The sequence below is a fragment of the Scyliorhinus canicula genome, chromosome 2, assembly GCF_902713615.1.
Source record: "Scyliorhinus canicula chromosome 2, sScyCan1.1, whole genome shotgun sequence".
NCBI lineage: Eukaryota > Metazoa > Chordata > Chondrichthyes > Carcharhiniformes > Scyliorhinidae > Scyliorhinus > Scyliorhinus canicula.
Window position 1 is genome coordinate 158,102,696 of NC_052147.1, and position 127,610 is coordinate 158,230,305.

At 49.8% G+C, this 127,610-nt stretch overlaps 1 protein-coding gene across 1 annotated transcript; it reads right to left on the minus strand.

The window, feature by feature from the left end:
- Positions 1 to 3,781: 3,781 nt before the first annotated feature.
- Positions 3,782 to 57,640, minus strand: s100b (S100 calcium binding protein, beta (neural)). Its single transcript, XM_038788155.1, has 4 exons — positions 57,436 to 57,640; positions 30,357 to 30,509; positions 9,224 to 9,392; positions 3,782 to 4,091 (listed from the first exon to the last, which is right to left on the minus strand). The coding sequence occupies exons 2-3, from the start codon at positions 30,492 to 30,494 to the stop codon at positions 9,246 to 9,248; spliced, it is 285 nt and encodes a 94-aa protein (XP_038644083.1). The 5' UTR covers positions 30,495 to 30,509; positions 57,436 to 57,640; the 3' UTR covers positions 3,782 to 4,091; positions 9,224 to 9,245.
- Positions 57,641 to 127,610: the final 69,970 nt, after the last annotated feature.

Consider the following 127,610-nt stretch of genomic DNA (forward strand, 5'->3'; position numbering starts at 1 on the left):
GGTGGTTGTCAGGTCAGGTCACCCCGGACCTTGAGGCACAGGGTGCCCAGAAAATCCAGGTGTGGGCTCTAAATTGCGATGCCTGGGGTGGGGTGAAGTGGAGGTGGGGGGGTGGTGCACAATTGCACTGGGAGGGGGTGTGGCCAGCCACAGGTCCTTGCTATCGGACCACCCGCTCAAAATGGCACCCTGATAGCAGGATTCCCTTGGGAGCGAAAATCAGTTGCAATTCAGCTTCAGTGGGAGATCTATTGGCTACTTCCCACCGGAATTGGGACAGCACGTGGCCGGTACATCCCAGGAGACACCTCTCCCGGGATTCCCGACAGTCCTTAGGCCTCGCAAGATCTAACCAAATCTCGCGAGCCGTTGTGATTTGGATCCCACCCTCAATGGACGGGACTTAGATTCACATCGTTAAAAATGCTTAAAAACTCTTTTAACTATGCTCGCCCTGGATCAAATGGCCACCCAGCATCTATCTTGCTGAGGAGATCCCAGCCAAGTGCCGTTTGGAACTGGCCCCTAAAAACAGGGACCAGGCGGAATGGCACATGGAGGGGTCTCCCAGGCAATCAAAGGCTCCAGGTGGTCGGCCTGCAGGCAGGGTGGCACCCTGGCACTGTTGGTACCACCAGGGCACCTGGGCACTGCCATCCTGACACCCTGGGAGTGCCATCCTGGCCATTCACCCATGTGCCAGCCTGACACCACCAGGGTGCCCAGGTGGCATGGCCAGGGTGCCAGGCTGGCAGTGCCAACCTGCCCGACTGACATTTTTCTCAAGCCAGGATCGGGGTCGGCTTTGCCCTTCCCATGTGAAGTGGGATGCCGGGCCGGGGGGGGGGGGGGGGGGGGGGGGGGTGCTCAAGAACCTCCTTGTAGATGGGTTGGGGGTTTGGTGCCCCGATATCTTCCTGCACCGAGGACCTTCACTCATCAGAGCAGGAAATTATCCTAAGTGTGGCCGCAGGGGGGGTTGAAATAGCAATAAAGTGCTGTTAGATCGCAGGGCCCTTCCTAGCGCCAGAATAGGCCATATCATCAACTTTGACTCGCCCTCTAAGCAATGTATTACCTCATCTTGCAGTAGTGGCAAACGGAAAGACTGGCACATTTGCACAAGAAGGAAGGAGGAAAGGAATATGTAATTGGATATAGATATCAATTAGCAAATGGAATAAAACTGAACTGTAGCAGTAACATTTTGTTGAAGGAACAATGCCATCTGATGTGTTTTGCAACATGACAAGAGTAACAAGTGTCTAAAGATCCTCAATGACACAATTGACAACTTGTGATCAATTAGTGTTGCTCAATGACTTGTTTTATAGAAGAGGTCTCTTTTTTCCACCTCCTGAATCAAAGATGTTTCATATCTTTATCTTAGTCTACCCGGGAAAGGGCACAAATATCATAACTGGGAGTTTCTGCCGTTCCTTTCTCTCATCCTGATTCACTGTTGATCCTGTCCTGTTAATTTTCCATTTGCTGCTGATAAGGTGTTGTAGCGGTGCCGTGAAAACGATGCATCTTTCAGCCAGAACTTTGAAAAGCTGTGGTTCCAACAATAGGTGGCAACAGGTTTTGTTTGCCCACCTCACAGATGAGGAGTTGCGGTGCTCTTAAGAACGTTGGTAACCTTTTCAGTTTGTCACTGCCATAAAGGGTTTGTCTAAGCATCAGTCCCCATAATTAACCGCGTGTTTTGTGTTTTACAACCCAGCCATGACAAGATTGTTGAAATACCAGTCAGTTGGCATAAGCAGCTGAATGCTAATTCATGCCAGGACTTTTTTCAGGTCTAGCTTTTAAATAAATGGAAAGAGTTCCCTGTCTCATAAACAGAATTTTTATCCAAATATTTTCTGAATTAAATATTTAATTTAGGGAAATGGTTCCTGTTTTGACTTTTTGTCTTTTTTGATAATTAATCCCATGACTGAAAAATTTAAATCCTTAATAATTGACAGTCAAGAATCATTATAGATTGGGCAGCCGGGTGGCACAGTGGATAGGACTACTGCCTCACGGCGCCAAGGTCCCAGGTTCGATCCCAACTCTGGGTCACTGTCACTCCACTGTGTGGAGTTCACACGTTCTCCCTGTGTTTGTGTGGGTTTCGCCCCCGCAACCCAAAGATGTGCAGGTTAGGTGGATTGGCCACGCTAAATTGCCCCTTGGAAAAAATGAATTGGGTACTCTAAATTTTTAAAAAATCATTATAGATATGTGTAATCCATGTATATGTTACAAAAAAACAATATTCACGGGCACACTCTTGATTGCCTCACACCAGATGTCACACATTGTCCACTGCAAATTAAATGTCTTCACCTTTAATCTTCTTGTTGTCTTTCAACAGTTAATTTGTACAATTCTCCTCCAGTTCTTCTCTTCTCTTGTTTTTTAAATTTATTTGAGGGGTATGGGACAAGCTGGCTAGCCCATCCCTAATTGCCCCTTGAAAAGGTGATGGTGAGTTGCCTTCTTGAACCATTGCAGTCCATGTGGTGTAGGTATTTTGACCCATTGACAGTAAAGGAACGACCGATATATTTCCAAGTCAGGATAGTAAGTGGATGTTCAGATCCTCAAACTGTCCTTGTTTTGTTCCATTATTGGCTTTCAGATTATAGCTAGACCATCTCAAGCAATGGTTTCTCTTCCCATCCCACCTGCTGTATCATCTCTGGAGATCCCTCTGTCTATCTATCCTTGACTTGTTTCCCTGCCTTAGCTCATGATGCCCCTCGGCTTCATCATCTACAGAGAGGGGTCAGATTCCACAGGTATGCTTCGGATACTTGGGCCTACTTGACCCTCACACCTGTCATCCAATGTCAGATGAACAAGAACTTCCTCCATCTAAACATAGGGAAGACTGAAGGCATTAAATTATTTTTTAAATGGTTGGCTTCACACTTCCACCTCCAAACAGACCATTTCCGATTCTAACTGAGGCTAGAAGATGGTTGGACAAAAAACCTGATCCAAGGAGGTGGGTTGAAATTTTACATATGGTAATAATGCTGCGAGCCACATGACCTTTCAGGTTTCAGACTTTAACCGTTGTTGATGACGTTTCCTGAATGTCATGTAACCTGGCAGCATCACCAAGAGGAGACCTTGGTGGATTCAGGAGGCAAAATGTCTTCGCACTGATATGGTGGACTTAGTTGCCCATTGGCCTCAGCCCAATGGCTCATCGATGGATTGAGACCATCAGACTCAATTGAAGTCAGTTATAAGTGAACAGCTTAGGAACATTCCAGATTCAAAGAGCGGTCTATAATGCAAGGTGCTTTCAGCTGAGGTAAGTCTGAGGTGCTATAGAGTGAAGCTCAAAACTCCAAGGTCACCAGCTCCATCTCATTCTTCATTCAACAATTGTAGGATTCTCGAGGAATGCCACACTGTTGGCTATTGCTGCCAACTTGGCCACGGTGGGATTCTCAGGCCCGGGAGGTTTAATTCCCACAGTCTTTTTACTTGTTTGTTGTTGCAGATGTAGCTCCAGTGACCTCAACATGCTGGGTTTAGGCAACGGAAGACAGCCAGAGATCGCTCTCTCTCGCTCTCTCTCTTTATTCAGTGATCACAGCTGGGAAGTATGTGTGTGAATGAACAATATCAGACTGGGCATGGCATGATCGCGTCTGACACTCAATACTAGAGCTCACACAAGAACTGGAGATCAGCCAGTGCTTAGAGAATCCAAACTCAGCAGGCGTTAGCATTGTAGGAGAGAGCTGGAATTAAAACGACTAGACAAAATTGGTGCAATTGTCCAATGTGACTTTTATTTATGGATTCATTACAAGCATGTTTAACCATTTACTGATCCAGCATTTCACCTACACTAATCTTTGTTAATCCTTCATTTGATTAAACAGATCTAGGCATTACACAATCTTCGTCATCGGGGGTTGAGTTACATTGCTTTCAGAATTAGTGCTGTAGTTGAAACCCCATGAGTTATGCAGGATTCTTCACAACTACACCGAGGCGAAGGTTAGTTTGCTAGCGGTGTCTTTTCCTGCAACTGCTTATTACTTCTGCAGTGTCAACATTGCTCTGCGTTTTGCTTCCTGTGAAGGAAAAGTAGCTGAATCAATTGAAATAATTTTAAATGCAATGATAAAGCAAGAACTCCTCTGAGACCTTTTTATTTCAAAATACTTTTTTCTGGGGAGATAAAATTTTGCTGTCCTGCAGTTGAAATGAGTGAGTTTACCTGACATACGGACATAACCACCATCAATTGAACGCGAGACGAGTTGCTGAACAAAAGTATGGCTTTAATCTACTAGATGTTAGCCCTGCGGTCGATTACAGTAGAAGGACAGCTGCCGGGAGTACTGGGTATTTATACCCCGCCCTGGAGGCGGGGTTAACTCAGCCTCTCGACCAATCGGGGAGTTGTCACATGACTGGTCTCAACCAACCGGTCGAGAGGCACATGACCAGCCAGGGCCAATGGTAAGCCGGTGTTCTGCACCAATGGCAGGCAGCTATGCTAATCATACCACCACAAGTTTTCACCCTCTTTTCCCCTTTTGTCTGTCTGTCTTAAGTGTGTATAGAGGTTGGGCCGAGTTTAAATGGGGGAGGGGTTTAAGAATCTTAACAAGAACAAAGAACAATACAGCAGAGGAACAGGCCCTTCGGCCCTCCAAGCCTGTACCACTCATGATACCACCCTTGGCCAAAACCCGCAGTACTTCCTAGTGCCGTATCCCTCTCTACCCATCCTATCTATGTGTTTGTCAAGATTCCTTTTGAACGCCGTTAATGTATCTGCTTCCACAACCTCCCCTGGCAATACGTTCCAGGCACTCACCACCCTCTGCGTAAAAAACCTGCCCCACACATCTCCTCTAAACTTTGCCCAAGATAATACATAACCTGTTTTATCTGCAGCATGTTCAATTATAGTTATTGTTATTAACAAAAATAATTGTGTTTTAGTTTACAAAGCTGGTGACTATAGTTATTGGGCAGCCAAGAGCCAAAGACATTGGGTGTTTTTCTCAGAATTATTTATTAATTTCAATTGTGTTGTGACTCCGGGTCAAGAATTGTAACCAAACTCTGCAATTTCGGACTTGACCCCTCCCTGTGCATCTCGATTCTTGACTTCCTCACCAACAGACCGCAGGTTGTCAGGATAGTCAACAACACCTCCTCCACAATAGTCCTCAATATCGGGGCCCCGCAAGGATGTTTGCTCACTCCTCTACTGTACTCCCTATACACGCACAACTGTGCGGCAAGATTTAAGTCCAACTCAATCTATAAGTTTGCGGATGATATGATATGAGATAAATCACTTGGTTGCATGGTGTATTGAAAACAACCTCTCTCTAAATGTCGGAAAGACCAAGGAACTGATCATCGACTTCAGGAAGCGTAGTACAACCCCCCAACTGCATAAATGTCTCCAAAGTGGAGATAGTGAGCATCATCTGTTTTTCTAAGATTCCTGGAAGTATGCCAACATTGCCACTCAATAAGGACATATGTTGATGATGAAGAACAGAAAACATAGAGAGAATCAATGATCTGTTATCCTTGTAAAGGTGAGGAAACATTTTGCATCCGGAGGCTGATTGGTGTCTGGAACAAAGTTCTTGAGAGGGTGGTGGAGGCAGGTTTGATCAAGATATTCAAAAGGGAATTGGATTGCTATCTGTGAAGAGAGAATGTACGAGGTTACGGGGATGAGGCTTGGGAGAGGGATGAGGTAAAGAGCTCTTTCAAGAGCCAGTGCCAACTCAGTGGGCTGAATGGCCTCCTTTTGCCCCATAAATATTCTGTAATTCTGTGAGAAGGTGGTGGTGGGCTGTCTTCTTGAACCATTGCAATCTTTTTGATGTTGGTACATCCAGAGTTCTGCTAGGGAGGGAATTCCAGAATTTTAACCCAGCGACCTTGAAGGAATAGCGATATATTTGCAAGTCAGGATGGTGAGATATTTGGAGGGGAACCTCCAGATGATGGTGTTCCTATGTGTCTGCTGTCCTTGTCCTTATAGATGGTAGCAGTCGTAGGTTTGGAAGCTGCTGTGTAAGGAGTCCTGGTGAGTTGCTGCAGTGCATCTTGTAGATGGTCACACTGCTGACACTGTGCATCAGTGGAGGAAGGAGTAGATATTTGTGGAAGGGGTGCCAATGAAGCAGGCTGCTTTGTCCTGGATGGTGCCAAGCTTCTTGAATATTGTTGGAGCTGCACTCATCCAGGCAAGTGGAGAGAATTCCATTTCATTCCTGACTTGTGCCTTTGTAGATTGTAGACAGGATTTGGGGAGCCAGAAGATGAATTACTCCGAACAGGATTCCTTGCCTCTGACCTGTTCTGGTAGCCACAGTATTAATACGTTAGTCCAGTTCAGTTTCTCGTCAATGTTAACACCCAGGCTATTGAAAGTGGGTGTTTCGGTGATGGTCATGCCATTGAATGCCAAGGGGCGGTAGTTGGATCCTCTCTTGTTGGAGATGGTCATTGTCTGGCACTTGTATGGGACGAATGTTATTTGCCCATTGTCAGCCCAAACCTTACAAATTTATAGTTAAAACAGAAGTCCAGAGAGACATCTTTAAGACAAATTGATCTGCCACCAACACCCCAACACCCTCCCAACAAAATCAATCAAGTCTCTGAGCCAGGACAGTCCATTACCACAGGCACATGATATAGCCAACTAAATCCTTCTCTCTACTGAGTCACGTAGCACTGCAAACTATTTATTTATTAACTGAATGAGCCAGACAGCTGGCAGAGGAACTGAGCTTGTTTAGTGAGCAATCCATAGTAATTTAAGTCAATTTACTGTCCATTGGTTTGATCAAACTCTTCAGTCCAAAAAATGCCTCACCAGAGCTGCCAAAGGATCTGCAGGAAATAAGGCAAATACAAACTCCCATGTCAGCTCTATCTATCAAATCAGATCACCGCCACTGTCAATTATTCCAGATTTGATGCATGCTTACGCTGAGGGCACTGATCCTCAGCCTGACTAGACGGTTCTGCTTTAATGATCTTGCTGTGAATTTGTGTAGCAGAGCCCTCTTATTTACTGTGTTCAATAAGCAAGACCCCAGAGCTAAACAGTCACGGCAAAATATTTACCGACTAGTGGGCAAAAGGAAAATAACCTTCACATATTGGTACAATAATATAACCTAATTACTGGCTCCCTTACAATTATGGGTCCAGATTGAACATTTCTGACGGATATCTGATGTAAATTCCTTTGGATTGACTTTTTGTGCCTTTGACATTAATTGGACAGTAAAGTGGAGTGAGTGACCTGAGTGGTCAGTTAATGGCACTGATGCGATAGGGTTCATTGAGTGCTCGTAACGTCAGCCCGTTTCAGATGAGCACCCTCTTTTAAATGTGGAAATCGAGGTCCTGAAATGCAAATGGGGTGGAGCAACAGCCAAGCACCAACCAGAACTGGAGGGAAACCAGAAGGACAGGGGACAGCGCAGTCTTGGGAACTAACAACTGTTACAACCCCCGGGCCAGGGTGCGGTCAATTCCAGCCCCACTTGATTTGATTTGATTTGGTTTATTGTCACATGTACCGAAGTACAGTGAAAAGTATTTTTCTGCGGCCGAGGGAACGTACACAGTACTTACATAGTAGATAAAAAGAATAATCGACAGGGAACATTGACAAATGGTACATCGACAAACAGTGATTGGTTACAGTGAGGAACAAGGGGCCTGTTATGTTCTGCTGTTTGATTAACATAAGTTGCTACTGACCATAGATGACATTGAAAGGCACTCCAGTCTTTGAAGTAAGTTGAAAGGATTTATTCAGTAACAACAACTAGATAAATTAGTTTGACACTCTGCTGATCTAACTCTAGTAACTCAGTGATAATGACTAACTGTACAACTGGGATCTCGGCCACATGTGGTGACCCAATCTGAGATCTAAACTATTCTGGTTCTAATCCTACAGTCCCTGTCAGGAGTGAGAGGGAGGGTCTCATGTGTGTCTGGTTTTATAATGAGTTGTATAGTGCCCTCTAGTGATTGTGCCACAGCCAGGTGGTCTGATTAACCCCTTAGTTTCATGTCAGTCTACATTCATTACAGGGCCAAACAAAGAAATACATGAGCAAGAGCATCATAGGGCATCGTGAATAGTGTTCTTACAGGGAACAGATCAGTCGAGGGGGAGTCGTTGAGGAGCCTTGTAGCTGTGGGGAAGAAGCTGTTCCTATGTCTGGATGTGCGGGTCTTCAGACTTCTGTACCGTCTGCCTGATGGAGGGGTCTGGGAGAAGGCAATGCCTGGGTGGGAGGGGTCTCTGATCATGCTGTCTGCCTTCCTGAGGCGGTGGGAGGTGTGTACAGAATTAGTGTGAGGGTGGCAAGATTGTGTGATGCGTTGGGCTGAGTTCACCACACTCTGCAGTTTCTTGTGATCTTGGGCCGAGCAGTTGCCATACCAAGCTGTGATGCAGCCAGATAGGATGCTCTCTATCGCACATCTGTAGAAGTTTGTGAGAGTCGATGCAGACATGCCAAACGTCTTTAGCTTCCATAGGAAGTAGAGACGTTGTTGGGCTTTCTTGACTGTTGCATCAACATGAGTGGACCAGGACAGACTGTTGGTGATGGTGACCCCCAGGAACTTAAAGCTATCGACCATCTCCACTTCGGAGCCATTGATGCAGACTGGGGGGGGGGGGGGGGGGGGGGGGGTGTGTCGTGCTGCACTTCCTGAAGTCGGTGATCAATTCCTTGGTCTTTCTGACATTTAGAGGGAAGTTGTTTTCGGTACACATGCAACCAAATGATTTATCTCCCTCCTGTAGTCTGCTTCATCGCTGTTTGAGATACGGCCCACCACAGTCATATCATCCGCAAACTTATAGATTGAGAATGTAGGATAGCGTACTTGGGGAGAGACAGATGTAGTATAAATGGGATATGCTAATGTATGGTGTAGGTGAAGATGTACCCACCTCCATGTATTCTAACTCCAGCAGTGTCTACCTTAATAAAAGTACTGCTTTTCAATGTGAGCTGAAAACAATCATTAATGGTTGGCTCATAGATACCTGAATTTTTCTGGGATCAGGTGGAGGTGGATGATACCTATTAATGATTCTTATTTGCAATTCTATAACTTAAATCAGCTTAACACTAGCTTGTCACAAGCCACTAAAAGTGGAAAGATGAAGGGAGCAGTGGCTTACATTCCGCTGCCATATGATCCACTTATTCATCTTCCTGGACAAAGAACTCATGACAAGCCGCAGTTGCCATAGCAATGAAAGCAACAAACTCCTGAAAATCACACTCTGCATCACCATCGGTATCCAGGCTTTCCATTAACTTATCTAGGGTCTCTTGGTCTTTGATATCCTAAAGGTGTTTTTAAAAGAAAGAAAGCACAAAGTTTAAAATGTAAGGCACATATGTCTAACACGGATCATTCTGCAGACACCTACCTTCAGATAACTTCTTTGGTTTTAAAAAGTAAACATGCTAAAATCAAGCAGTTCAACATTTAAGCAACCGACCAGTAATAGTTGACTATACATATTTTATTCCAACCTGACACATGTGTCTCCAATTCTTTACATGATACACAGGCAGTTTTATATATTCCTTTACTTTTAAATAAAGGTTTCAAGTGTGGTCATTTTGCTTGAGCCAGTTGTATGAAAGAAGAGATAAGCTGATCAGTTCAGATACATCCTGTAGATTTGGCTTAAATTTATATAGCTGGCAGCTCTCTAAATCAAAATTTTTTTCCAAACTGTTTGGTCTCAGTTTTTGAAAATTATTTCTTTGTCTGTCTGGCTCACTCTGGGGAGGTTGTCTGACGACTTTTCGGCCCCACCCCACCGCGGGTTTTCCGGCAATGAAGGCGGCTCACCATTAGCTACCAGTGGGGGGCTAGATTCTCCGTTTGGGAGGCTAAGTCCCCACACCGGTGTGAAAACGGTGGTGTTTTATGTCAGGAAAACCGACGCAAAACAGCCAGCGATTTGCCGCTTTGCTGGGGGCCAGCAAGGGAGGCAGCGTAGAGCTCCCAGTTCTAGCTGCCGATACGGCCCTCAGCATTTCCGGGTCTGTGGCCGAGAATGCGCATGGCGGTGGTCTGCAGCGGCCACGCTGTGCTTCATGGCGGACTCAGCCCACGGATACGGACCGCAAAAATAGAACCCCTCTTCAGCCGCTCATGTGCCCCGGACCGCCCACCCACAGTGGCCCCAGCCCCAAATGAAGCCCCCTTGCCTGCAGATCGGCTGTCCCCCGATTGGCGGCGCCGGACTGAGTCCGCAGCCGCCACGCTAAGTTCACGACGGGTGAGACCACCCGAGGCCCACACCATCGGGAACTCGGCCGGACGGTGATGGAGCATCGCAGGGTGCGCCTCAGGCAATGGAGCATCGTAATAGCGGCGCCGCCCCTGACTTTGGCATCATCGGTGATTCTCCAGCCCCTCACCGAAAGCGATTTTGGCTTTGGGGAGCGGAGAGTTCAGCGGGGTCTTCCGGTCTCGCCGAAGTCTGTATGGCTTGCCCACTCTGCCACGGATGGCCGACTTTGATGTGAAGGGCTGGAAAATCCTGTCCTGGGAGTTACTCTGATCAAGAAACTTCCATGGACAATGAGACGGAACATAAAGATATTTTGCACAACGCTGATGTGAGGTAGTCTTAAAATCTGCAATACGTCCCCACAACTGGCTAATTATTCTTTCAATGTTTAATAGATTTGGCTGACATTTAAAACCTAGGGCATTGTTCAGTGAAGTGTATATTCTGCTGTCTTCCAAACTCAGGGAGAATTGTGGCAAGGCATGTGATTAAAATCAGCAAGCAGAATAGAGTGTAGCATGTTATTTATTTAATCCCTGGGCAGCTACAAGTTTATGAAGCTATTTGACAAACACCGACCTCAATACAGGAACAGAAGGCATCTACTAGAATGGTCAGCATCATTAACCAAATAAAATGCCAAATGTGAAATATTTCCCCAAAACACAATCATTGCACTTCAGAAAAGCTGGGTTGAGCTATGTAAAACAATCAAAAGGCGGACACAGCATTTGTAAATTACATGAGCAGTTTGTGATCATTATCCGAACCCCTGGGTCATTGTGGCCCTTCACTAACACCAATGTTACAGTCCACCTAGATACTGAGCAACAGCGATCAGATTCCATCTCTGATTCCTACTGTGTTATCTTATCACCACTGGGACTGTAATTTTAGGATTATAATTAGCATCATAGAGTCATGATGACACAGAAGGAAGCCATTTGACCCATTGAGTACCAGCCCTCTGACGGAGCAATCCAGTCCGTTTCATTCCCCGTTTTATCTCAATAGCCCTGCAAGTTTATTTCCCTCAACTCTCCATCATTTTCCCTTTTGAAATCATTGATCATCTCCGCTTCCACCACCCTCATAGGCAGTGAGTTCCGGGATATTACCACTCGCTGTGTCAAAAGGTTCCACCTCACATCTCCGCGCCCCCCCCCCCCCCCCCCCGCCCCTTAGATCTGTTTCCTCCTGTCGTCGTACCATCAGCCAATGGATCTAGATTCTCCTTGTCTACCTTATCGAAATCTACAATTATCTTATACACCTCTATCAAATTTCACCTCAATCTGCTTCGCTCCAAAGAGAACATCCCCAGCTTCTCCAACTCTAACTTTGCAGCTAAAATCCCTCATCCCTGGAACCATTCTGGTAAATCCCCCTCCGCGCCCTCCTAAATTTGCAAATGCCGTGTCAACCCTCTTGGTAGGTTTACAGAGCGCAACCCAGCTTTTTTGAAGCGCAATGATTGTGTCAAAATCTCCTCCGCATCCTCCTCACATCCTTCCTAAAGTGTGGTGACCAGAGCTGTAACAATATTTAAGTTCTGGCCGAGCCAGAGATTTACAAAGGGTCAGCTTTGTGGTGATATGCCTGTAGATTTTATACGCACTCAGCATTGTGACCTTTCTCCAGCAGGTGGCATAAGACATCAGTCAAGGGGACATCCAGCCAGCATCAGAAGGTGGCATACACAGGGACAGTCGCACAAGAGTGTAGTTCCTGGAGAGTCTAGAGGACTCTGTAAAACTTGGTCTGTTAAAGATTCATTTTTTTAAAATAAATTTAGAGTACCCAATTTTTTTTTTCCAATTAAGGGGCAATTTAGCGTGGCCAATCCACCTAACCTGCACATCTTTGGGTTGTGGGGGTGAGACCCACACAGACATGGGGAGAATGTACGAACTCCACACGGACAGTGACCCATGGCTGGGATCGAACCCGGGGCCTCAGCGTCGTAGGCAGCAGTGCTAACCACTGCGCTGCCCTATATAAGATTTGTATCATTACTTAACAACATGTACATTAATAAAACATCGTTCTGACTTAGTCACCAGCAGTTCTGTTGAATCATTGCTAGACAAGATAATAGAACACAACAAGCTTAACTTCCTAGATTTTATTACTCAGTGTTTATATTCATGAAGCCCAAGTTCCGAAGTGCTTTTCTGATGACTCACTATTTCTGGGTTGTGAAAAGGAAAAATACATCAACCATGGTGCTCATCCCTGACCTCTATCCAATGATCATTGCTGTGTGGGTGTTGCCTGTTGACAGGGTGGTGTTCAGATCCCTGAGTGGGTAATGGGCCAAAACCCATGACCAAGGATCACACATGGGAGGTAGTTAATTAGCATGGTTTAAGAGGATTGGCTATTGAACTATAGCTCTAGGACCTTGGAGAAGAGATGATAAAAATATATAAAGAGATAGAATAGTAGAATCCCTACAGTGCAGAAGGAGGCCATTCGGCCCATTGAGTCTGCACCGGCCTTTGGAAAGAGCACCTACTTAATCCCATGCCTGCACCCTATCCTCGTAACCCAGTAACCCCACCCAACCTTTTTGGACACTAAGGGCAATTTAGCATGGCCAATCCACCCAGCCTGCACATCTCTAGACTGTGGGAGGAAACTGGAGCAGCCGAAAGAAACTCACACAGATGCGAGATTCTCCGTTTACCAATACCAAAATCGCGAAATACAATTGGGCAGAGAATAGGTTCCGATGCCAAAATCGTGGTGGGAGTCAATCCGATGCCGAATCGCGATTCTCCGTCACCATGACAGCGGCGTCAAGGCGTACCGGAACGTATGTACAATAGTCACCATTTGCATATCGTTAGCAGGCCTGACCCGGTGTTCTCTGGGGCCTCCACGATTCTCCGCTTCCACAGGGCTGAGTTCCCAACGGCGCGGTACACTTGTGCTTTTAAAAATTGTGAAATCGGCATCATGGCTGATGAAGGAGAAAGAGGAGGTAGGACACAGAGAGAAGGGACAATGGGCTGCTGGGCAGGACACTGGCCAGGCTGGTGAAGTCCCTGCCGGGACCGAGGGACGGGAAGGCTGGTGATGGGGGAAACAGGCCGACTGGCCGGGATGACCCCCCATGGGACTGAGCGTTGCCTAGTCCTAGGCCGCCATTACTGCGGCCATTTTGCTGCGCACCCACTGGCCACCCACCATGCTCCTGGTTCTGCAGGGGGACACCAAACAGAGAGTACCGCTGATGAGGGCAGTGCCAGCTGATGGTAACCCTGGCATCAGGAATGGGTGCCAGGGCCATTGGCCACCAGGGTGCCGACCACTGATGGGGCCAGTGATGCGAGGATGGGGGAGGGCACACGGGGGCAGAGCCCACAGTGCCACTGGCAGCACCATGTAGCCCGGTGGACCTGGTTGGGCTTCGGGATACGAACCATTTAACATGTCGGCCTTTCACCTCCTGAAGACAATGGATATTGGAATACAACCAGCAATGGTGGCCTTCCTGCTAGTCGGCGCAAACCTGGGGGATGCCCTGCGGCTGTACAAGCAGGTGCTGCCCGAGGAAGAGGAAGATGTAGCAGCGGAATGGGCAGCAGCGGAGCTTGTCCCAAAGGAACAGGCGGCAGTCACCTCGGTTGGAGAGCTGGCTGCCCAACAGGACGAGGAGGAGGTTCCAAGGAGGCGCCGCATGAGGCCATGTGTATACCGGCAGCCTTTGTTATTCAAACACCTGCCAGACTGGTCATGCCTCGAGGACTCTGGCTGAGCAGAGAGACATGGACATAGCTGCCAGATGATGGCACACCTGGCACCGCGGAGGTATGGGGGGAGGACACATGCTCCCGGTGGCCATCAAAGTGACTGTTGCCTTGAACATCTAAGCGCCGGGGTCCTTCCAGGCGGCGAGTGGGGATTTCTGGGATCTCACACACCTCAGTGCACAGGTGCATCCACGCCATCACAGAGTCCCTATAATGCCCATACAGCCAATACATCCACTTCAATGTGGACCGAGCCCATCAGGCTGTCCGGGCAGTGGGGTTCGCCACCATCACCAGGATGCACTGGGTCCAGGGCACAGGGGTTATCCGCTGCTGCCATGGCTAATGACACTTATCCGGAAGTCACAGACCGACGCAGAGACCACTACAATGACGCCCATACAGCAACCAGGACGTGAATGAGTGATGCTTTGGCCTCCTGAAGATTCGGTTCGGATGCCAGGACAATTCTGGAGGGGCCCTCATGTGTGTCTCTGGGAGGATCTCCCGCATAGTGGCGGCCTGCTGCGTCCTCCAGAACATCGCGCAGCAGTGTGGCGATGTACTGGAGGAGGCGGATAAACACAAGGCCTCGTCCGACAAGGAGGATCCGGGTGAGGCAGGACATGGGGCCCAGGCAGGCACGGGAGGCCGCACAGGTTAACTGACTAGGGGTGTGGAGGGTATGGACTGGCCAGGGGCATGGAAACCACATCCCAACCCCACACCACCCCCTCGCACTCCAGACTCCCTTCCCCCCCCCCCTCCCCCCCCCCGCCTGCAACTCCCTCTGTGATACATACCTGCTGCATTACGGGGTGAAAGCCCTGGGTTGGCAGTAACACCAGGTCTGATCCATGATGGAGGACGATGAAAACCTGCTCTGCGATGAGCTCCACATTGTTTGACAATGTCTGACTCCTGCCCAGAGTAGCACTTTCCACCGTCCATCTGGGTGATCCTTGCATGTGAACTGACCATTCCATCACACGGTAACATCGGATCCCTGGGATGGTGGTGGTGGGTGGTAGGGACGGCCAGGGGGGGCGGTGGGGGGGGGGGGGGGGGGGGGGGGAGCCCAAGCCACCACCAACGTCCGTCCATTCCCCCACCCCAACACCCGCACCATCTCCCAGCCCAGACCAGCCCACCCCTCACGCCCATCAGACAGAGCACTGAGGCAGGTTGTAACAGTGGTAACAGGTGTTTAATGTGAACAAATATTTACAGATTTGTGCCCTATCCCCTATCACTAAACTCACCCGTGCCAACCTAACTGGTGTCTAACGTTCTGGCCCCTAAAGGTATGTCTAGATGGTTCTCCAGATGGTACAGCAGGAGTGGAGTAGGTCTGCTGTGATTTCTGCCCAGCCACCTAGGTCCCCATTGGCAGGTGTCTTGTGGGGCGACCGAGCCTGGATGGGCTCGGCTGCTCCTTGGACGTCCCGGGTGGCATGGTGCTGCCCTGTTCTGCCTGCTGCCCACCAGGTGCACTAGGGACAGGAGTGGGGGAGTCCGTGTTGCTGCGGTGTTCCACACTTCCCCTGCGGGAGTCACCAGAACGGGCCCCATCACCTCCTCCTCCCTCGGGGTGCCTGTGCCCTGTGGGCAACTCCATGGGACAGGGTATGAGCGGAGCCATCCCCTGAGGCTCCGATGCCACCTGACGCTGCCAGTCCTGGAGGCCCTCTCTGGTCTCGACCAGGATCTGCAGGCTCGCAGCCATGGAGCACAAGGAGTGAAACATCTCTGTCTGGGACTGCACTACATCACACTGCAACTGTGCCACCACCTTCTAGGTCTGTGCCACATCAGCCAGTGACTGGGCCACCTCCCTCTGTGTCTGCACCATGCGGCCAGCGCCTCGGCAATGCTGCCGACGTTCTTAGCCATGGCCCGCTATGACAGGGCCACGCTGAGGAACGCTGCTGCGATGTCCAGGTGGCTCTGACACATGGCTGCCTGTGAGACGCAAACCCTGACCTGGGCCTTGGCCAGCGCCTGCCCAGAATGGCCAAAGCCTTGGACATGCTGATCCATAGCCACTACCATCGCCACCAATGCCTTCATCATAGATGCCAACCGTGCAGTATTGCCCTGGGTGGCACACATGTTCGGCACCATCTCCTGCTGCTGCACACCAGCAACCCCTCATGTAGTCCCTGGCTCTGCGACTGCATCTCCACTACAAATGGGACAGTCATTCCAAAAGCCCAAAACCCGTCTAGATAGCAGCTATTCCCTGGGGTCGGCCCACCCTCTGACTGCCCGCCCTCTTGGGAGTTCCAACCTCCACCTGCTGTACTGGAGCATGTGGGTGGTGCGCACCAAATAGTGTCCCAGGAGCCTCTTCACTAAAATGCCCAACCGAGCTGAGTGTCTCTGGGATGGTGGAGGGTGTTGGAGACAGCTGTGAGGGGAAATCACTGGCAACGTCTGACCTGAGCTCGGGGGTTTCCCGAGTCTCGGGCAGAGGGCTGCTGTCCCAGCTGCTATCCTCGTCACTGTTCAGTTCACCGGGGTGGGGGGGGGGGGGGGGGGGGGGGGGGGGGGGGGGCTCCGGCTGTGGCACTGGCAAGTACAGGGGACGCCAGATGGACCTGCCCCATCTCCAGCAGGTCCTGCATGACACAAGACAAAGACGCGGGCCGGGGGTTGATCGGGGTGGCCGTGTTGGTGGGTGGGGGATGGTGGTGTGGGTTGGTATAGGGTAAGGTTTGTGCAGGGTGGTATAGGGGTGAGGGTGATGTAGGGATGATATAGGGGGTTGAGAGGTGATGTGGGGTGGTAAGGGGGGGTTGACACGTGACATGGGGAACTGCAACTCAACGGTGGCTCACTTCCTGTCCCACGGCTGAACTCCACCTCGGCGACCTCCCTTTCCTCAGGTCCACCAACCACGTCCAGGGCCCTCTGCTCTGTCACAATGAGGGTCCCCAGGTCCGGCGGTCCCCCTACTATCTTCTACTGCTCCCGGCGGTAATGCATAGCCTTCTCCTGGGGGGTGGGTGGGTGCAAACATAACACAACAGCGCTAGTCAGTCCGATGCACGCAGTCCAGATGGTTCATAGCTGGTGGCATAATACTGCCTACTCACCCTGGCCTGCCTGAGGAGGTTGAGCAGTTTTTTACGACACTGCTGACCGGTCCAGATGGTGTTACCTACTGCACTAACGGCCTCTGCCACCTGCGCCCAGGCACAGCAAATGGCTGGGGTACAGGGTCATCCGTCGCTTTTCCACAACATCCAAGAGGGTCTGCAGCTCGTCATCGGTAAACTGCGTGGCTGTTCTCCTCGCTGCCATCTTGTTGGCTGGGATGGTGTGTGTGGGCAGTGATGTGTGTATATACAGCTGCAGCTTGTCAGCCTCCTTGAGTGTCAATCGTGAAACCGGCAAATCCTGCACCGTATCTCATTAGAATCGATTGTTTTCCATGTGGCTCTGGTACTAGCCCCTTAACAGTAGCTGAATCAGTCCAGGTGCGACTTCAATTTTTCTGTCGTGAAAGTCCACGAATTCTGCGTTGGCGTCAACACTCAGCCACAGAAAAGGAGAATCCCGCTCAGGGAGAACGTACAAACGGCACACAGTCACCCCAGGCCGGAATTGAATTCGGGTCCCTGGAGCTGGGAGGCAGCAGTGCTAATGTGCTGCCCAAATAAATGCTGCCCAAAGAATAATGGATGCTTGATGGACCAGGGCATCTGTTTTTCTTCTGATATAATTAGCATGTATCATGTGACACTGACCATGATACACCAGAGGATAAATCAACTGAGATTGGGTAAAAGCTATTGGAAGTAACTTGATACTTCTAAGATTGTCAATAATTTTAATAAATTGAGGATAGATTTTCAGTTTAAAGGTGGGTTTATTTTGCAACATTACTGGGGCCAATTAGCTGTTCTGGTTGATGTAAACTTGGGCCCGGCCCCTGAGAGTGGAAAGGAATTAACAAACTACCACTGGCAAAAAACTACCACTGAAGAGGCTCATATGAAGCAATTGATAATGAGCTTGTGGTGATATGCATCACTGTAAATACACAAGGGGTTAATGTGAACACACTACACCTAGCTAGACACTAGAGGGAGCACCAGAGACATCATGACACAAAGACAGTCAACCGATAGGTCAGTAAGATAGGACACGACCAATGGGCATTCACGACACACAGAGGTGACACTACCACAGGGGGGGCATTACGCCAACCCATATATAAGGACACAGCACACATCATCTTCCTCTTTCCAGTGGAGACACTCAGTGTGTACACAGGGTTGATTGAAACACAACACACCCACCACGTGGATTGTAGCAGAGTGGTTAGATAGTCTGAGTAACTATAGCAGGATTAACAGGAGAGTTGAATCCAAGTAGGAGAATTGTTAACAGTTTAATAAACGTGTTAAAGCTATCTTCAAGTCTGAACCTTTCTTTGTCAGAGTGCACATCAAGGAAGCAGCTTATGCTACGTCAAGAGCATAACAAGACAGAGCTCAGGCGCTGCCTTTGGGCAGTGTATAAATGCGAGGGAATGACAACACGCTGGCAGTATTAATGTCCATGATCCTATTTATAATAATTGCAATCCCACCCTTAATCAAATACAGAGATCCAGTTCTGGAATGCACTGATAACTGTGTACATTGTTCATTGAGTGAGTTATTTACAGATTCTCTAACAGTTTGGTGTCTGCTTCATCTCTAAACTTTGATATTACGCGCTGGAACAGCAAGTATTATGAAAATGAAAATCGCTTATTGTCACAAGTAGGCTTCAAATGAAGTTACTGTGAAAAGCCCCTAGTCGCCACATTCCGGCAACTGTTCGGGGAGGCTGGTACGGGAATTGAACCGTACTGCTGGCCTGCCTTAAAAGCCAGCGATTTAGTCCTGTGCTAAACCAGCCCCTGTACCAGCACAATGCTGATGGCATCAAGATCTATCTCAGCATCACCTCTCCCAACCCCTCCAATGTCGCTCATTTTCAGATTGCTTATTTAAGATTTGAGTAGTAGATAAGCAGAACTTATCTGCTTATAAAAAAAAGTATTAAAAAATTTGTATAAAAAAAGCTTTATAAAAGTTAGACATTCAGAATTTTCACTACAAATGAATACAAGTGTTAATCAGCCAGACCTTTTAAAGTTTTAATAACAAAAGCCACAAACCCTTGAAACCACTTGGCCTTGTGCAAATAAAAATTGTGCAATTTACAGCAGAGATCACAGAGCTTGATTGTCAACCAAATAATGTTTTCTCTGGGGCACAAGTGTTTTAACAAGCTGAATGATTGTCTGGGCTCTCACTAATACCTCATTGTGTATGCTTTTTCAACATAGAAAGTTATAAATGACTTTTTTACTTTTTAAAGCTTTCTTTACACATTTTACTGGTTCTATTCAGTGTATCGTGAGTTGATGGGCATGGAATCACCTTAGAACAAAGAACAATACAGCACAGGAACAGGTCCTTCGACCATCCAAGCCTGTGCCGACCATGTTACCTGCCTAACTAAAACCGTCTGCACTTACGGAGTCCGTATCCTTCCATTCCCACCCTATTCATATATTTGTCTAGATGTCTCTTAAATGCCACTATCGTACCAGCTCCCACCACCTCCCGAGGCAGCACTTTCCAAATATTTACCATGCTCTATGTACAAAATGTGCCTCGCACATCTGTTCTAAACTTATCCACCGCACTTTAAACTTATGTCCCCTAGTACTTGACTTTAGGAAAGAGCATCTGACTATCCACTCTGTCCATGCCACTTATAGTCTTGTAGACCACTATCAGCTTGCCTCTCAACTTCCGTCGTTCTAGTGAGAACAGACCGAGTAACTTGGCGTGAGCCATAGCAGAAAGGGGTGGGCAGAAGGGCAGAGCTTTGCAAAGGGGCATGAAGAGGACCTTTTGAATTTACCTTTTAGAATGTCCCCTTCCCTGAAAGGCCATGACTCCATGGGCACGATTTTATAGCCACTTCATGCTTAAGTGAGAGCGCGATGAGGCTGTTAAATAGCGGGAGAGGCAAAAAGCAAGAACTGTGCCGGACGCCAATCAGTTTGTGATCTAACCGGTCAGCTCCCGTTGGCAAACTCCCGATCTCCCTTAGTGTAGCGAGAAACCAATAATCGCCACTTAAGGCCAATCTCCACACAATTAATGGGAGTCACGGCCTATCTAACAGCCCCCGTGATGTAATCGCCTCCCCAGCAGGTGGTCACGCTCGTGTTGATTAGTACACCTTTTTAAAAACGTGAAACTGGCAGAAGGGCTGCTGCAGGCACCCGAGGAGGTAAATAGGCCAGGAGCACTGGGGTTGCTGCCCCACTGCTCAGAGAGGCTGGGGGAGCAATTGGGGAGCCAACCTCGGTCATGGTGGGGGGCACGGAGCAGGGTGGTGGCTATCCCTGTAGTCGGGTGGGTGGAGCGGTCTCATCGTCTGCAGATCTGCCATGCCAACCCCTGGATTGTGTGTACCTGTTCCAGGGGCAACCCTCGCCTCAGCCCGCCAGTCCCACTGACCACCCATAACTCCCATTGACCTCAGAGGCCTCTAGCTGCGTGGCACAAGGCTATTGCTAATAGGAAATTGGCAATCCCAGTGAAGTGAGCACCTTACATTTCCCAAGTGGATTCCTGTGGGTAGGCAGACCATGTAGCATGTGAGAATTATTGCCTAGGATCCCAATCAGACCGTAATGCCTGGACACTGTGCCTGAACTTTGCATGGAGCAAACCATAGACGCAATGTCCAACATTTGACCAGACAAGGGCTGGGCACCTGCACCAGGGACATTTCCGTGGCCGGAGGGTGGGCGGCTGCACTGGAGAGGGGACCTGCGCCTGGTCCAGGTAACATTCCATGTGGGTGTCTGGGGTACAAGGTCTGGGGGGGGTGCGAGGGAGGGGGGGGGGGGGCACTACGGCCGGCCATGCATGGGCAGGGTGTGCCACGGGGTGGTTAGGGTGGACAATATAGCTGGTTGGCAGTCTGACACCCTCTCCCAATACCTTACAGACATTGAACGGTATGGACGATATTTTCAACCGTGCGGAACTTGCCCTACTGGTGCTGCTGGCTGGCCAGGCGGCCAGACATCGGAAAAGGTAGCGGCAGGAGCAGCACCAACAGAGGCTCGAGGCAGCGGCCCATGTGCAGGGCCCCACCCCACACCCTGTGGATCTGGCCGCCCAAAAGGTCAGGGAAAGACTCAGATGGGGAGACGCCCCAATGTGTAGAAGCATCACTAGTCCTTTGAGCAGTTGATGGACAATGTGTGCCACCGAAGAGGAACAGGAGGATAAGGACAAGGAGGTGCCAGACCAGGAGGGGCTGGAGGACGAACCCGGGGAGGAACCACAGTACCAGCCGGAGGAAAGATGACAGGTGGGAGCGGCAAGTGTACGGATTGCCCGGAGGGCCAGGGAGGCCCTCCTTCTTGCCCACTTCACATAAGACGTTACCACATCTATCATTCCACAATCTCCCCACCCCCTTCCCACCCCCCTCCCCACATCCCTCTGCAACCTCTCTTCACAATCCTGCCCTTCCGCCCTCCTCCCCGCCATTTCCCACTCTCCCAGGGTCTGTGTAACATCAATCCAGGGTGCTAGGACTGTGTTGGCACCGTCAGCGGGTCACTGTTGAGGTCAGGGGGGTGATGATAACCCGCAGAGAGCTGAGTGCCAGAGCGCCTCAATCTATGCCATACCCTGACCCCTGCCTGTCTGCTGAGTGCTCGCTCACACCCATCATCTGCCCGTGGTGTGCCCAGGGGGGAGGGGAGTCCAGGACCCCTGTTTCTGGGAAGATGTGATATGGGATTGGTGCTCGGCCCGCATAATGGAAGAAAGTGCCAGAAGCGTCATGTTGGTTGAGGGGCTGATATTTTAATAGGTTTCACAAAGTGTCTACCACTGCCTCACTCTTCCGATGGTGCAGCCTCCTTCCCCACCACTCCCTCCCCCAATGCACACTCCCCCACTTACCCCCAGCTGCACGTCCTCCACCACTCCGCCTAGTGTCCTCTCAGTGATCCTCGACCTGCTTAACCTTCCGTGCTCTACTGCTGTGTCTAGGTGTGTCCCCAGGATGCACATCAGAGGTGGAGGCAGCTAGCTGCTGACCACTTCCCATGGCATTTGATACCCTTGGTGGGTGTCCTCTGGGGGCTCTGGGACCAGTGCGCCCTGGTGTACTTGCTGGCGGCACATGTCCCGTCATGCCACCCTGTATCAGGTGCTGTGAGATGTGGCGTTGTCAGAGGGATGGAACTCAGGGGAGCTGTGTCCGCCGTCGCCACTCCATTGGATGGGCCCGGGTTGGCATTCAGCATCCCCTCCTGCTGGTCTGTGCCCAAAAGGCCCTGGGGTTCACCTCGGGACAGAGGGGCAGCTAGTTAGAGATCACCTGGCTCTGCCAACCTTGGTGGCTCCCCAATATCTGCAGCAGCGTGTCGACGCTCCTCAGTGACTGGGACTTGCTCTTCAGCACCTTGGATATTCCCATCTGAGACTGAGGCATGTCCTGCAAAGCCTCATCAAGGCCAGCCTGGTACTAGGTCACGTCCCCCAGTGAGTCTGACATTCTACCGAGGCCTTCAGCCATGACCGTTACTGCCATGCCTTGGAAACCTCCACTCATGCTGCTGGGGTCATGCACCTGGCTCCCATCGCCACTCTAGCTATGTTGGCCTCGGTGCCACGCATTGCCAGTGCTATCTCATGTGCCCTTAGCCTCTGGGACTCCTTCAATGGGCTATGGACCTGCTGGAGGGTCGCTGACATCACCCTCTGAATATCACGGCTTCTCCCTATCATCTGCATCAGCTCCGGGTAAACCAGTCCCAGAGGCCTAGCATCTGACTGGGACGCAACTGGGTCCTGGGATCCAGCAGACTTTCGACTGCTGTCTCGCCTGGGACTTCCTGCCTGCCCCTTTTGTGCATCTGCAACTGTGTGGTGCTCACCAGAATGTGTCCCAGAATCCTTCTTTTTATATATTTTTTTTATTGGGTTTTTGAATGAAGTATATGTACACAAAATAGAATACATATATACATAGAAAAGAAGGGAACACGCACAAAAAACAAAACAAACAACAACAAATAAGTTAGAATAAAATAACTGGTAGGGTATTCTGTGCTAGCTCAACAACAGCAGCTCTGTACAATTGGCAGTATTGTTTTTAGCACATAGGTAGACATCTGTTTGTGGGGGGTGGGGGAACTGGGCTGAACATTTACATTTGGGCGCCGGGGAAACAATTACAGAAAAATTACAGAGGGCAATACGTAAATGGATCTGGAGCTTGTGTTGTCACTTGCTTCTCCCGTACGGTTTTCTCTGCCATTGTCGTCTCACGATCATCTCCACTTCAGCCGTTCGTCCCGTCTTTCGCCCGGATCTTGTTCACCTTGTTCTCTGCTCCTGTAGATGCCAAGTTTGTTATCATTTCCCGTGCCCTCCTTCCGGCTGTCATTCCCTTGCTCCCCCCCACCTCACTGGTTCCCTCTATTGTTCCCTGTCTCCTCCCGCTTCCACCCCCTCCCCCCCTCTCCTTCTCCTGTGGTTCGCCTTTCTTTTCTCTTAGGTTTAGCTGCTATCCCATTCCCCCCCCACCCCCTCCGGTCTATCCCTCCCTCTCCCATCTCGGCTACTTTCCCCTGGTTCCTGGCTACCTGGCTATTCTTCTGCTTGTTCGTTGGCCACAGTCCCAGAACAATTGGGTGAATGCTCCCACGTTCTGTGGAAGCCGTCGTCTGACCCTCAATGGCAAATTTGATTTTCTCCATTTGGAGAGATTCTGAGAGGTCGGACAGCCAGTCTACAGCTTTGGGTAGTACTGCTGACCGCCAGCCGAACAGGATTCTACGGCGGGCGATCAGGGAGGCAAAGGCAAGGGCGTCCGCCCTCCTCCCCAGGAATAGATCTGGCTGGTCTGATACCCCGAAGACCGCCACCTTCGGGCATGGCTACACCCTCATCCCCACCACTTTGGACATTGCCTTGAAGAAGGCTATCCAGTATCCCACAGGTCTGGGGCAAAACCAGAACATGTGGGTGTGGTTGGCTAGCCCTCCTTGGCACCGTTCACATCTATCCTCCACCTCTGGGAAGAACCTACCCATTCAAGTTCTTGTTAAGTGGGCTCTATGTACCACTTTCAGTTGCTTCAGGCTGAGCCTCGTGCACATGGAGGTGGAGTTGACCCTATGCAGTGCTGCCCCAGAATCCTGATCACTTCTGTTGCCCACAATGTGTGTGTCTCTTCGCTGGTGGAGGGTGGAGGTGACAGCTCTGCCGCGTCTATGGTGGCATCTCGGAGCTCTCCTCTGAGATGTTTTCATGAGTGGCGGGGCACCACTCAGGATAGGCCTCACCATCAGCTGGAGGTCCTGTGGGAGAATGGACAGGTGGTCGGTGGGAGGGACGGATCAGTCTGAATGGCATGAACAACTCACGTTTGACTGGTTATCTGGGGGGGGGGGGGGGGGGGGGGGTCAGTGTAACCTCACCTCTGCGCAGTGCGCCGACCTTCACGTTGGTGACCTATCTGTCCTCGACCACCCCCACAACCTCCAGGTCCCACTCCTTGCAAGGGGTGAGGACGGTACCCTGACATCCGGCTGGGCTTCTCACTACCACACTTAGAATCTTTTTGTTAAATTGCGGCCTATGCAAATTGCGGAGAAGTAGGAGCCTGCCAGATTAGCAGTGACTTTTTTTATTGAACTCAAATTCCATGTTTCCCAATTTGGGGGAGACAGTGAATAGAGAATCTTTTCACAGGCATATACACAATGTCAGGTAGCCAGATTCTTTGTTGCTCTTTGTAGCTCGAATCTGGGATAATCACCAAGTTTTCATTAATTAACCAAATAACACTGAGGAGATTGCGAAGGAGAGTGGGTGATGCAAGCCTGTGAGGAAATACTTTTCATTCAACGGGAATAGATTGTTATCTGGTTCCTTTTCTCAGACAATGACTTCTTGTCTGAATCTTTTGTTCTCTCTTTCACTCTGCAGCCATCGTCACACTGAGCACTGTCACTCATTGCTGTTAAAGGTCGTACATACATTCTCCCCAGCCTCAGTGTAAACCTCAGTGGAGGACAAATGGGGCAAATTAAGCCATTCCTTGAGGTTGTCACTGATCTTCTCGTCGTTACGGCAGATGGGATAAATCCCGGTGTAAACTGCATCCGTTTAGTTTTCTTGACCCGCACGCTGCTCTCCAACTCTCTACTGGCTGTAGTTACATACATACAAGTACATGTATGCTGACTGACTCAGTACTCACAACCAGTGGGGAAATCTGGTAATCCACTCACACTGTGGCCGAGCTTGATGAAATGGGAGTGCAGAGCTTGATGGTTTTCATTCTGTTATTCAAGGAAATATGATTCCCCATAACTAAGCTGCAATATCTACCTCAACATCGAAGGTAAGTGCAGCTGTTAATGTCTAACTCCACCTATGCTCAAAGAATCATGAAATGACAACACTAGTCCTCATTTTACTGGATATAGTAACAGCGTGGTTATGTTACTAGACTAGTAATCCAAAGACTTCAGCACAGTTGCCAGCATAGCAAGTAGGCAATCATGAGTGGCGGGGCACCACTCAGGATAGGCCGCACCTATCCTGAGTGGTGCCCCGCCTGTGGGAGAATGGACAGGTGGTCAGTGGGAGGGACGGGTCAGTCTGAATGGCATTAACAACTCATGTGGGTAATTACGTGACTAAATCTGGAATAAAAAGCCAGCAGCAGAAATGGTGACCAAGAAATTACTGGATTGCTGCAAATTAAACCCATCTGGTTCATTAATGTCCTTTATGGAAGAAATCTGGGTTCCAGGACCCACAGAGTGGCACAGTGGTTAGCACAGCTGCTGCGCAGCATCAATTCAAGGAGTTTGCACATTCCCCCCGTGTCTGTGTGGGTTTCCTCCGGGTGCTCCGGTTTCCTCCCACAGTCCAACGATGTGCAGATTAGGTCATGATAAATTTCGCCCGAGTGTCCAAAAGGTTAGGTGAGGTTACTGGGTTACAAGATAGTGTGGGGGCGTGGGTCTAGGTAGGGTGCTCCATCGTCTGCGCTATAGGGATTATATGATTCTTCGATGATACATAGATACATAGAAGATAGGAGCAGGGGGAGGCCTTTTGATGGTAGCTGGTGTAATGTAAATTCAATGAATAAATCTAGAATATAAAGCTAACCTCAGTAATCGTGACTACAATTGTTGGTAAAATCCCATCTGGTTCACCAATGTCCTTTAGGGAAGGAAATCTGCTGTCCTTACCTGATCTGGCCTACATGTGATTCCAGACCAACAGCAATGTGGTTGACTCTGAAATGGTCGAACCAGCCACACTGTTGTATTCCAGAATGTGGCTTATCAGTAGCTTCTCAAACGCAGTTAGGGATGGGTACGAAATAATAGCCTTGCCAGTGACACCCACATTCTATCAATGAACAAATACATTTTTCTCTCAATTATGTTGCTTATAGGGAAGATAGGAATTTAGACCAGGCCTTCACACACAGGAGGGAAGAGAGAGACAATAAATTAGAGGGAGGGTCATTTCCTGGGCGGCTCCTGTGACCTTCCTGGGAGTTGCTTCACAACAGCATTGTAGCTTGATGGGGAATGCTGCCCTCTTCGTTCTGGGCAACAGCCAATAACAAAGAACCTCCTTATTCATTTTGCGGCACCTAATTCTTCTAAACACCAAATCAACGCATCCCTCTGTGGTGGAGGTGGGTTAAGCAGCATTATCAATATCGGCGATAGCGTGAAGTCAATGAATAATCGGTGGAATTTCACAATATTTTTTCAAAGCATTGGTTCCAGTGAGAATACCAGGAAGAATCCCACCGGTGTTGTCAGCGCATAAACTCAACTGCCCTATCTCCGGGTCCAGTGACCAGGTCCAATGCCCACCGTTCCGTGACGGTGAGGGGCTGCAGGTCCGATGGTCCCCCTTCTGTCTCTCTCGCTCTCTGCGGTTATGCACTGCCCTTTCTTGTGGGGATGGGATGCAGACAGAAAGCGTACAGTGTTAGGCAGTCAGATGGGTGCAGCACAGGGGGTGGGCAGCTGGTGGCCTTTGTGAACAGGACATCTGGTCTTGGTGCGCAGTATGAGTGTTAGCATGTGGTGCAGGGTGCGGAGCATGAACACTGCCAGCGGGCAGGTTCAGTTGCCCTCCAGATGGGGTGGGAGGGGGTGACGGGTGCCTGGGAGTTGCAGGGAGTTTCAGCGAGGGGGCTGGTTGGTGGTGCAGGGAGTGTGTTCATGGGAGGGGTGGTCAGCCACGGGGGAGGGGTGCAGGGAAGGGGGCTTGTGGGTGTGGGATGGGATATTTGTGGCGTTGGCCAGGCTCCCTAGCCAGTGAACGTGGACGCGATTAGAGTGTCCCATTAGCACCAGCCCTGGCATACACATTGAGCGGCATCCTGTGTCTGCCCGGGCCCCATGCCCTGCCCATCCTGGCCATCCTCCTTGTCAGATGAGGACTGGCACTCATCCCCCTCTTCCAGTACGTCACCCTCTGCTGCGCAAGGTTGTGGAAGATGCAGCAGGTCACCACAATGTGGGAGACCCTCCTAACGCTATACTGGAGGGCCCTTCCAGAGAGGTCCAGGCACCTGAACCGCATCTACAGGAAGCCAATGCACTGCTCAATCATGCTCCTGTTGCTGCATGGCTGTCATTGTAGCGGGTCTCTGCATCCATCTGTGATCTCCAAATAAGCGTCATCAGCCATGACCCAAGTGGACAACCCCTGTCACCCAGGAGCCAACCCCTCCACTCGGGGGGTGCACCTCAAAGGTGTCAGGAAACGTCAAGTGTGCCAGAATGAAAGGGCAGCACGGTGGCACAGTGGGTTAGCACTGCGGCCTCACGATGCCGAGGTCCCAGGTTCGATCCCAGGTCTGGGTAACTGTCCATGTGGAGTTTGCACATTATCCCCATGTTTGCGTGGGTTTCACCCCCACAACCCAAAGATGTGCAAGCGAAGCGGATTGGCCACGCTAAATTGCCCCTTAAATTGGAAAAAAAAATGAATTTGGTACTCTAAATTTTTTTTAAAAAGTGTGCCAGGATGAAGGTGTCGTGCACAATGCCCGGGTATCGGGTGCAGACGTGAATGATGTGCAGCTCAGTCACACACCAGCTGCATGTTTATCGAATGGAAACCCTTTCAGTTTGTGAAGACCACCCCCTCATATACCGGTGCTCGCAGGCAGGGCCGGCTCAAGGCACCGGCAACTCGGGCTGTTGCCCGGGGCGCCATTTGCTAGGGGGCGCCAGACTCGGGTCCCGCGCATGCGCAGTTGGGCCGGCGCCAACCAGCGCATGCGCGGTGGCCGCACTCCCCCAGGGTGGCCGCACTCCCCCAGGGCGGCCCCCCCCCCCGCCCCCCCGCCGGTCCGTCCGCTCGGTCCGCTCGCCCGCTCGGTCCGCTCCCCCCCCCTCGGGTCCGCCCGCCCCGCCCCCCCCCCCCTCGGGTCCGCTCCCCCCGGGTCCGCCCCCCCTCGGCCCCGCCCCCCTCTCAGCCCCGCCCCCCCTCGGCCCCGCGGCCCCTCTCGGCCCCGCCCCCTCTCGGCCCCGCCCCCCCCAAGGGCGCCGAAGTTCAGCTTGCCCGGGGCGCCAGCAACCCTAGGGCCGGCGCTGCTCGCAGGGAACATGCATTCCATCGATCACCCCTGGACCTGGGGCATCCCAGCGATGGTGGCAAATCCCCCCCCCCCCCATTATCCCTTGAATTGGGTGATTAATGAGCAAATTCATCACAATACCTTACATTGGGGACCACAATTGTTAGGTATACATGAGTCTGCACCTAGGAGTTCACTGAATGGTGGCTAATCTTCCAACTATCAGGCTTGGGTAACAATCAGTGGAACACTCATGAATTACAATGCTGATTGAACTGGCACAATTCACTCATCAAGGAAAGGTCAGGGACCTGATGAAGCAACTGGCAGATGAGACACAGCTGATGCATCTGAATGCTGCAATTAGCATGTCACCTTCATTCTCAGAGGGCACCCTTATTCTCAGCTCACATGGACTGTGGATTAAATAAGCCTTCCAACTGGACCAGCCAGCCACGCAGACACTAATCTTTAACACCTTGGCTTCCACAACATTGAACTTCCAGGCAGCTCATTCCCTCTGGCTTCACAGTGCTGCCTGAGTGTGGGGGATTCATTCTCACCGCAGTCGTCCTACCTCCTGTGTGACGGTCTTCAGGTCTCATGAGGTTAGAAAACATTCCCTGTCAGAGTCCCTCACTCTGTCCATGCAGCCTGGCCTCTCATGGGATCCCACCCAAGAACCTCTCAGGCGCCCCCAGTGTTGACCCTGTGGATTCAGCTCCTCCCACCCACTTTCCAGCTGCCACTCTGGAAGGGCATTCTCCCAGGGGGTGATATCGCCACATGCCCAGCAAGGAGGACACGGGGAAGCACTATCTGCAAACCAGCCACGAGAGCCCTTTACACCTAAAGGCTCACAGACATGAAAAGCTGCTCAGGCTTGCGAGCGACCCCACCCTCCAGAATGCTGGGACTGATCATCCCTACCACCCAACCCCCGGCCCTGAGTTGAACGTATTTGGGTCCCCCGCGTGACGTCACACCAACACCCAATGAATATTCAATGAGGGAGGGAGGTTCCGTCAGGAGGAATTGCTAATGATTTTATAATGTATTTAAAGGAGGTTCCTGACCATTTGTGAAAATCGCTTATTGTCACAAGTAGGCTTCAAATGAAGTTACTGTGAAAAGCTCCGAGTCGCCACATTCCGGCGCCTGTTCGGGGAGGCTGGTACGGGAATTGAACCGTGCTGCTGGCCTGCCTTGGTCTGCTTTCAAAGCCAGCGATTTAGCCCTGTGCTAAACCAGCCCGTGGTAGATTACTCATCATGGCACCGGTGAGGGCACGCAAAACTGGAAGATGCGATCCCTCCCGCGGGAATTGCGTTTAACGATTCTCGCCGTATTTTTCGCCTGCATGGCAGTTCTCACGGGTGGCTAACGCAGGCTCACAATTCTGCAGAATATCTCCACATGAAAGTTGTTTGTTGTGAGAATTCTTTCCAACCTGAGACTTGACACGAATATTTGAGGTGCACCTGCTTCGATCGGAGGCATTGCGAATGGAACCCACTTTCCCTCTATTCCTGAAAAATGAACTTGGCCATACTCACGCCAATGAAGTTGGAGAGCTCATTGTTAATGAGCTCCTTCAGTTCCACCTTCTTCAATTTCAGCTTGTCTCCCTCTCTTCCACTGTATTTGTGAAAAGTTTCAATGATTGTGACCATCGCATTTTCCAGGTCAGACATACTGTCAGTAGAATGCTGCACGTGAGTGAAAAAAGGAGGAAAAGTTTAGATTCCAGTTGGGCAACACCTTGATTTTAAAATTCTCATCCTTATTTTCAAATCCATCTGAGGCCTTATTTCCTCCCTGTCTCTAATCTCCTCCAGCCCCCACAACCTCTAGGATCTTTGCCCTCCCATAATTCTGGCCCCTTGAGCACCCTCGTTTTGAAAGATCCAACATTGGTGGCCGTGCCTTCAGCTGCCTGAACCCCAAATCTCTCCAACCCTCAACCTCTCTCTTCCTTTGATATGGTCGAGCTTTAAGCCAGTTGAATATCTCCTTTTGTGGTTCAGTGTCAAGTTCTATTGGATAATATTCTCGTGAAACACTTTTGCTTTAAAGGTATTATATAAATGTAAGTTATTATAGTTATCCAAAATGAAAATGTCCTCGAAGAGACAACCCAATATTTTGAAACATTATCAAAGAATACCAAGTGGGACCTCTGTTCTTTGTTGGCCAGAGGGTGAATTCTTTTTTTTGGAAAGCATGCTCCACTTGTGGTTAAATCCATTACGTCAAATACCGCAATGCGTAAAAATGGTTAATCAGTAAGCCATTGTGATCAGAAGGCCCCAGGCATGATTCTCACTCTGTGCTGGTCTCCCACATCTATTTGGGACAATGGGAGTGTTGGTGGCAATTGGTCTCAGCTTTCCTCCTCTTAGGAGAGGAAAATAAATATCAGCCTGGGCTCCCAGCCCAATATCTATCCAGTCACCAACAGCTGAAAAGCTCATGTCTGCAGCAGCAGCTATGACAGGCCCTGTTTAAAATAGAAACTGCAGTGGATTGAGGTGCCTGTCCCTTTAAGATAGTACAGCAGAGGAGGGTCACCTGACTCCAGGGACCAATGGGGACTGAGAGCAGGTGATCACCCCAGAGGTGGAGTCTCCTCCTGGACAGAATACCTTGGGAAGCAATGTAGTAAAGATTTAAAGGCTGAGACCCACGAAGACAAGGGGACATTGTGCAAACTCCACACAGACAGTGACCCTGGGCTGGAATCAAACCTGTGACCACGGTGCCATGAGGAGGCAGTGCTAAGCACTGTGCCACTCTGCTGCCCATCCATTGGTCCTTGTCATCAATAAACTCTGTTTGTTTACATGAAGCGTTTCCGCCTCGTCGCTGCCAGGCCACCACATTGGCGATGAGGATGGGATTGATCACGGGGACACAGCCTGAGTATTCAGTAAGTCTGAAGGAAGGAAAGACTCACTCGAATGCCTGTTGGACAAATAGATAGGGCCAGACCCTGAGGAGCAGACACAGAGCAAACTGGAATTGGCTAGGACAGTTAGAAGCTTCGGAAAATGTTTTTAAAAAAACAAATAAAGAGAAAATAACCCTCGGAATCGAGAGCTATGATCCTGAGTTTAAGAAAAAGGGAAATTAAGTGAAAAGAGAAAAGTTAAAAGGAGCAGTGTCAAAAGTCAAAAAGGGACAAATGCCCCAAGGAACTGCAGAACCTGCCCCAGAAGCTTTGGAAAGAGGAGGCTGAGACTCCAAGTTGTTAATCTGGTGGACTGCAGGCAGCAAAGGTCTGGGGATCTTTGGCAGGGAAGACCTCCATCTGTTCAACTAAATGGAAAGAAAATTTTTGAACATAGCCCTGTGAATTTTGACAGCACTGGATCTGTTGGTGAAACTGATATAAAAAAGGCACATCGGGAGAAAACTGACTTTTTTTAGGTAGCTGAGAGGTTTCTTCACCTAAAAGAAGAGAAGTGAAACGGTTCAGAAGGGTGTTGCTAAGGAGGAGCTGCAGTTTCCACCCAAAACTCCTGAAGCGTGGGTAAGCACAGAGAGAAACAGCAGCATGTGAGCGAGTTAAAAAAATGGTTTTGACAGCTTTAAAGCGGTAATGCATTTAAAGTTGTACAATATTAATTCAACAATCATAAGAAGGAACAAAGGAGAAGGAATAGGGACATCAGAGGAGACCCCAGATAGAGGGCAATAGACCATCTCAGAGAATGTAGTGAAGACCTGGAGGAAGAGGCAACACTGGATCTCAGAGGAGGTTATAAGTCCTCAAGGGAGAGGCAATGTCAGACTCAGAGCAGGCAGTAAAAGAAACCCCTGAGAGGGTGGAGCAGTTGAAGACTCTGACCCCGGAGAGGGAGGGGGCACAGAGAGAACCCAGAAAGTGGGTAACAGAAAACCTTAAAGGACTAAATGAACAGCTGTCAAGACATAAGGCTGTGTTGTAATGTGATGATGGTACCTGTAGGCATTGTCGAGTCAGGTACTTGACAGAGAAAGGATCAACGGAGGATTGGAGAATGCCAGCATCCACAGAGTAAATGAAAGTTGGTCAGCACAGAGTCTAGGACAGAACTCAGAAAGCAGCAAGCCTGTTTAGAAGAATCTGATGCAAGACTATATTTGTAACTGTACACATTTAAAGCCTGCTAGTAGAAGTGTTATGTGAAATGCAAGCCTCAATATCTCATCATTGAACAATCACCGCATCGTTTTACAAATGCCCAACTTGTGTGTATAATGTTTGTGTAGAATTTGGGTTGAGCAGATTAATTTTGATGATTGTCTTAAAGGGTTAAAGGGGGAGGGATGTACTAGATTGAGGTGCCTGTCTCTTTAAGACACTGCAGCAGAGGGGGATCGTCAGACTCTGGAACCAATGGGGACCGAGAGCAGCAGCTCCCTCTTGCTCCAGGGCAGCAAGGCCGGTGGCCTCTATACTATTGTTCCTTGTTTTCAATAAACTCTGTTTATTCACGTGAACGGTCTCCGCCTCATCACTGCCATGTCATCGCAGAAACATTAACTGAAAATGGAAACATTTTAGGGGCCATATCACGATCCTGTAGGAGGGGAAGGAGCCATCACCCAGATGTAATCCAGTGATAGGGACAGAACTATCTGAAAGGACAGCATCTGGAAAGTCTGCCAGATACTTTGGCAGAAGCTCTTCCATGTGAAATAAGGACATCGAGATAACTCCTGGGTAATGAGCATAGCATAGAGCACAGAACAGTACAGCACAGAACAGGCCCTTCGGCCCTCGATGTTGTGCCGAACATTGTCCGAAACCAAGATCATGCTATCCCACTCCCTGTCATTCTGCTGTGCTCCATGTGCCTATCCAATAACCGCTTGAAAGTTCCTAAAGTGTCCGACTCCACTATCACAGCAGGCAGTCCATTCCACACCCTAACCACTCTCTGAGTAAAGAACCTACCTCGGATATCCCTCCTATATCTCCCACCCTGAATCTTATAGTTATGCCCCCTTGTAACAGCTACATCCACCAAGGAAATAGTCTCTGAGCGTCCACTTTATCTATCCCCTCATCATTTTATAAACCTCTATTAAGTCGCCACTCATCCTCCTCCGCTCCAAAGAGAAAATGATATGGAGATGCCGGCGTTGGACTGGGGTGAGCACAGTAAGAAATCTTACAACACCAGGTTAAAGTCCAACATGTTTGTTTCAAACACGAGCTTTCGGAGCACTGCTCCTTCCTCAGGTGAATGAAGAGGTATGTTCCAGAAACATCTATATGGACAAATTCAAAGATGCCAGACAATGCTTAGAATGTGAGCATTAGCAGGTGATTAAATCATTACAGATCCAGAGATAGGGGTAACCCCAGATTAAAGAGGTGTGAATTGTCTCAAACCAGGACAGTTGGTCGGATTTTGCAAGCCCAGGGGTAGGTAGTACAATCAAGGTGGAGAAAGAAAAGACTTGCATTTACAATCTCCGCAACCTCAAAGCATTTTGCAGACAGTGAAATACTTCAAATGTAATCACTGTTGTAAAGTAGGATACTAGGTAGCTAATTTGAGCACAGCAAGCTCCCACACACAGCAATGTGATCATGGGCATATAATCTTTTTTTTGTGATGTTGATTGAGGGATAAGTATTGGCTAGGGCACCGGGGAGTCTCCGCTGCTCATTTTCAGAATAGTTCCATGGGATCTTTCACAACCACCCCAGCAGGCAGGGCCTCAGCGTCACATCACATTCAAAGGCAGCACGTCCAGCGGTGCAGAACTCACCTATCGCTGGCACTGAAGACTCAACGTAGGGCTTTATGCTCAAGCCCTGGGGTTGGACTTGAATATTAAACCTTGTGACTCCGAGGCAAGGTGCTATCAATGGAATTGAAGCTGACACTGCAGATTGTGGGCTTTAGGAGGAAAAAGAAGAGACACGGGGTGGAAAGCTCTTCTCACATCTTGGCTCCCGACGCTGGGACCTGAAGTGTACGGCACTTCCGTTCAAAGATGGTATGGCAGAACATTGAAAGTCATAGGCAGCCAATTAGATATGCAGAGGTGAGGGTCCCAGCCAATCATGCAGTGGGGACAGGCAGGAAGCTGTCGACTCCGCTGTCACCTCACAGGTCAACAGCCTGGGTGCCATATTTAAATTGAATCCGGACAAGCATTGTCACCCAGCCGCACCACTCTGCTTGTTTGTGAGGAGGTCTCAATCTCTGCATCAGCTGACACTTACACAATAAAAATTTGTGAGGAGTTAAGGTCTCTTGAAGGGACTTCATTCTAGCTCGAATTTGGATGCAATGGGGGTGTCATTGCCTGTCTAACCCATCACTCCATCATCTTTGCCCTGTCTTCAGTGGCACTCAGCCCACCCCACATCACCCTTAAGCAACTATCATTCACTCTATAACTGCCTCCCTCACTATTGGTCAGTTCCCAAACAGAGTGAAACTGCACCCCTCCCACATCCCCATTATGCTCGTCTTACCATCCACCATCCTCAACCCTCCCTCCCTCCATCATCCTCAACCTGTCCTCTGATACCCTCAACTCCCAAATCCTCATCATTCACCTTCCCTCGATAATCCCTGATTTCCCACAATCATGCTTCAAGATTGTAGACGACTTTCCCTGTGTAGTCCAGCCTCCTCCCTCGCTTCTCTAGAGCTTCAGTAAAGCTTCCATCTCCCTCCCTTGTTCACCCATTCCCCTTTTCCGCTTTCACTGCCACCACCCAATCTCCACTATCAATGTCTTCCCTCCCCTGGTTCAGTAAAGCTCCTCATAGAAGAAAAGCAATTCTTACTCACGCCAAATTCAGCAGCAAGAAGACCTCACCTTCTGCACGCCACCTTTAGCCATTAGCAAATCTGCCTACTTAATTCCAAAGGTACAATTAAGCTGGCCAAGTGTGTTTTAATGAGCAGATATAACATGCTAATGCATGAAAACCATGTTCTGGCCACTAGCTGTTGGGAATCACAATCCACCCACAATCCGCTGCTACTCAATGACTAACTTTCATCTTGTCCTCAGGAAGCTGAGATTTTACCTCCTGCTCGATTTACACAGCCGCACTTGCCTGACATCCCATTGCCTGGAGCCTCACAAGATACCGCCCACGGAGTGCAACCTCCACCAATCTACAAACTGGCAATCTGTACAACAAGGTATTCAATGACCTCACCAAGCTGGCCAAAGGAAGGGAAGACCTTGCTCAAATGTATACCCTGTAAAAATGGCATCGCTGGTCTACTCGGTGCCATTATCTCACTTATTACCAAGAACACTCTGGGCACATTTACAGCATGCAAAGTGACCATTCAGCCCCGACTGGTGTTTCTGTCCCCCAACCCTTCTTCATCAACACATCAGCAATAAGACTCGCTTCAAATCAGTGGGATATTCTTATGCAATAGATTTTACTGATCTTCATAGGGAGTTGTTTAAAAGTTGGTGGCACCATCAAGTCTGATCAGAATAGCAAGAGTGCAGATGATTAAAAGATATTCTTGCCAGTCACATGTCTTTGTCTTAATGGGAATATAAATATTTTATGATTGTGAGTCAGATGGTTGCAGATGGTCTGAAAGTTATAAGGTAATAATAATAATAACTTATTGTCACAAGTAGGCTTTAATGATGTTACTGTGAAAAGTCCCAAGTCGCCACATTGTGGGCAGCACAGGTGGATAGCACTGTGGCTTCACAGCACCAGGGTCCCAGGTTCGATTCCCCACTGTCTGTGTGGAGTCTGTACGTTCTCCCCGTGTCTGCGTGGGTTTCCTCCGGGTGCTCCGGTTTCCTCCCACAGTCCAAAGACGTGCAGGTGAGGTGGATTGGCCATGATAAATTGCCCTTAGTGACCAAAAAGGTTAGGAAGGGTTATTGGGATAGGGTGGAAGTGAAGACTTAAGGGTCAGTGCAGACTCAATGGGCGAAATGGCCTCTTTTTGCACTGTATGTCCTATGTTTATTCTGGCGCCTGTTCAGGGAGGCCGGTACAGGAATTGAACCCATGTTGCTGGCATTGTTCTGCATTACAAACCAGCTCTTTAGCCCACTGTGCTAAACCAGCCCCTCCTGGCTAACTGTCCTTCTTTTCATATGGAGTAAACTCAGGATGGATGCAAAGGCAGCTGATCTTCTCTCACCACATCTGCACCCCCCCCCCCCCCCCCGCCCCCCGACCCTCCCCACCCACCATGACCCCTCAGAGTTGTTGAATTGCAGCCTATATTTTCTTAATGAAAGATAGTTTAACCAGCAGCTATGGGACAGAAACACCAATCTGGAAGTCCTTTTTGAGTCCCCGAGTGAGCGGAGAACTTTGCAGCTCACGTGCACATGAGGAGGGGCTTCAGGAGAATGTTCAAATTCCATCACAGCAAATGGAGAAATTTTAATTCAATGAAAATCTGGAATTAAAAGTTTAATGATGACCTTGAAACCATTGCCGATTGTCGTAAAAACCCATCTGGTTCACTAATGTCCTTGAGGTAAACTTTCCTCAGCTGGTTTGGCCTGATGGTGGCTCCAGATCCACACAGCAATGTGATTGACTCTGAACTGCTCCCCACTGAACAAGCCACTCAGTTCCAGGGCAATTAGGGATGAACAACAAATGCTGGCCCAGCCAGCGATGCACACATCTCAAGAACGAATAATAAAAAACTTCAAATATCTGTGGAACAAAGACATTTAAACTGCAGAATTACTTTAAGTGAACTTCAGAATCCAAGATTGTAGCAGGCACTTGGCAGAATTCAAAGTACTGTTCCTGTCTTACAGGGTAACTTGGCTGACACTGACTTTCAACATCAATCTTTTGGAGGGTCGGTGCAGACTCAATGGGCCGAATGGCCTCCACCTGCACTGTCGGATTCCAGGGCTGGATTCACTGGGCTGGGCCAGAGAATCGTTGGGACGGGCGTGAATCGCACCACGCCGATTCTCCGGAGAATCGGTGCCATTGGTGACAGCACAATTGGGGGCCGCTCACGTGCCACCCCCGCTCACGTGCCCCCCCCCCCCGAGTGGCCACGCAAAACAGCCGAGTCCCGCCGGCGGCGTTCACATCTGGTCTTACCCGGCGGGACCTTGGTGTGCATGCATCCGGGGGGCGGCCTGGTGGGGGGTGTGGGGTGGGAGGGGAGGGGGGCCCGACCCCGGGAGGGGCCTCTGCTGTGGCCTGGCCCGTGATCGGAGCCTACCAATCGGCGGGCCGACTTCTCGGGTTGGGGGCCTCTTTTGTTCCGCTCTGGCCCCTGTAGCCCTACACCATGTTGCGTTGGGGCCGGCGCGGAGAAGTGAGCCACTGCGCATGTGCGCATTGGCGCCGGTCCCACTGCGCATGCGCAGACCCGCAGAACCCATCTGACGCCGGGATTGGCAGCTGGAGCGGCGTGGGTTGCTCCAGTGCCGTGCTGGCCTCCTGTGTCATAATAACCACTCATGTATATCATGAGATGCAGACAGGCAGTGATTGACACACAGGATGACCAATGAACACACAACACAGAACAACCAATCACCAGACAGGACACCACCACTATGAAGCCCACAGGGCATTAAGACTCTCCCTCTCTTAGGACCCAGCTACTGAGACAGTCAGAGTGCACAAGTTAGTGAGCACTATTACCATGCGGTAGCTAGTAAGTCTGGTCAAGCCAGTAAGAGGTCATCAGTTGGATTAGTAGAGTGTCAACCCACAGCTGAACATGTACAGCAGTCCACTAGTTAAATAAAACAGTGTTGGATCATCTCCTGTGTCAGTCGTTTGTTTCTAGCTTCTCTGCATCCAGTTGCAGTCAACATCGAAACAACCTGCCTAAGACATCACGGTACCAGTGTGTTATTAATCCTGCCGAACCTACCTCGAGTGAATCTGCAACGACCAGAAAGCGACCATCCAGCGAAATGGAAAACATCCAGCCTCCTCCGCAGCTCCGTATCTCCGGCAACCTCGCCGCCAATTGGAAAATCTTCAAGCAAAAGTTCCTCCTGTATATCGAGGCCTCCGACCTCGAGGCAGCATCAGATGCCAGGAAGATCGCGCTACTTCTCTCGACCGCGGAGGATCACGGCATCCATATCTACTTCTCGCTTACGTTTGCCGATGGCGAAGGCAAGACAAAGTTCAAGACAGTTCTGCTAAAATTCGACAGCCACTGCGAAATTGAGGTGAATGAGAGCTTTGAACGGTACATCTTCCAACAGAGGCTTCAGGGTAAGGATGAACCTTTCCGGTCCTTCCTGACCCATCTCCGCGTCCTGGCGCAGTCATGTAACTATGGCTCGACGGCTGATTCCATGATCCGGGATCAGATCATTTTCGGGATCCACTCCGATTCCCTGCAGCAGCAGCTCCTCAAAATCAAACAGCTGACCCTCTCCGTCGCTATCGAGACGTGCTGGGTCCATGAGCATGCCAAGAATTGTTACTCCCACATCAGGGCGGCAGAAACTGCAAAACTGGCCTCCCACGAGGCAGAACGGGTGCAGGCCACAGCAAAAATGCAAGACTTGAGTATCGAGGAGAGTGGCCGTTTCGCTCGCTATTCCCGGGTCCCTACGCATGCGCACCATGACCGGGTGGTCGACGAGGCCGAAAATCCTGATGCGCTGGTGCGTACGTCGGCCGACCGCACTGCGCATGAGCGTTGGCGCACGGAACGCGCTGACGTCAACGTTATGACGTGTCCGAATGGTGGCTCCGACAATTTAAAGCGGCAATGTCCAGCCAATGGACGGCGATGTCTACAGTGTGCAAAGTCTGGCCATTACGCGGCCTTCTGCAGGTCTGCTCCGCTGATTATCAGCCAGCGATCCCAGATACGGCGCAGAAGTGTCCGCTCGGTACAACAAGACATGCAGGATTCTGATCCCAACAGCCCAACGGACCCTGATGCTGACTGCCTCGAGTCTCCACATCGGGTGGACATCATAACCACACGCGAGCGAGTCTCCACTGCACCTGCAACCTGCCTTTCGATCCTCAGTGTGGATCCCGACGACGAATGGTGTGCTATCCTCACAGTCAACCAGGCTCACATCAGATTTAAACTGGACACCGGTGGGTCTGCGAACCTCATATCACAGTCAGATCTCGACAGCATCCGTGACCAACCAAGCATTCTTCCACCAGCCTGCCAGCTCCTTGACTACAATGGCAATGCCATAGCTGCCAGTGGATCGTGTCGGCTAGGGGTATCTCACAAGGCAATCAAGGCAACTATACGATTCGAGATCATCCAGCCTGACAGGGTGTCCCTGCTCGTTGCTCGCGCCTGCAAGCTCCTGAATTTGGTCCAGTGAGGCCACACCATGTCCTCGACACCGGCGATTGCCCCGCCCGATGTGAATCTCCAGGCCGAGAAAGACGACATTCTCACACAATACCATATGTTTGACGGAATGGGTATGCTCCCATATCACTACAAAATTTTGCTCAAGCCGAGCGCCACCCCAGTGATCTGTGCACCACGCCGGGTGCCGGCTCCTCTCAAGGATCGTCTGAAAAAGCAGCTACAAGACCTCCAAGACCAGGGCATCATCTCAAAGGCCACGGAACCAACAGACTGGGTCAGCTCCATGGTCTGCGTAAAAAAACCTTCTGGTGAACTCTGCATTTGCATTGATCCCAAAGACCTGAACCGCAACATCATGCGAGAGTCCTCCCCGATCCTGAAGCGTGAAGAGTTATCCAGTGAGATGGCTCATGACAAATTCTTCACCAAGCTGGACGCCTCCCGTGGCTTCTGGTAAATACAGCTGGACGCTTCCAGTTGGAAGCTGTGCACGTTTAACACTCTGTTCGGCCGGTTTTGCTACAACTACATGCCTTTCGGTATCATATCAGCTTCCGAAGTATTTCATCGCAGTATGAACCAAGTGATGGAGGGCATCGAGGGGGTACGAGTCTATGTGGACGGCGTGATCATCTGGTCCACAACGCCCGAGGATGACATTGCCCGCCTCAAACAGGTCTTCCAGCCGATTCATGAAAATGGCCTTCAGCTCAACAGGGCCAAATGCTCATTTGGTCAATCCGCTATCAAGTTTCTGGGTGACCACATTTCACAGCACGGTGTGCAACCGGACACTGACAAGGTGCTGCCGATCAACGCCATGAAGACCCCGGGGGACAAGAAGGCGGCCCTCCGCTTCCTCGGGATGGTAAATTTTCTCAGGAAATTCATTCCCAATTTGGCAGCCCACACCACGGCCCTCTGGCATCTCGTAAAGAAGTCAACAGTGTTCCAGTGGCTGCCCGCACATGAAAAGGAGTGGCTCGAGCTAAAAGCGAAGCTCACCACAGCCCCAGTACTGGCGTTCTTTGACCCACCCAGGGACACCAAGAATCTACTGACGCTAGCCAGGACGGCTTTGGGACGGTGCTCCTCCAGCGAGACGACTCCTCATCCTGGGCTCCAGTGGCATACACCTCCAGGGCCATGACACCGACCGAGCAACGGTATGCCCAGATCGAGAAGGAGTGCTTGGATCTCCTGACAGGAATAGTCAAGTTTCACGACTACGTATACGGCCTGTCGAAGTTCACGGTGGAAACAGACTATAGGCCTTTAGTCCACATAATCCAGAAGGATTTAAATGACATGACACCTCTGCTACAGCAAATTCTTCTTAGTCTCCGCCGATATAACTTCGATGCCCTATCCCGATCCATCACCATGCCGTGTGAACAGGGCGACTTCATCTGCCACATAGGGGCACAGGTGCAGTTGTGTGCCAGCAACCTACCAGCCACTGTTGAATGAGTGGTCCAAATATGTGAAGAAACTGCCAAGGATCCTCTACTGCAGCGCGTGAAGCAACACCTCGTCCATGGCTGGCAAAAGGAGCAATGTCCCCAGTTCTTTAATGTTAAGGACAAGTTAACGGTCATTGAGGGAATCCTTCTTAAACTGGATAGGATCGTCATTCCTCAAAGCGTGCGAGCTATGGTGCTCGGACAGATCCATGAGGGTCACCTTGGGGTTGATAAATATCGACGCAGAGCTCGGAAGGCAGTTTATTGGCCGGGCATCAACCAGGACATTGCCGACATGGTCCTCAACTGCCCAACCTGCCAGAAGTTTCAACTGGCTCAGCCCAAGGAAACACTGCAACAGCATGAGATTGTGACCTCTCCGTGGTCTAAAGTGGGGGTAGACCTCTTTCATGCCAATGGGCGCGACTACGTGCTCTTGGTCGACTACTTCTCCAGTTATCTGGAAGTGGTGAAATTTCTAACAGACATAGAACAGTACAGCACAGAACAGGCCCTTCGGCCCTCGATGTTGTGCCGAACATTGTCCGAAATGAAGATCAGGCTATCCCACTCCCTGTCATTCTGGTGTGCTCCATGTGCCTATCCAATAACCGCTTGAAAGTTCCTAAAGTGTCCAACTCCACTATCACAGCAGGCAGTCCATTCCACACCCTAACCACTCTCTGAGTAAAGAACCTACCTCGGATATCCCTCCTATATCTCCCACCCTGAATCTTATAGTTATGCCTCCTTGTAACAGCTACATCCACCCGAGGAAATAGTCTCTGAACGTCCACTCTATCTATCCCCTCATTATCTTTTAAACCTCAGTTAAATCACCTCTCATCCTCCTCCGCTCCAAAGAGAAAAGCCCTAGCTCCCTCAATCTTTCCTCATAAGACCTATCCTGCAAACCAGGCAGCATCCTGGTAAATCTCCTTTGCACCCTTTCCTTTCAAAATAATTTTTATTCAAATTTTCAACAAGTTTTAACCAACAAAAACAGAGGAAAATAAAAATAAAAATAACAGTAGCCCCCCCCCCCCCCCCCCCCCCCCCCCCCCCCCCCCCCACTAATACAGAAACAATAAATTAACAAAAATAATTAACATGAGAACAAATACACATACCCAATAAAGGAAAAAAACAACCCCCCCCCCCCCGGGTTGCTGCTGTAACTGACCATCCTTTAACGCTCTGCCAGAAAGTCTAGAAACGGTTGCCACCACCGGAAGATCCCTTGCACTGTCCCCCTGAGGGAAAACTTGGCCCTCTCCAGTTTGATAAACCCGGCCATATCGTTGACCCAGGAATCCACGCTCGGGGGCCTCGCATCCTTCCACTGAAGAAGAATCCTCCGTCGGGCTACCAGGGGCGCAAAGGCCAGAATACCGGCCTCTTTCGCCTCCTGCACTCCCGGCTCCACTGCAACCCCAAATATTGCGAGCCCCCAGCCCCGCTCAACCCTGGAACCAACCACCCTTCACAGCGCCTCCGTGACGCCCCTCGAAAAGCCCTCCAGCACAGGGCACGCCCAAAACATGTGGGTGTGGTTTGCTGGGCTCCCTGAACTCCTGACACATCTGTCCTCTCTCCCAAAGAACCGGCTCAGCCTTGCCTCAGTCATGTGCGCCCTATGCAGCACCTTAAATTGAATTAAACTGAGCCTCGAGCAGGAGGAGGAGGAATTCACCCTCCCCAGGGCATCCGCCCACGTCCCCTTGTCGATCTCCTCTCCCAGCTCCTCCTCCTACTTACCTTTCAGCTCCTCCACCGAGGCCTCCTCCCCCTCTTGCATCACTTGGTAGATTTTTTGCACCCTTTCCAATGCTTCCACATCCTTCCTATAATGAGGTGACCAGAACTGCACACAATATTCCAAATGTGGTCTCACCAGGGTCATGTATAGTTGCAGCATAACCCGCGGCTCTTAAACTCAAGCCCCCTGTTAATAAACGCTAACATACTATAAGCCTTCTTCACGGCTCTATCCACTTGAGTGGCAACCTTCAGAGATCTCTGGACATGAACCCCAAGATCTCTCTGTTCCTCCACATTCCTCAGAACCCTGCCGTTGACCCTGTAATCCGCATTCATATTTTTTCTACCAAAATGAATCACCTCGCACTTATCATGGTTAAACTCTATCTGCCATTTTTCAGCCTAGCTCTGCATCCTATCAATGTCTCTTTGCAGCCTACAACAGCCCTCCACCTCATCCACTACTCCACCAATCTTGGTGTCATCAGCAAATTTATTGACCCACCCTTCAGCCCCCTCCTCCAAGTGATTGATAAAAATCAGAAATAGCAGAGGACCCAGCACTGATCCCTGTGGTACACCGCTGGTAACTGGTCTCCAGTCTGAAAATTTTCCCACCACCCTCTGTCTTCTATGTGATAGCCAGTTACTTATCCAATTGGCCAAATTTCCCTCTATCCCACACCTCCTTACTTTCTTCATGAGCCGACCATGGGGAACCTTATCAAATGCCTTACTAAAATCCATGTATACGACATCAACTGCTCTACTTTCATCTGTACACTTAGTTACCTCCTCAAAGAATTCAATCAAAGTTGTGAGGCAAAACTTAACCTTCACGAATCCATGTTGACTATCCCGGATTAAGCTGCAACTTTCCAAATGGTCATAAATCCTATCCTTCAGGACCTTTTCCATTAACTTACCGACCACCGAAGTAAGACTAACTGGCCTATAATTACCAGGGTCATTACTATCCCCTTTCTTGAACAGAGGAACAACATTCACCACTTTCCAGTCCTCTGGCACTATCCCCGTGGACAGTGAGGACCCAAAGATCAAAGCCAAAGGCTCTGCAATCTCATCCCTTGTCTCCCAAAGAATCCTTGGATATATCCCATCTGGCCCAGGGGTCGACCCTCAGGTTTTTCAAAATTGCTAATACATCCTTCCTCAGAACATCTACCTCCTCCAGCCTACCTGCCTGTATCACACTCTCATCCTCAAAAACATGGCCCCTCTCCTTGGTGAACACTGAAAAAAAGTATTCATTCAACGTCTCTCCTATTTCTTCTGACTCCATGCACAAGTTCCCACTACTGTCCTTGACCGGCCCGACCCTCACCCTGGTCATTATTTTATTTCTCACATAAGTGTAAAAAATCTTGGGGTTTTCCTTGATCCGACCCACCAAGGATTTCTCATGCCCCCTCCTAGCTCTCCTAAGCCCTTTTTTTTTAGCTCATTCCTTGCTACCTTGTAACCCTCAAGTGACCCAACTGAACCTTGTTTTCTCATCCTTACATACGCTTCCTTTTTCCTCTTGACAAGACATTCAACCTATTTTGTGAACCATGGTTCCCTCACACAGCCATTTCCTCCCTGCCTGACATGGACATACCTATCAAGGACACGCAGTATTTGTTCCTTGAACAAGCTCCACTTTTCATTTGTGCCTTTCCCTGACAGTTTCTGTTCCCATCTTATGCATCCTAATTCTTGCCTAATCGCATCATAATTACCCCTCCCCCAATTATAAACCTTGGCCTGCCGTATGACCCTATCCCTCTCCATTGCAATAGTGAAAGACACCGAATTGTGGTCACTATCTCCAAAGTGCTCTCCCACAAACAAATCCAACACTTGGCCCAGTTCATTACCCAGTACCAAATCAAATGTGCCTCTCCCCCCTCTTGTCGGCCTACCAGGAAACCCTCCTGCACACACTGTACAAAAACTGCCCCATCCGAACTGTTCGACAAATAGAGGTTCCAATCAATGTTTGGAAAGTTAAAGTCACCCATGACAACTACCCTGAGACCTCCACACCTATCCATAATCTGTTTTGCAATTTCTCCCTCCACATCTTTATTACTTTTTGGGGGCCTATAGAAAACAATGTGACAGCTCCTTCCTTATTTCTAACTTTGGCCTATATATCACCTCAGTAGGCAGATCACCTTCGAACTGCCTTTCTGCAGCTGTTAAACTATCCTTGATTAACAATGCTACTCCTCCACCTCTTTTACAACCTTCCCTACTCTTACTGAAACATCTATACCCCGGAACTTCCAACAGCCATTCCTGTCCCTGTTCTAACCATGTCTCCGTAATGACCACAACATCGTAGTCCTAAGTACCAATCCATGCTCCAAGTTCACCTACCTTATTCCGGATGCTCCTTGCATTGAAGTAGATACACTTCAACCCACCTTTCTGTCTGCTGGTACACTCCTGCGACCTTGATACCCTCCTCAGTACCTCACTACTCTCAACACTGGCTCTGGATTACAGCTCGTTTTCCCAGCCCCCTGGCAAATTAGTTTAAAACCCCCCCCCCCCCCCCCCCCCCCCCTGAAGAGCCATAGCAAATTTCCCTCCCAGGATATTGGTGCCCCTCTGGTTCAGGTACAAACTGTCCTGTCTGTGCAGGTCCCACCTTCCTCAGAATGTGCTCCAATTATCCACATACCTGAAACCCTCCCTCCTACACCATTGTCGGACCTCACATCCAGGTCTGTCATCAAAGCCTGCAAAGAGATGTTTGCCAGGCACGGGATACCACTCACAGTAATGAGTGACAACGGTCCATGTTTCTACAGCCAGGAGTGGTCCGATTTTGCACAATCCTACAACTTTAGGCACATCACCTCTAATCCCCATTACCCGCAATCAAATGGGAAGGCCGGGAAAGGGGTTCATATTGTCAAGCGGTTGTTGTGCAAGGTTGCAGATTCAGCCTCCGATTTCAACTTGGTGCTGCTGGCTTACAGGGAAATCCCTCTGTCGACTGGTTTGTCTCAGGCGCAGATGCTCATGAACCCGCAACCTGAGGATGACTGTTCCAGCCATCCATATTCCAGACCTTGACTACCTCACGGTGCTGCAAAAAGTGCAGCGGTCCAGGGACCAGCAGAAAATCACTTATGATGCTCATGCCATGGATCTGCCTGCGCTGGCTCCAGCAGATGTTCGCGTCCAGTTGCCTGAGGGAGGTTGGTCAGCCCCAGCTGTTGTTGTCAGGAAGGCCGCCCCAAGGTCTTTCATTGTTCAAATGGCTGACGGCTCCATTCTCCAGCGCAACAGGAGGGTGCTGCGGAGAGTTCCCTGCCCACCGCCTAACCGCATTGCTCCGCCGGTTATCATGCCTCCTCCGGACGTCTCCTGCAACGAGGCCACCGATCTGCCAGCGATCCCGTCTGTCCACGACACCGCCGCAATGCCAGCAATCCCGCCTGACAAACCAAAACTGACTCAGGTGACACAGCCCAGACTCCAGACGGGGAGGATCGACAAACCAAAACTGACTCAGGTGACACAGCCCAGACTCCAGACGGGGAGGATCGACAAACCAACACTGACTCAGGTGACACAGACCAGACTCCAGACGGGGAGCATCGACAAACCAACACTGACTCAGGTGACACAGACCAGACTCCAGACGGGGAGCATCGACAAACCAACACTGACTCAGGTGACACAGACCAGACTCCAGATGGGGAGCATCGACAAACCAACACTGACTCAGGTGACACAGACCAGACTCCAGACGGGGAGCATCGACAAACCAACACTGACTCAGGTGACACAGACCAGACTCCAGACGGGGAGCATCGACAAACCAACACTGACTCAGGTGACACAGACCAGACTCCAGACGGGGAGCATCGACAAACCAACACTGACTCAGGTGACACAGACCAGACTCCAGACGGGGAACATCGACAAACCAAAACTGACTCAGGTGACACAGACCAGACTCCAGATGGGGAGAATCAACAAGCCAAAGCTGATTCAAGTAAGCCGGACATGACTCCAGACGGGGAGCGCCGCAAACTCAGTGACGGCACGCTCAAGGAGACAGCAGATGCCACAAAGCACGCTGACACGAGTAACTGTGTGAACATAGAACATAGAACAGTACAGCACAGAACAGGCCCTTCGGCCCTCAATGTTGTGCCGAGCCATGATCACCCTACTCAAACCCACGTATCCACCCTATACCCGTAACCCAACAACCCCCCTTAACCTTACTTTTATTAGGACACTACGGGCAATTTAGCATGGCCAATCCACCTAACCCGCACATCTTTGGACTGTGGGAGGAAACCGGAGCACCCGGAGGAAACCCACGCACACAGGGGGACGACGTGCATACTCCACACAGACAGTGACCCAGCCGGGAATCGAACCTGGGACCCTGGAGCTGTGAAGCATTTATGCTAACCACCATGCTACCCTGCTGCTGAAGGACTCGTATTATCCACTGAGTGTGGTCCTTGAGCGCAGTGAACGCAACAGTAGAACCAACCAACACAACATCACAACCTATGAAAACCATATCAAAGACAGCGACACGACGCGTACCGAAGGCAACATCGTCGACAGCAAGCACGACAAAGACTACACCAATAGAACTACGACTGGTACGACATGGTACAACTCTGCCCATGAGGGACACTGTTACTGCTCAGCTCAGTACAATGACATACCATGGCAGGACGATGCATCTTCCCAATTCACGTGTGCTGCACTACCAACAAGCAACCTGGCTTTCAGGACAGATGCCATCCAACATCGCTATCACAAGCATAAAGACTCCAAATCAGACAACAAAGTGATTTGACCACTTCTTGGTTCCTTATGCACAGGGACACTGGTGGCGTTCACAACACATGCCACCATCAACATCACCACCTCACCAACCCAACAAGAAAGACATTCAACCATGATAATTGATGGGTTTTGGACTTTTACATATGAGTTAGACTTATTGTTTAATGATCACTGTTATCATAACGTGTACAGAGCATCACTTATCTACCTGTTTTTTGTTCAATTTACTTTAACAGTGTACAGAAAATATGTAACACAAAAAAGGGGGGGATGTGGTGATATGCATCACAATAGATACACAAGGGGTTAATGGAAGTACACGTAGACTAGCTAGACACTAGAGGAGCACCAGAGACATGACACACAGACATTCAACCAATAGGTCAGTAAGATAGGACACAACCAATGGGCATTCACGATACACACAGAGGTGACACTACCACAGGGGGGCATTACACCATCCCATATATAAAGGACACAGCACACATGATCTTCTTCTTTCCAGTGGAGACACTCAGTGAGTACAGACACAGGGTTGATTCAACATTACACCCACCACGTGGATTGTAGCAGATTGGTTTGTCAGTCTGAGTAGCTATAGAAGGATTAACAGGAGAGGCAAATTTGAGTAGGAGAATTGTAAATAGTTTAATAAACGTGTTGAAGTTATCTCCACGTTTGAACCTTCCTTTGTCACAGTGAACATCAAGGAAGCAGCTTATGCTACGCCAAGACCATAACAAGACACCGAAAACGGGGCAAATGTTTCAACGCTTTAAATTACTATTGAACATCACTGTTGGCAATGGTCAACCATAATAAACAAATCCAGTGTTTTTATCATTTACAAAGAGGTCATTCAACCAGAAACCACCAGAAATATTTTTCACTCTTGCATTCTGGTGTGTGAATATCTCCGTGGACTGGTTTAACTTTATTGAGTATCATGTTGATGGGTTTACCATATTATCAAACATAAAACCAGAATGGGTCGGTCTCTTTTGTCTTTTACTGAAAGTGTCAGCTGTGGCTCTGAAGAAGCACTCTTCTCCTGTGTTTAGGAAAGCTGGGGGTTCAAATCTCAGTCCAGCCTATGCTAATGGTTTATTAATTACACTGTTAAGATACACCGGTGAAGGGCATTGTTAAATTAAGTACTAAGAGCATTTATAATGAGAGACCGCAGGGACACATTAACGAACTGGAGGAAGGAGCTGAGGGCATTGTTGCTAAGTTTGAAGATAATACAAAGATATGTAGAGTGGATGTGGGGAGGCATCAACAACACTAAATGGGGACAGGCTTCAGAAATCTAAAGCCCAAAAGTACTTAGGAGTCCTAGTTCAGGATTCTCTTCAGGTTAACGTGCAGATTCAGTCGGCAGTTAGGAAGGCAAATGCAATGTTAGCATTCCTTTCGAGAGGGCTAGAATACAAAATGTGGAGATGCCAGCATTGGACTGGAACCTACCTCTTCATTCACCTGAGGAAGGAGCAGTGCTCCGAAAGCTAGTGATTTGAAACAAACCTGTTGGACTTTAATGTGGTGTTGGAAGACTTCTTACTGGAATACAAGAGCATTGATATACGGCTGAAGCTGTATAAGGCTCTGGTCAGACCCCATTTGGAATTTGTGAGCAGTTTTGGGCCCCGCATCTAAGGAAGGATGTGCTGGCCTTGGAAACGGTCCAGAGGAGGTTCACAAGAGCGATCCCTGGAATAAAGAGCTTGTCTCATGAGGAGCAGTTGGGGTCTCTGGGTCTGGACTCGATGGAGTTTAGAAGGATGAGGGGGGATCTTATTGAAACTTACAGAATACTGAGAGGCCTAGATAGAGTGGACATGGAGAAGATGTTTCCACTACTGCTCAAGACTTTAAAACAGAGATGAATAAGAATTTCTTAAGCCAGAGAGTGGCGAATTTGTGGAACATTTTGGATTGGATTGGATTGGATTTGTTTATTGTCACGTGTACCAAGGTACAGTGAAAAGTATTTTTCTGCGTGCAGCTCAAACAGATCATTAAGTAACTGAAAAGAAAATACGTAATAGGGCAACACAAGGTAATAAAAGGAAAAGGTTAGTGATAGTGTTAGTGTTAGAATTAAATTAAGAGATTTGTACGGTCATAGGAGATGTAAGAAGAGGATCTGTGTGAGGGAGCTTGCAGAGAGTCGCCATGCTTGGCGCCATCTTGGATAGTGTGAAGCAAACATTTGCTGCAGAAGGCTGTAGAATCCAAGACACAGAGTGTCTTTAAGACTGAGATAGATAGGTTCTTGATTAATAAGGGGATCAGGGGTTCCAGGGAGAAGGCAGGAGAATGGGAATGAGAAACCTATCAGGCAGGATCGAATGGCAGATTAGACTTGGTAGCTGAATGCCTTAATTCTGCTCCTGTTCTGTATGGACACTGGGTTGATGGGTAGAAAGCAGGCATTTATAATGCTACATTATGCAGATAAATCCATTATCAAGATGTGTCTGATTTCACATTTCACCAGTTGACTTAGGATCGATATGAAAGCCTATAATGCAAATATACTGGCACTGGCAGTAGCCCAGAGAAGGGCCATTAGGTTGATCTTGGGTATGGAGGAATTTTCTTATGAGGAGAGGTTGAGTAGATTGGGTCTGCACTCATTGGAGTTTAGAAAAATGAAAGGTGACCTTACTGAGACATAAGATTCCCAGGGGCTGGGCAGATGTTGAGAGGTTGTTTCCTCTATGGGAGAGTCTGGGACCAGAGGGCAAAATCTCAAAGGAAAGCGTCACCCATTTAAGACAGAGATAAGAAGGAATTTCTTCTGTTAGAGGGTAGTGAATTTGTGGAATGCTTTACCACAAAGCAGTGTAGATGCTGGGTCGTTAAGTATGTTGAAGTCTGAGATGGGCAGGTTTTTACTCATTAAGGGAATCAAGGGTTATGGGGATAAGGCGGCAAAGTGGAGTTGAGGATCATCACAACAGACCAGTCATGATCTCACTGAATGGTGGAGCAGATTTGATGGGCTGAATGGCCTACGTCTGCTCCTGTGTATTATGGTCTTATAATGACACTCCAGTGTGATATTGAGGCAATGCTAAACTGTTGCAGATTATCTTTTGAAAGAGATGGGACCCCAGCTTCCCTATCAAGAGGTCGTGGTTTCAAATCCCGATGTAGGATTTTGTATCAAACAGCACGTCTCTTCCACTGTTCGTAACAGGCAAAGTACTGACCGTACCCCACAAGCCCGTGCATGCACAACTCAAAACGTAGTGTCCAACATTGTATGTGATTTGGACAATTCTTGATTCTGCTAAGAATTGCACTTAAAACCAATTTAGGATTATCAGTTGGGCTTGCTGTGTGGCTCACTTACAATACTGGAAGCTACACATATTCACACTCAGGGACCTGTCCTTTGGAGACAGAAGGAGCATGTTCACATGTTGCACCTTTTTTTAGCTAAACAAATGTTTGGGGCACAGCCTTTCCCTGGTTCATTCTCCATGGCAATGCCTTGACCAATTAGAATCAATCTGCCTGGTTTGAACGTAAACAAAATTGAATGAAAACAAAAGCTTAACAGTTAGCTGTTCCCTGGCATATTCTTCATGACAAGGCCTAGATCAATCAGAGTCATTTGTTAGCCAATCATCACTCTCTTCTCATGTTTTATAAATTATTGCTCCCTTTGAGATTTGGCATTATTGCAAATCAGTCTTAATGAAAACCTTTGGCAGTATGTCTCTTTTTTCAGCAAAACCCGTGTTCTGTACCAGCAAGCGACTGCTTATAAATGCAAGTCTTTCTTTTTTTAACCCACTGTTTGTGGGGTCTTGCTGCATGCAGGTTGGCTCCTGTGGTTGTCTGTGAGGGGTGTTTGAACTGACCTAACTTGCTGGGAGTGCAGGGGTGGGTTGAGAGTGGGGGACTGGAGACCAGGGCTCCTATATTCTGTGGCATATCTGACTGGTTCATTGTCTGGGATCCAGTCTGATCGGTAGTGTTGGTTTATGTCAGGTAACTCAGGAATTAAGTAGGTTCACAGATATACATCGGAATTTAAATGGCAAATCGTGATTCCCGCACTTCCTTTGGTTTTTCCCATTGTCTGGAATCTTTCTTCCAAAATTTTAAATTGGGCGTGGGACAGCGGCGACCCCGGGACAAGGTAGAAAAATAGAACAATTAGGCTTTCTATTCAACCTATAGTTTTAACTTATTTACAGTCTGGAGATTGCTGAGATGGTGTCAGCTGGAAAGACCCAGTCCATTGTTATCTTGGAATTAATGATTGTGAAAATTCTCAGATTGTTCGCTGTTCGATATCCTTTACAGAGACCCCCACCTCATTGATTCCCTACCCTCCTCCCTTCACCACCACTTACATGCCCCACCCCTCACTGACCTTCACCTTGGGCTGGTTTAGCACACGGCTAAATTGCTGGCTTTGAAAGCAGACCAAGGCAAGCCAGCAGCACGGTTCAATTCCTGTACCGGCCTCCCCGAACAGGCGCTGGAATGTGGTGACTAGGGGCTTTTCACAGTAACTTCATTTGAAGCCTACTTGTGACAATAAGCGATTTTCATTCATCTCATTTAATTGGATTGGAGTTTAATGCTGTCATCTTTGCTTCAGGTCCCTCTGTTCTCCCACCCCATTCTATGACTTCCTAAAGCCATGTGTATTCCCAGTCATCCTATTTCCTTCCACACTCTTTGTGTTGGGGGGAATGGGGGAGTGTGGGTGGGGGCCGGCGAGGGGGTGCTAGCTAGCAAACGCGGAAACAATTGTTGCTGCCGATAATCATCCACTATCTCCCCCCCAGTTGTGTGCTCCAAGGGAGGGAGATTTGAACCATTTCTTCCCCATGAGTCAACACTGTCAGAAAGAATGGGAGGAACAAAAGTAAATCTGGAAAGCACACTGGAAACCTATTGGTCATGATGACTATCCAATGGGTAGATACAGCTACAAAGACCTAAAAGCAGTGAGATTCTTGCCAGTCTGCTACAGTGCATATGCAATATATTACCAAAACACTTCCCCAATGAAATCCTCATCATATAAAAGAGATAATAACCTCTGGAGGTTAGCTCATAGTTCACAGATAAATGCAAGGCCAATAGGAGAATACAAATCAAAGGAAGCTGCGATCAAACAGCTCAGAGGTTGGGAAACTGTGATTAATAACTTGCCTCCTTACTCGCCCAAACCCAGTCCACCATCTACAAGGCACAAGACAGGAAGGAGTGTGATAGAATACTGTCCACTTGCGTGGATGAGTGCAGCTTTAACACTCAAGAAGCTCGACTCTATCCCGGATAAAACAGTCCACTTTAATGGCATCTCATCCATCACTTTAACATTCACTCCCTCCACTACCTATGCACAGTAGCAGCCGTGTGTACCATCTACAAGATGCACTACAGGAATTCACTAAGGCTCCTCTTAGACAACACCTTCCAAACCCACGACCGCTACCATCTAGAAGGACAAGAGCAGCAGACACAGAAGAACACATCACTTGCAAGTTCCCCTCCAAGTCACTCACCATCTTGACTTGGAAATATATCACCATTCCTTCAATGTTGCAGGGTCAAAATCCTGGAACTCCCTCCCTAACAGCACTGTGGGTGTACCTACGTCACATGGACCACAGGCGGCTCACCACCATTTTCTCAAGGGCAATTAGGGATGGGCAATAAATGCTGATCTCGCCAGTGACACCTGTTTCCTACAAATGATTGACGAAAAGCTGCTCAGAAGTCTAGCCGGGCCACACTTAAATACTATCTCCAGTTTTATCGAGACACAAGGGAGACATTCCTGAAGTGGAGGCAGGGCAATGAAGAGTCACAAGGTTGATCCTAAATTGCATTATGAGGAAAGAAAGTCAGCAGGAAATTTTTCTTCACACAAAGAGAGGTCAGTGTGCAGTATAACCATGAGTGTTTAGCGACAAAAACCTGAGAATTATTTAAAAGTAAGCAACTGAATGCAACAATGGTGTGAGATAAACATTTCCCTGGATGGATAAAACAGGATGGGTTAATGGTACTCCTTGTCCTTCATTATCTTGTGAAATGCTGACAGTCTAGGCAATAGTCAGTCTCAGGAATAAATACAAAATCTAACACTTTAAATGTTCACCCGGAAAAGTAGGCATAAACTTTGATGGATTTATGTGTGGACTAACCTTCAGGGTGCAATGAAATCATGGTTCAGGAAAACTTGGTTCTTTCACCGTTACCATGGTTGGGCACTCAGAGATTTGTCTGAATGTTTAATTTAAGTTGGGCGGCGGGGAATGTTTGTTAGTATGAGCTAACAGTTTTGACCGTGAGCACTTTTCGGCTGGTATTGTTCTTATGTTGACCTTGGTTTAATATTCAATATCAAATCAGAAGAAAAATGAAGCAAGTTTATTAATTTTTAAAGCAAAGCTTAAAGATAGTGGCAATCCACACCACCAAAATACCACCCAGATCCTCTGGCAGCAGCCTGATAACTAATTCGCTGTTGAGAGATTGGCAATGAAGTGGCCGTCAAAAGATGTTTGTATTTAGACTGACAGGAAATGCTGACACGTACTAAACTCAGATCATGTCGAGAAATCCTTGTGCAATGTCATCCAGGGATGTTCATGAAAGTTTTCTAAAGGACCACAGTCTGGGCCGGTGACTTATTCATCGATATAAAGTTGTAGGTAACACATAGCTCAGAGGCATTGGTTGCACACTTACCCCTCGATATATTGGTGAGGGCATGCGGTGTCCAATGGCACTGCCCCAGTAGGGCTGGTGGTTCATCCTAGATTAATGTGCTTAAGTCTCTCATGCTGGTAGTGGTTTTTATGCTGATTATAAGCAGCTCTGCTCTCGGTGCAGAGAGGGGTAGGGAGGGATGAAGACCACTTCCTGAACAAGCTCCTGGGCCTGGCCAAACTTGTCATAAACAGATCCAGGCAGTGGGAGACTGAGGTGATCGTCTGATCCGACTGTCTGTCCCTCTACTGTTGCTCTATTCACAGCTGGGTGTCCCTGGAGTGGAACATGCGGTGTGCACGGGCACCATCAAAGCCATCCGTGCCTGCTCGACACCGCAGGGACTGGGGTGCTTTATTGACTCTTTCAATCACATTTTTATTTGATGTTTTAAGTTTCGTTTGTGCATTGTTTTTGTTTAGGGCAGTAAACCTTTAAGGGGCTGCCCCTTTTAATTTGTCCCTCAGTTTATTTAATTTAGTTTAATTGTTTTATGCACAATAGTTGGAAGCGGCACCTCCAGCAATGTTGGGTGCATTCATTCTAGCTGCACTGGTACTAGGCCAAAAGGCAGTGGGGAGCAAGATGGTTGGGGGGGGGGGGGGGGGGTGGGGGGGGGGGTTGTGTGAAGAGAGTGCATGGGTGTTTAATTGACTTGTACGTGTGCAAATCTCAACAAGCTACACTCCTGGGAGTAGCAACTATATTGAGGCGATCGTGCACCTCTGAACCAAACGTTACATATAACTTTGCTTTGTTTATGGGAAGGGAGGGAAAATGGTGTCTGCAGACTGAAGTTTGTGGGTGGTCATTCGCATGCAGGAAGCATGAGCCCTGCAGGCAGCAATGAAAAAAAAATGCTCATTTCAAATTCAGTCACAAGCATTTAATTGTTCACAGAAGCTTAGCACTGCAGCAAAAATGAATCAGGATGAAAATGTCATGTCCACCACATTTACCAGTCAGTATCTCAACATAATTTGTGATGTTGCTGTTTATACATTGCACTTAAACAGAATCACAAAACACAGAAGTAGGTCATTCATTCTATCAGCGGACTCTTTGATGGAGTTAACCAACTCCACTCCTTCACTCTTTCCCCATTGCCATGTACCTTAGTTTTTTTCCTTTTCAAATATATTTCCATCTCCCTTTTCAAAATCATTATTGAATCTGCTCCCAGCACCCTTTCAGGCAGCGACTTCCAAATCACAACAACCTGTAGAGTTAATATTGGTGCTGATGTGCTTCTTTCACTGACCAGTTACAATGAAGCTCTTGCAGAAGAGTTGGGTCCTACACGACCCTCTCCTCCTCTGTTCATTCTCAGACTGAATCAGTTGTAAACTCTCCAACTAGGTGTGAACTTTTCTCAGCCCCAAAAACACTGGACAACGATATGCATTTTCAGTAAAAAAAATAAAAAAACCCTAAGACAAGAAGGAAATAGATTTGAGGAAGTATTAAACTACCTGCCTCCCAGACCCAAGCAGCCTGATCTGACTTGCAGTCCCACCCCTAGTCTTTTTTTTGCTCATTTAGCTTTTCAGCATTTGAAGTTTTTTATTTCACTATTTTTTTGGTAAATAGGAACAGTAATCCTGGAACACAGAATCCCTACAGAGCAGAAGGGGGCCATTCGGTCCATCAAATGAACACTTTACCCATGTCCACTCGCCCATTCACCCACCCTATCCCTGTAACCCCATAACCTAGCCTGGGCATCCCTGGACACTAAGGAGCAATTTAGCATGGCCAATCTGTGCATCTTTGGAATGTGGGAGGAAACGAGAGCACCCGGAGGAAACCCATGTAGACATGGGGAGAAAAGCAAATTACTGCGGATGCTGGAATCTGAAACGAAAGGGAAAATGCTGGAAAATCTCGGCAAGTCTGGCAGCATCTGTAGAGAGAGAAAAGAGCTAACGTTTCGAGTCCGATGACTCTTTGTCAAAGCACATTAATGGGGAGAATGTGCAAACTCCATACAGACAGTGACCCAAGGCTGGAATTATGCCTGGGTCCCTGACACTGTGAGGTAGCAGTGCTGATCACAGTGCCACCTTGCCGCCCTTAAAGTTTAAACGTTCCTGTTGAGTAAGTCCACGACACATTGTCAGGGAACTGCCCCACCCCTTGTCGTAACTCTGAAAGACAGCTGCCCGAGGAAAATAAGCAGTATTAATGAGTCCCATTTTCTGGAGCACTGCGAATTCTTCCTTTTCAACCATTGATCTAATTTCCTTTGGAAGTTACGACTGGACCCGTTTCCTTAATTCTTTCAGGCAAGGAGTTTGATATTTCTCAGCTCAGTTTGAAAACCTATTTCATTCAATCCTGACGATACTTGGTGTTTGGCTTGATTCCTATTCTTCCACAATAGGAAATTATCCTAAATGCATATTTTTCAGTCAGTATTTTTTATAACAGCATGAAGTATAATTGTCTTAAATTGACACAGAACATATAGATGCATCTCACTTTTATGCCACACAAAACAGTTTTATTCTCCTTACCTTGGTGCGATTCCAGCTAACGTTCAGTGCGGAGTTGACTGCAACTTTTGCTGTCCAACAGTGATGTTTTTATTCGCTGTGATTTAGAAGCTATTATTGAAATCAATGCAGTCCCAATGCGGATAGATTCAACCAATCGGTGGCTGAGATTGAACACATCCCTCAGACCAGCTACATCAGTTGCAATTTAATGAAGCTTAAGTGATGCAGCAAAAATCTTTTAAAGGACCCAGTGTCTTGTTGGAACTCGAGCAGAGTGGTACACAGTGTCCCTGTAAAATTCTGATGAACTGGATTGCCCCTGATGAATATCACACCACAGCCTGCTTTACATCTGAGATCGTTGATACTATCCATGATTTATTCAGATCTGTTCCATGATTGTGGCTGACTGAATGACTTGAGCACAATAATACCCTCATTCTTATACCTGCCAAATTCTTAAATATTGCCTTCTTTCTTGACAAATCTAATTCGAGTAGGGGAACAGATGAGGCTAAACCAACTCAAACAATTGGAGTTTGCACGTTCTCCCCGTGTCTGTGTGGGTTTCCTCCGGGTGCTCTGGTTTCCTCCCACAGTCCAAAGAGGTGCAGTTTAGGTGGGGTTGCGGAGATGTGTGGGGGGTGGGGGGGCGGGGGGGGGGGGGGGGGGGGGGGGGGGGCTTTGTCAGGCGCTCTTTGAGAGGGTCAGTGAATTCTATAAGTCTTGGTTCGGGAAAAAGAGAGAGAGAATAGCAATGTGAGAGATAGCACTCTGTAAATAAAGCTCCGTTGGTTTAAACCTTCGTGTTCCCTCGTATCACAGGGCAATGAGCACTACAGACATACGTTGGCTGGCCATCTGGGAAGAAGAATTTTATCAAGAAAAGTTGGAGAAAAGAAAAGTTATGCAGGAACGCGTTTCACCCGGCGTGACCCATGCTACGGAGAACTAACGGGCCAGATGGATGTGGACAATAATCTGCCTGCAGAACATATTACAGTATACAGCTGTCTGTGATAAATGAGAGGCTGAAGCTCAACTTGTTGTCTTGTGTGTGAGGCAATCAAGGAAGCTGCTGAAAACGAGGTTGCGAAGGGTGTGTTGCGCTAACAAGTGCACACAGAAACACGAAACGGTACAAAAGAGGCTTTATTACCATGAGATGTTATTACCTCAAGTGGAGCTGTAAAATGGCAGCTCAGGAGACCTCATGGATATTTATACTGCTCCTGTGGGCGGAGCTAGCCGGCAGGGGCTTACCGACAAACTATGCTGGGGCTTACCGACAAACCTGTAATAGCCGGTACTATTGTACATCCCCTAATAGAGGCACACACATATATATACAGTGGTATTACCACATTCACCCCCTGTTAAGAATGAGTCCGGCGGGGTGACGTGAAACTACAATACATAAGCAGTGATTTATTTACAGGGTGGGGGAGAAAAAAAATCAGGTGTCCATCTTGCAACCCGGTGCCCGTCATAGGTTGAGTCTGACCGGCGGTCTTCCGGTTGCGGCTATGCGGAGCTAAGCCGCACGTTCGGCAGCTCCTGCTTTAATAGGACTTGTGGGCTCTTTTATGGGCCCCAAATGGCGCTGATTCGACGATTCCTGGTGAATAAAGGGGTCTGGAGCAAAACCCCCCGGGATTTTTGGTGCGGACCCGGAGTGGGACGAGGAGAAAAACGGCAGCAGCTCCCCTGGAAAAGCGGGGGAAGGTGGACAAAATGGCGGCCAGTGGAGCCCCTGAGGAGTGGAGGCAGTGGGCGGAGGAGCAGCAGGCGGCCCTTCTGCGCTATTTTACGGAGCTGAAAGGGGAGTTGCTGGAATCCCTTAAGGTAACGACATGTAAGCTGCTGGAGACCCAGACAACTCAGGGTGCAGCGATACTTGAGTTGCAGCAGCAGGCCTCTGAGCGCGAGGATGAGGTTTTGGCCCTCGTGGGGAAGATGGAGATTCACGAGGCGCTCCACAAAAAGTAGCAAGATCGTTTCGAGGAGATGGAGTTTCGATCAAGGAGGAAGAACTTGCGGATCCTGGGCCTCGAGGAGGGGCTGGAGGGGTCGGACCTGCCGGCCTATGTGGCCGTGATGCTGAACTCGCTGGTGGGAGCAGGATCCTTTCATCTGCCCCTGGAGTTGGAGGGGGCCCACAGAGTACTGGCCAGGCGGCCTAAGGTGAATGAACCCCCGCGGGCGGTGCTGGTGCGGTTCCATCGGTTCAGTGACCGGGAGTGTGTGCTGCGATGGGCCAAGAAGGTGAGGAGCAGCAAGTGGGAGAATTCGGTAGTGCGTATCTACCAGGACTGGAGTGCGGAGGTGGCCAAGCGGAGAGCCGGGTTTAACCGGACGAAGGCGGTGCTCCATGGAAAGCAGGTGAAGTTCGGCATGCTGCTGCCTGCTCACCTGTGGGTCACCTACAAGGACCGGCATTACTCTTTTGAGTCCCCGGAGGAGGCGTGGGCCTTTGTGCAGGCTGAAAAGTTGGACTCGAACTAGGGATTGGGGCTGTGGGAGTTTTTTTTTTGTATCACTGTTTATGCTGTTGCTGGTTATTCTGTTTGGTTTTTTTTTCTTCGCTTTCGGATGATGTGGGTTATGGTTGTGTGTCTTAAGGGGGGTATTGGGGTTTGTGGTTGACCTGTTTATGTTTGTACGGGGTTGGTGGATGTGTTGGGACTGCTGTTTGGGAGCTGCGTTGGGGGGGTGGGGTGGGGCAGTGTGAAAGCGTGGGCTTTCCTCTGGTTTCCCGCGCTGCGGGACGAGGGGGGTGGAGCTGATGGCGAGGGGCGTGGATATCGGATCCTTTTTCCCGCACTGAAGCGGTGCCAAAGAGCTGATGCAGGGGAGGAGGGGTGACCTCATATCGGGAGGGGTCGGAGTTAGGGCGGGAGCTGCCGGGGTCAGCAGAAGTCAGCTGGCTCACGGGAGTACAGTGGAGGGAGAGTCGCAGCTAGGAGGGGTCTTAGCCTTGGGGGGGGGGGGGGGGGGGGGGGGGGGATACCGAGTTGCTGCTGGATTGGCCAGGGAGGAGCTGGTGTGGGTCAGGGGGTCAGGGTGAGGTTCTATCGCCATGGGAAACGGGCCGAATGGGTGCTGGGCCAGGGGCGAGCAGTCGATGGGCCATGGCTAGTCGACGGGAGAGGGGGGCAGGGTGCCCCCTGATCCGGCTGATCACGTGGAACGTGAGGGGGTTGAATGGGCCGGTTTAGCGGGCCCGGGTGTTTTCGCATCTGAAGGGGCTGAAGGCGGACGTTGCCATGCTCCAGGAGACCCACCTGAAGATGGCGGACCAGGTCCGTCTGAGGAAGGGGTGGGTGGGGCAGGTTTTCCACTCAGGGCTCGACTCGAAGAACCGGGGGGGTGGCGATCCTGGTGGGAAGAGGGTGGCGTTTGAGGCGTCTGAGGTGGTGGCTGATAGTGGCGGCAGATATGTGATGGTGAGCGGTAAGCTGCAGGGGGAGAGGGCGGTGTTGGTAAATGTGTACGCCCTAAATTGGGATGATGCTGGTTTCATGAGGTGTATATTGGGCCGCATTCCTGACCTGGAGGTGGGGGGCCTGATCATGGGGGGGGACCTCAATACGGTGCTGGATCCCCTACTGGATCGTTCTAGTTCAAGGACAGGCAGGAGGCCAGCGGCGGCCAAGGTGTTGAGGGGGTTTATGGACCAGATGGGAGGAGTGGATCCCTGGAGGTTTGGGAGGCCGAGGGCTCGGGAGTACTCTTTTTTCTCCCATGTGCACAGGGTTTATTCCCGCATTGATTTCTTTGTCCTGAGTAGGGGACTGGTCCCGAGGGTGGAGGAGGCCGAATATTCGGCTATTGCGATTTCGGACCATGCTCCGCATTGGGTGGATCTGGAGATGGGGGAGGTGCGGGACCAGCGCCCGCTTTGGCGTCTGGACGTGGGGTTGTTGGCTGATGAGGAGGTGTGTAGGAGGGTCCGGGGATGTATCGAGAGGTACCTCGAGGTCAATGATACTGGGGAGGTCCAGGTGGGGATGGTGTGGGAGGCTCTGAAGGCAGTGATTAGGGGGGAGCTGCTCTCCATCCGAGCCCATAGGGAGAGGGGGGAGTGGAGGGAGAGGGAGAGACTGGTGGAGGAGCTGTTGAGTGTGGATAGGAGGTATGCGGAGGCCCCGGAGGAGGGATTGCTGGGGGAGCGGCGTAGCCTGCAGGCCAAGTTTGATTTATTGACCACCAGAAAGGCAGAGACACAGTGGAGGAAGGCGCAGGGAGCGGTCTATGAGTATGGAGAGAAGGCGAGCAGGATGCTGGCGCACCAGCTTCGTAAGCGGGACGCGGCTAGGGAGATTGGTGGAGTGAAGGATAGGGGTGGGAATGTGGTGCGGCAGGGGGTAGAGGTCAATGGGATCTTTAGGGACTTCTACAGGGAACTGTACCGGTCGGAGCCGCCGGTGGTGGGAGGGGGAATGGGGCGCTTTTTGGACAGGCTGCGATTTCCAAGGGTGCAGGAGGAGCAGGTGGAGGGACTGGGGGCGCCGATCGAGTTGGAGGAGCTGGTTAGAGGGATTGGCCACATGCAGTCGGGGAAGGCGCCGGGACCAGATGGGTTCCCGGTGGAATTTTATAAGAAATACGCGGACCTGTTGGGCCCCCTATTGGTCCGGACCGTTAACGAGGCATGGGAGGGGGGTGTTCTGCCCCCGACGATGTCTCGGGCGCTAATCTCCCTGATCCTGAAGCGTGATAAGGACCCCTTGCAGTGCGGATCATACAGGCCGATTTCACTGCTGAATGTGGACGCCAAGTTGCTGGCGAAGATCATGGCCATTAGAATAGAGGACTGTGTGCCGGGGGTGATATATGAAGATCAGACGGGTTTTGTGAAGGGGAGGCAGCTGAACACTAACGTGCGAAGGCTGCTAAATGTGATAATGATGCCGGCGGCAGAAGGAGAGGCGGAGATTGTGGTGGCATTGGATGCGGAGAAGACCTTTGACAGGGTTGAGTGGGGGTACTTGTGGGAGGTGTTAGAGAGGTTCGGGTTTGGGGTGGGATTTATTAAATGGGTGAGGTTGCTGTACGAGGCCCCGATGGCGAGGAGGTCCGAGTACTTCAGGCTCCACCGTGGGACGAGGCAGGGGTGCCCCCTGTTCTCCTTGCTTTTTGCGTTGGCAATTGAGCCTCTTGCCATGGCTCTCAGGGAGTCGAGGAGGTGGAGGGGTTTGGTGCGATGGGGGGGAGGAGCACCGAGTGTCGCTGTATGCGGACGACTTGCTGTTGTATGTAGCAGACCCGGTGGGGGGAATGCCGGAGGTGATGGAGATTCTTGCTGAGTTTGGGAGTTTCTCGGGTTATAAATTGAACCTGGGCAAGAGTAAGCTGTTTGTTGTACACCCAGGAGATCATGAGGAGGGGATTGGTAGGCTCCCGCTAAAGAGGCAGTGAGGAGTTTTAGGTACCTGAGGGTTCAGGTGGCTAGGAGTTGGGGGACTCTGCACAAGCTCAATTTTACTAGGTTGGTGGAGCAGATGGAGGAAGAGTTTAAACGGTGGGACATGCTGCCGTTGTCATTGGCGGGTAGAGTACAGTCCGTTAAAATGACGGTGCTCCCGAGGTTTTTGTTTTTGTTTCAGTGCCTCCCCATTTTCGTTCCGAGGGCCTTTTTTAGGAGGGTGAACAGCAGCATTCTGGGATTTGTTTGCGCGCACGGGACTCCCAGGGTAAGGAGGGTCTTTTTGGAGCGGGGCAGGGATAGAGGGGGGCTGGCGCTGCCCAACCTCTCTGGGTACTATTGGGCAGCTAACGTCTCGATGGTACATAAGTGGGTAATGGATGGGGAGGTGGAAGCATGGAAATGGATGGAGATGGCATCCTGTGGAGGCACGAGCCTGAAGGCACTGGTAACGGCGCCGTTGCCGCTCCCTCCAACGAGGTACACCACGAGCCCGGTGGTGGCGGCTACCCTCAAAATTTGGGGGCAGTGGAGGCGACACAGGGGGGAAGTGGGGGGCTCGGTGGAGGCCCCGCTGCGGGGGAACCACCGTTTGTTCCAGGGAACATGGATGGCTGGTTCCTGGGGTGGCACAGGGCGGGCATTAGGAAGTTGGGAGACCTGTTTATCGACGGGAGGTTCGCGAGCCTTGGTGAACTGGAGGAGAAGTTTGAGCTCTCCCCGGGGAATATGTTCAGGTACCTTCAGGTCAAGGCGTTTGCTAGGCGGCAGGTGGAGGGGTTCCCTTTGCTGCCCCCGCGGGGGGTAAGGGATAGGGTGCTTTCGGGGGTGTGGGTTGGGATGGGAAGGTGTCTGACATCTATCAGGTAATGCAGGAGGTGGGGGAGGCGTCGGTAGAGGAGCTGAAGGCTAAGTGGGAGGTGTAGCTGGGGGAGCAGATTGAGGAGGGGACATGGGCGGACGCCCTGGAGAGGGTGAACTCCTCCCCTTCATGTGCGAGGCTTAGCCTCATCCAGTTCAAGGTACTGCACAGGGCTCATATGTCCGGGACGAAGATGAGCAAGTTTTTTGGGGGTGAGGACAAGTGCATTAGGTGTTCGGGGAGCCCAGCGAACCATGCCCATATGTTCTGGGCATGCCCGGCGCTGGAGGAGTTCTGGAAGGGGGTGGCGAGGACGGTGTCGAGGGTGGTAGGGTCCAGGGTCAAGCCAGGCTGGGGACTCGCGATATTTGGGGTTGGGGTGGAGCCGGGAGTGCAGGAGGCGAAAGAGGCCGATGTTTTTGCCTTTGCGTCCCTAGTAGCCCGGCGGAGGATCTTGCTGCAGTGGAAAGATGCGAGACCTCCGAGCGTGGAGACCTGGATCAATGACATGGCGGGATTCATTAAGCTGGAGAGGGTCAAATTCGCCCTTAGGGCGTCGGTACAAGGGTTCTTTAGGAGGTGGCAGCCTTTCCACGACTTTCTGGCTCAACGATAAGGAACTAGGTCAACAGCAGCAGCAACCCGGGGGGAGGGGGGTAAGGGCGGGGGGGGGGGGGGGGGGTGGTCTCAGGGGGGTATTGTTTAAGTCAATTTGCTTATTGTTAATTTATCTTGTTGTTTATTGGGTTTGGGGGGGGGCTTGTTACATGCATTGTTGCGGGTGCTGGGGGGTGTTTATTATTGTTATTATTATTATTGTTCTGTTGATATATATTTTTCAAAAAATTCCAATAAAAATTATTTTTTTTGAAAATAGTCTGACCGGCAGTCTGACGGTTCATTGAGAGCGACGCAGAGCGGTGGTGACGTCTGCACAGGTGGTGTCGGCGTCGACTGCATCAGTGTTGGTGCTGGCCAGTGGCTGGCCGACTCCGGGAGCGAGCCGAAATCTACCATGTCCTCTAATGTGGGCAGGGTAACGAGGGATGGACCTGGTGGGGCTGATGTTGGGGGCTCCGGGGAAAAGGAGGGTGGCGCGTGGGTGGGGAGGTGTGTGGGCGTGGGATCGGCACCCGAGGGAGCCAGGTCCCTGAGCGAGACTGTATCCTGGCGGCCGTCGGGGAACTCGACGTAGGCATATTGGGGGTTTGCGTGGAGCAGGCGTACCCTGTCCACCAGATGGTCTGCCTTGTGGAGTCTGTCATGCCTACGAAGTAGGACCGGCCCTGGAGCTGCGAGCCACGTCGGGAGCGACACCCCGGATGTAGACGTCCTAGGGAAGGTAAAAACACATTCATGGGGTGTGTTGTTAGTAGCGGTGCACAGCAGTGACCGGATGGAGTGCAGTGCATCAGGGAGGACCTGCTGCCAGCGAGCGGCTGGGAGGTTCCTGGACCGTAGGGCCAGCTGGACGGCCCTCCAAACCGTCCCGTTCTCCCTTTCTACCTGCCCGTTTCCCCGGGGGTTGTAGCTGGTCATCCTGCTGGAGGCGATACCTCTGCTGAGCAGGAACTAACGCAGATCATCTGTCACTGTGTATGTAGTCAGGGAAACCGAACTGAGCGAATATGGATTCGAGCGCCTTGATGACGGTGGCAGACGTCATATCCGGGCATGGGATGGCGAAGGGGAACCTAGAGAATTCATCGACCGCACTAAGGATATATGTGTTGCGGTCGGTGGAGGGGAGGGGCCCTTTGAAATCCACACTGAGGCGTTCAAAGGGGCGGGACGCTTTCACCAGGAGCGCGCGGTCTGGCCGGTAGAAGTGCGGCTTGCACTCCGCACAGACCTGGCAGTCTCTGGTGACTGTCCGTACTTCCTCGATGGAGTAGGGCAGATTGCGGGCTTTGAGGAGATGGTACAACCGAGTGACCCCCGGATGGCAAAGGCTCTCGTGCAAGGCACGGAGCTGGTTCACTTGTGCGCTGGCACATGTACCTCGGGAGAGGGCGTCTGGGGGCTCGTTGAGCTTGCCGGGGCGATACAAGATCTCGTAATTATAGGTGGAGAGCTCGATTCTCCACCGCAAGATTTCATCGTTTTTGATCTTGCCCCGTTGCGTGTTGTTGAACATGAAGGCTACCGACCATTGGTCAGTGAGGAGGGTGAACCTCCTGCCGGCCAGGTAATGCCTCCAGTGCTGCACCGCCTCAACGATTGCCTGGAACTCCTTTTCAACTGAGGAATGTCGAATTACGGAGGCATGGAGGGTGCGGGAAAAAAATGCCACGGGTCTGCCTGCCTGGTTTAGAGTGGCGGCAAGGGCGACATCTGAAGCGTCGCTCTCTACTTGGAAGGGCAGTGTCTCGTCTACTGCGTGCATCCCGGCCTTGGCTATATCTGAGCGAATACGGGCGAAGGCCTGTTGTGCCTCGGCCGCGAGGGGAAATTGCGTGGACTGGATCAGTGGGCGGGCCTTGTCCGCGTATTGTGGGACCACTGGGCGTAGTAAGAAAAAAACCCAAGGCAGCGTTTTGGGGCAGTGAGGAAGGGGAAGCTCCATGAGGGGGCGCATGTGGTCGGGATCGGGCCCCAGTAGTCCGTTTTGGACTACGTAGCTGAGGATGGCTAAGCGGTCTGTGCTGAATATGCACTTCTCCTTGTTATAAGTTAGATTGAGGAGAGATGCGGTGTGGAGAAATTTGGCAAGGTTGGAGTCATGGTCCTGCTGGTCGTGGCCGCAGATGGTGACATTATCTAAGTACGGAAACGTGGCCCGCAATCCGTACCGGTCAACCATTCGGTCCATTTCTTGTTGAAAGACCGAGACCCCATTAGTGACACCAAAGGGAACCCTAAGGAATTGATAGAAGCGACCGTCCTCCTCGAACGCAGTGTAGGGACGGTCAGATTTACGAATGGGGAGCTGGTGGTAGGCGGATTTCAGGTCAATTGTTGAGAAGACCCGGAACTGTGTAATCTGATTGACCATATCAGAAATGCGGGGGAGAGGGTACGCGTCGAGCTGCGTGTACCGGTTGATGGTCTGACTGTAGTCCACGACCAGCCTGTGTTTCTCCCCAGTTTTAACCACTACCACTTGAGCTCTCCAGGGGCTGTTGTTGGCCTCGATAATACCCTCACGAAGCAGCCGCTGGACCTCGGACCTGATGAAGGTCTTGTCCTGGGTGCTGTACCGTCTGCTCCTGGTGGCGACAGGTTTGCAATCTGCAGTCAGGTTGGCAAAGAGGGAGGGAAGCTCAACCTTGACGGTCGTGAGGCCGCAAATGGTGACTGGGGGTAAGGGTCCACCGAATTTGAGGGTGAGGCTCTGGAGTTTACATTGGAAATCCAGGCCCAGTAAAAGTGTTGCACAGAGGTTGGGGAGAACGTACAGGTGGAAATGGCTGAATTCCACGCCTTGTACGGTGAGTCTGACCAGACAGAAGCCCCGGATCGGGACAGTGAGGGATCCGGAGGCCAGGGAGATCCACTGGTTGGCGGGATGGACCGCAAGGGAGCAGTGCCTTACCGTGTCCAGATGAATGAAGCTATCGGTGCTCCCGGAGTTAAGTAGGCAGTAGGTTGCGTGGCCGTTGATGAGCACCGTCGTTGAAGCGGTGGCCAAGTTGCGAGGACGGGATTGGTCGAGCATCATGGAGGCAAGTAGCGGGTGATCGTCTGAAGAGTCCGAAGATTCCAATGCGTAGCGGCAGCGACCCGGGTCCCGTGATCCAGTCCCGAGGGGAGGACAAAATGGCGGCGTCCGGAGTACCTGCGGGGAAGAAAATGGCAGTGCCCATGCAGCGCACGTGGCCCCGGGAGCTGCGGTCGGCGGGGCCCATTGTGCGATCGACTGGGGAGAGGGGAAGAGGTCGGGCGCGATAGAGGCAACAGCGCGGGCCTGACACACCGCTGCAAAGTAGCCGTTCTTGCCACAAGGTTTGCAGGTCACAGCGCGGGCCGGGCAGTGCTGGCGGGGGTGCTTCTGCTGGATGCAGAAGTAGCAGCGGGGACCCCCAGGATGCATGGTATGGCGTGCAGTGCAGGCATACTGCGCGGGAGCGGCCCCAGTCGGGGGGGTCGGTAGCGGGGTCCACGAGGGGTAGAATGGGTGGGCCATGCGGTAGGATGAGTGGGCGGGGTAGGATTGCACATTACGGGAAGCGGCCATCATAGAGAGCGCTAAAGTCTTTGTCGCTGCTAGCTCGAGCACGGCCCCTTCCAGCAGTCGTTGCCGGATGGGGTCCGATGCAATACCCGTTACAAATGCATCCTGCATGAGGAGATTGGAATGTTCCGTAGCCGAGACGGCCTGGCATTCGCAGTCCCGTACTAGAGGGATAAGGGCCCGCCAGAAGTCCTCAATTGACTCACCCGGTTGCTGGATGCGAGTGGTGAGTACATGCCTCGCAAACAGAGTGTTCGTCGACTGGACATAATTCTCTTTGAGCTGTTCCATAGCACGGGCATAGGTCGGCGCGTCCTGTATCAGCGGGAACACGCTGGAACTCAGTCTGGAGTAAAGGAGTTGTACCTTCTGAGCCTCCGATGGTGCAGGGTCCGCTGAGGAGATGTAGGCTTCGAAGACAGCCAGCCAGTGGTTAAAGTCTTTCCTGGCGTTCGGCGATTGCGGATCCAGCTGCAGGCGATCAGGCTTGATTCTGATGTCCATGATTTGGGAAATCTCACGGTAATAAATTGTTGCGCTAACAATTGCCCACAGAAACACGAAACGGTACAAAAGAGGCTTTATTACCGTGAGATGTTATTACCTCAAGTGGAGCTGTAAAATGGCAGCTCAGGAGACCTCATGGATATTTATACTGCTCCTGTGGGCGGAGCTAGCCGGCAGGGGCTTACCAACAAACTATGCTGGGGCTTACCGACAAACCTGTAATAGCCGGTACTATTGTACATCCCCTAATAGAGGCACACACATATATATACAGTGGTATTACCACAGTGTGCGTGTGGGAAACCACCATCATTACAAAAATGGCAGGCATTTTCAGCATTGTGGTATCCTTTTATGAAAATATGAAGCAATGGAGCTCTTATATTGAGCATTTTGACTATTTAGCGCAGGCAAAAATAGTTGAAGATATTATGGTGCCCACTTTCCTGAGTGTGATGGGGGAAACTTTGAAAGCACATTTTCCACCAAAGCCCTTGGTGATTGCCAAGCGCTTCTGATTCGCTAAGCAAAACCAAGAGCGGGAGAAAAATCAAGCAATTCATGTCCGTGTTTAAAAGACATGCAAAATATTGTGAGTTTGGCAATGCGCTGAATGGCACTATTCAGAGCAGATCGGTTTACGTGAGCAAAGTAATACAGAAACGTTTGTTAGCTGAGAGTAATCGTACTCTGCAGAAGGTTATGGAAATCACAGTTTCTATGGAATTGGCTGCAAAGGAAGTTCAGCAATTGCGTTTATGTACTCAAAGACACAAAACGGCTGCTGACTCGATACCCAAGAATTTCAAGATTCATTCATGTGTATCTCAAGATTCACACACTAATGTATAAAGCCAGGACATTCTGATGCTGAATGTTTGTGTAAAGACATGGGGCGGGATTCTCCGTTTCTGAAACTACGTATTGACACCAACGGAGAATCCGTGGGCTTTTACGACAGGAAAACCAACACCGCACCTGGACCGAATCCACTACCGTTGAGGGGCTAGCCAGCAGTGCTGCATGGAACACACTTAATTCTGCTGAAAAATGGTGCGGGATTTGCCAGGTCCATGATCGACACTCAGCAGGCTGACAAGCTGCAGCTCACATACACATTACACTCCACAAGCAGGTATATGCAGCTGCAGCGTGTCAGACTCCCGAATGTCAATCACTGACATGACGAATCTCACAATATTTTTCATTGGAATCGAATTTTACAACAGCAAAACTGACACCACACCCGGACCTTTTCCGCTCCTCATCAATCAGCTCCTCATTTATCAATCAGCTCCTCATCAATCAATCAGCTCCTCATCAATCAATCAGCTCCTCATTTATCACATCCTCTCCTATCAGCTCCCCCTCATCTGTCAGCTCCTCACCCTCACTTGTCAGCTCCTCCTCCTCACCTGTTAGCTCCTCACCTATCAGCTCCTCACCTGTCAGCTCCTCACCTGTCAGCTCCTCACCTGTCAGCTCCTCACCTGTCAGCTCCTCACCTGTCAGCTCCTCACCTGTTGTCAATGATACGAGACCAGATAGTTTTTGGAATCTCCAATTATAAAGTGCGCGAGCTGCTTCTGCGGGAAATAGACCTGCAACTTGAAAGTGTGATTCAAATATGTCACGCTAGTGAGCTTGCTGCAAATCAGCTCAACACATTGAAGCACCACAATTTTGACGCAAAGGCAGCTGAGGCGGCAGATGCCTTCAATGTGGGGCCGCTGAATAAGAAACGTGCGCCAAGTGCGGGTGACCATTTCGGGAGGCTGATTCGATCCCCCATTTTGTGTCCGCGATGTGGCAAATGACATTTGCCATGGCAATGCCCTGCTTATGGAAAAACATGTGCCATCTGTAATGGCAGGAATCATTTTGCAACTCAATGTTATACAAGGAATAGGCCTGAACAAACAAAGAGTATTAATGCTATTGATGAGGTGTGCCTAGAGGACACATTCTTTGTAGACATTGGGCTGGATTCTCCAATTTTGAGGCTATGTCCTGATGCCGACGTGGGAACAGTGGCATTTTACGACCACAAAATCAGTGCAAAACAGCCACCGATCCTCCATTTAGTGGGGGGCTAGCAGGCCGGCAGTAAAGAGCACCTGGCTTTAGCTGCTGATACGGCCGGAGAATTGCCGGGTCCGTGGCCGCGCATGCGCACGGCGGTGGTAGCCTGCAGCGGCTGCACCATGCAACATGGGTGCAGATCTGGCTTGCCAAATAGTGTCCCCCCTTTGGCCAGGCTCGACACCCCAGACCATCACCCACCAGTGCCCCCAGCACCTGCCAAAGTCCCCCCTGCCCGGGGATCAGCTCTCCCCTGACTGAGTCCGCAGCCGCCACGCTGAGTTCCTGACAAATAATAGCTTGAGAGACCCACGCCGTTGAGAACTCAGCCGGTTGGGGGCGGAGCATCGGAGGGGTGGGCCTCAGGTAACGCCCTGAGGCCGTCAATATGGCAAGTACGCTGCTTTGGAGGGGGCGGAGCATCGCAAATGTGCCTCCCCCCCCCCCCCCCCCCCCCCCCCGATTTTGTCGCAAACGGGGATTGTCTGGCCTATCGGCGAATGTGATTTCGGCATTGGAGAACGGAGATTCCCACCCATTATCTCCAGCAAAGACAAGGAGACTCAAGTCATACCAAATAGCAATATATTGTATCAAATCAATCTGCAGCAACAGTGAATTGAAGGCAGATAATCATAAAGATAAATGGTCAGTGCCATTAAAGATAAATGGCACAGTATTAACAGTCAAGCTCGACACTGGTGCGAAGGCCAACCTCATCAACCTGTCGGATGTAAAAAAAAAAGCTGCAAATTCATGCAAAATGAGCTACCAAAATGGTATTATTAAGGCATTATAATGGTAACAAAATCTCACTGTTAGAAGCATGTGAGCTTGATGTCGATAAAAAAACCAAAATGTACAAGTTGAAATTTTCTATGGTGGCAGCGGACCACGAGTCTTTAATGTGAGGCATGTGAGGAGCTACACCTCATCCGTCGATAGTGCAGACAATGCTGCAATAGGCATTAATTCCTCAGGAGACGCCATACTGTATGATTTCCCTGAACTTTTCCACAGTTTTGGTACATTACCAAAGTTACACGTACCAGATACAATTAAAGGAAGATGTGAAGCCTGTGATTCATGTGCTGAGATGTATGCCGGCATCACTAAGGGTCAAACTAAAGGCAGAGCTAGCATATTTTTTTTTAAATAATTTTTATTCAAAATTTTTAATAACAATAACAATAACAAATTTTCTCCCCGCAATTTAAAACAAACAAGGCGTGTTTCCACACCAAAACAAAACAAGAAAAGAACTCTCCCCCCCAAAATAAATAATAACAAATAGCAATACATGAAAGAAGGAAATAACATAACAAACCCACCGCCGCATAAACACACCCCCCAACCATCACCAAACCCACCCCCCCCCCCCCCCCCCCCCCCCCCGGTTGCTGCAGAGACCGACCACTCTCTACCCCTTCGCCAGGAAATCGAGAAAGGGCTGCCACCGCCGAAAGAACTCCTGTACCTACCCCCTCAGGGCAAATTTCATCCTCTCCAACTTGATGAACCCAGCCATGTCGTTGATCCAGGCCTCCGAACTCGGGGGCCGCGTATCCCTCCACTGTAACAGAATCCTGCGCCGGGCTACTAGAGACGCAAAGGCCAGAATGCCTTCCGACAAAATCCCCACCAACCCTTCCAAAACCCCTCCAGAGCCGGACATGCCCAAAACATATGGGTGTGATTTGCCGGGCCACCCGAACACCTCCCACACCTGTCTTCCCCTCCGAAGAACCGGCTCATCCTTGCCCCCGTCATGTGAGCCCTATGCAGCACCTTCAGCTGAATTAGGCTGAGCCGTGTGCAAGAGGAGGAAGATTTCACCCTCTCCAGGGCGACCGACCACGTCCCATCCTCAATCTCTTCCCCAGGTCTTCTTCCCATTTCACTTTGAGCTCATCTACTGAGGCCTCCTCCTCCTCCTGCATCAGTTGGTAAATAGCCGAGATCTTCCCTTCCCCGACCCACGTCCCCGAAAGCACCCTGTCCTGCACCCCCCTTGGCTGGTGCATATACCTAAAAGCGTTCCCAGGGGGGAGGTTCCACTTCCCCACCAGCTCCTCCAGAGTCGGGAACTTCCCATCCATGAAGAGGTCCCCAAACTGTCTGATGCCTGCCCTGTGCCAACTCCCAAATCCCCCACCCGTTCTCCCTGGCGCAAAACGGTGATTGCCCCGTATCGGGGCCCAAACTGAGGCCTTCACTTCCCCACTATGCCACCTCCACTGTCCCCAGATTTTGAGAGACACAACCACCATCGGACTCGTAGAGTACTTTGCCGGGGGGAGTGGAAGTGGGGCCGTCACCAAGGCCTCCAGACTCATACCCGCAGAGGACGCTACCCCCAGTCTCTTCCATGCGTCACCCTCCCCTTCCATCACCCACCTGCGAATCATCGCCACATTCGCCACCCAATAATATCCACACATGTTGGGAGCGCCAGGCCCCCTACCTCCCTTCTTCGCTCCAAAAATACCCTCCTTACTCTCAGGGCCTTCCGCGCCCACACAAACCCCAGAATCGACTTATTCACCCTTCTGAAAAAAGCCTTCGGGATCAACATGTGGAGGCACTGGAAAAGAAACAAAAACCTTTGTACCACAAACAGCTCGCTTTTCCCAAAGTTAAGCTTATACCCTGAGAAACCCCCAAATTCCCAGAGAATCCCCATCACCACCGGCATTCCCCCCACCGGGTCCGCCACATACAACAATAGGTCATCCGCATAGAGCGACACTCGGTGCTCCTCCCCACCCCGGACCAGACCCCTCCAATCCCCCGACTCCCTCAGCGCCATAGCCAGGGGTTCAATTGCCAGCGCAAAAAGTAGGGGGGACAGGGGACACCCCTGCCTTATCCCTCGGTATAGTCGAAAATACTCCGACCTCCTCTTATTCGTGGCCACACTCGCCATCGGGGCCTCATACAACAGCCTCACCCAACTGACAAACCCCTCCCCAAACCCGAACCTTTCCAGCACCTCCCACAAGTACCCCCACTCGACCCTATCAAAGGCCTTCTCCGCATCTAGCGCCACCACTATCTCCGCCTCCCCTTCCATCGCCGGCATCATAATAACGTTCAAGAGCCTCCGTATATTAGTGTTCAGCTGCCTCCCCTTCACAAACCCCGTTTGATCCTTGTGGATAACCTGCGGCACACAATCTTCTATCCTCGTGACTAAGATCTTTGCCAACAACTTGGCGTCCACATTCAGGAGTGAGATCGGCCTGTATGACCCACACTGCAGGGGATCCTTGTCTCGCTTAAGGATCAAGGAGATCAGCGCCCGAGACATCGTCAGGGGCAAAGCCCCCCCCCCCCCCCCCTCCCCCCCCCTCGCCTCGTTGAAGGTCCTAACCAACAGGGGGCCCAGCAGGTCTGCATACGCCTTGTAAAATTCAACCGGGAACCCATCCGGCCCCGGCGCCTTCCCCGACTGATCATCTGCAAACTTAGCAACCATGCCTTCAGTTCCTTCCTCCAGATCAGTAATCAGCACCGACCCCTGAGGTACTTCACTAGTCACCGGCCGACATCCTTAAAAAGACCCCTTTACCCCACTCTCTGCCTCTGCCAGACAGCGAATCCCTATCCATTCCAGGATCTTACCCTGAACACCATGGGCTCTTAATCTATTCAACGGGCTCTTATGTGGCACCTTATCAAAGGCCTGCGGGGAATCTAAATAAAATACTTCCACTGGTTCTCCTTTGTCTAACTTCCTCAAAGAACTCTAACAGATTTGTCAGACATGACCTCCCCTCGACGAAGCCATGCTGACTCAGTCCTATTTTATCTTGCACTTCCAAGTACTTCACGACCTACTCCTGTTCCTATTTCTTATTGTCTTATGGTCTTATTTACCACTTTATTGTTTCCTTTCAGTTTTTCTTTCTGATTTCCTGAAGATATTAACTAATGCAGGGTAGGAGTCCTTGTCTTCCTATAGCCCTCAGTGTGTTTTACCCATAAAGTCTGGACAGTAAAGTCTGATAGACCAACAGGATACTGTGAGAATAGTGGCAATATGGCATGGCAACGCCAATCCACATTGCCATCCACGCATTCTGCACTAACTGGGATGACCATTGGGTCAGGGATCTGTCTCTCCTCCAATGACATCTCTGCTGATATGACTTACTGTAGGGGAACTGGTTCCCTTGGCCTGGAGACATCAATCACAATTCTGAAGACACTAGAATCGCCTGCCAACTGAGGCAGACAGGTTGATGCCAGCTGTCTTTACTATCTATCCAAACGCTGGCTATATGTTGACTGTTAACAAGCTGTATGTGAGTGTGTTCAGTGTAACAATGTGGCAGAACTTCCCCTCTGTGTGGAGTTTTGTTTTATCCCATTACTTGTCTGCGTGGGTTTCCTCCCACAGTCCAAAGATGTGCAGGTTAGATGGATTGGCCATGATAAATTGCGCTTAGTGTCAAAAAAGGTTGCCATAATGTGGAGATGCTGGCGTTGGACTGGGGTGAGCAGAGTAAGAAGTCTTACAACACCAGGTTAAAGTCCAACATGCTTGTTTCAAACACTAGCTTTCGGAGCACTCAGGTGAATTCACCTGAGGAAGCAGCAGTGCTCCGAAAGCTAGTGTTTGAAACAAACATGTTGGACTTTAACCTGGTGTTGTAAGTGTCGTGATGAAACTTGACCACTCTTGGCTGCTGAAGCAAGGACCGTTGTCACTCATGACAGTGAGTGGAATACCATGCCTGGGGAACGTCTCCTTCCAGGTCTTGACGATGGTCTTGGATGTGAGGTCCGAGAGCTTCACGACTTCTGGGTAGTTGGAAAAATAATCAATGATTAACACATAATCACGACCATTGGCGTGAAAGAGGTCGATGCCCACCTTGGACCACGGGAGGTCACGATTTCGAGCTGCTGAAGCTTCTCCTTCTTCTGTGCTGGCTGGAAGCATTGACAGGTTGGACAGTTGTGCGTCGAGCAGGGAGGCCCTGCCTAGCTTGACGATTTCAAACCAGAGCCTTGCGTGAATGCTCCTGTTGGAGATGAGCAGATGGCAGGATCCCAGTGCTGTGATGGCACTGCCGTTGTAGTCCAGGAGCTGGCAGGCTGCTGGAAGGAGCTTGGGTAGCTTCTTGATGCGGTTGAAATCTGCCTGTGAAAGGAGATTGGCAGAAGCACCTGTGTCCAGCTTGAACTGGATAGAACATTGATTTACTTGCATTAACGCACGCCATTCATCCTCAGAATCCACATTGAGGATGCGCAGGCTTTGAGGTGATGTCGGTGAGGCATGTTCACGTGTGGTGATGATGCCCACATGGTAGGGGGACTCCAGGCAATCATCCTCTGGATCCATTGAACTGCCAAGATCAGAATCCTGTAAACCTTGTTGTACACTCCGAATGCGCTTACGTTGGAATTGGGAGCGCTGGCCCTTGACAGGTGGTGCAGACCTGCACAAGGCTGCGTATCGTCCAGGCTTCCCACAAGATAAACAGCGCCTGCTTTTCGCAGGGCAGTGTTTCTTTAAGTGGGCGGTGCCGCAGTTCGGGCACGTCATGACGTTGTTACGCTCCGTGCGTTGGCGCACATGCGCAGTGCAGTTGGCAAACATTCGCACCTGCACAGTGTGGTGATCAGCCGCTTCGTTATCCCAATCGCATCGCACATGCGTGGGGCCCCGGGAAGAGCGCGTGAAATGGCTGCTGTCTTCAATGCTGAGGCGCTGCATCCGGGCGATGGCCTGCACACTCTCTGCCTCGTGGGAGGCAAGTTTCTCATTTTCAGCCGATTTGTACTGGGGATACCGATTTTTGGTATGCTTATGCACTGTACATGTTTCAATCACGACTGACAGGGTCATATGCTTGATTTTTAAAAGCTGCTCTCTCAGAGGATCAGAGCGCACTCCAAAAACGATTTGGTCTCTGATCATGGAGTCAGCAATATCACCAAAGTTGCAGGACAGCGCAAGCAGACGGAGATTAGTTAAGAAGGAGTTGAAAGATACATCTTTACCTTGTAGGTATTGTTGGAATATACAGCGCTCAAAGATTTCATTGGTGTCCACTGCACAATGACTATCAAACTTGTCGAGGATGGTCTGAAACTTTGTCTTGTCCTGGCCTTTGGTGAAGTTAAACGAGTTGAAGAGTTGGATGGCTTGATCCCCGCAGTTGAGAGGAGAAGCGCGATCTTTCTTGTATCGGACGCACCCTCGAGGTCTGAGGCTTCGATGTAGAGTAGAAACCTTTGCTTGAAAGTTCGCCAGTTGGCACTGAGATTGCCGGAGGTCCGCAGCTGTTGAGGAGCCTGGATCTTCTCCATGGTGCCGGGATACATTCGCTGGTCGTCATGGAACAGATTGAGGTAAACCACCGAGAGAAAGCAGTCTCCTGGTGCCATGTCGTGTTAAGCACACTGAGATAACACGGGCTGCAACTGGATGCAGCTATAACTGAAAGATACTCCAGACCTTGAAGTTAGTTCAATTTGATTTATTGAACCTGTCACACAGTTAGCTCAGTTCTCTGTGAGTTCGGCTCTCTGCTAACCTAGTGTGATTACTCTGTCTGACTGAACCAAACTAGCTCTTAGCCACGTGCTGTAGATGTTATGTGATATATACACCTGACTCACTCTGCAGATGTCCCCAGTGGAAAGGGGCAGAGTGTAAATGCCTTGTGCCTTTTATAGTGGAACCCCCCCCCCCCCAACCAAGTGTTCTGCCTGCTGATTGGTTATGTCCTGTTCTCTGTGTTCATTAGCTGCCTGTCTGTATCTTATTAAGTGCATGTCTGCATATCATGACAGAGGGAATTTGAATTCAGTGAGAAATATTTGCAGAATAAAAAACAAGTAATGGTGGTCATGTATCCAGCAGATTGTCGTTTAAACCTACATCAGTTTCACAAATGCCCTTTAAGGACGGCAGCTTCTCTGACCTCAATGTGATTCTACAACCCAGGGCAACATGATGGTTGCCTGGACCACTAGCAGTGGGCATAAATGATGGCCGTGCCTACCTCTTGTTAACAATTAACATCCCCAAGTCAGTGTGGTCAAGGTACTGTTGCAAACCAACAAACATTTGGATACCATTGTTGAGTGCACAAAATGCGGGCAATGTCACTTAGGGACTTCTAGTGGTAGTCATGGAGTGAGTGGTCGCATATTTGGTGGCTCCCGCTCAAGGTGGATGTTTTTCCCGCCCCCAGGGCATACATAGCATTTCAGGGCAAAAGGTACAAGAGTGCCGAGAAAGAAAGAGCAGCTGGGGCAGGAGAGTCTTTGTGGGATCCCACAAGTAAATATGGCAAAGGGCAAGGGGAATGCGCTGCCTGCCCAGTGGTTTACAGGGCAGTTGGTAGAGTTCCTGAATAATAAGTTTCAGCAACAAAGGAAAGAGGCCCTGGGAGACCCAGCCAAGGTGGTGGAACCGCTGAGATCTGGGATTGAGTGAGTTGAGCAGAGGCTGGAGTCCCAGAGCAGGCAATCGTGGAGGAGGCTGGGGCAGGGGGGGGGGGGGGGGGGGGGGGGGGGGTTGGGGGGGGGGGGATGGGCGGGTGCACGAGGAGCAGTTGGTCTCATTGGTGGTGGAGGTGGGAGTGATCAGGAGAACCAGGAGAGGTTGAGGGGGAAGGTGGAGGATCTGGAGAATCGCCCCGAGAGGCAAAACGTATGGATTGTCAGGATGCTTGAAGGCATTGAAGGTGTGGAGGCCGCTGTGTATGTGGCAAGGTTAATGGAGAAATTGATGGGGGAGGGGGCCTTCGATTGGCCTTTGGAGGTGGATCAAGTACACGGGCTGAGATGGTGGCCACATGTGGACGAGCCGCTGAGGGCAACGTGGTGCGTTGCACCACTTTCTGGACAAGGAGAAGATCCTTCGATGGGCTAGACAGACCAATAAATGCACCTGGGAAGGGAGTGAGCTAGGTAGGGAGTGAGCTGTGGGTGTATCAGAACCTGGGTGCGAAGCTGGTGAAGAGGAGGGCCGGGTTTAATCAGATTAAGGCTGCCCTCTTTGAAAAGGAGGCGAAGTTTGGGAAGCTGTACCAGGTCCGCCTGTGGGTGACTTTCCAAAAACGGAAACTTTATTTTGGCACGCCAGAGGAGGCGACAGAATTCATGAGGGGCAATGAACTGGGAAGAGTGTGAGGACATTGAACTTTGAGGTGTTTTGTGTGCTTTTAAAAATGTTCGGGGTGAGTATTCCGGGGCAGATCTTGGCAGGTGGCAGTGATGGTGAGCGTGCCTCTTGTTACTCTTTAGGGGTTAATGTTTGGGATGGTTGGGGGGGGGAACTGGAGGGAAGAGGGGCAGTTGGCGGTCTTGGGTGGGAGCCACCATGCTCGCTGGATGGGCTAGTTAACGGGAGTGAAGTGGGCGATTGAAGATGGAGTGGGGGATGGGTTGTTTTTTGTTTGAGGGCACGGGGGGTGGGGAGGAAGAGAAGGGTTGCTGACATGGCTGTGGTTGGTGAGTTGGGAAGGGATCCATGGTGGTGGACATCTGGGGGGCGGGCCTGGAGAGTCGTGTGACACTGATCGGGGGCTGGCCCAAAAAGGGATATGGCTGATCAGCAGAGGAAGGGGGAAGGGAGCCCCCCCCCCCCCCCCCCCCCCCCCCCCCCCCCCCCGACCAAGCTGGTCACATGGAATGCGAGGGGGTTGAACGGGCCGGTTAAAAGATTGTGTGTGTTCATGCATCGGAGGAGTTTGAAGGCAGACATGGCATTTTTGCACGAGACACATTTGAAGCTGGGGATCAGACGAGGTTGAGAAATGGATGGTGTCATAATATACACACAAGTATATGATGGTGCACAGACAGGCAGTGATTGACACACAGGGTGACCAATGAACACAAACACAGCAGCCAATCACCAGACAGGACACGACCACTATAAAGCCAGAGGGCACTAGTTTTCCCGTTCTCTTGGGATCCAGCCACTGAGACAGTCAGAGCCCGTGAGCAGCAACTAGAACATACACCATGTAGTAGTAAGACAGTCTGGTCAGGTTAGCCTCAGGTCTCCAGTCAAGTCAGCATAGTGCCAACCCCCAGTTAAAGTATGTATGATAATTAAGAGTTCAATAAAATCAAATTCCATTTCTTCAAGCGTTGGAAGCCTGTCTCTCTCACTGCTGCAGTAAATGCAGTCCTTGCAGACCCAGCTTACCCAACACATCATGGTACCAGTGAGTCATGCTCGAGTTTGACGGACCTACCTTGAGATAGTCTGCCTTTGACCAGCGATCAGCCATCCGGTAACATGGACAGCGTCCGCCCTCCCCCGCCGCTCCGCATCGCCGGCAACCTCGGTGCTAACTGGAAGATTTTCAAGCAGAAGTTGCAGCTGTAACTTGAAGCCACCGACCTCGAAGCCGCATCGGATGCCAGGAAGATCGCTCTCTTCCTTTCTACAGCCGGGGACCACGCTATCCACATCTTTAACTCCCTCACCTTTGCTGAAGACGAGGACAAGACAAAGTTTAAAACAGTCCTGCTGAAGTTCGAAGCCACTGTGACATCGAAGGCAACGAGAGCTTTGAACGCTATGGGCGCAATTCTCCGCACTCACGACGGTGCGGAGAATAGCGGGGTTCGTAAAATTTTACGGCCACGCTAGTCTGACGCCCTCCCGCTATTCTCCCCCCCCCCACGCCCGACTCCCGATACGAATCGCTGCCGCCGTTTTTTTACGGCCAGCAGCGATTCTCAGCTGGCCGATGGGCCGAGTTCCAAGCCCTTTACGGCCGTTTTTACGAACGGCAAACACACCTGGTCTGGCCGTTCGTAAAAACGGCCGTAAAGTGCCGATTTTTAAAACCATGGCACCGATTGGCACGGCAGTTCCACGGCCGTGCCAAGGGTGCCATGCGCCCGCGATCGGTGCCCACCGATCGGGGGCAGCGGGTCTGATACCCACGCACTCTTTGTCCTTCCGCCGCCCCGCTGTATCACTTCGCGGGACGGCTGAGGGGCATCCCGGCCCGCGCATGCGCGGGTTTCACGCAAATGCGCGATGACGTCATCCGCGCATGCGCGGGTTGGAGTCTTCCAATCCGCGCATGCGCGGCTGACGTCATGTGACGCGTCAGCCGGCGCAAACTCTGGCAAGCGGGCTTAACGAAATTCGTTAAGCCCGCGATGCCGGAGTTCACGGCCGCGGCATGCTAGCCCCGACCGGGGACCAGAATCGGTTCCCGGTCGGGGAGGGGGAGGTTGGCGTCAAACCCGCCCGGATTTGACGCCAGCCTTACGATTTCTCCCTCTCTGGGAGAATCGCGCCCTATGTGTTCCAGCAGAGGCTTCAGGGTAAGGATGAACCTTTTCAGTCCTTCTTAACCCATCTCCGTATCCTCGCGCAGTCCTGCAACTATGGCTCCACTTCCGACTCCATGATCCGCGACCAGATCATTTTCGGGGTCCACTCCGATCCCCTTCGCCAGCAGCTCCTTAAAGTTAAGCAGCTCTAACTTACCATCGCCACAGAGACTGAATTTATAGACTGAATGTTGAATTACCTTGTGATCCGTTTACACATCTGTACATATTGTTTCTTCCTAATTTGTTATCTGCCCTAGGCACCTTCCCATGTAAATACGTTCACATACTTTGTATATAGTCAGACTCCTGCACACACACACATTCACTATTTATTGATCTGTACACATTTTTTAAAAGTAGAAAAAGGGGGATGTCATAATATACACACAAGTATATGATGGTGCACAGACAGGCAGTGATTGACACACAGGATGACCAATGAACGCACAGAACACAGCAGCCAATCACCAGACAGGACACGACCACTATAAAGCCAGAGGGCACTAGTTTTCCCGTTCTCTTGGGATCCAACCTCTGAGACAGTCAGAGCCTGTGAGCAACAACTAGAGCATACACCATGTAGTAGTAAGATAGTCTGGTCAGGTTAGCCTCAGGTCTCCAGTCAGCTCAGCATAGTGCCAACCCACAGTTAAAGTATGTATGATAGTTAAGAGTTCAATAAAATCGAGTTGCATTTCTTCAAGTGTTGGAAGCCTGTCTCTCTCACTACTGCAGCAAACGCAGTCCTCGTAGACCCAGCTTACCCAACACATCAGATGGGTGGAGCAAGTGTTCCATTCAGGACTGGATATGAAGGCGAGGGGGATGGAGGAGTTGGTCAATAAGCGGGTTGCCTTTGAGATGAGGAGTATTGTGGCTGTACCGAGAGAGATGGTTAGTGGGAAGTTACAGGGGATGCCGGTTGTTCTGGTAAACATTTATGCCCTGAATTGGGATGACGGGGATTTTATGAGGCGGATGTTGGGGAAGATTCCAGACTTGGGCTCACATCAGTTGATTAAGGGGGATGATTTTAATATAGTCGTAGATCCGAGGTTGGACTGGTCGAGTCCCAAATCATCGAGGCGGCAATGGCGGAGGAGCGGAGGGGGTTTATGGATGGCATGGTGAGGGTGGATCCGTGGAGGTTTGGGAGGCAAAGGATGACGAAGTTTACATAGTTCTCCCATGTGCACCGGGTATACTCCCAGATTGACATGTTTGTGTTGGACAAGACGCTGCTGGCGGGGGTGGCCAACCCGGAATACTCGCCGATTGTGGTTTCCGGCTATGCGCCACATTGGGAGATTTGTGGGTGGCAGGCCCAATGGCCGCAGTGGAGACTAGACGTGGGGTTGCTGTTGGATGAGGGTGTGTGTGAGTGGGTGAGGGCTGCCATTTGGGTCTATGTGGAGCTGAACGACAAGAGAGAGTTCACATACCACCATGTTGTGGGAGGCATTCAAGGCTGTAGTCAGGGGGGAGTTTATATCAATTTGGGCGCACAGGGAGAAGGCAGAGTGGAAGGAGAGGGCAAGGCTGGTGGATGAGATTTCGAGGTTGGACAGGAGATATTTGGAGGCACCGGAAGCAGGGTTGTTGAAGGAGAGGCAGAGGCTCCAGATGAAGTTTCTACTGGGAAAGTAGTGGCACAGCTGCAGAGGGCCAGAGGGGCAGTGTATGAGTATGAGGAAAATATGAGTTGGATGTTGGCCCACCAGTTGAGAAAGCAAGAGGCAACGAGAGAGATCGGTAGGGTTAGGGATGATAAGGGTAAGGTGGTGATGGACCTGGAGGGGGTGAATAGAGTATTCAAGGTCTTTTATAGGAAGCTCTACAAGTCGGGGTCCTCGACCGGGCAGGAGGGGATGCGAGGGTTCCTGGATGGGTTAGAGTTTCCAAAAGTGGAGGAGGGGCTGGTTTAGGTGCTGGGGCCCCATTAGGACTGAGGGGGTGATGCAAATGGGGAAGGCCCCAGGGCCAGACCGGTTCCCGGTCAAGTTTTAGACGAAGTTTGGGACGGACCTGGAGCCACTGCTGGTAAGGTCTTATAATAATGCGAGTGAGAGGGGGGAAACTCCCCTCTACACTGTTACAGGCTTCCATCTCCCTAATTTTGAAAAAGGATAAAGGACCTGGAGCAGTGTGTCGTACCGCAATGTGGGCGCCAGGTTATTGCCGAAGGTGTTGACATTGCGAATTGAGGACTGTGTGCCAGGGATGATAAGCGAGGATCAGACAGGGTTTGTGACGGGAAGGCAGTTGTCGGCAAATGTGCGGAAGGTACTCAATGTAATTATGATGCCTTTGGAGGGGCAGGAGGTGGAGGTAGTGGTGGTGATGGAAGCGGAGAAGTCTTTTGATCAGGTGGAGTAGGCGTATTTGTTGGAGGTGTTGGAGCGGTTCGAGTTCAGGCAGGGGTGTGTGGATTTGGTCTGGCTGTTGTATATGGCACTGGTTGCAAGATGAACCGAATGAGTTTGGGTTACTTTAGGCTAAATTGTGGGACATGGCAGGGATGCCCACCTGTTGCTTTTCACCTAGGCGATAGAGCCGTTGGTAATGGCATTTAGTGCTTCAAGGGACTGGAGAGGGATTGAGCTGGGGAGGGGGAGCGCCGAGCACAGGGTCTCATTGTATGTGGACGGCCTGTTATTAAATATGTTGAACCCAGTACGCAGCATCAGAGGCATCCTGGAGATCCTGGGGAATTTGGCCGATTTTCTGGATGCAAATTGAATATAGGAAAGAGCAAGGTGTTCCCAACTGAGGCCAGGGGGCAGAAAAAGAGACTAGGGAAGTTGCCGTTTGGTGTGGTGGGGGCAAGTTTCAGGTATTTGGGTATCCAGGCAGTGTGGAGCAGGGCGCAGTTTGTTGGTCGGTGGTTATCTCGGTGAACCACAAGCCTTTCCCTTATATCGATCAAATGACCACACAACCAGTTAATTAGTTCAAAAGATGGTTTATTTACATACACAAGAGTTATCTCAACATGCAAACACAATATCTACTACAAGTTAAACTACACCTATCAGCTACAATAACCTACACTTAACTTCAGGGCGACTGGCACTGAGCAAATGGATAAAGGCCTTTATCTGGATTTCACTTGGCTGGTTCAAAGAAAGTGGTTCTGTGTCTGCTGGGCTCATCTGTCAGGTAGCGATCGTTGGTCTTGCACTTGGCTGGCTGTTCCTGCTGCAATTGGGTTGGCACAGGCAGATCCAAGAGAGACAGAACACATGGCTGTGCTCTCTTTTATCCCCCTGGGATTTTGCACTCTTTGGACTCCTTGGACCCAATAGTTCGACAGGGCTCTGATCACTGTCTTCGATTTGGGCTAATAAAGGGACGGGTGCCTTGGTAGCTGGGCGGGTCCTTAGCGGTCATTGACCTTGACCTTGGCAGTTGTGCTTTCTCAGCAAGGGGAGTGGCGCCAATCAGTCTATGGCTGTACCGGTTGCTTGATTGGAGTTCTATTGTCCTGGGAAAATGGGCCATTAAAATGTAAACGAGCGGGGGTTTCGGTCAGGTCTGGTTACCCGTGTTTTAGATACAGATAGGCTGTGTATCTGTCTGAGTCCTGGGTTGGCCATAATTCCCATGGTCCTTTGCAGGTGGCCATCTTAGATGGCTACAAATTGCATAAACTAAACTTGGCTCGGCTGGTGGAGCAGATGAAGGTGGACTTTAAGAGGTGCAGACAGTGAAAATGGCGATGCTGCTGAGGTTTCTGTTTGTATTTCAGAACCGCCCAATCTTTGTTCCCAAGACGCATTTTAGGCAGGTCAATGGGCTGGTCTTCGTGTTTGTGTGGGCGGGAAACACCCCGCGAGTGCAGCGGGCTTTCTTGGAGCAAGGGCGAGGGAGGGGGGCTGCTGGCATTGCGAACATGAACTATTATTAGACAACGAACATTGCTATGGTAAGGAAATGGGTCGTGGGGGGAGGGGTCGGTGTGGGGGCTGGTGGAGGAAGCATCGTGCAGGGGTAAGTGTTTGAGGACTTTGTTGTTAGCGCCTTTACCGTTCCCACCGGTCACATACTGTGCAAGGCCATTGGCGGTGTCAGCCCTAAGGGTGTGGAGGCAGTGGAGGCAGCATTTGGGGCTCGAAGGTGGTTCAGTGTCCACGCCGATATGTAATAAACATAGGATTGTGACAGCGGGGCTGGATGCGAGGTTTAGGGGTGGCGGTAGGCAGGGATTTAGTGCTTTGGTGACATGTTTTTTGAGGGCAAATCTGCTGGGCTAGAGGAAGTTGCCCAGGGGAAGTGACTTTAGGTTGCTGCAGGTTTGGGACTTTGTAAGGAGAGAGGTGCCGCCCTTTCATGGGGGCATAAGGAAGTTAAAATGGGGAAGGCAAGATGTGGTGAGGGGTTGGCGTCAGGGGGCAGGTGGGGTGTGGTTGTTCATTGAGTTGTTCTGTTGTTCTTCTGATTTTTTTGTGTGTATATGTGAAAATGCTTTGAATACAATATTATCCAAAGATGGGCAGCACGGTGGCGAAGTGGGTTCGCCCTGTTGCCTCACGGCGGCAAGGTCCCAGGTTCGATCCCGACTCTGGGTCACTGTCAGTGTGGAGTTTGCATATTCTCCCCGTGTTTGCGTGGGTTTCGCCCCCACAACCCAAAGATGTGCAGGATGGGTGGATTGGCCATGCTAAATTGCCCCTTCATTGGAAAAAATTGGTACTCTAACTTTATATTTAAAAAAAAAAGATATTTTCCAAAAAAAAGGAAGATTCACCTCGAGGCCTTTGTCGTTTTAAGGAAAGCACGGTGAATCAGAAGCGTTCCATCATTATTTTGGTGGTTACTTTTGATGAGTAGTTGATGTGTGATAGTCAGGTATCTGTTGCAGCTACCACACAGTGTGGTCAATCTTTTGGATTATGTCAGCATCTGACACAAAATATTAATGTCTGTGTGTTGATATCTTGATAGATTAGATTTAACAGTACCAGTGGCTCCTGCCTGTTGAGACACTAGCAATTGAAGGCACAGGCAACAAAGGGTGTCAGATTTATGATGGAAGAACTTGTCTTGCCAGCTGCCAGTCCTGCCAACTCTCTCACATGGCAGTCTGCCCCGCTGCAGACAGCTCGATGACTAATGAGGAACGGGAAGAACTAGAAGCATTCAAGCCCGCACCATGCAGATGCCTTTTGAATACAATAGATGAGCCTGATCCTTCCTTCCTCCGTCCCAACTATCAGCACTTTCAATGTTTATATTGTCTATACTGCTGTTTTCCTCAATAACGCAATCTTTTATTTTCAAATAAAGAGGAGACTTTTATGCATTCAGTCTGGACTGAGTGTGCCATCCAGGTTTTTCACTGTAATCAAACAAGCAAGGCTATGAATGCCACAAAACCCTTTTATAGCACAGTTCTTGTGACTCTTCCCATCAATAATTAGACGCAGTGAGGAGAACAGCAGTAATGCAACATGGCCGGTGGTAGAATACTTCAATTGGCACATCGCAGGAGAAAGTGCCAGCAGAATCCTACTTTGATGATCATTACTGGTATCTGAATGAGAAGAAATTATCATAAACTATCCTCGCTTACCGAGCTATGAAAAATCAAGCAAACAAAACTCGCATGCCACGCGCACATCTCATAGTGACTATATAGAATAGATTCTCAGTATGGGCAGTTCATATAACATCAATTCACAACTTTACAAATAAATTTTGCATTTATGTAGCACTTCAGATCATCACGAGTGCTTCAGATGTAGTGACTTGCTTATTGAAATGCAACCAGTATTGCACAACCATATTCTGACCGAGGAATGACAACTAACATAGAATTATAGAATTTACAGTGCAGCAGGAGGTCATTCAGCCCATCAGGTCTGCACCGGCCCTTGGAAAGAGCACTCCTCTTAAACCCACACATCCAACCTATCCCCATTCCCAGTAACCCCACCTAACCTTTTTGGACACTAAGGAGCAATTTATCATGGCCAATCCACCTAACCTGTACATCTTTGGACTGTGGGAGGAAACCGGAGCACCCGGAGGAAACCCACGCACACACGGGGAGAATGTGCAAACTCCGCACAGACAGTGGCCCAAGCCAAGAATCGAACGTGGGACCTGGAGCTGTGAAGCAACTATGCTAACCACTGTGCTACTGTGCTGCCCTCTTCTTACTTGAGGGAGCATCATTGACCAGGACATCAGGGGAATTCACACTCTCCCTCAAATAATTCCAATCAATTTTTTGCATGTTCCTGCACAGGTGGACCCTGGCTCAAATTCTACCAGAAGGACAGCACCTCCAACTGCGCAGCATTCCCTCAGTACCACAAACTGGAATGTCCGCCCAGATTATATCCTGTAGATTTTGGTGTGAGGCTTCAGATTAAGGCACGTTTACTATGTATTGCTACAAATTTTTCGCAGGATTATTAATTCAAGATGTAACACCCCTGTTTAAGAAGGGAGAGAGGCAGAAGTCAGGAAATTATAGGCCTGTTAGCCTGACTTCGATTGTTGGTAATATTCAACAGTATTATTAAGGATGAGATTGCAGAGTACTTAGAAGTGCATGCTAAAATAGGACTGAGTCAGTACAGCTTCATCAAGGGGGGGGAGGGGGTTATGCCTGACAAATCTGTTCAAATTCGTTGAGGAGGTAAAGAGGAAGTTAGACAAAGGAGAACCAGTGGATGTGATCTATTTGGATTTCCAGAAGGCCTTTGACAAGGTGCCGGACAGGAGGCTGCTAAGTAAGATAAGAACCCATAGTGTTGGAGACACAGTACTGGCATGGATAGAGGATTGGCTGACTGGCAGAAGACAGAGAGTGGAATAAAGGAGTCTTTTTCAGGATGGCAGCCGGTGACTAGTGGTGTACCTCAGGGGTCGGTGTTGGGATAAAATAATGATCTGGAAGAAGGAACTGAGAGCATCGTTGCTAAATTTGCAGATAATACAAAGGTACATAGAAGGACAGGTGGTGCTGAGGAAGTGGGAAGGCTGCAGAAGAATTTGGACAGGTTAGGACAGTGGGCAAAGAGGTGACAGATGTAATACAATGTGTAAAAGTGTGAGGTTATGGGGCGGAATTCTCCGCAAGGCCCGACTCCGTCGTGAAACCCGGAGTGTTTCACAACGGCGTCGGAGGCTGCTCCTCGCCCCATATCCCCCCCCCCTCCCCCGGGGGGAGGGGGGGGGGGGCTAGGAGCGGCGTGCCATAAACCTCGGCCGCCGGGCCTTGTCGCTGGCATCAAGGCCCGGCGTGCTGAGAATGATGCGGCAGCGGCACCTAATGACATCAGCCGCGCATGCGCGGTTGCCGTCTTCCCCTCCGCTGCCCCGCAAGGTGTGGTGGCTTGATCTTGCGGGGCGGCGGAGGGGAAAGAGTGCGTCCCTTTGAGACGCCGGACCGATGATCGGTGGGCACCGATCGCGGGCCAGTCCCCTCCCGAGCATGGCCGTGGTGCTCACTCCCTTCTCCACCCCCAACAAGCCACAAATGAGCCTTTGGCGCCATGTTCATGCCAGCAGCGACCAGGTGTGGTTGTCGCCGGCGTGAACAGGTCGGGAACGGCAGGCCGCACGGCCCATCCGGGCCGGAGAATCGCGGGTCGCCGTGAAAAACGGCGACCCGTGATTCTCCGAGCGGCGTGTCGCAAAACGCGACACGCCATTTTGGGGGGGGATGGGAGAATCGCGGGGGGGTGCCAGAGCGGCCTTCCTGCGATTCTCCCACCCGGCCTAGGCAGCGGAGAATCGCACCCATGTACTTTGGTAGGAAGGATGGAGGCATCGACAATTTTCTAAATGGGAATTGGCTTCAGAAATCAGAAGCACAAAGGGACTTATGAGTCCTAGTTTATCATTCTCTTAAGGTTAACGTGCAGGTTCAGTCAGCAGTTAGGAAGGCAAATGCAATGTTAGCATTCATGTCGAGAGGGCTAGAATACAGGAGCAGGGATATACTGCTGAGGCTGTATAAGGCTCTGGTCAACCCCATTTAGAGTATTGTGAGCAGCTTTGGGTGTCGTATCTAAGGAAGGATGTTCTGGCCTTGGAGATAATCCAGGAGAGGTTCACAAGAATGATCCCCAGAATTAAGGACTTGTCACATGAGGAACAGTTGAGGACTCTGGGTCTGTACTCTATGGAGTTCAGAAGGATGAGGGGGGATCTCATTGAAACTTACAGAATACTGTGGGTCCTAGATCAAGTGAACATGGAGAGGCTATTTCCATTAGTAAGAGAGACCAGAACCCGAGGTATTAGTTCTGACTGAAGGGATGATCTTTTAAAACAGAGATGAGGAGGAATTTCTTCAGCTAGAATCTATGGAACTCTTTGCCGCAGAAGTCTTTGGAGACCAAGGTACTGAGTATCTTTAAGACAGATAGATAGGGCAGCACCGTGGCACAGTGGTTAGTGTAGCTGCCTCACAGCACCAAGGTCCCAGGTTCAATCCCGGCTCTGGGTCAAGTCCGCGTGGAGTTTGCATATTCTCCCCATATTTGCGTGGGTTTCACTCCCACAGCCCAAAAAGATGTGCTGGGTAGATGGATTGGCCATGCTAAATTGCCCCTTAATTGGAAAAAATGAATTGGGTACTCTAAATTTATTTTTAAAAAGACAGATAGATTCTTGATTAAGAAGGGGATAAGGGGTTATGGGGAGAAGGCAGGAGAATGGGGATGAGAAAATATCAACCATGATTGAATGGCAGAGCAGACTCAATGAGCCAAAAAGCCTCATGCTGCTCATATGTCTTACAGTTTTATGGTCTAAGATTCCAGATTACGAATCCAGCAATGGAACCATTCCATTGCTGTATCTGAATGATTCCAGATTAGGAATGGGATGGAAGGCTATAAAGGAAAGGATGGAAAGAACATAATTGGTTAGATTTTCTGTCTGTGCATAAGTCTGAACAAAGTAGTCCCACCTGCATGTTAATTTCAATGCTGGTACATGATGGAGGAATAATACACCAGCTTCTCTTTTACCTTCAGCAAGTTTATTCTGCATCCAGCTCAGCAGAGACACAAACTCCTTATGCTTCCCCCACCCAACTTTTCCAACTGTGTTTATACTCTTTAGGAGGTTGAATCAATAACCCGTTAGCTGTCTTTAATAAGGTAATTATCTGAACAATGTAAATACCAAAGCATCCAACAGGATCACCTTCCTGAGCCAATGTATTGACCCTGTACAGATATCCAGGATGGGCAGAGATATTCCAGTACGGAAAACCCTATCCCAGTGTGATAAATGGTGTGCTGGATATAGAGGACTGAAACATCTTAAACGGACATTACTGAACAAAGAAACATTAGAGTAACTTTCAACCAGCTGCCTGGGTGCAAAACTGGCTTTGTGAATTTTGTGAGGCAACATTTCTTTTTACAACCATATCTGCAAGCAGTTCAGCTTGGCAATTTCTTTGTTGCATCTAGATTTGTCTATCCCAACACAATCCTGCCTGGCCTCTCCTGTTCTAACCCCAAGCTGATCCAAAGTTTATTCCCCGTGACTTTACTCACACCAAATCCTGTCCACTGAGTCCCCACTTCAACCAATACCTCAAATGATCCTTGTTTTGAAATCCCTCATCCCTCCCTATCACTGTAATCTCCTCCAGCCCCATATCCCTCCAAGATATCTGTGTTCCTTCAGTTCCAGTCTCTTGTGTTTCTCTGATTTTAATCACTCCACTATCGGTGAATGTGGTAGTCACCACTGTTGTATATATCACGTACATGAGATGTAATACGGTAAGGCTCCTGTACTACAGGTACGGGGCAGATCCCTGCCTGCTGGCTCCGCCCAGTAGGCGGAGTATAAATGTGTGTGCTCACCGAGCTGCAGCCATTTCAGCAGCAGCTGCCGGAGGCTACACATCTCTGCTTAATAAAGCCTCGATTACACTCTACTCTCGTCTCGTCGTAATTGATAGTGCATCAATTTATTACGCAGAGATTTTACAATGATGGACCTCCGCATCAAGCCAGATAGCCTGCAGCTGCACGCTCAAGCAGACAAAACCAAGTCGGCCTTCGCCCACTGACTAGCTTTCTTTGAAGCCGACATCGGATCTGCGACGGAGCAACCCACTCCGATATCTTTCCCCTCATCTGGGACGCACCCACCTACTCTGAGGCCATGGCGCTTCTGAAAGAGAACTACCGGTTATGGACCCGGTGAGGGCTGAGGCAGAGGAGGAGCCATACCGGGGTTACTGTACAGTACCTGGAAGCTGCTCATATCACCACTTCCAGGTCATAGGTCACAGGTTACAGTATCGTGCATGCATTATGGTGAATACATTCACCACACACCACTGTTGCATATATTACATACGAGATGTAATACGGTAAGGCTCCTGTACTACAGGTACGGGGGTAGAGCCGCTGCAGCCATTTCGGCAGCAGCTGCGGGAGGCTACACATCTCTGCTTAATAGGGCAGCACGGTGGCACAGTGGTTAGCATTGCTGCCTCACGGCGCTGAGGACCTGGGTTCGAATCCCGGCCCTGGGTCACTGTCCGTGTGGAGTTTGCACGTTCTCCCTGTGTTTGCGTGGGTTTCACCCCCACAACCCAAAAAATGTGCTGGATAGGTGGATTGACCATTCTAAATTGCCCCTTAAATTGGAAAAAATAATTGGCTAATCTAAATTTAAAAAAAAAATCTCTGCTTAGTAAAGCCTTGATTACACTCTACTCTCATCTCGTCGTAATTGATAGTTAATCAGTGACTGTACCTTTAGATGCCTGGGTCCCAGACTCTGGAACTACCCCACGCTGCCCCCCCGCCCCCCGTCCACGCTCCCCACCCACCAGCACCACCTCTCTGCATCTCAACTTCAACCTCTCTTCGCTCCCTGAAATCGCTCCTTAAACATACCTTTTTGACCAAGTTTTTGGTCATCTGACCTGATACCTTCTTATATAGTTATATAGTTCATTGTCCAATTATGATTTCTAACATTCCTGTGAAGCACCTTGTGATGTTTAATCATGTTAAAAGTGTTATATGGAAACAAAATGGTCTTGCCTGTTCCAGGATAGGCCAGAGTTATACCAATTGTGGAGGTGAAAAACAGGAAAGGGGATTTGAATTAATCAGAAATCTGAGCAAATGATCAAAGCAGTGGGCTTGGAGGGGGGGGGGGGGGGGGGGGGGGCTGCAAGGGCAAACCGAGAGCAGCTATGGAAGGTGTGGAATGCCATTGGAGATATCACCTGTCAGTTTTGGAAAGAAGAGAACATCCCATACACGACTGCCTCTCAGGCTCCGCCTAGATGATGCCCAAGGATAAATTGAATGAAGACAGACAGCTTTCTGTGTCAGCAAGGGAAAGCACTGTGGACACAAGCATTGAGCCTCTTTCATTCTTCTAATTAATCCAGTTACTGTGTGCGCCGGGTGATGCTGACCTTACCGGCATGTTTCATTCGGTAACAGGGACGTAATCTGACCAAGGCATGATGGACGAAATGGCCTCCTCTGTGCTACCTGATTGTAAATTTGTAATTTGTCAGGAGATTTATAGTGTTGGTCAGGACATCTGTGGAGAGCACAATATTTGCTCCATGATTCCCCCACTTGATGGCAGTGTTGCCGTACTCTAACTCTGGTCCTGTGTTTTGTTCAAGGCTGTTTCGGTGTGAGGTAACTTACTGCTGTGCATGAGCAAAGCTTTCCCGTGAGGCTGCATTTGTTGCCAATTCGTGCGTGCACAGTTCCAGCTTTTTATCCTGTCCCATCATTGTGAGTGACGGAGTAGCCAGAGGCTGGGAGCAGAGATGCTTATCAAAGAGTTATTAAAGACCTGTTATTAAAGAACTTTGAAAGGCTTTTGAAACAAATGCAGATACTGTAAAAAAAACAAGGGACAAGACCGCATTTCCAAACAGGTAAAAAACTCATTGCCTAATTGTCCCAGGCACCAATTTGGTGGCTCAAAAAAACACTCATGGTCTCTCCCTGGGCCTCGGTTCAGAAAAATGTCCTCCTCCTTCAGCAGGTGCCAAACTGCTGCAACCATACATGATCCATTCAGTGTCATGCCCATTTCTCTGATTTAGCTAACACACACTCAACAAAACTGATGGCATTGTTTTTCTGTGCATGCACCGGGCAGTGCAGCAGGTAGGTACCGCTGCCCATCTTGCATTGGCAGAGATGCAGTGGACACTCAATACAATGGGCACATTTCCAAACAAGAGTAAATGATTCCAATATGATAGAACCCAAGATAAAAGATAAACAAAGAAGCTTGTTGAACCCCCCTGTGAATTTTTAACAACACTCTAACAGAATTTACATTAACAACGCATTCTCCAGAGACTCTGGGCAGGATTCTCTGTCAGCTGACACCGGAATCGGGAAACGGGATTGGGCAGAGAATTGGTTCTGATGCCAGAATCATGGCGGGCGCCAATTTCACACCAAATGGCAAATCTCCAGTGCCTCGACAGCAGTGCAATGCGCTCCACCCTGCACGTACAATAAACGCCGTTCACATATCATTAGCAGGTCTGACCCGGTATTTTCCGGGGCCTCCGCCTCCACAGGAAGGAATTCCCGACGGCGAGGTTCACTTTTGCTTCCAAAAACCGTGAAACAGGTGGGGCTGGGGTGATCCCCCCATGGGACTGGGGAGGTTTCTACGCACAGAGCGTCATTGCCACGGCCTACAAGGCAGCCACCTTGCTGTGCCCCCCATTGACCACCCTCTCTGGATCCTGTTTCTGCAGTGCCACCAGCCTTAAGGGTGCCTCCGCCCCACTGTAACCCAGCCCCCACCCTCCACCAGCCCTCTGCCATACCACAGCACTCCCCCACCCCACCGGCCGCCACCTGCCTTCGGGGCATCATGTGGCCCGCCATAGGGCAAGGCCCACAATGGCCCTACAAAAGGATCCGTGAAGCATACTACTGGCAAGGGCAGCACCAGCCAATGGTACCCCTGGCAGCAGGGATGGGTGCCAGGGCCCAAGAGCATCATAGGGCTAGGTGTGCAGGGATGGGGCAATAGCGAAGGAGGGGAACATGTGGGGGCAGGGTCCACAATGCTAACCAAGGCATCATGTAGCCTGGTGAACCTGAGTGGGCACAGGGTAGGTACTATGCTAACATGTCTGCCTTTCACCCCCTGAAGCCAATGGATATTTGATTTCAACCAGCAATGCTGGCCTTCCTCCTAGTCAACGCAGCCTTGGGATTTGCACTGCGGCTGTACAAGTTGGAGTTGCACAAAGAGGAGGAAGCTGCAGCAGTTGAGCCTGCCCCAGAGGAACAGGAGGCAGTCGCTGAGGATTGAGAGCCAGCCACTCAATAGACCAAGGAGGAGGAGGAGGTGCCACGGATGCATCGCATGAGGCTCGTATGTACCAGCAGCGCCTGTCACTCGAGGCCCTGCTTGACCGGGTATGCTGTCTAAGACTCCAACGGAGCAGGGTGACAGTGCGACATATCTGCCAGATCATGGCATACCTGGCACTATAGTGCAATAGGGAAGGACGCCCGTTCCCGGTGCCCATCAAGGTGACGGCCGCCCTGAACATTTACAGGCTCCTTCCAGGTGCCGAGTGGGAGGAGCCTGTCCGGGATCTCACAGCCCTTGGTGTACAGGTGCATCTGCGCAATCACTAAGGCCCTATATGCCCAGGTCACTCAATACATCCATTTCAATGTGAACCAGCACACCAGGATGCCTGGGCATCGCGGTTCATCACCAACCGGGGTTCATCAAATGAGGTTACTGTGAAAAACCCCTAGTCGCCATATTCCGGGGAGGCTGGTACGGGAATTGAACCGTGCTGCTGGCCTGCCTCGGTCTGCTTTAAAAGCCAGCGATTTAGCCCTGTGCTAAACGAGCCCCTCCCACCCCACGAGCTCCTGCAGATAACAGGCCGCTCTACACAAACCGAAAGGAGTTCCACTCGATGAATGTGCAGCTGGTGTGCGACCATCAGTTATGCATCGGGCATGTTTGCGCCCGGGCAGTGTGCACGACGCCTTCATCCTGACACATTCAACGATTCCCAGCGTCGAGGTGCCCCGCCCCCAACCCCGCTGGGGGATTGGCTCCTGGGTGACAGGGGTAATCCACTGTGGTCATGACTGGTGACACTATCTGGAGGCCACAGACTGACACGGAGACCCACTACAACGATGCCAGTGCCGCGACCAGAGCCGTGATGGAGTGCCTCTCCAGTGTCCCAGAACCTCCCTTGTGGGAGCCACCAGCACGGTCCCAATCACCTCCTCCCTCGGGGTGCCCGATGGCCCCTGGCCTACTCCATGGGATAGGGAGCGAGCGGAGCTATCACCTGAGGCTTCCCCATCGCCTGCCACTGCCAGTCCTGGAGGCCCGCTGCCATCTCAGACAGGGTCTGCCAGCTCCCAGCCATGGAGCACAGGGAGTGGACCATCTCTGTCTGGGTCTGCGCCACATCTCGCTGTGACTGTGCCACTGCCTTCTGGGTCTGTGCCACATCAGCCAGTGACTGTGCCATCACCCTCTGGACTAGGTCACTTCCCTCTGAGGCTGTATCACATTGGCCAGCGCCTGGGGAATGCCGCCAACTCTCGCAGCCATGGCCCGCTGTGACTGGGCCACGCTCAGGAGTGCCGCTGTAATGTCCAGGTGGCTCTGGCACATGGCTGCCTGTGATATGGAAGCCCTGTCCTGGGCCTCGGCCAGCGCCTGCACAGATTGCCCCAGGCCTTGGACATGCTGAGCCATAACCACAATCCTCAAGGCCTCCACCATGTTGCCACCCATGCGGTGTTGGCCTGGGTGGCACACATTGTCAGCCCCACCTCCTGCTCCTGCATCGGGTTAGACTCATTCACCTGCACCTGCAGGTGTTGGATGCTCGCCAACAACCCTCATCGATTCCTTGGCTCTGCGACTACATCTCCACTATAGATGGGATTGTCCGTTCCAGAAGCCCAAAACCCATCTGGACAGCAGCTAGTCCCCGGAGTCGGCCTGTCCTCTGACCGTCTGCCCCCTGGGGTGTTCCTACCTCCACCTGCTATACTGGATCAGCGCACCAGATAGTGTCCAGGAACCTCTTCACTAAAGTGCCCAACCGAGGTGAGGGGTGGGTGTTGGAGACAGCTGTGACGTGAAATCCATGTCATCCTAGTACTCGAGCTCTGGGGTGTCCTGGCACTAGTCAGTATTCGGGCAGCACGGTAGCACAAGTGGATAGCATTGTGGCTTCACAGCGCCAGGGTCCCAGGTTCGATTCCCCAGTAGGTCACTGTCTGTGCGGAGTCTGCACGTTCTCCCCGTGTCTGTGTGGGTTTTCTCCGGATGCTCCGGTTTCCTCCCACAGTCCAAAGGCATGCAGGTTAGGTGGATTGCCCATGATAAATTGCCCTTAGTGTCCAAAAAGGTTCGGAGGGGTTATTGGGTTACGGGGATAGGGAAGAAGTGAGGGCTTCAGTGGGTCGGTGCAGACTTGTTGGGCTGACTGGCCTCCTTCTACACTGTATGGTCTATATTCTATGTTCTATGTGTCATCGTTGTTGCTGGTCAGCACCTGGGACTCTGGCTGTTGCTGGGGGCAGGGAACACCAGAAAGACCTGCTCCTTCACCAGCTCCTGCAAGACACACGACAAGATGTTTTATTAGACCGCGGGTTGGGGGGGAAGTGGGGATGGTATGAGGGTGGTGTGGATGTGAAGGTGGTGAAGGGTGAGAGTTGTAATGGTGAGGGTGGTGTGTGGGTGAGGGTGGTGTAAGGGTGATGTAGGGGTGCGGGTGGTGTGGGTGTGAGGGTGGTATGGAGGTGAGGGTGGTGTGGAGGTGAGGGTGGTGTGGGTGTGAGGGTGGTGTGGGGGTGAGGGTGGTGTGGGGGTGAGGGTGGGGGTGAGGGTGGTGTGGGTGTGAGGGTGGTGTGGGGGTGAAGGTGGTGAAGGGTGAGAGTTGTAATGGTGAGGGTGGTGTGTGGGTGAGGGTGGTGTAAGGGTGATGTAGGGGTGCGGGTGGTGTGGGTGCGAGGGTGGTGTGGAGGTGAGGGTGGTGTGGGTGTGAGGGTGGTGTGGGGGTGAAGGTGGTGAAGGGTGAGAGTTGTAATGGTGAGGGTGGTGTGTGGGTGAGGGTGGTGTGGGGGTGAGGGTGGTGTGGGGGTGAGGGTGGGGGTGAGGGTGGTGTGGGTGTGAGGGTGGTGTGGGTGTGAGGGTGGTGTGGGTGTGAGGATGGTGTGGGGTGAGGGTGGTGTGGGGGTGAGGGTGGGGTGAGTTGAAGGTGGTGTTGGGGGGGTGACACAAGTGTCACGGGGAACCGCAACTCAGTGGGACCTCACTTCCACGCCTGACACCAATCTCCACCCTGGCGACCTCCCGCTCCTCGGAACACCGACCATGTCCAGGGCCTGCTGCTCTGCTGCGGTGAGGGGCCGCAGGTCCAGCAGACCCTCTCCAGTCATCTCCCGTTCCCGGCGGTTATGGGCAGCCTTCTCCTGGTGGGGTGGAAACAGAAAACAACAGTGTTAGACAATCCAACTTATGCAGCCCATGGAATGGCTAGCTGGTGGCTTCAGTGACTAGGGCACCCGGCCATGGCGGCGGCTATGGGTGCTGGCACGTGGTGCAGGGTGTGGGATTGGCCGCCCTACTGGTGGAAGGGGGTGGCATGATGGATTTGTGGGACGGGGTTAGTGCCAGGGGCACAGTGCTGCCTTCTCACCTTGCCGCCCTGAGGAGGTCATGCAGTTTTTTCCTGCAATGCTGGCCGGTCCAGATAGTGTTACTGATGACGCTGACCATCTCTGCCACCTGTACCCAGGCACGGCAAACAACGCCAGCTTGCAGCCTCCTTCCCGGGCTGGGGTACAGGGTCACCCTCCTCTCCTCCACGGCATCTAACAGGGTCTCGAGCTCGGCGTCAGTAAAAATGTGCCGCTCTCCTCGCTGCCATCTTGTTGGCTGGGATGTGTGTGTGGGGAGTGCAGTGTGTATCTGCGGCTGCAGTTTGTCAGCCCCCTGAGTGTCAATCGCGAATCCCGCATTGTTTCCCATGGGAATCTATTGTGTTCCACGCGGTGCTGGTGTTGGCTCCTCAATGGTTGCTGAATCAGTCCATGTGCGACGCCAGTTTTGCGGTCGTAGATGTCCACGAATCCTGCCCCGGCATCAACACTTAATGTCAGGAATGAAGAATTCTGCCGCCTAGACTCACAGTGTATGTGGGCTGGCTAACAAAATAACAATATCTCAATGGAAGCACTGGGAAGGTGTGCAACGAATGTTAACAGATGAACATTAGGGCTAGGAAGAGGCCATTTATCCCTTTGGACCTATTCCACTATTTGATTGAATCATGGCTGACCTGCAACCTCAATTCCATTTCCCAGGCTTTGCCCTTGTTGAACAGAAATCTATTGATTTCAGTTATGAAAGCTGATGTTGCCACAGCGAATGGCAATAAGTCATTTAGCACTTCATTTAAAAATTGACAGCACCAAGAAAACACTGATGGGATCTTGCGCAGGTGCTAAAGAGGACAACCATCATTCAACAACAATCATCCGGCACAGGAGGGGGCCTATTCAGATTATCATCGCTCTGCTGGCTCTTTCAGAGGACCTTTGAAGTCTTCCCTTTTTAAGTATTTTTTCAATTCCCTTTTAAAAGTTCTTCTTGTATCTACTTCCACCGCCCTTTCAGGCAACACCTTCCAGATCACAACTCACTGCATAAAGAACAGTTCTCACCTGACCCGGAGTTTTTCCGGCAATTATTTTAAATCTGCGTCTGTTGGTTGCTGATCCTCCTGCCACTGTAAACAATTTCTCCCCCTCTACTTTATATAAACCCTCATAATTTTGAACTCCCATAACCATAGAACTCCAACAGTGCAGAAGGAGGCCATTTGGCCTATCGAGTCTACACTAACACTCTGTAAGAGCACCGTAACCTAGACCCACAAACACACCCTCCAATCCCCATACCCCTCTTAACCAATCTACCTGACCTGCCCATAAACCCACCTAATACATGGCCAATCCACCTAACCTGCCCATAAACCCACCTAATACATGGCCAATCCACCTAACCTGCCCATAAACCCACCTAATACATGGCCAATCCACCTAACCTGCACATTTTCTTTTGGACTGTGGGAAGAAACCGAAGCACCCAGAGGAAACACGGGGAGAATGTGCAAACTCCACACAGACAGTAACTTGAGACAGAGATTGAACCCGGGTCCCTGGCTCTTTGAGGCAGCAGTGCTAACCACCATGTCACCATGTTGCCCCATTCCCCTGATTAACTTTCCTCTTAACCCACTCTGCATCTACGTTCAACGTGAGTAATTTGAACACACATTAAGATTAATGGAGAGGAATCGAGGATTTGAATTGGTAAATATGTGAAGTTCACCACCACTGGTAGGATCGGGGGGGGGGGGGGGGGGGGGGGGTACCTGCTCTGGAAGGCTAATTAGAATATTTAAATTGGGCTGTGTACCACAAATTTTGGCAGCTATTTGAATCTAAAGAGAGGCTGAAGCTGCCAGGTCTTGTGAATATACAAATTTATGACTTAGGAGCAGGAATAGGCCATTCAGCCCTTTGAACCTGTTCCACCATGTGATAAGATCATGGCTGATTTGATTGTGGCTTTAACTCCACATTCCTGATAACCTTTGTCTCCCTTGTGTCAAGAATCTATCTATCTGTCATAAAATAAGGAGGGGGAAAGGGGAAGAGAGGGATGGAGAAAACAGAGAATTGGGAGGTGGGGGTGGGGGGGGGGGGGGGGGGGGATGGGGTGATAGCTGCCCAGAGAGAGAGAGAAACTCGAGAGGATTAAGGAAGGATTGAGGAGGTGGGCCATTTACTGGAGGGAGCACAGGCCTCCACTGCATGGGGAGAAACTGGGGTAACAAACCCAGGCGGGGGGTCGGAGAATCCCGCCCCAGGAGTGCAAAAAGGGGGCATGAGATTGCTTTGGCAGATAAGGCAAAGGAGTATCCAAAGAGCTTTTACAAATTCATGAACAGGAAAAGAGTAACAAAGGAAAGAGTAGGGCCTCTTAAGGATCCACAAGGTCATCTATGTGTAAACCCACAGGATATCGGTGAGGTCCTTTACTTTTGAGAAAGGCACGGATGTTAGGGAACTTGGGAAATAAATAGTGATGTCTTGATGAGTGTACATGTTACAGAGAAGAAAGTGCTAGAAATCCTAAAGTGCATTAAGGTAGATAAATCCCTGGGACCTGGTGAAATGACAGATGTTGTGGGAGGCTAGAGGAAATTGTGGGTCCACTAGCAGAGAGATATTTGAATTGTCGACAGCCACAGGTGAGGTGCCTGAAGATTGGAGGCAAGCAAATGTTGTGCTTTTGTTTAAGAAGGGCCGCAGGGAAAAGTCTGGGAACTACAGACTGGTGAGCCTAATGTCTGCGGTGGCTAAGTTGTTAGAAGGTAGTCTGAGAGACAGGCAATTAGGAAAACAAGGACCGATTAAGGACAATCAGCATGGCTTGTGAGTGGAAATTCATGTCTCACCAATTTGATTGAGTTTTTTGAAGGGGTAACCAAGAAGGTAGATGAGGGCTGTGCAGTTGACGTTGTCTAGCAAGCCCTTTGACAAGGTGCCACATGATAGGCTGTTGCATAAGGTCAAATTTAACGGGACCGAGGGTGATGGAGCCAATTGGATACAAAATTGGCTTGACGACAGAAGACCAAGTGTGGTTGTAGAGGGTTGTTTTTCAAACTTAAGGCCTGTGACCAGCGGCGTGCCTCAGGGATCAGTGCTGTGTCCACTGCTATTTGTTATTTATATTAATGATTTGGTTGAGAATGTAGGAGACATGGTTAGCAAGTTTGCAGGTGACACCAAGATTGGTGAGGAAGTGTACAATGAAGAAGGTTACCTAGGATTGCAATGTGATCTTGATCAATTGGGCCTGTGGGCCGATGAATGGCAGATGGAGTTCAATTTGGATAAATGTGAGGTGATGCATTTTGGTAAAACAAATCAGGGCAGGACCAACTCAGTTAATGATAGGGAGTTGGGGAGAGTTACAGAACAAAGACATCTAGTAGTGCAGGTTCATAGCTTCTTGGAAGTGAAGTTACAGGTGGACAGGATGAAGAAGGTATCCAGCATGCTTGGTTTCATTGGTCAGAACATTGAATACAGGAGTTGGGACATCTTGTTGCGGTTGTATAAGATATTAGTAAGGCTACACCTGGAATACTATGTACAGTTCTAGTCACCATATTACAGAAAGGATATTATTAAACTAGAAAGAGTGCAGAAAGATTTACTAGGATGCTACTGGTACTTGGTGGTTTACGTTATAAGGAGAGGCTGGATAGACTGGAAAATGTTTCCATGGAGCGTAGGAGGCTTACGGGTGAGCTTATAGTGGTCGATAAAATAATGAGGGGCATAGATAAAGTAGATAATCAACATCATTTTCCAAAGGTAGGGGAATCTAAATATAGAGGGCATAGGTTTAAGGTGAGAGGGAAGAGATACAAAAGGGTCCAGAGGAGCAACAGTTTCACGCAAAGGGTGGTGAGTATCTGGAATGAGCTGCCAGAGACAGTGGTAGAGGCGGGTACAATTTTGCCTTTTAAAAAGCATTTGGACAGTTATATGGGTAAGATGCATATAAAAGGTTATGGGCCAAATGCGACCAATTGGGACTCGCTTAGTGGTAAAAACTGGGCGGCATGGACAAGTTGGTCTGAAGGGCCTGTTTCCATGCTGTAAACCTCTATGACTCTGACTCTATGTAGTCTCACCAAGGCCCTGTACAGCCTTCGTAAAACATCCCTGCTTTTGTATTCCAGTTCCCTTGCAATAAATGTCAACAATCCATTTACCTTCTTAATCAGTTGCTGTACCTGCAGACTAATCTTTTGTGATTCATATACCAGGATACCCAGGTCCCTCTATACTGAGGACCTGTGGTTCTACATTTAAATAAAATACTACTCTTCTATTCTTCCTGCCAAAGTGGACATGTTCATATTTTCCCACATTATACTCCATCTGCCAATGTTTTGCCCACTCACGTAACCTTTGCAGATTCCTGTCCACTTTACAATTTACTTTCCTACCTACCTTTGCGTCATCAGCAAATTTAGCAACCATACCTTCAATCCCTTCATCCAAGTCATTTATAGAAATTGGAATTAGTTGTGATGCCATTCCTGTGACACACCACCTGTCGCATTATGCCAAGCTGAAAGTGGCCCGTTTATGCCCACTCTCTGTTTCTAGCTGTTAGCTAACCAATCCTCTCTCCACGTTATCCAGCAGATCCCGCATATCAGAGTATTGCTCGCGGGATTGGTGGAGCAAGAGTTTTCCCCTGGTTACTGAGGAAAAGCACCTATAATCTCTCCTTTCCTAAGATTGGCTGATCACATGTCCTTCTCCCACTCTCACAATCTCTCCCTTGCCCCAAACTCCCCTCTCTTTAGTCTTTTCAGATTGTGAATAGGTGGTTCCCAGCCACAATCCTACAGTAATCCTTCCTGCCTGGTGAGTCTTGTAATCTGCCAGGGTTGCCAACCGACAAAGAGAATGAAAAGACTCTGATAAGGTCCCGCTGTTAAATTTAGCAGAATCTCTGCTTTCCCGACATTCCCAGGATTCCTGGTTGAAGACACATACTCTCTCTCCCTCCCTGTCAGCCTGTACATATCAGGTCCAATTCTGTATTCCCAAAGAAAAGGTTGTGAATGTTTTTAATTGCCTTCTCGACTTGTCCTGCCATGTCCAAAGATTAATGTACATACACCCGCAGATCTCTCGGTCCTGTACTTGCTGTAACATTGCATTGTTTAGCTGATATTACCTCTCCTCATTCTTCCTATCAGCATGCATCACTTTACTGCATTCAATTCCAACTTCCTATTTCACAATCCTGTCTATATCCTTCTGAAGACCACAATGGTTACTATATTTCTATGCATTGTGCCATCTGTAAACTTTGAAATTAGTCCCGGTTATTAATATATATCAAAAAGAAGAATAGGCCCTACATTGACCCCTGGGGGTGGGGGTTGTGGGGGGAGAGGGGGGACACACCACTGTATGATGTCCTCCTGCTTGAAAATCAATTGCTCACAACAGCAGAAATCTTCCGCTGCCGGCAGCCGCGGGGCAGGGATGGAGAATCCGACAGGCAAGCTAAAGTCAGTTGACCCAAGACAGGAATTTCCGATCCTGGGGTGGGTGTAACCGGAAAATCCCAACCCACGGCTTTGTGTATTCCGTCCCCTCGCCAATTCCAAATCAATGCTGACACTGCCTCTTTAATCCCGTGGGTTTCAATTTTGTTAATGAATATATTATGCGGCAATTTATCAAGCACCATTTAAAATATACCACAGCTGCCACACCTCCCTCACCAAACCTCTCTGTTACTTTATCAAATTCAGTTTCTACTTTTCCCATTCCTCCTGATGACATTGTAATCAAGAATGTTAAGTTTCAATTCCTGCTCTACTTTGAGTCAAATCTCCATGTTTGCAATAAGACTTTAACCGTCTGTAGCTTCTGGTGTCTGCTGCTCACCAACTTTCATTTACCATGTTCAATGTATGTACACACACATACTCTAATTTTGTTTTTTAGTTCATTTTTACAGGATATGGGTTTCACTGGCTAGGCCAGCATTTATTGCCCATCTCTAATTGCCCTTGAGAGGGTGATGATGAGCTGCCTTCTTGAACCGCTGCAGTCCATGTGGTATAGGTACATCCACAGTGCTGTTAGGGAGGGAGTTCCAGAATTTTGACCCAGGGACAGTGAAGGAACGGCGATATATGGGGATGATAAGTGACTTGGAGGGGAATTCCCAGGTGGTGGTGTTCCCAAATATCTGCTACCCTTGTCCTTCTAGATGGGAGTGATCATGGGTTTGGAAAGCGCTACCTAAGAAGCCTCGGTGAGTTCCTGCATTAAATCTTGTTGATGGTACACACGGCTGGCACTGTGCATCGGTGGTGGAGGGAGTGAATGTTTGTGGAAGGGGTACCAATCAAACGGGTTGCTTTGTCCTGGATGATGTTGAGCTTCTTGAGTATTGTTGGAGCTGCACTCATCTAGCCAAGGACAGAATATTCCATTACATTCCTGATATGTGACTTTTAGGTGGTGGACAGACTTTGGGGAGTCAGGAGATGAGTTACTTGCTGCAGGATTCCAAAACTAATAATAATATTTATATGGTGAGTCAAGTTTAATTTCTGGTCAATGGTAACCCCAGGATATTGGTCCTTGTTCCTTGGACAACTTTCCTGCAAAGACATTGCTCCCAGCTCTGTTGAGGTGCAACATATGTACAAGCCCATCCTCCCACAGAACTGGTCCCAATGCCCGAGGAAGCTCATTCTCCAACCACACATTAACTTTCCCTATTTGATATATTCACCAATATGTGGGAATCTGACTGTGTTTTTGATTCCCACGTGGAACACAACTGCTGACTGTTCTCCCCTTCTCAGCTATGCAGAGGTTCCAACTGCTCCCAGGGGTGTCCTGTTCTGCCGTTCTGGAGAGACAACCCCATGTCACATGGGATTAATGTCAGCGGCTGTTGGAATTCCCAGCTATCGTACTGCTTGAACTAATTCATGTTCTTTGATTTGGAAGTCAAAGCAAGCGGTTCCAGAGCTGCAGGTACTAACTCCACATTAGTACAAGCATTCAGTTAACAACATGCCATAAGGGTTCATAAGGAAAACTGCAGTTCCACTTAGTTTAGCTGTTAAAAGCAGTTTGTAGCTGATGTCAAACCTGAATTTTAAGGCACAATGGTCCATATTTCTACATATGATCAGGTGACAGGCATGTATCGCAGTTTCAAAGGATACTTTAGCTCAGGCATTGTCAAACTCGGGGGCACGACCCGCAGGTGGGTGTCGGGTGGGGCGCGGAGCTGTCCGGCGTGGCGCTCCCGATCGCACAAATCCGCGCGCAACAGCCGCAGCAGCAGCTTTTAATAATGCCGGCTGCGAGCAGCCTTCAAAACAGCCAGGAACAGATAAAAAAATTTGGCCGCACTGAGCATGCGTGCCCGATCATCGGTGCGCAAAACTATGCGCATGCACACCGATGAACGGGCTCGAATGCGCACTGCACCCGCATTTTTTTTAATGCGGTCGCAGTCTTTTTTTTTCAAGTTCGGGGGGGCCAAAACCATTTCCTCCATTTTTCTCCAGAGATAGGGGTAACCCCAGGTTAAAGAGGTTTTTAATCTTCCCCACTGACACCATTAGTCTGGAGAAAGTACCTCGTTTGCTCAGCATACTGGGCCCAATCTTCCAGGCCTGTGTCAAAAGCCCCTAACTTCCCAAAGAGTGGCATTTTTTGAAAGTTTGACCTCTTTAACCTGGGGTTACCCCTATCTCTGGATCTGTAAAGACTTAATTACCTGTTAATGCTCGCATTCTAAGCATTGTCTGGCATCTTTGAATTTGTCTATATATATGTTTCTGGAACATACCTCTTCATTCACCTGAGGAAGGAGCAGTGCTCCGAAACCAAGGGCTTGAAACAAACCTGTTGGACTTTAACCTGGTGTTGTAAGACTTCTTACTGTGCTCACCCCAGTCCAACGCCGGCATCTCCACATCATAGAAAGTTTTTGAGAGTGGTAACCTTCCCTTTAAAAGCCCTTCAATAAATGAAGTTCTTGAAAAGGAAACTATTTGCCTCTACTCTGGGTGTCACAGGCGTAGTGCATGATGTGGCAAAGCAAAACAGAGATTCTTTAAGTCCTGAAAACATGTTTGAGAGGATCATATATTTCTTATCCTCTTGTTCCGAAGGTTCCTCAATACTAGAGGTTTTCCTCATCTCATTGTAGGCTGATTGGTGAGGACATCTTGTGGTGCAGTGGTGCAATAACCCCCACAAGGCCCACGGGGAGACCCTAATCGATCTTCCCATGGCACTCGTGGGATATGAGCTTCGGTGCTCATGGACGGAGATCCCCTCAGCTGGGGCTCATAATGATCTGTATAAAGGTTGGCCCGAACAGGGACCAGCATGTTGGTTGTCCCAATTGGGACTGATACTGTGAGTATTGGCCGCCGTACTGGCCGGTTCCTTTGACTATGAATAAATTAACCTTTACTCAACTACTCAGCCCCCTGGGCTCTATACTGGCGTTGAGGTAAAATAAATGTTAACTCCGATTCTGGACGTCCTGGCCAGACTGGGATATTGCCATGCAGCATCGTGTTAGACAGGTTTTCAAAAAATGCCACTCTTTGGGAAGTTAGGGGCCTTCAACACGGACCTGGAAGACTGGGCCCAGTATGCTGAGCAAATGAGGTACTTTCTCCAGGCTAATGGTGTCAGTGGAGAACATTGACGGAAGGTAATCCTCCTGACTGCCTTCGGGGCCCCAACATTCGGCATAATTAAAGGCCTCATGTACCTGGATTCAAAAGCCTTTGACGAGCTGGTTAAGTTGCTACCTACCCATTATTACCTGAAACCATTGTGATTAGGCAATGATGCCGATACAATACTGCTGTGTGGACTCCTTGGGAGTGAGTTACAGGCTTCCTAACTCAACTCTGAAGGCTGGCTGAACATTGTGAGTTTCGTCTATCGCTTTTGGAGATGTTAAGGGACCGGTTGATGTGTGGGGTTAATACTATAGCCACTCAGAAGAAGTTGTTGGTGGAGCCCACACTTGATTTGAAAAAAGCCATTTAACCAACGCTGTCTCACAAGAACTCTGAGAAGGGGGTTCAGGAACTCCAAGGTTTTGTTGACCACAGCGTCCATCGTGTTGGTTGACCCCAGTACAGGAATACAGCAGCCAGGAGAGCAGCCCTGAGATTTACCAATGCTGAACTGGAGACCCTCTTGGATGTGGTGCAGGATGACCCTGTACCCTGACCCTAGAAAGAGGCTGCCAGCTGCCACCGTTCGCCGTGTCTGGGCGCAGGTGGCAGAGGCCTTTAGCGCAATGGGTAACACCATCCTGACTGGACAACAGTAGTGTAAAAAAATCGCACAACCTTCTCAGGGCGGCTAGGCTGAGTAGGCAGCACTATGCCCCCCCCCCCTTTCCCACTAACCCCTGTAACCCAACCACCCCCCTCCCTAACCCGGACGGCAGGCGAACTCCCACCCTGCACCACATGCCGGCACCCATATCGGCCGCCATGGCTGGGTGCCCTGGCCATCGAAGCCACGAGCAGCTACCCACCCCCTGGGCTGCATGAGTTGGACTGTCTTATGCTGCCGTTTTCTTCTTGCCCCCCTCTCCCCCACCCCCCAGAGGAATCGCCGGGCATGGAAGAAGACAGGAGGGGGATCACCAAACCTGCAGCCCCTAACCATGGCAGAGTAGAGGGCTCTGGATGTGGTCGGCAGACCGGAAGAAAAGGGAGGTCACCGGAGTGAAGTTCAACCAGGGGTAAGGAAGTGAGACCCTGCTGAGTTGCGGTTCCCCATGACACCTCTTTGCCAACACCCACCCCTCAACACCACCCCCTCACCACCCTCACCTACACCACCCCCACCCACTCTCCTCCTGCCCACAGTCTAATCATGCGTCTTGTCTTGTGATGGGTCAGGTCCATCTGGCGTCCCCAACAGTGCCACAGGAGCCCCCCCTCCCCTGTGAGCCGAGCAGTGATGGGAGCAGCTCGGACACCAGCCCTCCGCCCAAGACTCAGGAATCCCCAGAGCTTGAGACAGAAGATCACACTGACTTCCCATCACACTGACTTCCAACTCGATTTTCAAATTTGCTGATGACACCACCGTAGTGGGTTGGATTTCAAACAATGACAAGACAGAGTACAGGAATGAGATAGAGAATCTGGTGAACTGGTGCAACGACAATAATCTCTTCCTCAATGTCAACAAAACAAAGGAGATTGTCATTGACTTCAGGAAGCATAGCAGACAACATGCCCCTGTCTACATCAATGGGCCGAAGTAGAAAGAGTCAAGAACTTCAAATTTTTAGGTGTCCAGATTACCAACAACCTGTCCTGGTCCATTATGCCGACACTATAGTTAAGAAAGCCCACCAACGACTCTACTGTCTCAGAAGACTAAGGAAATTTGGCATGTCAGCTACGACTCTCACCAACCTTTACGGATGCACCATTGAAAGCATTCTTTCTGGTTGTATCACAGCTTGGTATGGTTCCTGCTCTGCCCAAGACCGCAGGAAACTACAAAAGGTTGTGAATGTAGCCCAGTCCATCACGTAAACCAGCCTCCCATCCATTGACTCTATCTATAATTCCCGCTGCCTCGGAAAGGCAGCCAGCATAATGAAGGACCACACGTACCCCGGACATAGTCTCTCCCACCTTCTTCCGTCAGGAAAAAGATACCAAAGTTCGAGGTCACGTAACAACCAGCTCAGGAACAGCTTCTTCCCTGCTACCATCAGACCTTTGAATGGACCTACCTCGTAATAAGTTGATCTTTTCTCTACATCTGTGGTCTGGGGCATTCTGTGCGGGCACTGGCCGAGGCCCAGGACAGGGTCACCACCTCACAGGTAACCATGTGCCAGAGTCACCTGGGCATCACAGCGGCACTGCTGAGCATGTGACTGGGCCATGGCTGAGAACATTGGCAGCATTGCCCAGGCACTGGCCGACATGGCACAGACACAATGGGAGGTGAGCCAGTCCCAGAGGGAGATGGCGCAGTCACTGGCTGATGTGACACAAACCCAAAAGGTGTTAGTACAGTCAATGGGAGATGTGGCGCAGTCCCAAATGGAGATGGTCCACTCCCTGTGCCCCATGGCGACGAGCATGCAGTCTCTGGTCAAGGCCAGAGTGGGCCTCCAGGACTGGCAGCACCAGGTGGTGGGGGAGCCTCAGGGGTTAGCTCCGCTCTCATCCACGTCCCATGGAGTAGCCCGGGGGTCATCGGGCACCCCGAGGGAGGAGGAGGTGATGAGGCCTGTGCCGTTGACTCCCGCAGGAGAGGTGCCGGAACACCGCAGCACCTCGGAATCCACCCTCTCGTGTCCCTGCCGCATCTGGTGGGCAGCGGGCAGGACAGGGTGGCACCACAACACCGTGACACCCGAGCAGCAGCCGGACCCATCCAGGCCCGGTCGCCCCAGAAGACGGAGGGTGAAAATCACAGCAGACCGCCTCCACTCCTGCTGTACCATCTGGGGAACCACCTAGGCATAGCGTTAGGGCCCATAAGGCCAGAAAGTTAGACACCAGTTACGTTGGCACTGGTGCAGGACACAGTTTAGTTACAGAGGCTAGGGCACAAATCTGTAAATATTTGTTCACATTAAACACCTGTTATCACTGTTACAACCTGCCTCAGTGCTCTGTCTGATGGGCGTGAGGGGTGGGCTGGTCTGGACTGGAAGGGGGTTGGGGAATTGGCGGACACTGTGGGTGGGCTGGGTTCCCTGCACCCCCCCCCCCTCCCCGACTATCCCCACAACCGCCACTCCAGGGATCCGATGGCACCGTGTGATGCAATGACCAGCTCGCATGCAGGGATCACCCAGGTGGAGGGTGGAAAGTGTTACTGTGGGCAGGAGTCAGACATTGTCATACGATGCGGAGCACCAGAGCTCACCGCAGAGCGGGTTGTCAGCATCCCCCATCCCATGGACCAGACCTGCTGTTACTGCCAACCCAGAGCCCACACCCCGTAGTGTGGCAGGTATATATCGTGGAGGGGGGTTTTCATAGAAGTTTTCATTTTCATAGAATTTACAGCGCAGGAGGCCATTTGGCCCATCTTCACTGGCTCTTGCACAAGGCCACACCTCCACCCTACCCCCATAACCCAGTAACCCCACCCAAAACTAAGGGCAATTTTGGACGCTAAGGGCATTTAGCATGGCCAATCCACCTAACCTGCACATCTTTGGACTGTGGGAGGAAACCGGAGCACCCGGAGTAAACCCATGCAGACACGGGGAGAACGTGCAAACTCTGCACAGACAGTGACCCAAGCTGGGAATCGAACCTGGGACCCCAGAGCTGTGAAGCAATTGTGCTAACCACTATGCTACTGTGCTGACCGGGTTGCAGGCGAGGGTGGCTAGGGGGGAGAGTGAGGGCGTGTGAGGGTAAGATGCGGTGTCCGTGCCCCTGGCCAATTCACCCCCTCCACCCTGCCCCCCTAGTTGGTGAACCTGGAGGCGATCCGAGCGTCCCGTGCATGTTAGCCCTGGCACACATGTTGTGCGGCCTCCCTTGGCCCCATGTCCTGTCCATCCTCCCCCTCCCCCACAACCTCCTCGGCAGACGAAGACTGGTGTTCATCCTCCTCCTGCTGTACATCACCCCTCTGCTGCAGGTTGTGGAGGATGCAGCAGGCCGCCACGATGCCAGCGACCTTCCCAGCATTATACTGGAGGGCCCAGATCTGTGGTCTCCAGATAGGAGTCATCAGCCATGACTGCAGTGGATACCCCTGTCGCCAGGAGCCAACCCCCCAGCTGGGGTGCACCTTGAACATGTCAGGAATCGTCAAGTGCGCCAGAATGAAGGCGTTGTTCAGGCTTCCTGGGTACTGGGCACAGACATGTATGATGCAAAGCTGATAGTCACATATCAGCTACACGTTCATCGAGTGGAACCCATTTCGGTTTGTGTAGAGCGGTCTGTCATCTGCAGGTGCTTGTAGGGGGGCAAGCATCCCGTCCATCACCCCCTGGACCTGGGCACTTTGGTGATGACAGCGAATCCCGCTGCCTGAGCAACCTGGTGGGGTTGGTCCACTCTGAGGTGAATGTATTGAGTTACCTGGGCACCGAGGTCTGTGAGATCCCGTACAGGTCCCCACTTGGCGCCTGAAAGGACCCCCTCGCGTAGAGGTTCAAGGCGACCGTCACCTTGATGGCCACGAGGGTCGTGTATCCTCCCCCATACCCCTTCAGTGCCAGGTATGCCATCATCTGACAGATAGGTTCCACTGTCTCTCTGCTCAGCCCGGTCCTGCAGGTCCTCAAATAACAGGCGGTGCCGGTAACACACGAGGTCTCATGCGGCTCTTCCCTGGCACCTCTTCCTCCTCGGCTGGCTGGGCAGCTCTCTCTACATCCTGGGCAGCTGCCACCTGTCCTCCTGCAGCACACTACACTGCTGCATACTCTGTTGCTTCCAATTCCAGCTCGAACAGCCGCAGTGCATCCCCCAGGGCTGCAGCAACTAGCAGAACAGACACTATTGCTGGCTGAATTCCAATATACATTGTCTGCAGAGGGTGAAAGGCTGACATGCTAGCATGGTGCACACCCCTGTGCCCAACCAGGTCCAATGGGGTACACGTGGCCCCAGTTGGCACTGCGGATACTACCCCGCATGTCCCCTCTCCTCATCACTGCACTTTGACCCCGTTGGTGGCCAGCACCATAGGGTCCTCCGGCCCTGGCACCCGGCTGCCACTGCCCTCGCCAGGGGTAAGTTCCGCGGTCCCTGTTGGGCCTACTGTGGGTGTTGCCCTGGGTGGGTCATGGGCGGGTGGTGGCCAGGTGGGGATTGGTGTGGTGGAGGCTGGGGTGCGGTCTGCAGGGGTGGGGGTTGGGGGAGTATGAAATGAAAAGAAATGAAAATCACTTATTGTCACGAGTAGGCTTCAAATGAAGTTACTGTGAAAAGCCCCTAGTCACCACATTCCGGCGCCTGTCCGGGGAGGCTGCTACGGGAATCGAACCGTGCTGCTGGCCTGCTTGGTCTGCTTTCAAAGCCAGCGATTTAGCCCTGTGCTAAACAGCCCCTGTTGGGTGCCAATACGGCCTGTGTCACTCTGCAGAACCGGGGGCCAAAGCGGGCGGTCAGTGGGGTGCACAGCAAGATGACCGCGGTAATGGTGATCCATGCCTGGACATTGTCCCAGTCCCATGGGGGCCACCCCTATCCACTCAGCCTGCTCCCCCCCATCTCTCCCCTTTCCCCGGCCCTGGCATGCTAGCCAGCCCAGCCAGTGTCTGGCCCGGCAGCCCACATTTGCGTCTCTCTCTGTCCTACCTCCCCTCTCTCCTTCATCAGCCGTGTTTCATGATTTTTAAAAGCATAAGTGCTTATGGGAACTCAGCCAATCGAGGAGGAGAATCACGGAGGCCCCGGAGAATACCGGTCAGGCCCGCTAATGATATGCAAATGGTACACATTGACGCCGCTGTCAAGGTGACAGAGAATTGCGATTTAGCTTCAAATCAGTGCCCACTGCGAATTTCCGTCAGAACCGATTCTTCACCCAATTGCATATCACGATTTCGGCGTCAGCCAATGGAAAATCCCGCCCATCGTTAATGATGTCACTTATGAGTCATGCAGTTATACTCTTGTCCTTTCCAAAACATATTTATTTCTAAACGTCTTCTCTCCTCAAGGCATGGAATCTCCTGTGAATTTATTCGGATAGTCTTCCAGCGCAATACTTAAGGGGCCATTCTTCTCGGCCGAGTCCACATGAAGCTCTTGTTGAAACATAGGGGGCATCAAAGACATGTCCAGCTCAGAGACATCATAGCCTGTCATACTAATACTCTCCACCAGCGGTGGCTGGTATCTCATAAATAGGGACAGAACAGAATTTGCATCTCAGAAACTCTGATCTGCAATGTTTTGCACTGAGGGTGGGGGTTTTCATTCACAGGAAGCTAACAAATGGATTTCATTCTTTTATACATAAGGGCGCCTACCGTTCCATCCCCCAACCGCATTTTGGGAAATCAGACCATAAGACTGTGCTCCTTCTCCTGGCTTACAAGCAGAAACTCAAGTGGGAGAATCCAGCTAAGAAGGTTGTGCAGTGCTGGTCCGAGGAGACAGAAGAGCTCTTACGTGACTGCTTAGAGACAGTGGACTGGTCCATATTTAAGAACTCAGCGACTAACTTAAATGAGTATGCCACCACCGTCACAGACTTCATCAGCAAATGTGTGGACGACTGCGTGCCAAAGAAAGCAGTACGTACGTTCCCCAACCGGAAACCATGGCTCAACCGCGAGACTGACTCCCTACTGAAGGACAGATCTGAGGCGTTCAAGCCATCGACCCTGTCCTATACAAGAAATCCAGGTACAATCTCCGCAAAGCCATCCGAGATGCCAAGAGAGAATATCAAACTAAGCTAGAGTCACAGACAGACTCTCGGCGGTTGTGGCAAGGACTAAACAACATAACGGGCTACAAAGCGAAGCCGAGCAGTATCTCTGGCAGCAGCACACCCCTCCCCGATGAACTTAATGCATTCTATGCTCGGTTTGAGCAGGTAACCAACAATCCGCTGTCGAGTGCCCCAGCAGCCCATAATTCACCCATACCCACCATCACAGTTTCCGAAGTCAGATCGGCCTTCCTGAAAGTGAACCCTCGGAAGGCGACGGGTCCGGACGGGATCCCTGGTCGTGCACTCAGAGCCTGCGCATACCAGCTGGCAGAGGTATTCACAGACATCTTTAACCTATCCCTACTCCACTCCGAGGTCCCCACCTGCTTCAAGAAGACCACCACCATACCGGCACCAAAGAAGAACCAGGCAACGTGCCTCAATGACTATCGCCCGGTGGCCCTGACGTCAGTTGTAATGAAGTGCTTCGAGAGGCTGATCATGAAGCGCATCACCTCCATACTCCCGAATGCCTTGACCCACTTCAATTCGCATACTTAGTCCCCTACTCTACTCCCTGTACACACACGACTGCGTGGCAAAACTTGGTTCCAACTCCATCTACAAGTTTGCTGACGATACGACCATAGTGGGCCGGATCTCGAATAACGACGAGTCCGAATACAGGAGGGAGATAGAGAACCTAGTGGAGTGGTGTAACGACAACAATCTCTCCCTCAATGCCAGCAAAACTAAAGAGCTGGTCATCGACTTCAGGAAGCAAAGTACTGTACACACCCCTGTCAGCATCAACGGGGCCGAGGTGGAGATGGTTAGCAGTTTCAAATTCCTAGGGGTGCACATCACCAAAAATCTGTCCTGGTCCACTCACGTCGACGCTATCACCAAAAAAGTACAACAGTGCCTGTACTTCCTCAGGAAACTAAGGAAATTCAGCATGTCCACATTAACCCTTACCAACTTTTACAGATGCACTATAGAAAGCATCCTATCGGGCTGCATCACAGCCTGGTATGGCAACTGCTCGGCCCAGGACCGCAAGGAACTTCAGAGAGTCGTGAATACCGCCCAATCCATCACACGAACCTGCCTCCCATCTATTGACTCCATCTACACCTCCCGCTGCCGGTGGAAAGCGGGCAGCATAATCAAGGATCTCTCACACCCGGCTTACTCAATTTTCCAACTTCTTCCATTGGGCAGGAAATACAGAAGTCTGAGAACATGCACGAACAGACTCAAAAACAACTTCTTCCCCACTGTCACCAGACTCCTAAATGACCCTCTTATTGACTGACCTCATTAACACTACACCCTGTATGCTTCAACCGATGCCAATACTTATGTAGTTACATTGTATATCTTGTGTTGCCCTATTATGTATTCCCATATATTTTCTTGTATTTTCTTGAATTTTGTTTAATTCCCTTTTCTTCCATGTACTGAATGATCTGTTGAGCTGCTTGCAGAAAAATACTTTTCACTCTACCTCGGTACACGTGACAATAAACAAATCCAATCCAATCCAAGATCAGAATTGTAGTTTGCACATGAAACACAAGACCAGGAGGCCATTCAGCCCCTCATGCCCTGTTCTGCTATTGTATCAGGTTACAACTGATCTCTACCTTAAATACATCTATCTGCTCTGTTTTCATACCTTTCCCTGACAAGAATGTATCCATCTCAGTTTGGAAATTTGCAGTTAACCCAAGATTCCAGCCTGTTGGAGGTCAGAGTTCTAATCCAGTACAGCAGGTAGCTTGTGTGGATTTGTGATCAAATAGTCTCATACATTAAGTCATCAAGTGGAGGAATCTCACAATAAGGAAGTGTAAAAGAGAGGCAAAGGGGTTAGCCAGCGGCAGAGTGTATCTTCGCATTGTAGTATTGACAACAATAGTGTTTCTCTAGCACTGCCTCTAGACAGCAGAGTGATGTGGAGGCTAGAATATGCCCAAACACAGCCTGGGGAAGCAGGGGTAAACAGAGTTCATTTTCTTTATCTGGTGGAAAGTGATTTTAGCATCACTGAATTGAGAAAATTAAAATACTGGCTGAGAATTTCTAGGATTTGCAAGAGAATCAAAGGTGAATAGTTCCATTGGATTCCAATGGATTGGAGGGTAGCTAATGTAACCCCATTTTTTGAAAAAGGAGGGAGAGAAAACGGAATTATAGACCGATTAGCCTGACACCATTGGTGGGGAAAATGCTGGAGTCAATTATTAAGGATGAAATAACTGAGTATTTGGAAAGCGGGGACAGGATCGGTCCAAGTCAGCATGGATTCCCTAAAGGGAAATTATGCTTGTCAAATCTTCTGGATTTTTTTGAGGGTGTGACCAGTAGAGTGGACGAAGGTGAACCAGTGGATGTTGTGTGTCTGGACTTTCAAAAGGCTTTTGACAAGCTCCCACACAAGAGATTAGAGAGCAAAATTAAAGCTCATGGTATTGGGGGTAATGTATTGACGTGGATAGAGAACTAGTTGGCAGACAGAAAGCAGAAGGTGGGAATAAATGTTTTTCAGAGTGGCAAACAACAAGTGGGGTACTGCAGGGTTCACTGCTGGGACCCCAGCTGTTCAAATATACATTCATGATTTGGACGAAGGAATTGCATGCAATATCGCCAAATTTGCAGATGACACAAAGCTGGGTGGCAGCATGTGCTGTGAGGAGGATGCAAAAAGGCTGCAGGGTGACTTGGACAGGCTGGCTGAGTGGACAAACATTTGGCAAATGCAGTATAATGTGGGTAAATGTAAGGTTATACACTTTGGTGGCAAAAGCAGGAAGGCAGATTATTATCTGAAAGGTGGGAGTTTAGGAAAAGGAGAAGTGCAACGAGACCTGGGTGTCATGGTGGAACAGTCGCTGAAGGTTGACATGCAGGTACAGCAGGCGGTGAAGAAAGCTAATGGTATGCTGGCATTCATAGCGAGACAATTTGAGTATAGGAGTAGGGATGTCTTGCTGCAGTTATACAGGGCCTTCGTGAGACCACACCTTGAGTATGTGTGCAGTTTTGGTCTCCTAGCTTGAGGAAGGACATTCTTGCCATTGAGGGTGTCCAGCGAAGGTTCACCAGACTAATTCCTGGGATCGTAGGACAGACATATGAAGAAAGACTGGATTGACTGGGCCTATACTCACTGGAGTTTAGAAGAATGAGAGGGGATCTCATAGAAACATATAAAATCCTGATGGGACTGGACAGGCTGGATGCGGGAAAAATGTTCCCGATGTTGGGGATGTCCAGAACTAGGCAAGCCATTCAGGACCAAGATGAGGAAGAACTTCTTCTCTCAGAGAGTTGTGAACTTGTGGAATTCTCTACCACAGAAAGCTGCTGGGGCCAGTTTGTTGGATATATTCAAGAGTGAGCTGGATGTGGCCCTTGTGGCTAAAGGGATCAAGTATATGGAAAGAAAGCGGGAGTGGGATACTAAATTTGCATGATCAACCAAGATCATATTGCAGGCTCGAAGGGCTGAATGGCCTACTCCTGCACCTATTTTCTTGTTCCTATGTTGGTGATGATGTGACTGTAATGATGTGGAGATTGCACTTTGCCTCTCTTTGTGATTAGTTAAGGGGCAGTATTGGGGGGGGGGGATACGCTGGTAGATTTCACCAATCCCACGACCTTGCACCTCCTGCTTTCCCCAATGTTCCCCCACCTTGCAACTTTACCCACAGAAAGAAGAGATTCCACGTCAGTGAGTGAGCAAGTAAGAGAAACAATTCACTTTGTCTAATGAATATTCAAAAGAAAACGTTGACATTGTAGTCTGCACACAGCTTTGGGATTTATTCAAAGTAAAGAATCCCATGACAATGATGTCGTCATAAATCACCTCAGGAGGCTAGCACTCCACGGACACAATACAGCTTGTACTCACTGAGCACTGTAGTCTGGGAAGATTTATATCCAGACAAGGCATTTGTCAGTCTTTTCCCTGTTTTGTTACAGCAACCTGTTGTACGTTTAACTTCCTCAGTAATAAAAGTCACATTCCTTGGTGTGACTGATCATTCTGGGAAATCTTACAGTTGTTGCAGGGAGATTAACTTCCTGCTCAGTGAGTTAGTGAATCACCCAGATTCCTCACTTCCACCTGTTTTGACTTGGTTTATCATAGAATTTACAGTGCAGAAAGAGGCCATTCGGCCGTCGAGTCTTCACCGGACCTTGGAAAGAGCACCTACTTAATCCCATGCCTCCACCCTATTCCTGTAACCCAGTAACCCCATCTAAGCTTTTAGACACTAAGGGGCAATTTAGCATGGTCAATTCATCTAACCTGCACATCTTTGGACTGTGGGAGGAAACCCACGCACAGACTGGGAGAATGTACAGACTCCGCACAGACAGTGACCCAAGCCGGGTATTGAATCTGGGACCCTGGAGCTGTGAAGCAACTATGCTACCGTGCTGCCCAATAATAAAATATTTTCAGGTAATTGCACTATAGCATGGGTGTAAATTACTATCCTTCCAGCCCCTGCTATCCCCACCTGAATCGTCTGCCTTTTAATTCAATCACTGCTTACATGTCATTCTCAGGAAGTTGGTATCAGTGGCAGAGCCATCATTTATTGCCCTTGAGAGGTTATGTTGGACTTTCTTCTTCGACCACTACAATGGTCAAAGTGTTTCCACATTGCTATTATGTTACAAGTTCTCAAGCAGGAGTCTCAAGAGATTGCTAAAGTTGATCTAAATTTTGACCCAATGAGAGTGAAGGAACAGTGATATATTTCCGGATCATGATGGTGTGTGATTTGGAGGGGACTTGCAAGTGGTAATGTTCCCATGTATTTGCTGTCCTTACTCTTCTAGATGGTAGTGGTCATGCGTTTGGGCGATGTTGCCTAAGGAGCCTTGGTGAGCTCCTGCAGTGCATCTTTTAGATGGTACACACGGCTGCCACTGTGCTTGGTGGTGGAGGGAGTGAATGTTTGTGGATGGGGTGCCAATCAAGTAACAATTTTCCTGCTTTTCATACCCTCCATTTCCTGGAGCTGTTCAAAAGCTTCTATCCCTGTGATAGAAGGGAATTATTCCCTAATACTGTCCCGTATCTGCATGGGTTTCCTCCGGGTGCTCCGGTTTCTTCCCACAAATCACAAAAGATATGCTGTTAGGTGAATTGGACATTCGGAATTCTCCCTCTGTGTACCCGAACAGGCGCCAGAATGTGGTGACTGCGGGATTTTCGCAGTAACTTCTTTACAGTGTTAATGTAAGCCTACTTGTGACACTAATAAAGATTATTATTATTATGATTATTCCCAACCCTCTGATATTTATTCACCTGACTACAGCATTTCCCTTACAGATCCTTCCTAAAGCTCACTTCCTCAGTTGCCTCATTAAGTTCAGCTATTGGAAAGTCTTACAGGCTGAAGGTGACCAGTTCTTGGGAACAAGATGGAGGGGTCCCTCTGTTGGCAAATCTCAAAATGATTGAGGAGGAAAAGAACAACCCATCCTCCCACTAACTCCATTATTGAGTTCAACAGTAGTTATCCATCAATGAACCGTTCCAGTCACCCATCTTTGTGTTCATAAAGTCCATTATTCAATATTGCCTCACATTCCTTCAGAATCTCAATCAGCAGACAGCCATTTACAGTTGAGATCTGGGGTTGGATTCTCCGGTCGGGATTTTCCGTTGCGCCGGCAACCCGGGTATTTCCCCACGGCATGGGGCTGCCGACAATGGGAAATCCCTTTGACCAGCTGGCAAGATGGAGAATCCCAGGATTGCGGGCGCGGCGGGATGGAGAATCCCTCCCCTGAACTCTATAGTACTGAGTAAGTAAGTAAAGTCACCATAGAACCAGATGACCGTATGCTGCTTTCTGGGTGTGATTGAGCCTGAGACCACTTTCCATGCTCTCATTAGGAGGATAGGGCAAGGGCGAGGTTGGGAGCACTTTCACAGGGTTGAGGCAGACCCGATGGACTGAATGGCCTCCTTCTGCACTGTAGGGATTCTATTGAAGTCCTTTCATGCTGAATTTTGCTCCAGATTAAAGTCATGTTTAGAATGGAGACGACATTTCACTCTTGAAATGTCAGGCTCTCATTTTGAGACTCTTTGACTCTTCAAAAAGGGGAATCGTTTATTTTAGGTCCTGTTAATACCTTAAAACTTTGATCAAATCACCAAATATTCTTATAAATCCCAGGTAATACAACTCCAGTTAGTTTGCATTTTCGTTATATCTTAACCCTTTGAGAGGGCATTATTCTCGCAATTCTATAACACACTCCCACCCAGTCCAGTACATTCTCCTAATGTGTGCTGCCCAGAACTGCTCTCAGTAATACCAGATGTAGCCTAACCAAAACATTGTATAGCTGAATCCTGACTTCTACCCCATGTGTTCCAGTTCTCTCGATAGAAAGACTTGATTTGTTTAAATTTTCTGATCATTATACAATTTTATTTTTAAAAATTCATTTTACAGGACATGGGCATCACTGGTTAGGCCATCCCTAGAATCCCAGATGTACATCTTGTTTTAATAAATTTAGAGTACCCAATTCATTTTTCCCAATTACGAGGCAATTTAGCGTGGCCATTCCACCTACCCTGCGCATCTTTGGGTTGTGGGAGTGAAACCCATGCAAAGAGGGAGAATGTGTAAACTCCACATGACAGTGACCCAGAGCCGGGATCAAACCTGGGACCTTGATGGGGTGAGGCAGCAGTGCTCACCACTGCGCCACTGTGCTGCCCTCCAAATGTACATTTCTGTACATTTTGAGGAAAATCCTTTTCATCCAGAGGGTGGTGGGAATCTGGAACTCGCTGCCTGAAAGGGTGGTAGAGGCAGGAACCCTCACAGTATTTAAGAAGCATTTAGATGAGCACTTGAAACTCCATAGCATACAGGACTACGGACCAAGTGCTGGAAAATGGGATTCGAATAGATAGGTGCTTGATGGCAGGCACAGACACGAAGGGCCGAAGGGCCTCTTTCTGTGGTATGACTTTATTATAACATTTTAATAATTTGTGTACCTGGTTTGCATAATTAAACCACCAATGCTGGAACTGTTTTGTGCCTGTTTGCTACGTAGATGGTGATTTCTTTCTCTTGCATCACCCATACAGATGCTGCCTTATCCTTTCTCTTTCACTGGGTCTCATGGTTTTGGGTGGGTCATTTGCACTGTCGGTATCATGAAGCAGTGAAACTTCGACAACGTCTGTCAAGCATTCTGTTGAAATTCTCTTTCACATACATTGCTGGATCAGGTGCTACGTAAAGGAACATTCCTGCAGCTCAACAGACCTCACCCATCTGATGAACTTTTTATACAGCCAAGAATGTTGATGGATAAGTTAGAATCCTTCCTGGCAGCTGAGTGAAAAGGTTATATCTTCACCTTTATCTGTTTGTTGTCCAACCAAGAATCAATGTCGTCTCCATTCGAAACATGACTTTAATCTGGAGCAAAATTCAGCATGAAAGGACTTCAATAGAATCCCTACAGTGCAGAAGGAGGCCATTCAGTCCATCGGGTCTGCCTCAACCCTGTGAAAGTGCTCCCAACCTCGCCCTTGCCCTATCCTCCTAACCCCACCTAACCTTTGAAAACTAAGGGGTAATTTAGCATGGCCAATCAACCAAACCTGCATATCTTTGGACTGTAGAAGGAAACTGGAGCACCCGGAGGAAATCCACGCAGACACGGGGAGAATGTACAAACTCCACACAGACAGTGACCCAAGGCTGGAATTGAACCTGGAACCCTGGCATTGTGAGGCAGCAGTGCTAACCACTGTGTCGTCTTTACCCCATGATGGTCTACATTTATTGGGAAATGATTTTCCTCCCACAGTTACTTTGGTTCTCCCTTTGTTAAGCATCTGCCCTTAAATGGAAAAACAATTGAGCCCGAGACCACTTTCCATGCTCTCATTCTCAGGCCTAGTTAAAGATGGCACATGACAAAAGGAACTAGATATTCTCGCTGAGTTACTCGCCTATATAACATAATTCAGGAGAGATGGTGGTGGAAGGGGAATGTCACTGGGCTAGTAATCCAGAAACATCCTGGACACACAGGTTCAAATCGGTCCACAGCAGCTGGTGCAATTTAAATTTGATTAATAAAATCTGGATTATAAAAGCGGGTCTCAGTAATGGTGACCTTGATAACTGTCAGCTATTGATATAAAAACTCACCTGGTTCACTAATGTCCTTTAGGGAGGGAAATCTGCTGCTCTTACCTGGTCTGGCCTACATGTGGCGCCAGACACAGGGCAATGTGGTTAACTCTTAAATGCTCTCTGAAATGGTCAAGGAAGCTACTCAGTTCAAGAACAATTAAGGATGGTTAACAAATGCTGCCCCAGCCAGCAACATCCAAATCCCATCGAAGTATAATCATAATTTAAAATAATAGTGCAAACGGCCTGCCAACATTGTTAATCTTAGGCTTTGGCAGGAGAGTACATTTTAAAATACATCTTGCTCCTCAACTGCCTAATGATGAAGATAAATTTATCACACAAGACAAGGTGCTTCAAGGCGGCATGGTAGCACAATGGTTAGCACTTGCTTCACAGCGCCAGGGTCCCAGGTTTGATTCCCGGTCTGGGTCACTGTCTGTGCGGAGTATGCATGTTCTCACCATGTCTGCGCGGGTTTCCTCCGGGAGCTCCGCGTTCCTCTCACAAGTCCCGAAAGACGTGCTGTTAGGTGAATTAGACATTCTGAATTCTCCCTCTGTGTACCTGAACAGGCGCCGGAGTGTGGCGACTAGGGGATTTTCACAGTAATCTCATTGCAGTGTTAATGTAAGCCTACTTGTGACACGAATAGAAATAATTATAATTCACTTGATGTTACACCGGTCTGTGACTATCTACTAGCTCTTTATCCCCATGAAGCTTAGGTAGGGTGCTTTTTCCAAGAGCCAGTGCAGACACGATGGGCCGAGTGGCCTCCTTCTGCCCTGTAAATTCTATGATTCTATGATGACTCACCCAGCTTTTACTTTTGCCATATTAGTGCTTGCACCTAGCAAAAGTAGCCAACGAGTAAAGCAAAACATTTGGTGGTATCCTGACCTCTGAAGCTGAACGATACTTCTGCGGCTGAACTATTGTTCATTATTCACATTGACTAAGACACAGGAAGATCAAGAAGTGTTTGAAAGCCTATCATTCATCTTTCATTGGCATCAGTCAGAAATAATCAAATGTAAACCGTTCAGGGAAGAATTTTACATTAGTCATGCTGAACCTAAATCGGTATGGGAAAATACTTTACTCTAATGGCTATTCTCACTTTTAATAATGACAGTCTTCCTAAATCAAACTTATTAAATATACACTCAGTACACCTGGGGGGAGTATCCTACCTTAAAGACCAACGCAAGTCTTGTATTTGTTCAGAAAGCAGTGTCAAACATTCCTATGTGCAGGCGAATGCTGCCCCTTGGTGACATCATCCAAAATGATTGCATCAGGTTCCACACTTACACTGTCGACACCCAGCTCTACCTCACCAATCCTGCTCTCAGCCCTTCCCCATATCAAAACTGTCCCTGCTTGTGAAACATGTCATGCTGCACAATTCATCCAATTTGTCGTTATTGCCGACCATGCCCCACATTTGGTAGAGGTAGTCTTGGAGCAGGGGGCCGATTCAAAGACTGGCTTGGTGGATGGATGTGGGATTATTGACGGATTCAGGCTTTTACGAAAGGATGAGTGGAGTTATCAATAAATATATCATGCATAATAATAATGGGGAAGTCTCCTCATCAATGGTTTGGGCAGTAGTGGGGGGGGGGGGCGGGGAATGATCTCATACAGATGGAAAGGGAGGAATATCATTGGTTAGTGGGTGAAGCTTTGGAGGTGGATGAGAAGTATGTGGAGAAACACACACTGGAGTTATTGATCAGCAGCTTCAAATGAAGTTTGATTTAATAATAATAATAATAAGAACTGTTATTGTCACAAGTGGGCTTACTGTGAAAAGCCCCTAGTCGCCACATTCCAGCGCCTGTTCAGATACACGGAGGAAGAATTCAGAATGTCCAAATTACCCAACAGCACGTCTTTTGGGACTTGTGGGAGGAAGCCGGAGCACCCGGAGGAAACCTACATAGACACGGGGAGAAAATGCAGACTCCACGCAGACAATGACCCAAGCCGGGAATTGAATCTGGGACAATGGCGCGATGAAGCAACAGTGCTAACCACTGTGCACCCTGCCGCCTGTAACTATTGATTTACTATCGACCACGAAAGCCGTTCGCCAGTTAAGACAGGCTAGAGGAGCAGTGGAAGAATAATATGAGGACAAGGCTAGTCAGATGTTGGGAAGCCAACTTTGGCACAGGTGGACTGGATGGAGATAATACAGGTCTGGGATGAAACAGGGGCTGGGATTCTTCAAAATGGCGGCTAAGTGTTGGCGCCGGAGTAAATATCGGAGTGTTTCACAATGGCATCAATGGGCCTCTTGGCCCAGCGTTTCCGTGGCCCACAGGGGGCCAGCACGGAGCCAGAGTGCTCCACAAAGCACCGGCTGTCGCTATGCAGCCCTGCACTGCCAGCCATGGGCCTCGCATGCGTGTGGCACTGGCCCCGCGCAATATGGCAGACTCACACAGCAGGCCGGCGCCAAAGAAATAGGCCCACTCCAGATCGCGTGCACCCGCCGATCGATAGCCCCCGATCGCGGACCTGGCAGTCATGGAGGTCCCCCCCGGGGCTTGATCCTCCCCCCCTCTCCCCCCCCCCCCCCCCACACCCCCACCAGGACGGCCATCGCAGCCGCAATGCCAAGCTCCCGCCGGGTAGAACCATACAACCGCTCCCGACTGGCACTGCACTGACCGTGGCTGGTGGCGATTCTCCAGTTGCTGGAAGTTCGTGTCCCGGCGTCGGACCCGATTGCGGGTCTGATGCCCCATTCTCTGCCCCTGCGCCGAGCGCGATTGCGGCACGTGGGCTCAGAGAATCCCAGCCAGGGAGGTTGGTATCAGCACCGGAAATGGTGAATAAGGTGTTCGAGAAGTTTGATTGGAATTTGTATAGAACAGAGCACTCGGTAATGATTGGGATATGCAAAAAGTCTTTGAGGAATTGAATATTCCAATGCTGGATGAAGAAGATAAGGCTGGACAGGAGGGACCGAGAGGGATTGAGGAAGTACAGACTGCAACAGGGAAGATGCAGACAGGGAAGGCAGCAGGGCTGGATGATTACCGGTGGGGTTCCACAAGATATTTATGGTAAAGTGACCCCACTGCTAGGAATAATGTTTGAAGATGCAGTGAAAAATAGGGTGCTCCCAGACACAATGAGACAAGCTTCAGTTTCACTATTGTTGAAGAAAGATAAAGATCCGATGGAGTGTGAATCATATTAGCCGAAATCATTATTAAATGTAGACGTTAAGATATTGGCAAAGGTGTTGGCTCTTCAGATAGTGGGGGAAGAGACGGCTAGGTTCAAATGTACAACACCTAATAAATATGGTTTTGACTCCGGCAGAGAGGAAGGAGCAGAGATGACATTCAGTAGAGTCGAATGGAAGTATTTGTTTGCGGCGTTGGAACAATTTGGAATTGGGCTAAATTCACTGCATGGGCCAAATTGTTGTTCGCAGATCCGAGGGCGAGTATATGGACGAAATGAACTCGGAGTACTTTTAGCTGCATCGGGCAATGAGAAAAGAGTGCCCCATGTCCTATCTACTATTTACTTTAGCAATAGAGCCCTTGGCCATTGCGCTGAAGAGCTTGAATTAATGGGAGGGAATAATGAGGGGGGAGATTGTGGAACACAGGGTATTATTATATATCGATGATTTATTTTATATATATCGAACCCCATTTCTATGATTGGAAACATTGTGGGGCTACTAAAATGGTTTGCAACCTTCTCAGGCTATAAGTTAAATTTTGGAAAAAGTGTGTGCTTTTCAATGTCAACACCGAGGGAAGGACAGAACATGGGAGAGATGCTGTTTCGGGCAGCAATCAATCACTTCAGGTACTCAAGAACAGCTTCTTCCCAACTGCCATCAGACGTTTGAATGAACCTACCTCGTATTAAGTTGATCTTTTCTCTACACCTTGCTATAACTGTAACATTATATTCTGCAGTCTCTCCTTCCTTCCTTATGTACGGTATGCATTGTTTGTACAGCATGCAAGAAACAATACTTTTCACTGTATACTAATACATGTGACAATAATGTATCAAATAAATACTTGGGGTCACAAGTGAATCGAGACTGGGCTTAGATCTGCAAAGTAAATTTTCCAAGCCTAACAGCAAAGGTTAAGAAAGACTTACAAAAATGGGATAGTCTGCCCCTCCCACTTGCGGGCCGAGTGCAAGTGGTAAAAATGAACGTTCCACCACGGGTTTTGTTCTTATTTCAGTGTTTCGGGTCTTTTTATCCAAGGCATTTTTTGTGGAGATGGAACAGTCAATCTCTTCGTTTATGTGGGCTGGGAAGGTCCCTAGGAATTGTAAATCGTTACTTCAGAGGGGGCGACAACTGCCAAATCTAATGCACTATTACTGGACGGTGAACGCCGAGATAGTTCGGATCTGGAACCCCAGTGTGTATACAGTGTGTATGGATGGAGGAAGCAGCAAGTAAGGGGTTGGAGCTATGGGCTCTGACTACAATGCCAGTCCCGTTGGAATCGCAAAAATACTCGCACAGCCCAGTTGTGGTTTCAACACGGAAGATGTGGAAGTAGTTTCACAAACAGTTTAAGTTAGAGGAAGGGTGGAATCTGATACTAGTCCGAGAAAATCATCTGCTTGAACCGGCAAAAATAGATGCTGGGTTCCAAGACTGGGAAGAAAAAGGTAAGAATCCCTGGATAGGGTGAAGACCAGATGGGAGGAGGAATTGGAGGAGACATTGGAGGAAGGGCTGTGGTGTGAAATTTTACGGAGGATATATGCATCTATCTCGTGCGTGAGGTTGGCACCAATATAATTGAAGGTAGTTCACAGAACACATTTGACGAGGTCGAGAATGAGTCCCCTGTTCGAAGGGGTTGAGAACATTTGTGAAAGGTGTGGGATGGGGCCAGCCAATCCTGTGCACATGTTTTGGGCATGCCTGCAACTGAGGAAGTTCTGGAGGACTTTCTTTAGCATCATCTTGACAGTGTTATGGTTGGACCTAGAACCCATTCCCCGAGGGGGTCAAAATAATAATAATCTTTAGTGTCACAAGTGAGCTTACATTAACACTGCAATGAAGTTACTGTGAAAAGCCCTCGTCGCCACCTGTTCGGGTACACAGAGGGAGAATTCAGAATGTTCAAATTCCCTAAGAATCACGTCTTTCGGGACTTGTGGGAGGAAACCGGAGCATCCGGAGGAAACCCACAGACATGTAGAGATAGTGCAGATCCCGCACAGACAGTGACCCAAGCTGAGGTTCGAACCTGGGACACTGGCGCTGTGGAGCAGCAGTACTAACCACTGTGCTACCGTGCTGCCATATTTGGGGTGTCAAACTTACCCGAGCTCCAGAAAGGGGCGAGGTCAGATGTCTTAGCCTTTGCCTCGCTGGTGGTGAAGAGGTTCATCCTATTGGGTTGGAGGTCAGTTTCCCCACCCTATGTCTCAGTGTGGCTGGGAGACTTAATGGAGTTTCCAAGCTTTGAGAAGGTTAAATTTAGTTAAGAGGAAATGAGGATGAGTTTCACAATAGATGGCGGTGTCCGTTCATATCTCACTTTAAGTAAATAGCCTCAGTCAGCTGCTAAAATGGGGGGTAGCTAGTTGATGAATTAGTTACAGGTTGAGGGAGGGATTATTAAGTGTTCGTTAAATATGTGTAATGTAAATTATGTAAAACATTTTGAAAAAGCTAAAAAAAATAAAAATATTTATTAAAAAGAAATGTCCTCCAATTAAATATTGTGAAGATTGAAGCCATTATCTTTGGTGCCCATTCCAAACTACACTCCCGAACCCCCTTTTCCTTCCTTTCCCTAGTGACTGAGGTTAACAACTCTTCCAAGCTTGGTGCTTATTGACTCTGCGGTGAGCTTCTGACCATAGACTAATAATAGGATTGTTCCACTCCACCCCTATCCCAGCTCATCTCCTGCTGAATTCTTCATTCATGCCTTCGTTACCTCTAGATTTGACTGTTCTAACAACCTCCTGATTTGACTCCCACCTTCTACCATCTGAAAAGATACGCTCGTCCAAAACTCTGCCATCATGTGCTAACTCGGACCCAGTCTTGTTCACCCATCACCCCTGTGCTCGCTGATCTACTCTGACTGTTGGTTAAGCAACACCTTATTTTAAAATTCTCACCCTTCAATTCAAATTACTCCAAGGACTCACCCCTCCCTATTTCTATCATTTCCTCCAGCTAACAACCCTCCAAGATATTCGGTCTCCTGCATATCCTCAATTTTAGTCGCTCCACCAGTGTCCGTGCCATCAGCTGTTGGGACCTACACTCTAGATTTCCCTCCCTAAAAGACTCTGTCTTTCTATCTCTTCCTTTAAGACCTTCCTTAATAACTAATACCTCCTTATGTAGCTCAGTGCCAAATATTGCTTGATAATGCCCCTATGAAGCACCTTGGATGTTTTACTATATTAAATGTGCTATAAATGCAAGCTGAGTTGTTTAAAGTGGGAGATAATACACCATCATGCAGCCATC

Coding starts and splice junctions, on each gene's coding strand:
- s100b (XM_038788155.1), bottom strand. CDS start 30,494: ATGTCTGACCTGGAAAATGCGATGGTCACAATCATTGAAACTTTTCAC. Junction 9,393..30,356: donor AGCTCTCCAACTTCATTGGC/GTGAGTATGGCC, acceptor AAACACCTTTAG/GATATCAAAGACCAAGAGAC.